Source organism: Sycon ciliatum, chromosome 1 (assembly GCF_964019385.1).
Source record: "Sycon ciliatum chromosome 1, ocSycCili1.1, whole genome shotgun sequence".
In the NCBI taxonomy this organism is placed as follows: domain Eukaryota; kingdom Metazoa; phylum Porifera; class Calcarea; order Leucosolenida; family Sycettidae; genus Sycon; species Sycon ciliatum.
Window position 1 is genome coordinate 4809485 of NC_088643.1, and position 143369 is coordinate 4952853.

A 143369-nucleotide genomic window follows, 5' to 3' on the forward strand; every position below is an offset into this window, starting at 1 on the left:
GGATATCGTGACTACATGTGTTGTCGGCTTCTATAAGAAACGCTGCACGGGCCGGTCACCGGATGGAAATAACTAGCCACGTGGTTGATTAGCGGTACTTCCTCCATTTAAAAGCTTGTTTTTCACTGCATGGTGATGTTTTGGACTTCCTTTCGGATGCCACTACATTCAGTACATTGGCTTGTACCATGTGTACACCTCATACATGTATCTTGAGCTTGTGTAAACCGATGACAGGCAGTGTGTTTAGTACTGATTATGTGGGGCGTGCGCCGGAATTTGCTTCCTGAAGGCATCCGTGTGTAGAGGAATAACGCATCCTCTCTCTCTGTGAGCTTACCGCCATGGTGCCATCTTACTCTTAGGCCCATCTACAATACAAGTAAATTGTGTAGAAGGTCTTTGTGCATGCATGCATGCGTGGGTATACATGGACAATGTATGTGTGTGTATGTGTGTGTGTGTGTACGTGTGTGCGTGTGTGTGTGTGTGTGTGTGCGCGCGTGCGTGTGCTTGAGCGTGCGTGCTTTTGTGCGTGCACGCTTATGGAAAGAAGAGCACGACTATCAGAAGGATGACTCAGAAATCAGATGGAGTGTGTGATTTGACTGCTGGCTCGAGCTGTATGCGTACAATGTATAATAATAAGTACAATGTATATGTATGGGCTACTGAAGTGAAGCGGAGGGGCTACCGCTGCTGTCGACGATCTATACATGCACGACATGTTGTGCGCGGAGCGGTCCATATATGGCGGACTGTAAGCTTAGAGCTTCAATTTACGTTAACATCTGGGAGAGCCATACTTGGGCACAAGCTACTGTAATTTTTTTTAAATATCAATTACCTCATAGCTCACTGAACCAGCAGTGACCATGCGTGCCGTGTACTAGTACTAGTATGTGGTGAGTTGACCACACTCGTCCGTCGTCTGCATACATGTACATTTTGTACATGTACATGTACATGTAAGTGGAGTTGCTTGCGACCACGCCGTAGATGCAGTGTTGCCCTGCCTGTTTAGTGTTGCTACCACAGAGGACCACACGGGCAAGCTGATCTTCGCGCTTTGCTTACATACAAATTACAATCATGTACTAGTAGTACACATGATAGTCATTACAACAATCATGCTCATGTACATTATAAATGTACGTGTCCAGGAGGGAGTAGTAAGATATCGGTGTTTTTTCTACTCCATGGTGTACAATGTATGTGCGGTCGTGTACTGCTTGTTCCCACGCCATGGTCCACCAACTCACCATGACCGCTACCATAGATAGCCAGCAGGTACACAATGTCATGCACTACAGAGTACAATAGTTACATGCACGAGCAACAACTGCACACGCACACGCACATCTACACACTACATCATATGACCGTATAAAGCCTGAATTGAACTCGACAATGACAAGAACACCAGTACACACACACACACACACACACACACACACACACACACACACACACACACACACGCACACGCACACACACACATGTACACACACCATTGGACTCCCATCGCCGGAGGCGATGATAGCGATGCTACAGCAGAAGCCATAGCAACTTGTGCTGGGATTGCACCATTCAGCAGCTTGCAAGTCTGAAGAATTGACCGCCACTCACACACTCACAGACACACACACACACACACACACACACACACACGCACACACGCACACACATACACACCACACACACACACGCACACACGCGCACACACACACACACACACCACACACACAAACGCACACACGCACACACGCACACCACACACACACACTGTGGTGCAGGGAACCTTCACAGCTTGGCCTGTTGCGCGTATATGCTACCAGTATGGCCACTTCACATTACATCAGTTAAACATGACCTCGTACACGTTCTCTAGTGTCTTTCCACTGTCCCCTCACCAAGTGTTTCCCCATTCGGCCACCAGCAACCCACCTTACTATTTAGGTTCTGGAAAGAGTTAACTAAAGACGATGCCACTTTCACGCAGAGCCAGGCCAATCCCAGGCCCCATCGAACACCAGTTGGCGCAGCTCCTTTGAACCTGTCTCGCCTCAACGCGCTAACTCGTGTCCGCCAAGGAGAGCTTCAAAGGCGGGCACTCTGCAGCGAGTTTGATCGCTGATGTTGCGCAGCGAGTGGCACGCTACATAGAGCAAACAACGATCATCAAGCCCTCGCCATCGGCTCAAGGCGCGCAACGCGCCACCCCGTTACCAACCTAACCAATTGCTGACCTTCATCAAGTCACACAGACAGTGACAGGGTTACTGAATATTGATTAGCCGTCACAAATGACGGAATGCATTACTAGTCTTAACATTTAGTGGTCACGCAGCTGCAGACTTTAGTGCAGAGTTAGTATGATTCTGTTCCCGTACGCCAGTCACACGAACATACACATCATAGAACAATCATAATTATCGACCAGACGCTGAGACAGGACGAGGGATGCTCAAACGGTAGCCGCAAAGAGAGCAAGAGTCTCCGACCAAGGGGCCGTCAGGAACGTCACCCTCCGTCATCGCCTGCTGACACGTCGGTAAACCGCGCGACGGCGCGACACGACATGAGACTACTGCGGCTGGGGCTCTGGGGAGAATGAACCAGAAACACCTGCGCAGGTGCATCAATTCATTGTGTACGTGCAGGACATACGGTTAGCCACACCATGGAAAGAAATTAATTGCACTCACACACGTACTCATCTACTCGTCGGCTGAACTAAATTACTTCTTTGTTTGGCTAGTGGACTGCTGGTACTAGTGCAATGTAGTGGTAAGTTGGTAACATTGCATACTGCCGGCTCTCCCACAACCGTCCTTTACCAGTCCTACTCCTACACCATTCCACACGGTGTCACATTGACAGTGAACGCGCCAGGCCATCGCCACGAGGCATACCTCAGCGCTTTTACAGCTCGTCTGATAACGGACCGCCAAGGTCTATCTTTTGTCGAACAAATTGCCAGCATCGCTTGGTATGGATCTATGGAGCGTCGCGTCGACACGAACAAGATCATTTCACACGACAACCAGACACGTTAGTGGGCTGCATGTCGCCTGAGGTCATCCATGCTTGCCATCATGCTGCAGAACATTAACGTTACTACGCGTTGGTATTGCGACTCCCCACAACATGACCCTAACTGACCTAACTAAGATCCTTTGAAGTATGATGTTAGTACCGTGGTGTGGGGTCTGGGGAGGTTGCTGCTGGGGGGCTGCATGACTGAACATGGAGTTCGTTCGAAACAAAGAAGTAGAAGTACTAGTAATCTGGAGAACTCTCTCTCTCTCTCTCTCTCTCTCTCTCTCTCTCTCTCTCTCTCTCTCTCTCTCTCTCTCTCTCTCTCTCTCTCTCTCTCTCTCTCTCTCTCTCTCTCTCTCTCTCTCTCTCTCTCTCTCTCTCTCTCTCTCTCTCTCTCTCTCTCTCTCTCTCTCTCTCTCTCTCTCTCTCTCTCTCTCTCTCTCTCTCTCTCTCTCTCTCTCTCTCTCTCTCTCTCTCTCTCTCTCTCTCTCTCTCTCTCTCTCTCTCTCTCTCTCTCCCCCTCCCCCTTCTCACACACACACACACACACACAACATGACCCTGGCTAAGCTCCCATGAAGTTAGTATCGCGGGTTGGAGTCTGTAGGCCAGGTTAGGTTGGCTTGACTGGAAATGGAGTCATCATTCGAAACAAACTAGAACCAATCCATGACAGTAGTGCCATGCCAACAGGGTTGGGATGCTCCCTTTGCCACCTCAGCTCAACCTCGTCGTTTACAGCAGTAAACTGTCACTATCGGCAATGATTTCATGTTGCTCTACTTCCGACAGAGAGGTCAATGTCACCTGTGCCATACGGAACTGGTCACTTCGCACCATTCATAGGTGCGAGATAAGGATGTGGTGACGTCATGACGTCAGCATGTCGCTCGAATGAAAATAACTCCTTCCCAGTTTGGCTGGCATTCGATTTGCTCTGAGTGCTGCTTGTCGAGCCACTACCAAATTCAAAGTACAACAGCCATGGTACAAAATAAGCATGCCGGACTGATGGCAGCCACTAGCAATGTCCCAGTGAAAGACGTTGGGCCCTGGACTCCGCATGATTTTGCTGGTGTTCACATGCGCCGGGATATGACCTTTCTGTGAAGTGTGACATGCTTGGTGTCTGCTGCTTTCAGAACTATCCAGCGGCACTACTGTACACATAGCGTGTTGCGACATGGAATGAGAAATCGTGGTCTCTTCTCCCCGATCAGCTATTCGTGCCTGCACTTTCAGAGCAAGTTGAGCCATCTGTATTCGTAGGAATGCAGCTGCTTGGACAGAGTCAGGTTAAAACCGTGAAGAGTGTGAGTTGAAAGAATTCCATAGCAAAGGATAACGTGTATTCAAGGTGCACTCATAACACTGTAAAACTCAACAAATGATCATACTCGGATGCTGAGCCAATAGCATTCAAATGAGGAGAAAAGACCAAAAAGTAAGTTACGAGTTATGACTAACAGTCCATTAGGTATTGGGATAATATTATACAGTCAGATAGTGCGACAACAACACACAAAACTGACAGGGTACTGGGACGTTCAAGGTGAATGTTCAACGACCTGACACGTTGATTACCTTGGTGGACCGTGGGTCATAATTCATAACGTTTTGGTACTTTCTCCTTACTTGAATGATCACACTCGTAGCAATGAAGCAATTCCACCTCCACCACATGCGCTCTCTGGCCGACCTCATCACACCAGCAACACGACTCCAACTTGTAGACACATATACTGACAAAACACAATAATTCCTCCATACAGCGCTGTTTCGACCACTTGGCACTAAGGTCTCATCAGTGAAGGTTGACAATAATGCTGCTGCTTGACCCATTGAATACTCGTAGCAATAAACAGAGCGAACTCTGTTGTCATCACCATGCATCAACGAAATCAAAGGTGTTCCAGAATCGATTTTCAGGTCTCTTTCAACGGTGGAATATCGTAACTGAAGTGAAGATATTATTATTTTTGCTTGTTCGCGTTGGCATCAACCCTTGGATTGGATTGGATTGGATTTTTATTTATAAAAATAAAATAAAAAAGTAAATTATCGTATCCGTTCCCGAAGGGAACTCACGACGGCCGCTAACACCCGATAAACCCTAGCGGCAGATGCAGCGCCTAACGGTGGGGGTGAGTGGGTAAGCCTCACAACCACTGGCACAAGTGCCGAAAACGACCCCATTAGCTGCATCCATGTACCCCTTGTGCCTGGCCACAAGTTCCCAGTTGACTGTGGGTAGCAGCACGGCTGGAAAAACCGCTCCCAGGCAGGACTTGAACCAGGTACCTCTCGTATCTCAATCATGGTCTCTGACCAACCCACTGTGCCTGCCTGGTACTATTTATAGTGGTGACTATAACAGACAATTGCCTAATACCAATAGACCCACTCGAGGGAAAGATGCAAAAAGATATGAATAATTAATATAATAGACTACCGGTATTGGATCGGTGATCATGTTCGCATTTTGCATAGCTGAAAGTCATAAGTAACCTGCATCAAGCAGGTATACATGTACATGTATAGCTTTCGCAGCTGCCATAAAAAAGAAAGCTCCTCCTAAGTGAAGATAAGCTTCAAGCAAAAACAATGATTAAGTATGCATTCCATGATGTGTTACAAACAAGAAATAAAATGGTAGATAGATGGCAGACTGTGTGATACAAACACAGTGTTAGAAGTTGAAAACAGTGAAGTGGTAGGAACAACCCGTCAACGTACGGAAACGATCTCAGCGCAACTACATGCTTCTTTTGTTTACAGGCAAACAAATACACATACATATGCATGTAGCTTGGAGAACTTTCAACTGCCTGGCATACCATGCACGATATATCACAGAAAAAAACCATCATACACTCCGAGACATTGGAGTTGAATGATTCAACGACCTAACACATTGGTTACTAGTAGTAGTACATGTACAGTACCTTGGTGGACCGTGGGTCATAACTCATAACGTATTGCTCCTTTCTCCTGGCTTACTTGAATTATCATACTCGACACTTGGGGCGGTTGGGTCAGATAACAAATGAAGAAACATAAGTTAACAGACTTGTTACGATCGCCATTCTCATCCAACTCCCTATCTCCATTATCATCAACCTCACCAGCCGCGTCATCATCCGACCCTTCATCTGCGTCATTCTCTGACTCTTCATTCATCAGTTTCATCTTCCTCCTCAACTTCTGTCACTTCAGTTCTCCATAATGCTCATTCATTTCTATTAGTATCCGCCAGTTCGGACTCCTGATTTGATCATTTCTGTAAGTTCTTGCATCAGCTGGTGTTCTAATTGTCCTCGAAGTTTCTTGATATCAGGTGTCATAATAATCATGGCGTCTAAAGCCGCCGCCGATCTTCTAAGTCTCCTTAATTCTCTGACTGTTGTTGTTGTTGTTGTTGTTGTTGTTGTTGTTGTTGTTGTTGTTGTTGTTGTTGTTGTTGTTGTTGTTGTTGTTGTTGTTGTTGTTGTTGTTGTTGTTGTTGTTGTTGTTGTTGTTGTTGTTGTTGTTGTTGTTGTTTCAAATCTTTATTCTCACGATAGTTGTTGTTGTTGTTGTGTTTATTTCAATTCGCAAACCAAACGGGCAGATCTGCCCAATGAAAAGGTGGCGAATGCAGATAGAAAGCAGTAATTTAGAAATGAAATTGGGGAGGGATGTAATAAGGATAGAGGACTTAGGCACCAGCGGATAATGCTAGTTATAATTATATGGAAATTGTGCTACTAACACTGTTATTCATTTATTTTAATTTGGAGCGATTACGATAGTTATAATGCTAGCAGTGCCGATAGTGCTACAAAATGGCAATCCTTGCGGTGGGAAATATTGACTTCCCTATGCAGTCACTCGGAATATGGCAGTATCACGGGACGAACATGGTGAAAAAATGCTTACACTTTCATTAGGAGACTCCCTTTGATAGGCATCCATTTGCCTCTGGAGAATCCTTGAAAATATAATATCAATTTAGCAAATCACATCGGTACAGAGCAGGGACTACTACTCAACATTTTAAAATTATTATCGTACTTGACGGCTGCCAGCGTCACAGGGAGTAGCAGTGTGTCTCTCTCTGTGCTCTAAAAATAGCGCTACTTAGTCTTTTCACGTTGCATGGTGCCAACAGACTGGACGTAGTGCTAGTTTCACACATCGATTGTGCTAGACAAGGTCACATTTGGAGACTTTATCATGAATATGAAAACTGAATACCAAGCGGCAACCAAACAACACCAGAACTCAGTGCCAGAAGTAGATCTACTACACCAAACTGGACCAAAGTCATCACCATGCAGGTTCCGCTCGCATTTTTTGGCGTAGCGAAATCCAAACTTTCCGCCAAAGCGTAACTAATTACTTTTACGGCTGAGTTACGCCTCCACTGTTGCCTCGGCGGTGCCGCCAAAACAGTGCATGTGTGACCATGGTGACCGCGTACTAACTATTCTGTATTATAACAACTTTTGTGCTTTTTCTGAAAATGTGGTTGCGATTTCAGCAATTAGCGTTACTTTCACTGGTTTTGGCATGGCTGCGAGAAGCATTAAAGTAGTGAAATGTGTTGGCATCTTTGGGGAAAGGGCTACATAACAGGGCTGTGACAAGTACTGTGTAGGCTCCATGCTGCTTGGCAGTCTATGCAGGGATTTCCAAGACGCTACTGGTCTGTCCAGACTGAAATCCAACCTGATTCCTACTACAGATGTACTAACGTTATTAGTACATATCTGTAGTAGTTTAGGGGTTTTACGTCGGGCCCTAGACGACGGCTACAATGGCCAACCAAGAAGTAACGTTAGTTAGTTGAGGCCAAAGAGAAAGATTTTATTTTTTGTGCATGCTTATCATGTAGCGTGACGTAACAGTCGGGAGTCAGGCCGCTACAGCAATCCCCCGCCAGTGGTGAGGTCGGGAGGAGCGAAGCACGATAAACAAAAAGAAGAGAAGAGAAAGGAAGCGCGGCATGTACAAGCGAGAGCGAGCATGAAATTTGTTAATAACGTGGAAACAAAGGCCGAACCAAAAGCAGGAAGCGGACAGAGAGATGCATGACAGAGGGGGGTTAACGTGTCAGAGGGGTGTGACAAAGGTGGAGAGCATGGTGGAGGCAGAAAGAAGGAAAAGAGGAAATGTACGCATGACAGAAGAGTATTATCGTGTCAGAGACAGAAAGAAACTGAAAGGAAACGAACGCGTGACAGAGAAGTGTTATCGTGTCAAGGCGGCTGATTGTTGCAGGCTTTGCAAGGTACCAGCAGAAACATTGCATTGGGGCGAGGCGTGCCGAGTGAGGCAGGGACGGATGGAGGCGAGCGCAGCTCCAATAAATCCGATGAGCCGGGCGTGTGTGCACGAGAACTGATACGAGGGGGTGGAGGTGGCCAGTTTCCAGCTTGGTACACAAACATGTTGATAGAAGTCTGCAGCTAATCTAATGAGTAACACACAACCAAATACACAGACACAAAACCCTAGCACGCAAACTTCTGCCATCCTGCAATCCAATGAGTTCACTCATCCCAATCAAACCCACAACTCAAACTCGCCGCCACATCATAGTAAACGGCAGAAAAGAATAAAGGAAAGTTTTAAATCATATCTTGGTCCGGTCGTCCGATACCCGAACCCGGCTGTTCCGTTCCGACAAACTGAAAACCCAACTATGTCGACGGTCAACCTTCAACAGGGCCCGCAGATCCAGCGGTGAACAAGTTAACGTCTACTTCGAAGTAGTAATAGGATAACTTGGAAAAAAAGGTTCAAACCCTGTTCGGACTGTTATTCAAAAAATGTGTATGAAATCAAAGGCATGATGCACTTAGCACTACCGGCTCAAGTGCACATGTGTCAAAGAAGAAGGAGTTTCTCCTTCTGAAAGTGTGTGCATGCTTTTCAACTAAAACCAATCAATCTCATCGTCCACGGAAAAGTGCAAAAGAGTGAAGTTCCCGTGTAAATATTTTATCACAGTGCATTATCTGAAAAAGAAAAATTGTATACACCATTTTCTACCACTGAACGCTGTGCTAGTAAGTGATGCTTATGATTTGTTGGCAATGCCGAAAATCGACATTGCCAAAAAAAACCCTAAGCACCACTTACCGAGTTCTTTGCCGTTTGCTTCTCATTGCCGTCCTCGCTGCAACTTGATCCCTCCGCTTCTCTCCTATACAATGGCGCCGGTACACGAACATGTTGATAGAAGTCTGCAGCTAATCTAATGAGTAACACACAACCAAATACACAGACACAAAACCCTAGCACGCAAACTTCTGCCATCCTGCAATCCAATGAGCTCACTCATCCCAATCAAACCCACAACTCAAACTCGCCGCCACATCATAGTAAACGGCAGAAAAGAATAAAGGAAAGTTTTAAATCATATCTTGGTCCGGTCGTCCGATACCCGAACCCGGCTGTTCCGTTCCGACAAACTGAAAACCCAACTATGTCGACGGTCAACCTTCAACAGGGCCCGCAGATCCAGCGGTGAACAAGTTAACGTCTACTTCGAAGTAGTAATAGGATAACTTGGAAAAAAAAGGTTCAAACCCTGTTCGGACTGTTATTCAAAAAATGTGTATGAAATCAAAGGCATGATGCACTTAGCACTACCGGCTCAAGTGATTCACATGTGACAAAGAAGGAGTTTCTCCTTCTGAAAGTGTGTGCATGCTTTTCAACTAAAACCAATCAATCTCATCGTCCACGGAAAATAGCAAAAGAGTGAAGTTCCCGTGTAAATATTTTATCACAGTGCATTATCTGAAAAAGAAAAATTATATACACCATTTTCTACCACTGAAAGCTGTGCTAGTAAGTGATGCTTATGATTTGTTGGCAATGCCGAAAATCGACATTGCCAAAAAAACCCTAAGCACCACTTACCGAGTTCTTTGCCGTTTGCTTCTCATTGCCGTCCTCGCTGCAACTTGATCCCTCCGCTTCTCTCCTATACAATGGCGCCGGTACACGAACATGTTGATAGAAGTCTGCAGCTAATCTAATGAGTAACACACAACCAAATACACAGACACAAACACAAAACCCTAGCACGCAAACTTCTGCCATCCTGCAATCCAATGAGTTCACTCATCCCAATCAAACCCACAACTCAAACTCGCCGCCACATCATAGTAAACGGCAGAAAAGAATAAAGGAAAGTTTTAAATCATATCTTGGTCCGGTCGTCCGATACCCGAACCCGGCTGTTCCGTTCCGACAAACTGAAAACCCAACTATGTCGACGGTCAACCTTCAACAGGGCCCGCAGATCCAGCGGTGAACAAGTTAACGTCTACTTCGAAGTAGTAATAGGATAACTTGGAAAAAAAAGGTTCAAACCCTGTTCGGACTGTTATTCAAAAAATGTGTATGAAATCAAAGGCATGATGCACTTAGCACTGCCGGCTCAAGTGATTCACATGTGACAAAGAAGAAGGAGTTTCTCCTTCTGAAAGTGTGTGCATGCTTTTCAACTAAAACCAATCAATCTCATCGTCCACGGAAAAAGTGCAAAAGAGTGAAGTTCCCGTGTAAATATTTTACCACAGTGCATTATCTGAAAAATAAAAATTATTTACACCATTTTCTACCACTGAAAGCTGTGCTAGTAAGTGATGCTTATGATTATTTAGCAATGCCGAAAATCGACATTGCCAAAAAACCCTAAGCACAACTTACCGAGTTCTTTGCCGTCCTCGCTGCAACTTGATCCCTCCGCTTATCTCCTATGCAATGGCGCCGGTACACGAACATGTTGATAGAAGTCTGCAGCTAATCTAATGAGTAACACACAACCAAATACACAGACACAAAAGCGTGACTTGCACGCAAACTTCTGCCAAATCCGTCCGCCAGGCTTCACGCTAAGTTTGGAAACCGTTTGTTCGAGCACATCAAGCGAAAAACTGAAAAACAACAAAAAGAGTTTGATCGCCCACCACCTCCGCCTTCGGTAGGCCTTCAACGCTCTTCTCATTGCTGTTGCAATGGCCTCGCAAACGCTGCTCTAGCAGTAGGCGAGTTGTAGCACGAGCAGCTGATCGGTGATCGTGTCGATCGGTTCTCGAAAGAACGGAACGAAAAGAACACTGCTAGACTGAAAAACAACGGCGAACTAACAGGCACCGCTACGCTGCAATGTAACAATTGTTATCAAAGCCAAAGTATTACACACAAGCAGCTAAAGATACACTTACCGCGAGAATCTGGCTCCTAACCTTACCGCTTCTCAACGTAAACCAGGTTGAGTTCACGCTGGCCACTCCGCCATGTTCAACACTTACCGTGCGTCCACAACTTTTTCACAACTGACATGATACGCATCTCGCCATCTTGTAATGTAGTACTTAAAAGTCACTAGCGCGCGCTCTCTACATGTAGTAGTAGTAGTAGTCGGCGCCTCTAGACTACAACTTACTTGGCTCTACTCACTTGTGACTCTGTTCCGGAAAACACCGTAGCCAATGACTAAAGTCTAAAGACTAAGAGTCTACGAACTGAAATAATAAAGACCAAACCAAATCAAACCAAACCAGTCTGAGGAATGAGGACCCGGTCTGCGAGCACTTGACAGTTATAGTGTACAGTCTGTAGACTGTGTAGTGTGTAGTTGAACTTCGGTTGTTGTGAAGTGACGACCTTGGAGAACACGGCGCTGGCACTGGGTGCCATGGAAACCGAGCGACTCCGGCGATGATTGTTGTGAGGAAGAAGAGTTTCATGTTTGAGGCATCCCGAGTCCCGACAAAGGAGTTCGTTCAAGGTAAATCCTACGGAGATGGAAAAAACCGGTCCACACTGGTGCATCATGAGACTCAAAACTGACTGAAGTGAAGAAGCCAGGAAAAGAAACGACGGGAAAGAACACACCTGATGCCACATTTGCAACCGAAAATGTTGCACGAGGAATCATTTCTCGCCTAATACTAGTAGTAATACTAATAGTATCTCGCTGCAGCGCGCTCGGCAGGCGAGAAATGCAACGACCACGTAACGCCGTGTTCACGAGGTGTTTATCATGGTTTATCGCGCTGGAAACGGAGCGTCTCCGTAAGTTTGTATCCCTGGTGATGTTTGGACCTGGAGAGCATTAGTACATGTATAAGTGATGCTCTACAGCCTCCAGGCTTCAGGCACAGTCTTCCTCAGCCTACTCAAGTTCAACTGATGAGGGGTGAATTCCCCGTAACACTTTGTATTTGAGCAGGGAGTGGTGCTTTCTTGCAGGTTTGTCGAGTCGAAGGTTCAGTGGACTTCTAGTTCTCGTGTGCTCTAGATGGCAGTCGTGAGTCAGTCAAGTGTCAAGTCAAGTCGGCAGAATAGCGCGAGCTCCAATGTGGGGATCGAGCAAACCCTTTCCCAATTGTACAAGCAAAAGAATTGAAGGGCACGAAACATGCTACAAGTGAGTGTGAAAGGTTGCTATAGCCGATTACTCTTATAAGTAGTTAGTTATAAGGCCGCGCATTTTATTTCTTCTCTGTTTCTCGTCAACCGAAAATCTAAAATCGTATGCAAGAGGTGGAAAAAAATTAAAAAAATGACCGAAAAATAAAAACGTTTACTAGGCCGCTTCGAAAATCGACCAATGCAATACACATGATGTACACCGTGTAAAATAGCATCCAAAGTTAGCAACTAGTAGTAGTACATGGCAGGAGCTTATGTACACGTGCAGGCTGCAGCTACAATGTAGATTGCGCAACACAAACTGCATGCAGCGACCTCGCATCATGTGTCGTGTGATTCGAGAATCGAGGCGGCAGTTCACCGAATGCAGGCCATCTACGATGAACAGTCTACAGAAGGCATTCTGCCAGTGGCCGCGCACAATGCATTTTTAAAACAGCCTTGACAGAGCTGCTGCACTTCTATAATGTTCGACTATTAGTTCCATCGTTAGCGATTATTATGCGTAATTCATACGGTCAGTCAGCGCGGCTGTTTGTGGCGGTCGGTGGTGAGTTGACCTCGCAAGAGGGCATTACACAGGGCGATCCCCTTTCTATGGTGCTTTATACCCTTGCCACACTGCCTTTGGTTCATCGCCTTAACATTGGTGCGGCCAAAGTGTGAGAGGGGGTGCGGGGGTTGTCCCCCGGGAAATATTTTTGAAAATTGGGCCTAAAAGGTAATATTATTTTAATGCTACAGAATAATATGAGAAATACGAATGTGCATGCTGATGATACACCGCATTGTCGATGTAAAACATGGTACCTGTACAAGAGTCGACAAGCCATCAACAAGGTTTCTACGAAACACTACTTGGCTAACCCCGAAGGCTCGCTTTGGGTAGTCCTGCGACCTGGGTTGGAAAGGAGCATCTCCTATTTCGGGGTAACCATCCATCTCGTCGAGTCTGTAAACAATAAACTGCCGCCACTGGCACGTGAGTTCCCTTCGGGAACGGATACGATAATTTACTTTTTTTTTTTTTTTACTGGCACTGTACATTATTTGCCACCTCCGTCCATGCTCTGGTACAAAGGTTCACACAGTACAGCGTACCGTACATTGTTTATGCATGCATGAGATACCCCACGCCTTTTCAGGTCTGCAAAAAGCGTAGAAAAGATTTTTAGAATTTCGACTTAGAAAATTGAAATGTATCATTGTGTTAATTCTGCCCGTACAAGAGGCTGGTTCTGGTCTAAAAAAAATTTAAAAAAACTTCGAAAATTATTGGTGCGGCTTTGGCCGCACCGGTTCCGACGCCCCTGTTATGCTAGGGCAGTGCCAGTCTTCCCCACATGGGTCATTATGCTAGTTATTATGTTAGCATTATCCGCGGGTGTGCAGGATCATGCTGGCGCGGAACTGGCGGAGCGTGGAGATGGCACATATATCGCTGGGTAAGGTGTTCCACAGTTGGGCGCCCCGGAATGCGAGGCAACCCTTGCCGAACCTGGTGCAAACTGGCGGTTGGTCGGCGCAGACCCATGGTGGACTGCAACCTAGTTGGGCTAGCTGACGGAGGAACTGGGAGGGCTTGCAGATGAGAACTTGCGTGACCATTTCGAGACCTCCAGACAAGAATGATAAACTTCTGTCTGAATAACTCGGATACTCTGTATGTGTCCTATTTCAGCTGAGGTGGGTGTGTGCGGTGTGATGGCCTGCAGGCATTTACAAAAGCAAAGAAAGGAGAAAGGATAGAGATACAAAGCCAGTCTGAAGTCTGAGGAACAAAAGGTTGAGCGGGCTCTGTCGGCATGACAACTATACCCTGCATAGATTAAATTATTAGATTTATGTACAGCATCACTGACTTTAACACCCCTGGTGTTGGTAGTCCATTTTTATCCAGAATTCTCACTTTTGCCTCCCTCAAAACTGATGAGGGTCACTGAAACTTGGATGTGAACCCTCACCGCCTGGACAATGCTATAGGATGGATAAGCAAGGTTCTGGATAACCGTTAGGCGCTGCATCTGCCGCTAGGGTTTACCGGGTGTTAGCGGCCGTCGTGAGTTCCCTTCGGGAATGAACACGATAATTTACTTTTCTTTTTCTTTCTTTTTTAGTGTCTGAAAGAGTGATAGGGTAAGGGTTAGGGTTAGTGCCCTGAAGGTGGTGTGTCTGTGGAGGGGGGTGGAGGGGCATCACTGTGTGTAATGTGTGCAGTACAGTGAGAAAATGAGCAGGATTGTTGCAGGGTGTAGGTGATCACCGCAGGGCAATCCGCACTCTTCCACGTAAAATATCTGCTCGCTGATTGAAGAGCTAATTGAAGAATTTAGCTAAATTATATGGTGAAGGCGTGCCATGATGCATCCAATTACATGTGACTAGTAATCTCGCTTCTGGAATGAAGATGCAGCAACTTCCTGAAGCTAGATAGTCGTTGTCTTGACTGCTTCATTGAGGTGGTTTTCGATCTGCTGAGGAGTTAAAAAGATTCAGAATTCATAAGAGACCAGGGTGTTTGACTATTATGAAGGTCAGTGATGAACTGCACGCGTGCACTGTAGCGGACTGGTGCTGCATACGGCCAAGACAGATGATCTATTTTAATACTGAAGTAGATTAAAACATAGCACAACACTGAAGGGGGAAGGGTAGGCATATGCGGATTCTGCCGGCAGAAAAATTGGCAGAATTTGGTACTTTTTCTGGTAAGTTTCATGTCATGTTTGGTATGTGGATAAAAAAATGTTTGGTATGTGGATAAAGAAATGGAGCAGAATTCGAGGAATTGCCCGCCGTAAGGTTTGTGTGGTTCTGCCAATTTCACTACTTTTCGAGCAGAATCTGCCACCTTTTCGAGCATAATCCGCCAATGCCTAGGGACGGGGCAAGGTTAGTTTCCTGCTGCTTTGAGTTTCATGCTATGCAATCATCATTATTGGTAAATATTTATGTGGAGACACAGTCTCCGCCCCCTCCCCCAACATAATATTTTTCTTACTCAATTTCCGGACAGAAAGCTCTGGACAGAAAGCCGTTTAGACCGTAGTAGCACTACAGTAAAACCTGGTGTAAGCGACCTCTGTCTTTAGCGACCTCTGTCTTTAGCGACCTCTGTCTTTAGCGACCTCTGTCTTTAGCGACCTGTCTTTAGCGACCTCTGTCTTTAGCGACCTCTGTCTTTAGCGACCTCTGTCTTTAGCGACCTCTGTCTTTAGCGACCTCTGTCTTTAGCGACCTGTCTTTAGCGACCTCTGTCTTTAGCGACCTCTGTCTTTAGCGACCTCTCTCTTTAGCGACCTCTGTCTTTAGCGACCTCTGTCTTTAGCGAGCTCTGTCTTTAGCGACCACCTGCTCTTAACAACGTTTTTTTCCATGCACGGACAGTTCTGTACAGAAACTGCACCGGTTACAGCAACCACCTGCCTTGCGCGACCAGCGACCGACTTTTTGTGTACCAAGTGCCATATTGGACCTGCACACAACGACCAAAACTAACCAAAAGTGCCATCTTGGCTGGCAGAGTTGACTGCAACAGGGTTGAAGTGCGCTCTGAAGACTGAAGCAAGTGGATGCAGTCAACTGAAGTGACAAGTGGCAGTGCAGAATGCGCTGCATGGACTCCAGTGAGGTGTGCTTTGCCTGCACGAGAGTATTCTATGCTCCACACCTGTCGATATGAGTACATGGAAGTACAATCATGCACATGTATGCATAATCCGATATACCACGAGTGTATGGGACCTGGTTCTAAAGACCACCTGGCTTTAACGACCGCTTTTGCTTGCACCGTGGGGTGGTCGCTTAAACCAGGTGTTTACCGTATTAGGTCTCCCCAGCGGAGCTCAGAGTTTCTGCCAGTTTAAGTTTTAAGCTTAACGCTAACCAGAAAAGAGTGCTCAACCAAGCCGAGGCAAGCGAGCGTAATACCGCCAGTCTCTGGACAGCTACATGTAGCTGTTTCCACCTTGTTAGGTCTTGTCAGCCGAGCTCAGAGTTACTGGCTGAACCGATTGCAATAGGGCTTGAAAGTGATGACGTCAAAAACGGCCAGGGAGTAGTAAATTGACATCAGATTTCTATTTTGGATCCACTAAGGTGTGACTTTGCTATTGCCTCAGTATGTGGGTGTATAGCAACCCACTCATGTCGCATGCAGGGGTGACTTTTACTTCGCCACCAGTTGTAACCCCGCCCCCATTAGCCAAATCAGTCAGTTTCACTGGTTACATCACCTTGCTGAGAGTAGGACGGCTTGAAATGTGCTTGGATCCATACAAAAACTGGATCCAATTTTTGAATTTTTGAAATTGTTGCTATGCTGTGACGTAGCACTTTCAAGCCCTATAGAGCAATTATTTTCTGATGTATTTTAGCGACAAGGCGACGACCGTTTCAGAATCGGTAACTCAAACTAGACTGATGATACCTTGATCCATGCAAACGTGGTACTACTGGGGACCATAGCGGGGAGAGGGGTGTTCAGCAATTATGCGGGTCACCGAGTATACACATGCATCATGACACGTGTACCTACATGTAGCTTAGCGACTACGTAGTATTGTTGGTCTTGAATGGGCAGAACACTGTGTATCAGTGTATTTTTGGATTTGAATTCCGGCCAAGTACACACAGCTACAAGCCCAATTACATGAAAGCAAATGTGAGAATGGAGTTGAATAAGGAGTATAGGAAGGAGGAGGAAGGTCAATGCTGTGTACAATGTCATGTATCTTTTCATTAGCTGATCGTAGGCAATGGAGAAGTGGGTCCTGGATGCTGGAAAGGGACAATGGGCAATGGAGAAGGCCTGATGTTGATTGAAACTAGCCAAAGTTGATCGCAGTACTGTAGATAGGGAACTTTTTTTTTTTTAATTTTTCACTGTTCGTGTCAGGCTCGGCTAGAGGCCGAGTTTTCCGCATCCGTAGGAACGCCACCACCCTTCAAGGATCAAGGCGCAGATGCAGCTCCTAAAGCGGTGGGAGGTGAGTAGACCAGCTCACCAGCAAGAGGTCAAAGACCGAAAATCCCATTCACTGCATCCATGTTTGTTTTTTAGAAAGTGAACTATGTATGATATAAATTATTTTGCAATCTTTGCAGCGCATCCGTATCGTATTGAAATCTGGATATTGCAAGTACACTGGATGTGATGAGGATACTGGTGCAAACGGTTCCAATGGTGTGTTTGTGTTCATGGTGTTCGCCTGTTCCCATTTGAATTGTGCATAGTGTAAAGGGCTTGGTGAGCTGATGTGATGAAGCGGCCGTAAAATATGCCCAAATGTACTGGCAAATCCTTCTCCGTTGACCTACGGTAACAATTGGCGAATCTGAGGAATATGTAAAGGTCTGGAACACTACGTACAAGGGATATTCCAAGTTGGACAATGCCATAGAAGCCATGGTCTCTATGTACTTTCAAATGTGGTATCCAAATTTACCTTTCACAGAGGTGTTCCCTAGGCTGCATTCGATTGTAGAAACTGGATCCCGATCCCCGCCGACCAGATCACTTCGATCGAACGGATACAATCGAATGTGCACAACCGATAATCCGTTTCAAGGCCTTAGCAACCGCGTTGCTACAGCTCATCCCGTAGTATAAGCGTTGTGGTAAACTCTTGACCTAGTGTACGCATATTGCGAGTTTTGAGTAGATGCGAGTCGTACTATCGAAATGAATCTGTCGAATCCGTCGAATCCGTCTCTGGGAGGTGGGTTGACTGGATCCGAATCCGTGCTCTCGGGATCCGGATTCGTACAATCGAACATGCACAAATTTGGCGAATCCGGGGCTGATGGATTCGTACAATCGAAAATGCCCCTAGACCCCTGTGAGTGATTTTCAAGAAAAAATATTTTCCAAAAATATGCCCTTACAAATGACACGAATGCCAAGGTTGAGGACCAAAGGCCTAATTAACACCGAGGAGGGAATGGTAATACTCTACAACACTATGGGTGGAATTAGGGTGCTTGGAGACTCCTGTTGATAACCCAAACCTGTACATAATGCCACCTCCAATGGTGCGCTTATAAGATCGGGGTAGTGGTTGCATTGCAGGCGGGTACGCAGGGTCACCTCTAGGGGGGTTTCCAACCGAATCACAAACAATGACTCGTTATAACCCTTTCTAAAGTGCCCTAGGAAATTTTCAAAATTATGCATTTTTTCGTGTTCTTTGGATCATAACTTCAGTTCTACTTACTCAATCTTCATTATCTTAGGCTGCAAGATGGAGACACAAGGGAGAACCTGTCATCATCCCTTCCAACCATGAGCTCCTAACAGAGACGTCATCATTACTTCCTCATGTCTTTGTCAACTCTCATGATGTCGACGTTGTCCAACACTTGTTTCTCGGCAGGGCTGTGTTTGCAGAAGAAAGTAGCAGAGAGTAAGAGGAGTTGCAGTTGCAAGTTACAGTGATCGGTGGAGACAATGCAGGAAAGGGAGAATTGAAATGTGACTGAGATGAATGGGTTTTTTTCAATGCATGATGTCAAAGTTCCATTGGAGAAGTGTACGCTTCTCGTTGGCTGAGTATTCGAAAGAAACGAGAAGCAATGTTCTCTCGAACTTCGAAAATTTGCGAAGCTTGTTTTATGCTTACTGGTATTATTATTTATATTTTTTTGTTGTGGCACGCAGTGCAGGTTGACATCACTGTAGTTGTTTTGTCTTGCATTGTGGCTGTCCGCAGCCGACCGGCCTGCACTGTGGTTTTGCTCTGTTGCAAATGTGAGCCTTTGTGAGGTGTGAGAGAGAACAGTAGGCTATTTGGTACTGTCAAGCACAAGGTCATGTGAGGAAGTATGTCTGTGGAGCATGCATGTAGGAGCCAAGCAAGGGAGCAGTAATAAGCACTGCACTGCACAGTACAGGTGCACCCTAAGGCAGGATGCGCATATTTCGATGTACCGTATTTTCCGGTGTGTTAGCCGCACGCGCACCGGGGTTTAAGCTCCCCCCCCCTTTGAACCCTAAATTCGTACATGTACATGTATGTTTGTTGGCATCCGGTGTATAAGCCGCACACCAGACTTTCATTATTATGTTGTTCCCTCAACAATGGCACAAATTCACCCTAGCTTCATGAATACACTACATGTAGTACCACTTCCGGACCTCAGTGTGGGTCTCACATGTAGTGGCACTTCCGGACCTGAGGGTCTCTAGGCATTACTTAGTATAAGCATTGGGGCCGGGCTGTGTAGACATTGAATGGGACCGTCTGGTTTATTCATGAGGTCGGTTTGGTACGACGCTTCGTTTGCCCGATAATCCCTGTCACAACCGCACTGCATACTTGCAACCCTTGTTACTGTGCAACACCAGATAATCATACAATATACACTGAGTGGGAAAATGGCGGGTTTGGGAGCACATTCGGCTGGGAACGGAGATTTCATGGCTTCCGAACGAGACCATTCCGCTCTTGTCCAGAAGACAAACCCTATCATTCCATTTTCCATTATTGCTTCCAACAGATTCACACTCTCACTCTTGGACCTCTACAGAATGCTGGTTTCTTTCATTGCGAAGTCCTTGCCATTCTTGCGTTTCGGTCACTCCACGTTGTAGATGCAGCCGTGGCTCATGGCCAAATGAGCGGGAGCTCTGAAAGACATGGAATCAGTCCAATACAGGGACCGGCACTGACTCAACTGGACGGGGAAGCCAGGGGTGGTCTATCTCTTTGCCATATCTAGTATCTACCCACCACATGGCTTGTGAATGTGAAAGCCTGGACCTAGAATCTCCACACAAGTGGATTTCAGCAAAACGATTCTCACACAGCGGCCATGACACACTGAACCAAGTCCGCCTTTGCCATGGCAGCAGCTGTGTGATGAGTGTTTTCCAAACACAAAACTCTGAGAAACACCGGAAAAGAAGGACTTCGTTGCATTGTTGCAGTGTGACAGTTGTACTACTGGCCCTGTCTACTGGATGTAGAGCACTATGTGCAGCCTGGGGATTTCTGATACCTGTTTAAGTGGACCCCATGTGAACCAGAAAGCACAATCATCTTACCCACCTCCCCCATCTCTCTCCCCCCCCCCCCCCCTCCCTGCCTCCCTCCCCCTTCTCCCTAGCCCTTGGCAGATAATGCTCGGAAATTGACAGGTTCTGCTCAACAAGTAGTGAGTTTGGCAGAACCGTACATATGCACAGGCGGATAATGTTAGTTATTATGTGGAAATTGTGTCTACTAGCACTGCTAGTTATTTGGAGCCATTATGCTACATGTAGTTATAATGCTAGCAGCGCTGATAGTGCCACATAATGGCAATCCTTGCGGTGGGAAGTAATGACGTCCCTATGCAGTCACTCGGAATATGGCAGTATCACAGGGCGAACACGGTGAAAAAACGCTCACGCTTTGATTACATCAGTGCAGAGGGCTACCATGTACCAGCGTCGCAGGGAGCAGCAGTGTGTTTCTCTGCGCTCTAAAAATAGCGCTACTTTTCACGGTGGTGCCAACAGACTGGACTTAGTGCCAGTTTCACACATCGATTGTGCTGGACAAGGTCACATTTGGAGACGTTATGCTAGGGCAGTGCCCCACATGGGTCATTATGCTAGTTATTATGCTAGCATTATCCGCCGGTGCCTAACCCTACAACCTTATGGCAGGCACAGCCTTGAATTTTGATCCATTTCTCTATCCAAATACCAAACATGCACGAAACCGGCATACCATGATAACTATACCAAATGCCAATTTTCCGCCCGCATTATCTGCCAAGAGCTTAGGGCTACCCCCACCCCACCCCCAGCCAACTTTGATGCCGTTACAAATACAAGGTCGTAGCACCCAGCCAGGGTCCGGATTTCTATTTCAAAAAGGTCAACCCACCCAATTAGTGCAAGCAAGCATAGGGTTTTCATCAATAATGTTCATATCCGGTCAAGTTAGTTGCCCTTTTGGCCGAACCACCTGAAATCCCGCATTACAGCGCTGCAATCACTTTCTATTGTACTGAAGTAGGACCAACGGGCAGGTCACTAGTCAAACCACCCTGGATAAGAAGACGACCTGTAGATCATGGGAATCACATTTGTAAGGTTCCTTGAGCGGTCGGCTAAGACAGGTTTCACTGACTGCCATCATAATTATTGTATACAATCACGCTCCTTGTAAGACGGAAAACAGGTCTTCCGAGGCCATTATGCATTATGCCAATTTATGGTAACACAAGAAGAGGGTTTCAGAAAATGGGCAATCGGAAAGACCGTCCAAGTGGGAAATCATCACTAATTCCTTGCTCACCGTTTTGCGAAGATGTCACTGGCCGTTTGACTCTGAGTGCCCTTGGACTAGTTAGCTCATAGCGGAGCCCCCAGCCAATACCTACACACAGATTATCTCTTACTGGTAATTGCCACCGACCGCGTACCGCCGCCATCACCAGAGCAATCCAGGACTTCGACGGTGCATTACAATACTAGTACAGTAGTAGTGCTCAACATTGCAAACGTTGGTTATAAAAAGTAAAAACTTGACAGATTGACAGAGCAACTCGGCTTGAGCGCGAGCGTCCTGGCGAGCGCTCACACATAACAAGTCATGTCTCCTTCTTATTAGTATACTATTACTATATTAGTACAGTACATAGTAGGTTGTCCTTTCCGACCTCTGGCTCCAGACTAAAGCCAGCACAAGTAAATGTGCAATCAAACGATGAAACAAGATCTTGTCAAAAACGTCAAGACGCAGGTGCAGACGCAAACGAGCACATTAAATAATCGGTGTGGGACATCGCCACGCTAGCCTACCCCAGCGAGTCTACCAGATCTTCATCACTCCGACGTAGATCTACGACTGTGATGAGTCTCAGACACTCATCCTAGATCCTGGGCAGGGTTTTTTACTTTTCACGACTCCTTGCAGGTCTACTGTAGACTCTACCATGTGTACTGGCATGGTGTAGAGTCTAGGCTCGCACTGGCACCATGACCATGTCCATGGTCTACAAGTATAAGACTACAAATCTACACTACACTCTACAGCGTCTTTTTTCACCACACCTATTTTTACCTGATGTCAGTGATTTCCCATATCAGGATAGTGGAAAAAGGAGCTAATGCGGGCAGATCTGACATTCTGCGTGGAGCCTCCAGCTTCTGACACGTCTCCCACAGTCCCAGCCAGCCAACTACTCATAATAGTCATGCTCACTGCGGCTCCGACTTCTCCTGCCAGCTGAGCTGGCCCATGCACGGTCAGCCTGCTTGTGTGCGTCAACACTCCGGGAGCTGAGACTGATATGAGTAGATCTACCGAGTCCAGGTAGATCTACAATCATGTTCCTGCTGGTCCAGTCTCACAACATGTAAATGATTGTAATGAAGATCAACACAGCAACAACAACATGCTACTTGCTAGCTCGGCGCTATCCGATCCGGTGAATGACGTGTGATCAAAGCGTCCCCGGCCCAATCCCCATCTTCAATTTTTTTGCGAAATTGGTGCGATAAACACTGCGTGATCGATCGTGAGATATGTGAAGAGGTACTCTAATAATAATTCATAGCTCACGAAAGCGGGCGAAGTGTTCGGTTGTAGAAAAACAATGAACAGACGACCCACTCTGTGGCACTTGGATGAATCGCACGAACACTCTCTGGACACGGTGAGGAAATCCAAGAGGAGTCGCTGGTTTGTGGGGACGTCGCCTGAAATTACGCCGACCACCCCGTCCATCGACAGCGCTGCGATCAGAAGCAATAGCGCCGGCAGCGGAAACACGACTCAAGAAGAACTGGACGACAGTGCGCGCTGTGACGACTCCGTACACTCGGAGCAAAGTGATATTCGTTCCACGGCATCGCTCTCGCCCTCATCTCCAGCCACCTCAGCAGTGGCAACGAGGGAGAGTGATTTGACAGCTTCAACCGAGCGAATGGACTCTCCGGCGAGTTCTCCGTCCCTGAGCGAGAATCGCCTGGTCCGTCGGTCATCTCAGGAGCGCCAACGCCTCCTGCAGATGATCAGTGATTTTAACGTTCACAGGCAAGGTCGACTGGGTGAAATAGAGATACGCGATGGTGAAGAAGGTGAAATAATATTCGAAGGTGTGCTGAGAGTTTACTGGGGCGTAAAGAAGCCAATTTTCCTCAGCTCTGAGAAAATCGAAGATCTATCGCCGCAGCGCCGAAGACGCTCGAAAAACATCCTCGCCGCCGACCTGAAGAAAATGTCCGGCGGCAAGAGAACGTGGTCTCAGTCAGCCGGGGCGCGTCGCCGTATAGGTACTGGTGGCGCGCCGGCGCTTGGACGTAGCGAGACGGTGGAGGAGCAAGAGGCGGCCGCGGCGCAGCCACGCGCACGCTCTCTGCCGGACGCTACGTCGGTGCTTGGCGACGATGCAGCGCCAATGTCACAGGCTGCTGCTGCGGACGGCAAGCACAGGCGGCGAGCAACTGTTGGCACGGCGACGGTGGTGGCGATGTCATCGAAAGGGCAGCCGTCGCGCCTCACACCGACGCCGGAGAATACTGAGCTAGAGGTGTCAAAGCGCCATCAAACAGTATCCGCCGGCACACCGCCAACAGCCCGTGTCGCCATCACACTCGGCTCGACTGGTAACGGAACTGCGGAGGAAAATGCCGCGTCCGCCAAGGTGGAATTTCGCCGGTCGTCCGAACCGATGCTACCCAAAGAGACCGAGCTAGCGAGCACAGCGCGGAAAGCAAAAGTCCAGAGGTCAGTGAGTACGCAGGAGGGCAAATGGCAGGTCCTGGTGGATCGTGTTAATCGCCGCGCCAAGCGTACATCCTACCATGCCGCCGTCGAGGACAAGAATGCCAGCGTCCTGGATCCGTTCATTCCGCCGCGTGGCTCCATGAGCAATGTATGCATAGATTCCGAAGCAACCACGGTCGAGGTAAGTGCATGTAGTGTATACTGTCTGTCGCCATATTGTCTCTCTCCGTACTGTCTCTCTTTCTCTCGTCCTACAACCTGTAGCACACGTGGGCTGAAGCACGCACGTCACGTGATCGGCTTTTGGTCCAGTCCCGATGTGCTTCAGACGGCATGATGTTTGTGTATTTTTGTATGACACAGTAAATTAAGTGCAAGCGGAATGTGTGTTGACTGAGTGCACAAATGTGGTGTGGCGGAGTGGGTAAATATTTCCGTCTGTAAACCATGTTTTGTCAAGTAATTGCTGACGGCAGGGTGGTCTCTGACGGCCAAGAAACACCTTCTCGATGGTTTCTACTTTCAACCTGTGTTTCTCAAGGGTCAAATGCATGTTCAAGACCACCCCATTGCTGCACTATCCGCTAGCAGTTGTACACATTTCAGTAAATTGTTAGCATGCAGATGGAAGGCCGCAGACCGAGGGCTTTGTCTTAGCTTGACGTGCTGACTGTGCTTCAGTGACGCCAAGGGTTGTGCTGGCCAGAAATATAGCCCAGCTGCGTGTAGCTTTAGAATTTAGATCCAACAGTTTCAGTATCAGTTATGCTAGTCACAGTGCATGCTCAGGGCTGTTTTTCCTGTACCTGCATGTCCATGTGTGTGTGTGTGTGTGTGTGTGTGTGTGTGTGTGTGTGTGTGTGTGTGTGTGTGTGTGTGTGTGTGTGTGTGTGTGTACGATTGTACTGGCGTGTGTGCTTGTGTATGTATGTGTCCATGCCTGGGTTTAAATGTCCTGCATGCATGCATGAATGTGCAGGTCATCCGGGCTCTACTGCGCAAGGTCAATGCCATCGACGAGCCTGCGCGCTTTGCCGTCTTTGCTGTCAAGGACAACGGAGAGGTGAAGCGACTCCGGGACGACGAGTCACCGCTCTATCGGCGACTGCACCTCGGTCCTAAAGAAGATCTAGCAAAGCTGTGGATAATGGAGGCACGGGACACTGACTCGGTGTCGCTGTCGGCAGATGTCGCTCAGTTCTACAACATGTCCATGCCGTTCCTGCAGACGCTCGTGGAGCGCTACCAAGAGGAGGAAGATCGTGCCGAGGAGAAGATCCGCGAGCGCTTCTTGTCCGAACGTGAATGCCTTATAGAGATGATAGAGGAGATGGAGGCCCTGGACAACGGCATTGGTTCTCTTGTCTGATAGCGGATAACCAACGTATATGGTGTCATCAGTGAGAGACCATCAAATCTCAGCATCGACCCAGTACTAGTATCGCCTGTCAACTTGAGTGACAGTGAAGTTTTCTTAGGAATTAACAGGCAAGCAACTATCTTAGGATTTGAACTGTTTCCCCATGTTTTTTTAGTGTTGTGTCGGTTGTCAACAATTTGAGATTGGAGTACGTTGATTTTCGCTATTTGTTTTACAAAATTTTCCAGATTTTCCGCTGTCGATAACTACTCATCAATGTTGACACTTTTCTTTATCACCGAGATTTGAAGCTAACGGCGACCAGCTTGACTCAGTTGAGCTATTATATATATTTCCTGGCCCAGCGACTGAACTGATGCGTTCCATGTAGTCTGCAACAGGAGCTGTGTTTTGTGGACACGTTTGGTCTACACTACGGAACATCGCAAACGATTTCAATGAAACTGAGATCCGTTTGATTGTGTTCTCAGCGGCCCAGTGCCCGTAGCAGCACGGCGTAAAATATGGCTTACACCGTTACAGCCTACGGTGTCGTCGGTACACTCATCATTTAGCTGGCATCAGTCTACGCGTGTCTGCCGCATACACATACGGATATGCGGCAGCTGCGCAGACACATGTGGGGTCAAGAAAGCATACACCAACTGTGTCGTGTTGAAATTCTGCCTGCAGACTGAGAAATTCCGCCTTCACTTTGGAATGGGGCCGCGGCCCCATTGTTGGGGTATTTCCCACAGAGAAACATTTTGCACATAAAATAAAATAAATAAGTACTTGAATGTAGCGGGCCATTCAATGATTGTTTCTGGCGATGGCCAAAGAAAGGCAAACACATTCTTTCTTTGGCGGCCGATAGTAAACCACAACAGCAAAAAAACATACCCGCAGAAAAAATGAGTGCAAAAAGTTCAAAAACACCTACAAAGTAGGCCCAGACAGATCCTGCCGGCAATTCTTTCGGCAAAATATCGAAGAATTTAAAGAGCGGAAATTGCCGGCAAAATCGGAGCAAAATATCGAGGTGTTGGGTAAAATCGATGCCTGATACTTGGATTTCCTTGTTTCTTACCCGTTCAGCAGGATACACTGCCCAGGACGAGATCATGTCACCGAAATATCACTGGGATTCACTGTGGATCGACATGATTTAGGAAGAACTCAGGAACACGTCCGTGGAAACCCGTGTTGAGAAACCGACCCTGCGATTTTTATGAAACGTTGTACGGGATTGTGCGGGAAGTAGATTAAAATACACGTTTTTCCGGAGCAAAATGGAGCAAAATATCGAGTTTCTTGTGCCAGGATCGGCAAAATATCGAAGATTTCGCAGCAACATTTTGCGGCAAAATATCGAGGCGAGCGGAGCAGAATCTGTCTGGGCCTACGAGCTTTCAGTACATGTACTCGTACAACAACAAGAGTGAAGTCAAACAGAAAGAGAGATGAGTTGTGTTTGTAGACATTTATGTTTTAAATTTTTCTTCCAAAGCTAGAGTTAGCTGCATAGGGACGGTATGCCAAGTACTTTCTACCAAGAGTGTGAGTGGAGCTCCGAGATTTCGCGGAGGTGATGATCAGCGTCATTATGGCCAGCAAGACGACGTGTTCGTGGTGCTCCTTTCACATTGCAACATAACGGCAGCTCCACTCGACATCAACATCTGCGTGTCATGCTGTTGTGTGTTTCGTAAGGTTAGCCCCTTGCCGGAGTGGAGAATTTGAAATGCAATACGTATAGCTACGTGTAGAGTTTGGACAAGCCCTTCTCCTGCCTTGGTGGATCAAGCATGTTGAGATTTAGGAAAGCCGGACAGCTGGCGTCCAGCTCACTTTGTGGAAGATGGCGTTGCATGAGTGGTGTAGCTGATGCTAGTACTACTACTGCTGCTTCACACTCACAGCCTTCTGGCTCGGATTACACAGGAGATCTTGATTATGACGTCGTACTGACTGGCGGCGGTATAATGGGCAGCAGTGCAGCCTATTTCCTTTCGAAGCGCATTGACCCGCGCAGGATCTGCGTAGTGGAACGCGATCCGACGTACAAGCTGGCGTCCACACCGCTCTCCGTCGGCGGCGTTCGCCATCAGTTCTCGAATCGCGAGAACGTGCTCATGTCCATGTTTGCGATGGAGTTCATACAGACGATGGGCAAGGAGCTGCACGTGGAGGGACATGACCCACCCGACGCTCATTTCTGTGACGACGGCTATCTGCTACTTGCATCCAGCGCTGGCGTGGATACACTTCGCGAGAACTATGCCGTTCAACAGGAGTGCAACGCTTCAGTGCGGCTCATGACCAGGACTGAGCTGGCCGACAAGTTTCCCTGGGTGAATCTGGACGGCATTGAGCTGGGCTGCTATGGCTTCAAAAACGAGGGCTGGGTGGACCCCTGGTCGCTGCTGCGCGCGTTCCGCGCCAAGGCCGCGTCCTCGGGCGTTCGGTTTCTGACGGGAACGGTGACGTCGGTGCAGTGTGATGGCACGGCGGTGACCGGTGTGGGTGTGCAGTGCGGGGATAATGGGCACGACGGCGGTGGTGAAGCAGCAACGACGACGACGACAGCGGACCTTAAGTGTAACTATCTGGTTAACTCGGCTGGGCCATTCGCCGCCGACGTCGCGGCCATGGCGGGAATCGGTGCGCTGGAGCGACTGGCGCACCTAGACCAGTCGGAGCTGGACCCGCGGCTGGCCGTACCGCTGCCGGTCAAGGCGCGCCGACGCTGCGTGTTTGGCGTGGACCAGTGCGACGGCCCGGTGTCACACTGCCCGCTCACGGTGGACACGTCCGGTGCGTACATCCGCCGCGAGGGCACCGGCGGAATGTTCCTCTGCGGCAAGTGTCCCGACAAGGAAGACGACCACAACAACCTTGACTTGAGCGTGGACTACGCGTTCTTTGAAGAAACCCTCTGGCCACTGATCGCGAATCGCGCGCCGGTGTTCGAAGGCCTCAAGCTGAAGAACGCGTGGGCAGGCTACTACGACTACAACACGTTTGATCAGAATGGCATTATTGGCCGCCACCCGGTCGTCTCCAACTTCCTCTTTGCCAACGGTTTCAGCGGACATGGACTGCAGCACGGTGCGGCGGTTGGCAGGGCGATCAGCGAGATTGTCTGCGACGGTGCGTCGCACTCGATCAACCTGGACCGTCTGGGCTTCGAGAGGATCATTGCGCAACGGCCGTGCCTGGAGAAGAACGTCATATGAGCCGGCACTTTAAAACTGAGTGCAGTATGGTGCCGGTAAGCGATTGCCGTGGTGCTTCTAGTAGTCGTGTATTTAACTCAAATTATTATCACTGATAGCGGTAGATAAGCCAAACGAATTTTACTAATTGGAGTGAGATCAGCTTGAATTGGACCAAAGTCGATTGATGCACCCACCCCGGTATTAGCCTGTTGGGCCATCATCAACAGCCTGTAGCTGTTGGTAACTTACACAGTCATAACACGTTTGTTTTAATATTGTATTTTTATTTTTTTTTATCATGAATGGTTGTCACGGTGATGACCCAGCAGTACGAATATTCGGTACATTCTTCTTTCTTACTCACTTTAGCTTTTTATGCACGGAATCGATATTTTTTGGTGGCTGTAGTGTTATTTTTATATCTAGCCATGCAGGTGTTCTCATGCAATACTACCGTAATAGCTCTGCTTTCTCAAGTGTTGTGTACTCTTGCTTACATGATGTTTACTACTTGTATTTAAAAAAATTAATATGTGTTACGATGACAGCATGTTACAAGGCGGAGGACACACTGCATGGAAAACAGTGTTCCTGACTGCAACCATAAACCGGTTGGTAGAGTCTCGGTCTTGCAACCAGTCGCGAACACTGTTTTCCTACACTGTGCCCTCCGCCTTGTGCTGTGCTGGCATTGTATCGAACCATCAAGCGAGGCGTGCGTATACCATGCGGTTTACTTGTGTGAGAATGCAGGAGTCCTGCGGGAGTCCCACGCACACCCAGCCTCCCTCCCCGCATCCATGTACTACCAGTACCACTGTTTTTTGTAAATCGGTCACAGGGAGAAAGAACACTAGTCATGGGGGGGGGGGGGGGACTTGTGAGGTGTTTGTACGGAGGTGGAAATAGGCTCACTCTGACTGACATTTACACACGTCAGTACCCCTTATTTAAGGACGTTTAGCAACGCGAAAGTTCGAAAGAAAATTCGAGTCTGGGAATGAGTACAGAAACAAAGGTCGAAACTTCGAAAACTTGGACGCGAAGTTGCAGTGATTTGCGAAAGTAACTTTCTCTTTTCTCGGTACGCACTTCACTACAGGGAGTAGTAATTTTACAGCCCCTGCTTGAGACTGAGCTGCATATACGGTACGATACTATAAGATTCAAATAGCTTCGAGAAAAAGTCGTTTCGCATTGCTAAACCTCGCAAGTTTTCTTTTTCGAAATAGATTTTCGCGAAATATCACCACCACCAAAAGTTCGAATTTTCGCGTTGCTAAACGTCCCTATTATGGCACTTTTCTAACTACTTGTAGGTATAAATCTCTTTCAATGAGCGCATTCAATAACACACTTCCGTAAATTCTAGAATTCCCTACGATGGATACACCGTTCGATTACACAGATTTCTTCGTCAGAATTGAATTGATGGAGTCCGTATTCCTAGGTGAATGCAGAATTTCTAATACACCCGCCAGAATCTACGCACTTTGTGTTACGCTTTTTTGGCACCACACATGTCTACTAGTACTACAGCATGTGCACCACTATAACTATATATAAGTTTAAAATCTGGGTGCAGAACGTGTACTTGAACACAAGCACCCCCAGTGAATACCAAGGGACCATGAAATGGGTTTCTACAACTCCCTGCATGCAACGGAACAACATTATGTTGTAGTAATCTTGTGAAACTCCACTCTGGACAAGAAGGATTTGAGTGACTTGCACCCTCGTTCCTGAACAAGTGGTCTCTGAAGACTACTCCGAGGGGGTTCCCCCCTCGCAGCTAACTGAGCAATGCAAGCGAAAACTAGACGGAGACTAAAATGACAGCAACGAAAATACTGGTGCAATACCATTTCAAACATGAACTAAAACCACAAAGGGCAGGAGCTACGATTATAACTATCGAGGTGATCTGGGCTCATAATTAGAATCACACGGGGAAACGTTGCCAGCAAAGAATGCACCGCGCGCATGCGCGAGGAGGGGAGGGATGGGGTGGGGGGGGGGGGGGGGGCTAATAAGATTTCTAAGGTTGTCTTGGAGAAAAAGTCCATCGTGGCGGAAAGCACAGCAGCTAAAAAGTCGGTTAAGAAAAGATCAAAAGCGGAGAGAGAGAGAGAGAAATCCCAAACCAAGAAACCCGAACATTTGATCTTGGCCATACCATGGCAATACTTGTCGTCTAGGACTCAAAAGACAATAGCGGAAGACTACCCGAGATAAAGCAATGCAGAGAGAGGAAGTCGGTCATGATGCCAGTGTCACAAGGTAAGGCGATGCGCTCTTAGCTCCAAGCATCCACCACGTAGTGGCCACGCTGCTTCAAGCTCTTCACAAACTTCTCGGCGTCCGGCAGCGACCTCTCGCCATGCTGCTGAATGATCTTGAGCAGCATCAGGTGCACATCCTTGGCCATTGCCTTCGCATCACTACACACCAACACATGTACATCCACACATGTTGCCAACACAGCATCAGAGTACACACCACACACCAATACAGTCAGGCGATATGCATTTTACTGAATGGCTTTCCTTTTTCTTTTCTTTTTAACTTTTACAGTAAACTATCATTGGAGCTTTTCTAAATACTGTTGCATGATGTCCATACATTTCTTAGTGAAGGGAGTTGTTGTTGATTCTATTTGGATTTGCTGACCAAAACGGACAAATATATCCCATAACAATGGGGGGGGGGGGCAGCCTGACAATCACAGGGAAGGGTTTTGGTGCAGTGCAAGACAACAACAACCAAAACATGACATGTGACCCCCAACGACATTACTGGAAGCAGCTCTTCCGTTTGCACTCCTGGATCCAGCAAGACAGCGACATTGTTGCTGTGTTCCCTCCTCGGGAATGGCCTAACGCTACTGGGCATTCTCCAGTCCGTCAACTTGCCAGTACCGATGCTATGCTGGTGCAGTGGAATGGGAACCACTCGGGCCTGCTCTACAGTGCACCAGTGTGCAGCGGCCCTACCCCTTGTGACAATGGTTCTGACTTCTGAGTGTTGCAGTAGCATGGCATCATTCGCACGCACGCTAGCTTGCAAGTGCATGGGGTAACAACGGCGCGCTGCACAACATGCAACGTCGTAACGTGATGCGGAATGTCTTAGTGGCCAACTTTGCAGCTCTTATTCCACAACTACTGCAACTACCATGGACATAACCATACACATGCTCACAACACTCTTCCCACCGTCTCTGCCGACTGGCTACACCAATTACTACTGGCAATTAGTAAAACAGAATGAAGCTATCCGGATTTTCAGGCACAGCTTCTATTTCATTGATCGGCATGGCCCAGGGCCGTTTGAGGAGTGTTGTTCTGTGAGGATGTATGGTTGAACCACTGGATGTATGGTTGAACCACAGACTCCACTGCACCCATCCATTACAACTTATAATGGAAGGCTCCAGTGGAGCCTGCATACACCGAGAAAAGTCCTCTGGTGGTGCTAAGAAAACGGCTCCCACGTTCTCGTGGGTGACACGTGAGTTTCAAAATCGTGTCAGCAGAACCTGATGGTTTGTTGCTGTCTTGAGCAAAAGTATTTTAAAAAAATTCGCGGTTCGCGCAAGGCTCGGCTGGAGGCCGAGGTTTCCGTATCCGTAGTAACGCCACCACCCTCTATGGATCAAGGCACAGATGCAGCCGGAGCAAAACTAAACTTAAACTTCCCAAACAAGCCAACTTACCCGCAGACGTAGAAGTGAGCGTGTTGCCTATTCAACAAATCCCACACCTCAGCACCGTCCTCGTTCAGCAAGTCGGATACATAGATCTTCTCCGGCTGGTCTCGAGAGTAAGCAACGCGCAGGTTCAAGGAGTCCTTCTCCACGTACGACTCCATTTCCTCCTGATACAGGAAGTCTTCGGACTTGTGACGGCAGCCAAAGTAGAGGCGAGTTTCACCAACCATTTTACCTATAATGTATAACACAACCACAAACGCAAACACAGACCGTCAGCTACAACACAAACTAGTAATACGTGTGTGTGTGTGTGTGTGTGTGTGTGTGTGTGTGTCTGTGTGTGTGCGCACCAGAGAGAGAGAGAGAGAGAGAGAGAGAGAGAGAGAGAGAGAGAGAGAGAGAGAGAGAGAGAGAGAGAGAGAGAGAGAGAGAGAGAGAGAGAGAGAGAGAGAGAGAGAGAGAGAGAGAGAGACAGAGAGAGAGAGACAGAGACAGAGAGAGAGAGAGAGAGAGAGAGAGAGAGAGAGAGAGAGAGAGAGAGAGAGAGAGAGAGAGAGAGAGAGAGAGAGAAGAGAGACAGAGAGAGAGACGTAGTGAGAGATAGATAGAGAAAGGAAGACAAAGAGATAGAGGGAGGGAGAGAGCAGCAACAGCAGCAACAGCGCCTGTGGCGGAAGCAACAGTTACATCAGTAACAGCAGTAGCAGCAGGCATGCAGTTGAGACTGACCAGACTCTTTCAACGCGTGCCGATCCTGAATGAACGCACGGAACGGCGCCACGCCAGTTCCCGGTCCCACCATGATGATGGGAATTGCACAACGCAACGGCGGTCGAAGTGTTGACTTGCGAATGTACACCGGAATACGGGCTTCATCTGTTCCCACTAACCACACACACAGTAGAAAACAAACGGCAGGAGTCAAGCAAGCAACCAACATGTATACAAGGCTGCTACGAAATCATGTACATGTACACATGTACTTTGAAGTACAGTTGCCCTCACTGAAATCCAACCCAAAGAGCAAAACTGACGCCTTGGACCAGTTCTGATGGCATCACTGTACTTGCACATGTGTACGGCCAGCCGCATTCGTACTACTTCCAGGGCGTCAAGGGCCGTGCAAGATGAGGGCGTCAAAATATCCACTTGGGGTCGGATTTCAACAGGCATAACTGTAGTTCATACTGGAAGACCAGATATTTTTAATGATCTCCGGATTTTTGTGGGTTAGCGAGGTGAAATTCTAACGAATTCTGTCTCAAACCGGCAGATGACTGTACATGTACATATTGTTTTGCACATAACGACTTCAAAATTAATGTTAAAGGGGAAGTTAAGGCAAAAATTGAAATTTCACCAGTTGTAGTCTTCGGGGTGCTGAGTCGAATGGTCGTGGTCCGAGGAAGCTGAGATGCTCCCTTCCTACTTGAATCCCAATCAAACTCGCGCACTTCCACCGAAACTGGGTGACTGCACCCTACTAGATGGGGATCTGTATGCAAAATGTCACTAAAAGCGCCATTTCGTTCTTATAAAAGCATGGATGACCGCGATTGGCCCATATGTTGTAGTCTTTTGGACGCTGAGTCGATTGGTTTTGGTCCGAAAAGGCTGCGATGCAGCGTTCCTCCTTTATTCCCAATCGAACATGGTTGAACAAGCGGTCACGTGCTCTTGCGTACGCCAGTCACCTGGTCACCGTGCCTGCAGGGTACAACCTACTAGCCTGTTTGACCTTTTTTGGGCGCAGTCCTGTCACTCGAGTTGAACTCGAGTTGAACCTTGGTGTGAAAGTTGTCGCCTGCTGGCGTGGTGACCAGGTGATTTGGGTACCCAGGAGCACGTGACCGCTTGTTCAACCATGTTCGATTGGGAATAAAGGAGGAACGCTGCATCGCAGCCTTTTCGGACCAAAACCAGTCGACTCAGCGTCCAAAAGACTACAACATATGGGCCAATCGCGGTCATCCGTGCTTTTATAAGAACGAAATGGCGCTTTTAGTGACATTTTGCATACAAATCCCCATCTAGTAGGGCGCAGTCACCCAGTTTCGGTGGAAGTGTGCGAGTTCGATTGGGATTCAAGTAGGAAGGGAGCGTCTCAGCTTACTCGGACCAAGACCATTCGACTCAGCACCCCGAAGACTACAACTGGTGAAATTTTAATTTTTGCCTTAACTTCCCCTTTAACGAATTGTTTAATTTCGTTAAACCGTTAGAATAAAATGTTTGCTAACATTACTGGTCTTACAGAGTACTTCAAGTACCACCAACACCCTACACGCGCATCAAGAGGAATTCCCAACCTTTGCCTTGTAGGCTGCGGAGCCAGGAGGTAGTGACACCGCTGCCATGGCGACCAGTCTGGGTGATGTAGTCGTGCGTTGATGCCGTGATGTGGATGCTGTTATCACACACCTGTCCCAAGCATGTGTATGTAGCAACAGGCAACAACAACAACAGCAGCAGCAGCAGCAACAACAACAACAGACAACAGCAGACAGCACAGGTAACGCACACACACACAGTCAGCGTGTGAAAAGACGATTCATGGAAGGAACTGGCGGGATGACGTGCCACGCTTACTGAAAGGCAGATGAAAACAATTTGAATGATGCCAAGCATTGTGTTCACGTTGTCCATGCAAGCATTCACACTGCCCTACGATCAACATGAAAAGGCTGACAGGATTCTTTTCCACCAGTACGTTTTCCTACAGGTGGCTAGATACAAGTGAAGTTAACCTCATGAAAGACAACGTTGGGTAAACCATTGGAGAAAACAACACCACTCCCTTCAGACCTCGTGCCATTTTTTGACTGAATACTCTCAAGTTTTCGCCTCAACTTCGCAGACAGTACTGGTATTCATCTCACCCTGAGAGACGAGGAGATGGAGTAATATCGGACTTGCAAACGCGGCAGCATTTCCAACACCAGGTCAATAGGCGGCATGAGAGATGGGAGAGCGGTTAGGACATCCAGCACATCTCGGCCGGAAACTCGAATGAAATCGTTGTAGGCCGCCTGCATATGCACAAACGCATGCATGCACGCACGCACACACACGCACAAACACACACCATCATTGAACATGAATTACCGCATGGAAACTCTTGCTAGAGAAAAGTCAAAAGGCATGAGGGCGAATGATAGTAAACCGAGCTTGAACTATGAGCATTGAATACCGGAACTTGTGAAGCTCATCATTTCATGCTCCCCTTTCCTGTGCATTTCATTTTGTGTTGGTTACATGTCAATATTCACCCTCCCTCTTGAACGGCTACTTTCCTTTGTGGGGTTTAGAATACATGATGATGATGACGACGATGCTGAATGAGCCAGGCCAAACGTCAGACCAGACTAGGTCAACAATGTCACATGTACCGTATTTCGCCCGAATATAAGTCGCACCTTTTTTACATTAAACTTCTCGGGCACAGAAGAGGGCGCGACCTACAATCGAGTAATGTATCCTACCCATGTGACTACATTGAACCAACATGGCTCAAACCTGAAAAGGGGGGGGGGGGGTGCGACTTGTAATCAGGGAAATACGGTGTTGTTTCCTTGTGTTTGCTGAGGTATGAAGCAGGAGCGGACACAGAGACACCACCACTCTGCTGCCACCGGCTCTTAGCGATATCGAGCAGTTCGTTGCCCGTAGACCGCCGAAGCCCAGGCGCAGGGAAAGTGCGGGAGGTACTGGTAGAACAAAGTGTCCACAAAATGTCCACAACATGCAGACACATGTTGTACGAGGACTGACGACTCAGTGGCCAGCAGTATAGAGGACATGCAAGACATGACACATAGTACGCTTACCACTCAAACTTCTTCCATATATGCGTTTTGTGCGAAATTAACCCATGAATGGGCATTTCGTCAAGCTAGCTCCCATATAAGGCGGATTTGACGTCATTGCATATCCGCTATACTGTCGATAAGCAAGGGCAAAACTTACACGGCCAGCATCGCCCGATGCAGTCACACGCAACAGCTCCTGTTTGTCCGAATCCTCCGTGCAGTATTCGATCATGCTCTCCAGGAAATTGGTACGTGGCAGGGCACAGATGTCGACATAGTGGGAAAGTATAGTGCGGTACGAGCTGGGGCACGGGAACGGATTCACCTTGCTGGCGCAGGAGTCTAGGAACACAGTACAGCACAGAAGACGAACAGCGCATTGGTGTGGTGCACGCACAGCCATTCAACATCATCACACAGCTTCCCGTATATCCACAAGCACAGCCACACACACATACGCACACACACACACACACACACACACACACACACGTACTACTACTACTACTATGTACAACTGCCACAAAATGGCCACGTCGCTCCCAGAAGCGGGAGACAACAGCGAGAAAAAAGAAACAAGGAGAATAATTGAGGTGAAAGGGGACCGTTCTACACATAGCTAGTGTTTCTGTCTACGGTGGCGGGTGAGGTCCTGCGGGCGGGAGAATCGTTCGTTACATAGGCTGCATTGAATGGGCAGATTAGTCCTCTGGTCCTTTCGCAGTCGTTTGCCTCGAGTACAATTATGGCGGTTAAAACCAGCCTGACTCTTCATGCAGCGATCACAGATCGAGCAATGGTGCTGGCAGCAGTCCAAGTTCAGGCTGCATCTCGTTGAAACAGCTGGTATTTCGTCCGATGTCTGACGCTCCACACAACGATGAACTGCAAAACCGCCAGCGCTTTGAAACCAGCGGTCACAAACTCCACAGTGACGGGCCCCAGGCTGCTGGGCAACAGGTAAGGACCGTACAGCTGAGCACTTGTGACGGTGAATCCCACGAGCAGTGAATGATCGGTTGCAAACCTTGCAGGTGACTTTGTTGTTGTTACACTCCACGAGATCATCCGGAGTCTTTGCAATTGCCTCGCGCCATGCTGGGCGATCCTGAGCCAAAGTGAGCCAATTCACTATGCCACCGAAACGAAGATCACGTGCGACGAGGTCTTTCCATCGCAGTCGTGGCCCACAGGCTGGGCGTGGATCTGAGAAGAAGCTAAACAGTATCAGCTTCGGAAGCCGGTCATCTGGCATTCTGGCGACATGCCCAAGCCACTGCAGACGGCGGTGTCTGACGGTATCAGATGGCAGTGCCATATCACCCCAGCGTCTTCGCAGCTCCTGGTTGTTGACATGCTGCAGCTGTTGATCGAGCCGGGATACACCCAGAATGAACCTGAGGGAGCGGTGGTGGAAGTTGTTGATGGCAACCATGTCTCTCTTCAGCGGAGTCCAGCACTCACAGGCATAGAGCAATGTGGACAGAACGCAAACATCGTAAAGATGGCGCTTGGTGGCGATGGAAAGGTTTCGGTCAAGAAAGACACGGCGCATAAGGTCGAAAGCTGCCGCTGCCTTACCGAGTCTTCTGGCCACATCTGCAGATGAGCGGGTGTCAGCAGTTATCACAGAGCCAAGATACACAAAGGATTTGACACTTTCGATCTCCTCCGGACCAACAAAGAGCGGAAGGCGGTCAGCACATGATAAATTTGCACCAACGGCCATGAACTTGGTCTTCGCTGTACTCAGAGTCAAGCCGAAGGAAGAAGCAACGTTGCTGAACAGCTCCAAAGCCAGTTGAGCTGACTCACGGGATGGTGCAAGTAGTGCTGCATCATCTGCAAACTCCAGGTCGTTGACCGATGTCGTGCCAGTTTGACGGGTTCGCTTGGGAAATAGATTGCCACTTCCATGGATTGAAGATACCAGGGACACACCGTTAACACCAGCTGCTGCTATAGCTGAACGCCATGCTTCCAGCACAAGACCAAAGTACAGGTTAAACAACAGTGGGGCCATAACGCACCCTTGCCGCAAACCATTCTCAACCGAGATGTTCCCAGACACATCACCATCAACCCGAACAGCAGCCTGCATGCCTGAATGGAAGCCGTCAATCAGCTGGATGAGTGACCCAGGCACACCATACACCTCAAGGGCCAGCAACAGTGCAGCGCGCGGTACCGAGTCGTACGCCTTGCGGAGATCGATGAAAACGAGAAAGGCCTTACAGCGGTGCTCGAATGCCTTCTCGACTACCTGTCGCACGCAAAAGATGGCATCTGTGCAGGATCGCCCGCGCCGAAAACCACATTGGCTTTCAGGGAGATGTGCCTCAGCAAGAGGTTGCAGCCGGTCCTGAATAACACGTGCGAGAAGCTTCCCGACGACGTCCAATAAGGCTATTCCCCTCCAGTTGTCACACTTGCTCAAGTCACCTTTTTTTGGAATAGGGACGAGCACAGCATCTTTCCACTCCTGAGGCACAGATGACGCTGACCAGCATGTGGAGAAGAGTGCATCCAGGTGTGGCCGAAGAACAGTAAAGCCGTGCTTCAACAGCTCCGCAACGATGAGAGACGAACCAGCCGACTTGCCGTTGGCCAGATGATGGAGAGCGCACTCAATATCCACAGCCGTTGGAGGGCATGCCAGGCTGTCGTCAACTTCCCGGCAGGACAACTGCTGGAAGACAGAGACATCGAACACACTAATGACATTGAGAACACGGGTGAAATGTTGCTGCCAGCAAACACGCTCTTCCTCCGCTGACACACACAGGGTTCCATCAGATTTGCGAATGGAATGAGAGGCCACAGGTTTCATACCATTGTAGCAGCGCTGGATGTCCCGGATGGCTGACCAGACGCGCTCCCCACTGAACTTGCCAGACTGTGCCATATCCGCCTTTCTTTGCAACCAGACACGCTTTGCCGTTCGAACTGCAGTACGCGCTGCACTACGGGCCTTGCGGAATGCCGAAAGGTCAGCGGGATCAGCAGACTGAAGCCACTGGGCATAGGCACGGTTTCGATGTTGCAGCTTGGGTTCAAGGATTGTTGCGCTGTCTGCAAACCAGTCAGGCTGACGTCGAGATTTCCGTGCAGGGATGGAAGCTTCGGCAGCATCTACAATCGCCGACTTGATAGGCTGCCAGGTGTCTTCATGGGTGACGTGACACGATTTCAGCCGATCACCAAGAGCACTTCGGTACACTGCCCTGTTGCACTCAACAACTTCCCGCTCCTCCTCACTCATACCCGTACACGTCTTCAATTTGCTTACATCGAACATGCTACGTTTCCCAGGGTTTCGCGGTGGCAGGCGCTGGCGGTGGACTGGTGCCGGAAGGCGATAGGTCAGACACACCAATCTGTGATCAGTGCTACACTCTGCACGGCGAACAACATGACAGTCCATGCAGTTGGTACGATCCGCTCGCCTAGTGAAGACAAAGTCGATACAGTGCCATGCCTGCGAGCGTGGGTGTTGCCATGTGTGCAGTTCTGCGTCCCGCTTCTTGAACCAGGTGTTACAGATTTGCAGACCATGCAGAGCCAAGAACAAGAGTAAACGTTCACCAGACTCATTCATAGCTCCAGTACCAAAAGGACCGCGAACTCTGTGCCACTCGTCATCACGCTGCCCTGAACCAACTCGAGCATTGAAGTCTCCGAGTACGATGAGTTTATCAGAGACCGGAATTGACAGAAGCACGTGTTCAAGCGAATTGAAAAATTTGAATTTTTCATCACGACTACTGCGGAAAGTGGGAGCGTAGCAAACAAGAACATGAACCCACTGCGACTTGCCAGACTCCAGAGCAAACTGCAACTTTACGACCATCACACGAGAAGACACAGCTGTCCACTGCCGGCCGCCTGCTGCAAACGCCAGCGCTGAGCGGCCCCGCATCACGAGCGCGACTCCCTCGCCACGAGCGAAATTTTCCACGGGTGTCGGTCGACCAGAAGCAACAACAACAGCATCCTCAACATTGTATACATTGTTGCCAAACCACTTCGTCTCTTGGAGTCCAAGGGTCTCGATACCAAGTCGTCGAGCTTCGCGAACGACGATGTTTATCTTCCTATCTTCCACGATGCAATTCACTTGCTTTGAATTTTTCAAATTCAAATTTCGAGTTGTCGCCGTCTCAACTGGGCCATCACAATTCACCAGACTGCGGACATTCCACGAGCCAAATTTTATCCACGACCTCCGTCTCCTCTTTCTCCTCGTCTCCTTTCTCGCCATTGTACTAAGGGCTTACTAGATAGACGTCCGAGTAGAGAGCCAATCTACACGAACGGGCGCGCGCAGGACGACGACAAGTGGTACGTACACACACATACACACATTACTCAGGCTTCACACTACAACTAGTTACACAAATTACCCAAACAACACGATGTTTTAGGAGTATACATACACAATACAGAATATGTACATGTACTTGTAGCAAAACAGGTTGAAGCTCGAAAAAGATCTCCTCACCTTCTGTTGCAGTCAGGGATACAATCGTATCCAGGTCAATATTGAGACGCTCCCCAATCTGCTCCACCATCCTTGTGTTGTTCACTGGCTGAACAGCGACGTGGTCACCTGGAGAGTACCTGAGACAAACACGTACACGTACACACACGCACGCACACACACACGTACACACACACACAGGAAGGCAACTCGCCAAGGGACTCGCAAATACCCAAAAGCCACAGATAGCATAGACAAGCACATCCATGGCAAATAGAAAAGGAGCTACGGGTACTGGCAACCCACACAAGGATATGCATCAAACCCATCTCCATTTCCACCACCTGAACTGGTACATGCTAGAAACAAAAACGCAGGAGCAGAGATTGCAACAATGTGTGTCAACATCGTACTACTGGTACCCCCCCCCCCCCCCCCAAAAAAACTCCCCCTCTCCTCCCCACCCGACCACACACCTGCCCCCCCCCCCCTCCCCCCTATAGTCAGTTCATCAGTTCTGAGTCGGTATCCGAACAAATAGCAGGGCAGCAGCTGGTACAAACGTGAGAGTGAGACCCTTACTTGATCTTTGCATCCTTGATATCCAGCTCGATGTGCATACACGACCGATCACCGCCCGTGTGCAGCTCTCGGTGGGCCGTGATCTTGCCAATGTACGGGTTCTTGTTGCTGAACGGACTGCACAGAGAAAAAACAAAAAACAGAAAATACAGATCCAAGATGAATTTGGACGCTTCTTGCAGCTTCATTATAATTATCTTATTGTGTGGGCTAACAGCCACACCTCAAATTGCACTGCTTTCTACTCTTAACTGAAAATGATTTTATTCGGTCAACGTTGCTATCTCTATGAAAACACACACCAGTTACAAATGCATTGTTTTCAGCCAGCAGCCAGAGAAGCACGCTCACCATGACAAAGAGAAGCAGACTCCAAGAAAGCTGAATCAGGTACCGTATTTTTTTAAAACAGTTGCAAGTTGAACCCGGTTATAAATCAACACCCCATACCTGGGGCCTCAAATGCCCGGCTCAAGGGCAATTAGACCCCAATTTAAGGTCGACTACCCGTTTTTTAGTTCGGTTTTCGGTCATAAAAGGTCGACTTATAACCGGAAAAATGTGATAGGTCAAATCCTGCGCACAAGAGGGCACTGGGACTACAACTTTAAATATTATTTTCTATTGATTGCGCTCACTGAACTTACATATTATGATGCACAGAATACGAGTGGGTGTGTTACACATGACTTACGGCCTCTGTGTGCGGAACGAGCCCAGTTTGTGTGGCTCGCCGATGAAGGAGTACGCCGGTGCTGGGTCGTGCACGATCTGCTCATATTCACGTAGTCTTCATTCCCAGAGAAACGGAGATGATACACACACACACACACACACACACACACACACACACACACACACACACACACACACACACACACACCAAGAAGCACATGTACGATATTGTCAATACGCTGCTGTATATCGCCATAGCACAGAAAAGCAAGTTCACCGTAATAAGGGTGCACTAAATCACGCACGCACACACTCCACACATGTAAACACACTCTATCACCTGCATTAATGACAGCTTCCAGCGCCCCCCCCCCCCCCCCCCCCATATCCCTGCCCTGCTGTTCATTAGACTTGATTGCGATCGGTTCAGCCAGTAACTCTGAGCTCCTCTGACAAGACCTAACAAGGTGGAAAACAGCTACATACTGTAGTTCCGCGCATATAAGCCCATGGGCTTATATGTGAAATAATGCAGTTTGGGGATAAAATATCCAGTAAAACATGTTCGTTTTTTATCCCATGGGCCAATATTCGAAATTTGAAGGTTCACGAAAAGTACAAGTCCGGGGTCTACCATACTCAACTGGTAAACTGCACTGACCTGCTGTACCATGGTAGGAAGAGTCCACATTGTGAAAAATTCTTGTTGACACGCGAGTCGCATTTGTGTCTGTTTATAAGCCCATGGGCTTATATCCGGATATAGGCCCGTGGGTTTATATGCGCGGAATTACGGTATGGCTGTCCGGAGATTGAGTATACCTACAATAATGTACAGTTGTGCTCGGTGACATCAAACCCAAAGTGCAAAGCTGGCGCCCTGGACCAGTTCTGATGCGAACGAGATCACGGCATACAAACGAAACACGGCACTCACTGTCCAACGTGTTCGGCAGTGATGTTGTACTTCTCACGCATGAAGTCCAGGAACTCCTCGCGCCATGCCAGGAAGTCATCTTCAATGCTGCCATCACAACAGAGCATACAAACATACGCACATTGTCCATACACTGCTGGTGATCGATGGGGTGATGCATGAAACCAAAGTTTTACAGGCACACACACGCACACGTATACACGCACACGCATACACACACACACACACACACACACACACACAAACATGCGTACGCATACACACGTGCACACACACACGTGCACACACACACACACACACACACACACAAAAATAGACCAGACAAAAATGGCCCTAACATGGAGACGGCACTCAAAAGCACACACACACACACACACACACACACACACACACACACACACACACACACACACACACACACACACACACACACACACACACACACACACACACACACACACACACACACACACACACACACACACACACACACACACACAGTGCTGGACTAGTAAACTCTAACAGAATGAGAACAGCACAGAGCCGAATACCACTTACTTAGCATCGTCATCACCCTCTCCACGTCGAAAGAACAGATCACCACCCAACTCCCGCATCTTCTTGTCAACAAACCGTCCCATTAAGTTGTAATGTTCGTACGTTTTGTTACCAAGGCTAAACACCTGATAAACCACCACCAACCACCACCAACCACAACAACAACAAAACAAATCTCATTGAGCATCCAGTAGGAAGACGTTCCCATCAGTGAGTGCATTCGATTATGCACTTGAATCGATACATGAATCCATTCATGAATCGATTCGCGCTATTCACATCACCCCATGTGAATAGGGTGAATGGATTCCGAATCGATTCCAGGGCTCATGACATGAAAATCAAACGACTTGAATGCACTTGAATCGATTCATGAATCAATTCAAGTCCGTCATCGAACGCATTCAGTGTGGGGAGTAAGTAAAAGAAAGTAAAGTATGAACATCTGCGGGTATACCACCGGCTTACAATTGTGTTGAAGAACACAACCACCTTAGAAAGTTTCGCTCGTGCCAGGCCACCACCATGCCTGATAATACCAGGGTGGCAGATGTGGTAGGGAGTGCCGAAGCAAAACAATACAAACCCAGGGGATTCCCCTCATCCACGACGTTGAGCAGTGCTCCTCATGACTGTACTCAGTCCCCGTTATGCAAACCAAGAACAAAGCTTGCTTTCATGCGTACTTGGAGTTATCCTGAAGGCTCGCAAGTCCTGGGGCCATTAAAGGTTTTTTTTAAAGAGTAAAGTTTGCACATCCGCGTACCACCGGCTTGCGATTGTAATGAGAAACACAGCCAGCTTAGACCATTAGTGCCTACTACTGCAAAAGCCATATATATAACGAAGTGCTAACTCTAACGAGTTAACGAGGAGAAATCTGTCGTTAAAATAGAAATCGTTATACAGAAATCGATACATATACTGTCCTATTGAGCGTTGAGAATAAGTGAGAATCGCTACCTTTGGTACAAGTAAACCAGTCGACTTTGGGAAATCGTTATAATATATGCGCCTCGTTAGAATAATGGCTTTTACAGTATTGTAATGAGAAACACAACCAGCTTAGACCATTAGTGCCCACTATAGTTATCGATCTCACCGTGAAACGCAAGCCCTCCATGATGGGCTCGTCGGTCTCGGCCTCGGTCAGGAAGTCAAACAGTCCACGGGCATTGTCCGTTGGGTCACCCTCGCCATACGTAGCCACGACGAAGATAGCCAAATGATCCTCAATGTCCTTCAAGTTGGACAACAGTTTCTGAGCAAAACATACGGTAGAGAAGAAATCTAATGCTATTTTCCGTGGTCGGATTCACCCTCCCTTTCTTGTATTGGCTTTGTATTATTATGTGCCATGAAGTGGAGACGATAAAAAAAAAAAAAAAAAAAAAAATATTGTACCCTTAGAAAAGAGAAGGAGCAAAGACACCGACGGGTGCACATGTAATCGTAACCACATCAAATATCAAGAACACCTGACAATCGATGTCTCTGCAACAACGGCCCATATGCACGGCGATATGTCAGAAATGCAGAAATGCACAAGAACGAACACTCCAGATGGTTATTCCTACACCTATACACATGGTGTGGGTCAATCCGGATAGGACTCTTTGGCATACGTCACATGATCAGGCAGGGCACACCAGGGAGCACTACACACACCGGTATGTGTAGGGCTCCCTGGGGCACATGACAAGGTAAGGCAGCCATGTTTGCTTGGTGGACTCAACTCTCACGGTCGGCTAATCCCTAAATCAGTGGACGACTGGGTGTACAGCCACGTCGGCTCCCCTGTCAGCATACCATATACATGTACGGTGTCCACACACGGTACCAACACAGGACAACGACAGACCGTACGCGAAACAGCTCAATTTTACCATGTCGTGGTCCTCGGGATCCAAAAGCGTCGAGCTGATGCCCATGCGGCGGAGATCCTTCAGTAGTCGCGAAGCAAAGTCGCCAGCCGTACCCGTTTGAGAACCGTAGAAGATGGCAACTTTTTGGTCCTACAACGGAGACAACCCGAACAAAAGCAAGGTAAAAATTAACTTTGAGTACATGTTGCTATCACAAAGCAGCTGGTTTGTAACTGGAAGTATGTCAAACCATAATATTGGTTTTGTCACGTAACTCGCCACGTGGACGCACACTACTACCAGGCACAGCAAGGTGTGCACAGGACAGCTCTCAACTGATGCAAGCGTGCGCTCAAGACGCACTCACACACACACACACACACACACACACACACACACACACACACACACACACACACACGCACGCATATCCACATGGCTCGCACTGACCTTGGCCTTCATCTTGTCGATGAAGTTCGCGTACAAATGAGCATCGGTGCTTTGGTCCTTTTGAGCGCTCCTAGAAGAGGGAAAAGCACATAAATGTAACACAATTCCTCAAGTATTGCCGGAGTTGCTACGACTATCTTAGTGCAGTACATAGTACGGGACGGGCATTTTTATTCGCAACTTCGAACTTCACGCTAGAACGGTCATCAAGTAAATTTGCGATGAAAAGCTGTGAAAATGCGGCACAAACAGTTGAAGCACGTACAAGTTCACCCTCACAAGTCACCGCAGTCCCCAAATTGGACCCAAACATCGAAACAGGTGGCTGTCTGTAATGTAGCAACCCGTGAGTACTAAAATTACCAACAGTTTAGTACTCCTCCTGGTACCTTCTGTACGTGAACAGTACGGTGCACCTCACTCATGTACAACAGCCTCTTTGATCCAATCAGACAGACTAGACGATCGTTGATTCTGAAAGCTCTACTTTTCGTCGCAAAATGAAACGACATTGCAAAACTTCAGAGGCTTCGACACAGGTCAACTTCGTCAGAAAATGTGAACAGCTGCCAGCGCTCACTGGTCGCCAAGCTCCGGGTGAAAGCGAGCGCACGATGCTATCGCTCCCCTGTCGCAATGGTGGCCTGGGACTCATCATCCCCACCGGTTTATCCAGCCAGTACTCCGTCTCTGTCTCCATCACCAAACCACTAGTGGAGAGGCTACTGAAGCAGGAAGAATCCACTGAAGACGTGTTTGCTGTCATCAAAGCCGCCAAGTTGGATGTACGTGTGACCACACGCCATGATCAAGCTGTGGCCCTGTCCTCCTTCAGGGACCAGCTCAGTCTGGACGACCAAAGGATCTTGGATCTGGCTGCGGAGAAAGGATGCCTCAAGTTGGCTCACGTGTCGGCCATCTCGCCGCTTTCAGTTCACGACGCCGAAGTCGGGATTTCGCGATGCCTTGTGCCTGCGGTACGGCTGGACCCCTCCCCGACTGCCAACCCCTTGCGTCTGCGGCAAGCCGTTTGACACGACGCATGCACTGTCGTGTTCAGTTGGTGGCTTCCCTGGAATGCGGCACAATGAGATTCGCGACCTCACCGCCAATTTGCTGCGGGAAGTAGCCCACGATGTCTGTGTGGAGCCTGCACTGGAGCCCCTGTCCGGTGAAATGTTCCCTCTTCGGTCGACCAACATCGAAGACCATGCTAGGCTGGATGTGGCAGCGCGGGGGTTGTATGGGAGTAGGTTTGAGAGGACAATGTTTGATGTTCGGGTGTTCAACCCTTTTGTCCCCTCAAATCGAAACCTTACACTCTCGTCTGTCTACAGAAAGCATGAGCAGAAGAAGCGGAGGAAATATGAGTGGCGAGTTCTGGAGGTAGAGCACTCCTCCTTTGTGCCCATTGTCTTCTCCACCACTGGTGGACAGGGAAAAGCCTCATCTGCGCTGTTTGCCAGGATTGCCAGCAAACTGAGCGACAAGCGCAACGAGCCTTTTTCCGTCACCATGGCTTTCGTCCGGACTAAACTGTCCTTCAGCCTAGTGAGAGCCATGGTTGCTAGTCTGGGCGGCTACCGGCGCTCTTCAGTGCCACTTCCAGTTCATTCGGCTGTTCTGGCGGCTGCCGAGTGTTCATTGTAAGCGTATGACACAAGTACTGCCGATGTACATGGAGTTGCTTACCTCTCTTTCTTTCTTATCTTTTCTTTTCCTTCTTCTCTCTCTTTGTTTGCCACGGCGACCCCGTGTGCTGTCTGTGACTTTGAGCCTCATTTCACTGTACACTCGGACGCCTCTTATCCGGGCACCTTGGGACCGGGCACTGCCCGTATCTCAGATTTGCCCGTATTTCAGGATAACTCATCTACTATGTATCATATTGTAGTATCCCTGCCCGACCAATACGGAAGCAGTACGGAACTAATACGGAGCTTTGCCTGATGTATATTTAGTGTATCTCCGTATGTAAGCGTACGGCGTCTGCTGCATATAAGCGGCTGCGCATTTCTGTTTTGATGAAGAGAAGATTAGATTAGATTGGATAGCAATGAAAGCTAACTCGAAGAATAAGGATTCAGCCTCTAGGTGAGCACCGGAGAGAAAGTTATTTATTTTGCCGCTTCTTCTTTCACGAACGATTATATCTCAGGTGTGTACCTGAAAGTAGAATAAAAGTAATTATTGTTCATTTCACCGCGCCTACCACTCGGCTACCTATTACAATATCATTCGTTGAAGAAGTTTATTTGGCAACCATTGCACATGTTAAGGATACCAACATGATCGATCGATAACGACGTGTGGATTACACAGGTTGATGGTGACAAAATAAGCACTTGTGCATACGAAAAAAAGTTCAAACCCCCAAATTCGAAGCATTTTACCATAGGAACCCAAGCTGAAGGTGCCCGGTAGAGAGACGTGCCCGTATCTGAGGCGTCCGGATAAGAGACGTTTGAGTGTACTACTTTTTTTCTCTTTTACGTTTACTTTATACCAGGCGTGGGCCATCCCGATCCCCTGTACATAGGTGCCACCATTTTTCTTTGTTTCAATTTTTTTGCCAGGGAGTGAATGCACCATTTCTGGTGCATTCACTCCCTGGCAAAAAAAAAAAAATTGTGAACGGTTGTGCTTTATGACTTCGTGAATTCCGGACAGAACTGCAACATTCACATGCACAAGCTAGGGTGGCAGACCACCCTCAGAGGGGACAAAAATCGAATTCGGGCTTTGGGACCCGAAAGAGTGCCTAACCTAAGCATAAATGCCTCAGGATCTGGATTTAAAATTTGAGCTCAAAATGTTCAGCCATTTCTGAGATATGCCGTTGTGAAGTTGATGCAATTGAAACAATTTTCGAATTTGGAAATTGTGCAATTGTCAGCGCACCGTATTATTCTGTGCTTTTCGTCAACCCTGCCGATTTCGATCGGCTTTTTTGTCATGGTGACTTCCTTCGGTTGTTCTGAGCTGGGCTGCGTGACAGGCTACGTCACGTATCAAGGAACAACGACTTTGAATGTGATTTTCTCTTGTACAGCGACATTTCATTGTTCTTTGGTAATACTTGTGTTCACTCGCATCAGTTTGACGACTCACACAGCGATGGGTAATAAAAGTAGTGGTAAGCGCTTGAGTAGGCCTAAGAAACGTCGTCTATCCCATGGATCGAAGAAAGAGGCGCCGCCACGAAATTTGCGATGACAATTTCGAAATTCAAGATGACGATCTTTCACTTGAATTGTTGGCGAGCGGATCAGATGATTCTGACATTGGCCTTCTTAGCTCGTCATCGGAGTCTGAGTCAGGGGAGGACAGTGACTCTGATGATCCCGAGTGGCGCAGTGGCAATCAATTTGCTCACATTGACTGTCTTCGAACTATGAGTCGTCATGTGTTTGTTCGAAATGCAAATCTGGGTCACTGCAGTTACGTGAGACTCATCGCCAAGGTCTGGCGTCATCTGTTCAGCTATTATGTAGCAATTGTGGCATTGCGTTCGAGGGACCGCTCACCAAGAAGAACGCACCAAGACCATATTTCGAAATCAACCGACAGTCTGCAATTGCCATGCGAGTGATTGGCAAAGGAAGAGAGTCCCAGAGAAAATTCTGTGCTGTCATGGATCTGCCTGAACCTGTAAGGAAAGATCCTTTCCAGAGTCACACCAAAGCGTTGCGTGATGCAGCAGTTGAAGTTGGCACTGACAGTATGAGAGGTCGTGCTGACGAACTCCTGAAAGCCGCAGAAGACAAAGAAGAGGGACATCCAGAGAGAGTTGTCGTGAGCACCGGCGGTACATGGATGCGGCGGGGATACTCTTCGCTGTATGGCGTACAGACCGTCATCGGGTTCAACAACAAGGTTTTGGATGTGCAAGTGCTATCCAAGCACCGCAATTTCTGCAAAGTGTGGAAGCGCAAGCTGCAAGATAGGCAGAAGGCAGAATTCGATGCATGGCTGACGGAGCACCGCAGTGACTGTCAGATTGACACTACTGTGTCAGCACCCGCCATGGAGACGGAAGCTGTGAAACTGCTCTGGACGAGGTCTGAGGAGACCAACAAGCTCCAGTACATGTCATACATAGGCGACGGTGAGAGCAAGGGCTACACCGCTGTTTCCGCAATGAAGCCGTATGGTGACGTCAATATTGAGAAGGAAGAATCCGTCGGCCACGTCCGCAAACGGCTTGGCAAAAACCTGAGGGGCCTCAGACAATGTCTCGGCAAACAGAAGCTCAGCGATGGGAAGCCGATTGGTGGACGCGGCCGGCTAACTGACAAGCGAATGGATTCACTGCAACATTATTATGGAAACTCCATAAAACAGCACGCTGGAAGCATCGCCGAAATGAAGCGATCGATTTGGGCTTCTTTCCGTCACAGCGGCTCAACCGCCGACCATCCCCACCATGAGTATTGCCCACCCGGATCACAGTCATGGTGTGGTTGGAGAAGAGAGGAAGCTGGTGGGCCAAAGTATTCGCATCACGATGCGCTGCCCAAAGCTGTCCTTAACGAAGTGAAGCCGGTGTACGAACGCTTGACGGCCGATACCTTGCTGCGGAGATGTGAGAGGTCTGCTACACAGAATGCGAACGAGTCACTGAATGGACTCATCTGGACCATGTGTCCCAACGAGTCATTTTGCAGCAAGCGGGTTGTCAAAACGGCCGTGCATCTAGCTGTGGTGACCTTCAACGAGGGCTATGAGACTGAAGTCTCTGCCGTGCTGGCCGCATCTGGGTGCAACGTGTCTCCATCCTCTCTTCGCTTCCCGAAGAAGTTTGATGACGATAGAGCACACCATAGGAGGCGAAAGTCAAGTGAAGATGAGAGGTCATCCAGGAAGAGGAGACGCGCAATCAGGAAGAGATTTGCAGACCGAGCCCGAGAGGAGGAAAGCGATACCTATACTCCAGGTGGATCTTAGATAGCAAAACTTCATCATGTTTCAGCCCAACGGCCGATCTGTGGCGCAGGATATCTCGGGCTGTGTGCATCACAGACCAATAAACCTTATATGTAAACACATCTACATGCAATTGCCGAGGTGCTAACGTTCTTCGTTTCTTAGAAATCCCACTCCTATAGAATTAGTGCATCATAAACCTTTTCATCTAATGCGCACATTTTTCGTACCTACGATATCCAGACTTTCTGTTATCCAAAGCCGTATTGTAATACATGTCATTGCGCTGGATTCTGTAGTTCGTATGCTACATGTGTTCAAAATTTGAAGGAAATGTATGAACTATGAAGGCACATTGTTATGGTATTTTGAATGGCGGCGTGTCGTGCTAAAGTGCTGAAGGTGGTCTGCCGCCGCTGAGGTCAAGATCATTAATATTGCTTCGATCGACATCACTCACGATTTGAAATGGCGAATTTTCTCCTCGTCGCTTGATCGCTTGTGGACGAAGAAATAGTAAACTAGGAATCCACCGAAGGCCACTAGTAACAGCACATCCCATACGCCAATAGGCAACGCTGAACCAACGTCCTCGGGCACGGGCGTGTCAGAATCAGCCATTGCAAGATTGGGAATGGCAAACAGTTCCAGCGACTGACTCAGTGTAACTACTACTACAGATACATCTAAAACAACTCTACTACTACCGGTACTACCAAAGTATTGCTGCTAGATATCTGATCGATCCCACAAAGGAAAATTCAAAAAATATCAGATTCTGCAATTATTTATTTGCGTGGAAGTTTGGCTTCGACTTCCTCCCGAATCCTTGTTCTCTCCTGGGAAAGACCAGCCAGACAGTCGACGGACACTTCGTTCAAACTATTTGCCACCGCCAAGTGCAAGTCAGACGCAGAGTGAATGAGTCTGAAGTGGTACCGTGCGAGCTGAGTGATGGCCCATCAACCCCGCCGTATCTTTCTTGTTTTCAAATTTCCGGAGCTCATATCGATTAATGGTGGGTTGTATTGTTACTTCTTTTGCTGCCATTCACATGATTCACGTGCTGGTGGCGTGACAAAATTAATAGAAAATATTTTTCGTCGGGTCATTTGCCGGATCATGGATTCATGCGCGCATGGTCGCGGTCGATGGGTATGGACAGCTGCTAGCTGTGTGATGAGTCTGATGACCATGATGACTGATGACTCGTGATGAGTCTGATGACGTGACGATGCACCATAGTCCATAACATCTGTCCACGTAGATCTACGATGTACAGCGTACTATTACTAATGAGAACGAAAGGAATCTGATTGTTTGTTTGCATTCTGTTCTGTCAGTGCTGACTCGCTGTGTAGCTTTTTGTTTTTGAGACAGCTATGAAGTATGATGAGGAATGACCTCTGCTGAGGCTCTAGCTCTGGCACTGTCCTTCGTGCAAAATCGTGGTCCTTGGCTTGGGTCGAAGTGTTGACAGTCTGTCTAAACGTAGATATATTACCCATATAAAAACCGCTCTGTGAGCGGTTCTGAAAAACCTCTACTGGTGCAGCCCCGTCGTAAAAGTAAGAAATTAGAACTGGCGCATTGTCCTCCCAAATGTGAACTGATCCACCTAAATCGCGATTGACGGGACCCGAACGCACCAGTAGCACGAGGTTCCTACCTGTGGATGCAGCTGGGGACGCTGGTCCATAGCCAAAGCCAAAGCGGCAAAGGTGGGCTTCGGGGTAGGTGTACGTACTGTAAGTGTTGTATGGTAACTTGATCAGCGCCGACGCCGGCTGTGATCCTGTGCCCTCCCGACCTCGTGCTACTGGTGCGTTCGGGTCCCGTCAATCGCGATTTAGGTGGATCAGTTCACATTTGGGAGGACAATGCGCCAGTTCTAATTTCTTACTTTTACGACGGGGCTGCACCAGTAGAGGTTTTTCAGAACCGCTCACAGAGCGGTTTTTATATGGGTAATTTCAGTTCTTTTTCTGTTCCCTCCCCCATACCGGCCCTGCTCCGAAGATAAACATGGTGAGAACGCGCGCGATCCACTGTATGTAGCCATGCGACTGCAGTAGCACACTGATACATTCCAGCCCTCCCTGCACACTGACACATTGTGACAAACACGCACATGCACATGGCACACACGGGCACGCACACACACACACACACACACACACACACACACACACACACACAATGTACCATGTATACGCCCGTCGCAAGAGAAGCACGCAAATCTGCAAATGCACTGGATGTGCACCCACAGATTTTCTCTTTATAGCAACGATAGCGGATCTGATTCTGATTGAAACAGATCAAGACAAGCGCCAGATAACTGTCTAATCCACACAACTGGCGAAGCCATGCACACACACACACACGACCCAAACAGGAAATTCTTGATGAACATTGTATAATGCCATGCAAAGCAGTAGCCACCATACTTCAGGAAGTCATGCAGTTGTGAAACAAAAATAATTCAACTACAATGTGTAGGTAAGCTGGCGGCCAAAGCACAACATTGCAGCGTGATGATATTTGCCTAAGGATTGCAGTTTGCAGACCACACCATGGAAGCAGTGAATACAGAATTATTGTAATGTCATACAAAGACAAGCAAAGAAGTGGCCACCATACACCAGAAACTTGCAGAAAGTCACATATCCAACAGATAGAGAAGTGAACAGCATCTGGTACAGCCCACACAAAACCAAGCTGACCTGATACTCGTCCGAAGATCGTAAGTGGCAGATCCTTTTCAACGATAGCATGCAGGTGTACGTTACACGCATGGACAAAATCTGACCGTGTCACCGGCATACATTGCCATCACATGCACAGTAGAAGCACAATAAAAGCAATGGAAAAATATGAAGGGGTTGCTGAAGCATCTTCACACTTCAATTTCAGACTTCGATGTGGTCGTCACGGGGTGATATACCTGCAAGATACAAGTGATACAGAAAGAAAGCATAAGGTCGTGAGGTAGGCTATGAGACACCACAAATGGGTCACCTACATGTATGTTCAGGGCTGGTGTACACACACACGCAGAATTATCATAATCGAGAATTTCCCAAACTACAGAAGAGCAATGAAATCCATTTGCATGCACAGGAGCAATTTGCAGTATGATGCGCAGCTCGGGAATACACCTGTTGGCAATGGATTACATTCCCATTGGAATTCCCATTTCACGTGGGATTCATAGAAGCAATTTGGCAGTGTGCTGCGCAATGCGACACGACCTGCGATTCTGCGTGCGATGCAAACTCGCATGCACAGGAGCAATTTTGCAGTATGATGCGCAGCTCGGGAATACACCTGTTGGCAATGGATTACATTCCCATTGGAATTCCCATTCACGTGGGATTCACAGAAGCAATTTGACAGTGTGCTGCGCAATGCAACACGACCTGCGATTCTGCGTGCGATGCAAACTCGCATGCACAGGAGCAATTTTGCAGTATGATGCGCAGCTCGGGAATACACCTGTTGGCAATGGATTACATTCCCATTGGAATTCCCATTCACGTGGGATTCACAGAAGCAATTTGGCAGTGTGCTGCGCAATGCGACACGACCTGCGATTCTGCGTGCGATGCAAACTCGCACAAAATACCATTCACAGAATCGCGACAAGACGTCAGCGATGCAACAGTGCCTTGCTGACGTGCCTCAAGTCAAAGCTCAATGAGAATGCGTTTGTCGGTTACAACTGGTACAAATGTACAAGCAATTTCTGAAAATGCTCCTGTGAATCCTACTTTAAGCAGTGCAGGAATGTCCCTCCTCCGCTCCCCCCCCCCCCCCCCTCCACATCCTCAGGGAACTTGACGAGGAAGGGTGGTCTTCGCGGTTCCCAACATCTATTTGCAGTTTCTGGTCTCCACTATGTCTTTTCAATGGGGATTTGTACGTACCATAAAAGCAAGCCTAAAAATGAACAGCACATTTGCCGTTCCGCCACTGGGGAGGATGCGTTCCACAGCTATCCTGACAAGATATTCCGAGAAGCGGTGCTGAGTGCAATGCATTGTGAAACTGAAAAAGCTGACCAAGCCGCGGCATATAACGTCTAAACTTCAATTGTAGTTCGCCAGCTGACTACTTTCAGACTCCATGTAGGTCGGAGTACATCTGGCTTAAAAGTTGACAACAACGGCGCACCCACATAAGCAATGACCACCTTACCTGTACTGTAGCAGTACTTCCGAGTTCCCGTATGGGAGTTCCCTCACTGTGTGTGCAATAGCAGCCTCATCGGACCAGTTCAATGCGACGCGGACAGTCCGACACTGAGGAGGACATTGAAGAAGTCAGAGAGAGGAAGAATGGTTGATTTACAATTCAACTAGCAAGGCTGCACACCCACGAAGTTCCACTCACCATTGTGCCGTCCTTCTTGGAATGCAGAAATAACGCTTCTTCTCGAGACCGCAGCCTGTGACAGAGAAAAAGGAAGGAGCATCGCCATCGGCATTGGTCCTCTGCTATCACCGATTGCCGAGTTGCACAGTTCACTCTAACAAGACTGAGGATGTTCAAGAACTCCCCATACATACCATTATTGGAGTAAGAGGAAAGGTCAGATTGCCTAGTTCCACCTAGCATTCCTGGATGCCAGGATGTACTGCCCCCCGCCCCTCCCTTCTACTGCCTGGAAAGGGCAACATATGTCACAGCGTTCACCAGTACAGTCGGAGGAGAACATGGGAGAAGGCAAAAAAGGGCAACACACATGAATCCCTTATAAACAAGCAGTGGCAACTCTAGCACCAGAAATGTTGGACTTACACCCCAGCCATTGCCGCCGGATTCAGCGGCTTCTTCTTCTTGGTCTTCCATCTTGGAAGCACTCCTTCCCGTAAGTTCAGTCCTGGGATCGGGAGTACAGTCGGAGGAGGACGTCGGAAAAGGCAACACACATGATTCCCTTATATTAAAGCAAGCAGTGGCAACTCTAGCACCAGCAATGTTGGACTTACATCCCAGCCATTGCCGCCGGATTCCCACGCTTCTTCTTCGTCGTCTTCCAGTTCTCAGATTCCATCTTGCAAATACTCCTTCCCGTAAGTAAGTGCAGTCCTGGCCTGGGTGGATGCGCAGTACATTGACGATGGCGGAGATGGAGCAGGTCAGGGAGCCCTATAGGGGTCCCGAGAGCAGATTGCGGCCAAATTCGGGACGATGCCGGACGCCAGTCAGTATGAAGTAGCGAATTGCGGACCGCCACGTAGATTGGGGTCGCGGGGTCATAATCCACGGGCACTACTCGTACGTTGCTCCAAAAAAGGGCACTGCACTGTTCCACAGTTGCTGTTAGCGGTCGCCAAAGGCACTTGGTAGGCCGGTAATTGGGTCACGTGTCAACAAAGTGTCAACAACGTGCCAACAACGTGTCGACCACGTGTCTTTAGCGGTACACTAATTTTGGTGTCCCCAAACTGAAAACATCGAGCACCAGTATGGAAAGGCTTTAGACAGAAAGCCTTTCCAATTTTACAAGACTGTCTCGGCTGAATGAAGGTCATGCCATCTTTTTTTTAAAATTTTGATATTCAAGTAATAGTTGGTGAAGAAAGCGACGCCAACTGAGTCCTGAGTCCTAAGGATCCTATCCTCCTTCTATCTACTGTAGTACTGAGTTAGTTGTAGATGATATTCTACCAACACCGTTGTCGGTGGGTATTTTTTATTTAGAAAAATTAATGTTGATGTTTGGGTAAGCCTTGGTAAACTAACACTTTACTTGCATCCTAGGTGAGTGGCTTTTAAAGTCGGTTGGACTTATGTCGTGCTGTCATAACCGGGACGTTCACCTAGGTTTGGATGGCGCGCTTAGCAAGGTCGCTCTCCTCAGACTGCGCTCCCTGCAGCCACGCCGCGGCTTGTTCCAGGGTGCCTTCTTGAAGCGGATTGCACGCGAAAAGAACACGAGCCTTTCTCTAGTGGCTAGGTTCAAGAAGCCTGCGACGTACATCACGGATGGGCTGTTTCTAGTGGGCCGTTCCGTGGTGCGCTTGAGACCTGGAATATCCAATGAAATCCTTTGCCACATTCCCTGTGGCATATCGCTGAACCGGAGCCCGCCAACTTTTCTCATCCAGCAGGAGCCATGCTGAAACACGTCACAAGGCTGGCATCCAATGCTGTACGGACTGATGAAGCTGTGCGGCAAGCTGGCCAGGGTAGACTTGATCACGGGCTCGTACCAATGCGTCCCGCTGCCGCGGTCGGTGCGTTTTGCCTCGCTGAGCTGGACAGCGTATGAGAAGCGCATCGTGGCTGCGTCGTGTAACAGCGATGGCCCTGCCAGTGCGCTGGGCTTGGCCGTGTTCAATATGGAACCGTTCAGGCTGGTGTGTACGCTGCAGCTTTGCCGCTCGGGCGCACTGCAGGGTCCGCGTCTCCACAAAGCTACGGTGGACAATGACCTATTAATCGCCGAGTTTAAGGAGCGCAGGCGCGCTAAGGCAACGCTGAAACTATTCGACTTCAGAGAGGTGGTGCGGAGATTTACAGACGAGAAATTCAAGTGGCTGCTGCAGCAGTCCGCTGTCGATGTGTTCTCTGAGAGCATTCTGCGGGAGGACGGGCTGCCCGTCACAACAATAGACTGTAGTGGTGAGCGCATGATCGCGCCGCTTTTGACTCTAAGCGGAGTGGAATTAGACTCGCTGGAGATTGGGGAGACGAAACCGTTTCCCTTGCTGATCAAGCGTCGGCTAGACAACAGGACACAGTCAAAGCAGTGTACAGCGCTCCACTCCATGCTCTCCGGCAGGATAGCAGAGTACGGTGAAGGCACGGGGCCGTTCGTCAGTGACGATACTTTTGCGGAGGAGAACGCCACGCTGGTTGACATGTGCCCACTGCTGCTGCACCAGTCGAGCAATTGCGTGTCGGTGCTGCGGTACTCGTCCACACCGGGCGGTGTTGACCTGCGCGTCACGCCGTGCTATGATATACACGTCGACGACAGCGTGGGCGCCGGCGAGCACCGGCCGGCCAATGCCAGCGACGACGTCTACACGAGCTCCGGTCGCCTGGTCAAGCGTTTGGTGAGCGTCAACGAGTTTGAGGAGAGCTTGGTGAACAGCCTATACTGCGATCCGGATCTAGGCTTTCTGGTCATCACGCTAGCGTCCAGGCAGTCGCCAGGCACCGGGAGCGTTTGCTTCTATGATCTGCACACTGGCGTGCTGCTGAAGAAGCTTGCGCTGGAGAATTGGAAAGAAGGTAGCCATCACAACGCCATGCTCTTCAAAGATACTCTGGTGCACGTGCACTCCAGTGGCTCTTTAACGCAGACCGATGTCTACCTGCTGGCCAAGCCGGCGCTAGATCTTTGAGCCTGGCACGGCAATGCCTGCCGGCTGCTGTCGTGTGGTGGCATCACTTCACACAGAGCTTCGGCAAGTGTGGCCGCTATTGCCGGCGTCTGGAATGCCATGGGCTCTGTCCTGCCGTCGTTTTCATCAAAACATGTGCTTGCAACGCGTCACTGAATGTGGCCGTGGAGGCCCACACATGTTCTCGAAGGACGTGGATCTCGATACGGCCCGTCGGCGGTTTCCTGCCGTTCGTCTGGTCTCCTGGATGCGCTCGGCAGCTTGAACAACACTACCCGGTAACCCCGCAAAGGTTACGGATCAGTGTCGGCTCTTCTCGCGTTTCTTCTCGGAGATATCGGCGCACAGGAGTAACGATGATTCCGAGACCTTTGGTCGGAGGAGTTACTTTTGCCCCGCCCCCACTTCCATCCAATATGCCACCGCCCCCGCTGTGCAGCATCTGATGGTACTGTGGTATTCAGTAAAAAAAAAAAAAAAAAAAAAAATGCTGCAGTGCGTCGTGGTGATGTGGCAGTGTTATGCACCTCGCAGGCATTGTTCCTCACCAATCCCCCAGTCCACATCGCGGCAAGCAATCCGCACTAAACGATGACGCTGATTCCCTGATGCCTTTCCTCTGTGCAGCTCGACCGCACTATTGTTTTTAAGATTAACATCATTATTACTTCTGCATATGCATTACATACTATGATCATGCTGGCTCCATCCCTTATCTGGCTCTTTAACGCAGGCCGATGTCTACCTGCTGGCCAAGCCGGCGCTAGATCTTTGAGCCTGGCACGGCAATGCCTGCCGGCTGCTGTCGTGTGGTGGCATCACTTCACACAGAGCTTCGGCAAGTGTGGCCGCTATTGCCGGCGTCTGGAATGCCATGGGCTCTGTCCTGCCATCGTTTTCATCAAAACATGTGCTTGCAACGCGTCACTGAATGTGGCCGTGGAGGCCCACTTATGTTCTCGGAGGACGTGGATCTCGATACGGCCCGTCGGCGGTTTCCTGCCGTTCGTCTGGTCTCCTGGATGCGCTCGGCAGCTTGAACAACACTACCCGGTAACCCCGCAAAGGTTACGGATCAGTGTCGGCTGTTCTCGCGTTTCTTCTCAGAGATATCGGCGCACAGGAGTAACGATGATTCCGAGACCTTTGGTCGGAGGAGTTACTTTTGCCCCGCCCCCATTTCCATCCAATATGCCACCGCCCCCGCTGTGCAGCATCTGATGGTACTGTGGTATTCAGTAAAAAAAAAAAAAAAAAATGCTGCAGTGCGTCGTGGTGATGTGGCAGTGTTATGCACCTCGCAGGCATTGTTCCTCACCAATCCCCCAGTCCACAGCGCGGCAAGCAATCCGCACTAAACGATGGCGCTGATTCCCTGATGCCTTTCCTCTGTGCAGGTCGACTGCACTATTGTTTTTAAGATTAACATCATTATTACTTCTGCATATGCATTACATACTATGATCATGCTGGCTCCAACCCTTATCTCCTAAGCTACCCCCCGGTGCGTCTGCCCGGTGTTGACTCCGAGACCCATGGTCGGACGAGCTGCCCAGGCCTCACCACCACTGCCGTTTCCGTGCTGCCTTCTCGATACATACGTATGTACACTGTATACCATGTGCACATTCACATGTCTGAAGTTTTGTGGTTTTTCAATAAAAAAATTAAAAAAAGCGTGGCACAGTGCCATGTGTCATCGGTAGTTCGTCCCGGTATCGGGCTGACCTGGTAGTCCCAGCTGTGACTGAAGTGCCGTGTTGGGTGGAGCGTCCTCTTGTCTAAAGGCCTCGCCGTAAGTCGCCCAGCCACCCACGCAGGAACTGGATGGTTGTGAGATTGAGAGAATCCAAATGCCGGGAGCTTGAAAAAGCCCCGGTGTCTATTCGTACGTAGTCTTTGCGCTGGTTTGGACTAGTATTCGGGATTGTGGGACGCCCTCTCCGGCTCCACGCTCCCCAAGAATGCCTCCGTAAGTAGCTGCCCGAGACTGGACTGTATACGCATGTGCTCACTGTGTGCTTTCCTCATCTACTGCTCAGTCTTTTCTATGCTATTCTCTCCTGTAACAGAAGTGACCTGCCATACACTTTTCGTGGACTTTTAATAGACCTATTTGCAGCTAGAGTGACTAGTGCATGTTTCACTTCCGTTTCTTTGAACATGTACGTTTGAGTTGCCCTGCAACCAGTGGCGGAATCTACCCGACCCGGTCTCAGTCTGCACTCTCAGTAGAAGCCAGCTCAACGAACATGTTTGAGTTTCTCTGAATTGTGAGCAAGTGGCTGACCACTGCTCTCAGCAGCTGTATTACTGCATTGCACGCAGCACGGTACTCACCGGCGCGGTTAGAGCCCTGCTTTTTTTCCTTTTTCTTTTTTTGATGACACGACCACCCGTTTTTTTTTCTTTCTGCGTGAGAAAGAACACGAAACGTAAGAAAAAGGCCTAATCCTGCCCGGCCAGTTATGTGGACTTACGGGGGTCGCCATGGCAAATTAGAGCCCTGCCTTGAATACTGTTGTGTCCTGGACGCAAAGAGACAATGAAAACAATGCCCTGTCTTGAATAGCTACCCGGGGCCTTGTAATCTAGTGGATGTGCGCTTGATGCTATTGTTCTTGTCCATGCTGTACACAGTCTATGTGCTGTACGCAGTCTATGTGCTGTACGCAGTCTACGTGCTGTACGCAGTCGTGTGCTGTACACAGTCTATAATTATGCTGTACACAGTCTACCGTATTTCCTCGATTAATGGATCATGCTCGAATAATAGACCATGCTCAAATAGTAGACCCTCCTAGAGGCCTCACGAAAAAATAGTAGACCATGCCCGAATAAGAGACCCGGTCTCTTATCTGAGTTCATCGTCTTGCGCATGCGCACTAAGAAAGCACGTGGTGGATCAAAAAAGGACGCGATTTTAGGTTGCGCAACTACAATTTTTGTAGTGGCTAGTGCTTTCTTTCATTATTTGAGCACGGTCCACTAAATTTTCATCCGCACATCGCTGGAAATGGTGGATTTTTAACACGTCATAATATAGAAGAACTTAGAAGTTGCGACTTCGGCGGTAATAGTCATGAAGTTGATTGTTCCAACTAGGAACACACGCTTCTAGAATATTATAGAAGTTCTATAATATTATGACGTGTTAAAAATCCACCATTTCCAGCGATGTGCCGATGAAAATATAGTGGACCGTGCTCAAATAATGGACCATGCCCAAATAAGAGACCGGGGGTTAGGGTCCAGCGGATAATGCTCCGAAAATGTTCGTATAATGCTAACCATAATGCTCCAAAAATTGCCTTATAATGCTGATTATAATGCTTCAGCAGGGGTCTTGGTCTGGGACAAAAATGGAAGAAAGTCTGCACATTGTCAAACTTCCAGGAAATTATGGATATCGTCGAGTTGCCACCTTGTCTCTCACGAGCTCCACCACTTCTTGGCACTATAAGACATGATCGCTTCTCCATTGATTGCTCTCTATTCCAACTTTGATGCAGGGTTGTGGCAGAATAGACGGTGTATCAAATCTTTCCCCTAATTATCATGTAGTGAGAGATGAAACCATTATTGCAGGTAGTCATTCATTGTTGGGATGAAGTTTATCTTTGCAAATAGTATTCCTGCCTGCATACAAGCTGCCACTGCGTCCACTCTGTGAATAATGTCTTCATCTGAAACACCAGACGTGAGGCCAGCTCCTGAGATCCGGTCTCAGATGGAGAGCCCTCCCATTTGCGGAAATCCTGAAAACACGTGGTCAGAAGTTATTTTGCCACTCTACATCCTTTGCTTGTGCTCTCATCTTCTCCTTAGTTGAGATGGTGTGTAGACGTATGGCTTGCCACAATAGTCAATACTCTTCCTTTCTGATAGCATTTGACTGTAGGCCTGGCATTACAACCGTCCGCAACTAACTGGACGTGCTTCATCAGGAAAGTAAGACAGGCGTTGCTGAGCAATCGACTTGGTACTGAGTCCATGAGAAATTCTAGTTCTTTTCGAGCCTCCTGAGCTGGACTCGGCAAAGGCAGTTCTTTTGGAACGAGCTCTTTCTGTTTATAGCTGTTGTGAACCCTCTGGTTCTCTAAAGTATCAGGAACGAACGACCCCACACGGCACGAGGACAACTATTTATTCTCAACAATATCTTTCACTTCCATCGACTACTAATAATGAACAATGAATGGAACAACTGAATGAACTGAATGAACTGAATAACTAACACTAAAACCACCAGGTAGTTATAGCGTGAAAATGACAGCGTATATGAGAAAAGCATACACATACAACATACAACTACAGCGCACACAGCAAACCGCACATAGCGCATGTAGCGTATACTACGTCGTAATCATCAGCGGTACGGCGGAGTCGGCATACAGCTGCATTGAAACGAACACAATGTCACAAGCGAGAAGGCCTTTCACTCTCGAGAACCTGTCGTTTCACAACAATAGCCGCTCCTTCATCCTGGTCCAAATTTAGCAATGCATCAGTGTCTACTTCAGTATCGCTAGAGATGCTATCGCCAGAGCCTCTGGCACAACTAGAAAACTCTTCTTCGTCTGTTTGATATTCACTTTGCGTATGTCTCCTCCATAGCTCTCCATTATTCTAAAAGTAAAAGAAACCTCGTAAATATTTTCTCCGGATTTCTGTCACTTGCCTCGGCCTCGGTTGGGCATGCTTCACAAATGGCTTGTACTGTATACATTAAAAATTTTACCTGACCACATCGCTACAATCATAACGTTTTTATGTAGCAATAGTTATGTAGCGTTAGTGCTAAAGGTGTTACGTGTCTACACAATCACAAAGTCATGCGCCGGTACAATGCATAGTGCTCAAACGCCCGGAATAGGCGGAGCGTAGTACGCAAGAGGTGCACAAAAGGAGTAAAATAGGGCTGTTTCGTTGTTACTCAGAGTTTCATGGCAAAAACCAATCATCAGACATCATCTCATAATCATGATTGTTGCCAAAAACCTGGGATTTCCAGATATTATCCACTATGAAACTCGTTATGCCGCTCAAACCTCACATAATAAAGGTTCCTTTTGAGTTTTTACATTGTTTTCGCATCGTCTCCACCGCTTGACATTGTTTAATAAAGTAATCCAATGTCAGTTCAGCTCGTCCTCCTTATTGCCATAATAACAATGGAAACATAAAAGCTATAAAAACCCTGCAATCGCCACGCAAAGTGGTCATTGGCTACCCCAGCCATGTATTGCTTGGAATAAAATAAAATAATAATAATAATAAAGTACCGTACATGTATGTATGTGCATGCTGGGGAAATGGGGGGGGGGGGTATGGGGAGAAAGTGCACAATTTTGTTTTAAAAAATTGCAGACAATTGACTGGTTCTTTACAGGACAGTTCGTGAATAGATAATATTTATTATCTTACCCTGAAAGGAGCTCCCGGATGGTTTTCTTCAGTTTTGACCAACGTAACGATGCAGCTAAAGTCAATTGTTTCCTTCTGCAAGTAGAGCAGGCACTACTTGCAGAAGGCCCCATTGTTCACACAGACACCCCCCCCCCCCCCACACACACACACATACTCATACTCCTGCCTGGCGCTGAAGCGATGATTGCCAACAAGCTATGTTAGACATAGCAACTTGTGCTGGGATTACACCATTCAACAGCTTGCAAGGCCGCCACTCATTTTAGCCTGGTCTACACCACATGGCTTGTTGAAGTGGCTTTTTCTGGCCAATGAATCCCTTTTTTTAAATCGTACGCATAAGCCCGATTTGTGTAAGCAAAAAGAACATGTTTTAGCACTTAGGTTATTTTCGTGAGTTTGCACCCCGTGTTCATGAGTTGTTTCTGCACTGTTCATGCCCGTTTGTCACACTTACTCTTTATTTTAGTTCTCACCTTTTGTAAAACTTACCACAAGTTACCCGTCATGTGTCACACTTCTTTGGATTTTTAACCTTTGTTTTTCCCTTGATCTCTTTAGTTCCGTATTTCCACTGATGATCGGAACGTGAAAATCGATTTTGGAAACACACAAAACCAAACCTTGAACAAATTGTCATGTTGCGTGGTGATGTCTGCGGCATTCATACTTTTCATTGCTATTTTTAAATTTGTTCTTCTTTTTTTTACACACACACCTCAAGCAGTAGAGTATGGTATCATCTGGAAATGCCTCTGAACGCATCGCTATTCACATCTTTCTAAACTGCAAGTGCATGAAGCTGTGCCGGTGATCCGGTGTATACAGCTCCGTTCTTCTCATAGAACTGCTTCACTAAAGATAGTGATGCTACACTACTGAAAACCTTGGAAAGCGCACACAATAGGGAGGTTCCGGGGTACGATTTTCCGTGCCAAAATCCGTATGGGCGCTACCAAGAGTCCATAACCCAAGAGTATGCAACTGTGATTATGGGTGCATGCGTGGCGCGCTGCCTTCATTACGTAACTTGCCTTCATCACGCTCTGGAAGCATGCATTCAAACTCTCAATTTCTCGCACGAGCCCATCCGTTTTTGCTCGATTCGTTCCAGTACCTACACAATCTCTGAATTCTGGCGCGTGAACTCCAGTTCCGTACGAAAGTTCATTTCAAACTAGAGGGAAAGTGCGGTGTTTGATTTTCCGCAGTGCGCGGCCTGCAGCTGAATGATGTAATGAAGGCAGCGCGCCGCGCGGTTGGCCCATAGAAAAGAGATCACAGTTGCATACTCTTGGGTTATGGACTCTTGGCGCTACGGATTTTTTCCACGCGTGCTCCATACGATTTTTCGGCACGGAGAATCCGTGTGGACTGGCTTTCATACGAACCATGTGTTGGTGTGGAGATTTTGCGTCATCGGGTGTAGAAAGATTTTTCGCGTACAAATTTGGTACAAGAAACATCGATTTTTCGCGGGAAGTTTTGATTTCGGTACAAATTTTCAAAATAAAAAGGCAAAGCGGGAATGTGACGTGTTTGCGATCGTAACCTAGGCAATGACGGCAAACACATAAGTTCCGTACCCCGGAACTTTTCACTGCTCGAAAACGATGTATAAAAAATCCGTAGAGCCTCCACGGATTTTGGCACGAAAAATCGTACTCCGGAACCTCCCTATTGTGTATAGTACAAGACTGTGCAATAACTACCGTATTTTCCGGAGCATAAGCCGCGCTAGAGTATAAGCCGCACTGGAGTATAAGTGCCGTGGACGCAGCAGGACGATGGTTGAAGGATTGGCATCTCCTCGTCAACACCACGAAAACCGTCGTCCTTTCCTTCCAACCCCAACACACCATCCACATCACGCTCCACTCGGCTGCAGCAGGTCCACCAACATAGGCACCTTGGTGTTACACTCCAAGACGATATGCGATGGACCCAACACATCATAGAAACCACCAACAAAGCCAAAAAAACTACTACACCAACTCCACAAGACACGTGGCACAATGAACGCTTCCAGCCTATTGTTAATATACACGACCTACATCCGACCCGTTCTCGAATATGGCAGCCTTGCCCTCTCCAACACCACTCAGCAACAGCGGGACACACTGGAGAGAATTCAACGCCGTGCTATACGCATCTGCCTTCGGATTCCCCTCTTTGCACCAGTTCACCACAGTTCCCTCCTCCATCATGCAAAGCTCCCCACCCTTAGCTCACGACTCCTTGTTAAACAAGTCCTACTAGCATGGGACATCCACCACCAAACCTCCCCACCACACCTGCAACAACCACATCTTGCACCACAACGTCAACACCAACCATACACCCTTCGACAGACAAGGACCTACTCCATCGGACACGCACACACAAACAGGCACCGAGATTCCCCCATCAACAGTGCCCTCACCCTCTACAACTCACTCCCTATCGACATCACAACCCAACCTCGTAGAAATTCTTTCCCAAACAATGCACCCAGTCTTCTTTTGAGCAGTACCTGTTCCTGCCCCGGGCATCCCCCTGGTTTCTGATATCTCGAACGTGTACTTAACTATCTCGATCACTCCTGCTAACGTTATTGCCCCGCTTGTTTTTCATGATCCATTGCTTCTTGCCTCCCCCGTTTATTTCCATCTAGCTGTTTCTGGCTAGTACCAGTTCTATCGCACTTATCAATCATCCTTATTGGCGTCACGCCATCGTGGAATGTATGTATGTATGTATACTTTATTTGAATTCGCAAATCCAAACGAGCACAAATGCTCAATGACAAGGCAGCGAATATGTAATATTATGTTACAGGGAAGGAGGGTTGGGGAGAAAATAAGGAGAAAAAAAAGAGAGAATAAAAGAATAATAGAATAATAAGCCGCACTGGAGGATAAGCCGCACTGGAGGATAAGCCACACTGGAGTATAAGCCACACTGGAATATAAGCCGCGCTGGAGTATAAGCCATACTACAGTATAAGCCGCACTGGAGGATAAGCCGCACTGGAGCATAATCTATAAGCCGTACTGGAGGATAAGCCACAGCCCCCATTTTTTCCCACGAAATACAGACATACACCCTATTTATCACCGTTAATTTGATCATCGGAGTACAGTCGTCCCTCTCTAATCCGGCACTTTATAATCCAGCACCCTCGATAAACCAGCACAATTTTCAGTAGCCAAAATGTCCTCTTCATGCACATTGCAGCAGTAAATCAGATTTGTTAATCCAGCACCCTCCCTAATCCAGCAGATTTTCGTGGCACAAATGGTGCCGGATTATAGAGGGACCACTGTATATGTATATTATTAAGTTGCACCCCATTTTGGGGTGGATTTTGAGTGTTCAAAATGCGGCTTATGCTCCGAAAAAGACGGTAAGCTTCGACTGGCATAGTCCTTCTTATACAGTAAAACCTGCGACTAACGACCATCCCTTGGGGTCAGAGAATGCGGTCTTTAGTTGCAGGTGGTCCTTAGTTAGAGGTCTACACTGCATAACCATAATAATTATAACCGTCCGTGCCTGGCGAAGTGGCCTGTAGTACCAGGATGGTCGCTAGTCACGGTGGTCTTTAGCTACAGGTTTTACTGTAGTACCAGGATGGTCGCTAGTCACGGTGGTCTTTAGCTACAGGTTTAACTGTAGTATACTAACAGGTGCCGGTCGCAATGGGCTTGTATGGCCCAATCACGTGACTGTACACTCATGATGCGACCAAAAGACTCTGAGATAATTAATTATTAATTATTGTTTTCACATCTCTCTCTTCCTCTCTCTCTCTCTCTCTCTCTCTCTCTCTCTCTCTCTCTCTCTCTCTCTCTCTCTCTCTCTCTCTCTCTCTCTCTCTCTCTCTCTCTCTCTCTCTCTCTCTCTCTCTCTCTCTCTCTCTCTCTCTCTCTCTCTCTCTCTCTCTCTCTCTCTCTCTCTCTCTCTCTCTCTCTCTCTCTCTCTCTCTCTCTCTCTCTCTCTCTCTCTCTCTCTCTCTCTCTCTCTCTCTCTCTCTCTCTCTCTCTCTCTCTCTCTCTCTCTCTCTCTCTCTCTCTCTCTCTCTCTCTCTCTCTCTCTCTCTCTCTCTCTCTCTCTCTCTCTCTCTCTCTCTCTCTCTCTCTCTCTCTCTCTCTCTCTCTCTCTCTCTTCTGGGACTGACCTGTATGCTACGTAGAGAACCACTACTAGGAGAATGGTGACGACATCCCACTTGCTTGGAGAGAGCACTAACTGTAGCAACAGACTCAGTGGACTCTCGCTCGCAGAACCTACGGTTGCGTCGCGGTCGATGTTTTCAGCCATGGCTCGACAATGATTATTTCGGAGCCAGGTCAAGGTACTCTGGTACACCCACTATACTACAAGTACAAGTACAACGTAGCCAGTGCGACTCCTTGAGCTGCCGTCACTTGCACGTAGTCTACATCCTCTATAACAAGCACGTAGTCTACGTGCCGGAGTGGAGCATTCACACGACCAACCGCTATGCTAAAATATAACACCACCAGTGCTATTACTATGTATTAGCCGCGGCAGACTCCGAAAATCAGATTTTCTTTTATCCTAGTCTGCGTACATGATTGTAGCCGCGCGGCTTGCACAAGATTCATTTGTTAGTCCTTAGGCAAGTTAGGGTCCACTTATCCGCAACTAAGGTTGCGTTTGTTCATTCGGACACCATTCCCAAGTCATTCCGCGATTCGGAACCAAAACACAGCGGAATGACTTGGGTGTCCCAATGACACCACTCCCAAGGCATGAATGCATTGTGCAATGCCACGTGTCATGTCGTGCTGGGGAAAAGCGATCGCACGTCATGTCGACACGTCACTGCCAATTACGTTTTAAATACATGTGTGTCGACGGTTTGTCACTTGTGTCCGATGTTAGATTTGACACGCGCTATCACCACCGCAGAGCGATCAAAACCATGCACAGTGAAAACAGTATTGGTGATAGGATAGGACCAAGAGTCCATAAAACGCTTATGGACTATTGATAGGACTGGTATACAGAAAAACCTGTCAAGGCGACCACTCGGATAATTGATTGATTGATTGATTTTTATTTCACGGATCCTCCAGAGGCAAATAGATGCCTATCGAAGGGAGTCTCCTAAGTAAGTATGGAAAATGAGAAAGTATGTTCGTAAGGGAGAAGAGGTAGAAGATACATTAGATTATAGAGAACAAAAGAAAGGTTAAGGCGACCACCTGTCCTAGAAGACCACTGAAACCAGGACCAAGTGATGCTATTTCCAGTCAATTGACCCTGTATAGGGAGATCACCTGGTAACAGAGACCACGCTTTGAAGGTCACATGAGTGGTCGTCTTAGACAGATTCCACTGCACCGGTAGTACAATGTAGATCTACATTTTTTAATTTTTTTTACAATGATCACAGCTCACAGGCAAAGACAAAATATTGCATAGTGGGAGCATAGTGATGGTGAGGCTTTTTGCTCTTAGCTGACCTGAGGTCTCGACGTCATGGGGACATAAAACACACCAAAAAGAACTGAGAAGAAGAAAAATGAAAGGAGTGACAGGTACATGATACGAAATGTGCGGAGTAGAGACAGTACATTAGAAGGAGGGGAAAGATAAGACAGACAGTGTTAGGAGGAGAAGGAGAGAAAAGAAGAACAGACGTTATTGGGAGGAGTATGTGGAGCGGAATTTGAAAGTCATGGGGTGAGGCAGATAAAATATGATGCTGATACTCAGAGATGGTCATGTGCCCACGACCGTCGACCAGTCGTTGGTCTTGAAATGGCGGTTGGCTGCAACCTTGAAATGTTGCAAGTTCTTGGTGCAGAATGGACCAGAGAAGACTCCGGCGGGCAGCTGGTTCCGGACGGGGACAACCGTGCGTAAGGGTAGGCTCGACACAGGTTGCTTCGGGAACGGATTGGAAGTTAATTTGCCAGTTGGTGTGCGTGGGCATTACATCTCTGAAACGTACTACGGGTGGAGTGGACTGTTCGGTGTTGGAGCTGCTGGGATGGCAACATTCTCTGTAGAAGGGGATGTGCATCTGGACAATGCATCTTGTACAGGAGGCAAAGCGCTGCAACCATCCGACGAAGAGCAAGACTCGACATCCAAGGCATTGGGCAATGGCTCGGATGGCCCTGACTTGCACACCGTCGAGTCTTGCAAGATGGGATGAGGCCGCTCCCATCCAGACAATGGGGCAGTACTCCATCACTGGGCGCGGCGGCACAAAGGCGTTCGTTCGCCTATCCGTGACTTCGGCATGTCGTAATGTTAGTAGGCACGGTACTGAAGGTGAATATAGCCCATAGTCAATTCTGACCACAGGGGGCAAGAGGTGGTACAGGCCTCTTCTGACTTGTTTCAATGAGCTGGACATTGTTAGGGCGGTGGTGCATGCTCTTCTCGTCTCTCTCGTCGCCTTTGCTTCTGAGTGTGTGTGTGTGGGGGGGGGGGGGGATTTACACTCACAGCTGAAAGGGAGATAGATCATTGGTACCGTCTAGACGGCCTAAGTCAACAACGGTTAAGGTAGCTGTTGCCTGCATGCTTGGTTTTTCAATCCGCCATTTAGTCTTTGCTAGCTAGATAAAGCCCATAGTGGAAGACGTGCCAATTGCGGTAGCTCGTATTCGACACAGAGGCTAGTGACGCGCGGATATGTCAGATCGATTACGAATTAGCTCCTTCTTTGCATCGGACCTTCAGATTCTACTCAACGTCCCTAGCATGCCGTTTGCCAGCTAACACAATGACATTGCGTTACATACATGTAGATTGTATGTAACGGTTGCCTCCCTGGTCCCGCCATACTTACATTATTACCAAATGCCTTTTGTGCCACCCCTTCATCCTTTGAAGTAACAACATTGCATCATCTTGGTACCTCTTGTTTGGGCTAAATCCGAAACCACTGGAAACTACGGGGAACAGCTGATCCTGCTATATAGTCTCCTGGCGCTCAGTCTGCCCGGGTCCACAGTCCATGTTGTCTGTACAGAGCTGGTCTTTTGCCAAGGAAAGGCAGTCGACATCTTTCTACTTCGAAGTAGTACCAATATTTAACTCGGATGGTGAGCCAATTAAATTATTGTGGAAAGAAGAAGGACAAAATGTTACGAGTTATGACTAACTGTCCACCAACGTAACCAGATCTTATACAGTTAGCGAGTGCGACAAAATGGCACAAAACTGACATGGAGTACTGAGACATTCGGCGACCTGACACCTAGCTCCAACACTTATCCAAGGCACAAGCCAACAACCTTCCAACTTGGAAGGCTCAGGTTCGGAAAGGTTCAAGAGGGGAAGGAAAGCGCAACGAAGAAGAGCACGAGCTACGCATCACGGCAACAAAGAATGCCGAAAGTTACTGGATGATGACGAAACTAGCAAGACTATTGGACATACCGGCCTTACTACAACTCGACGACGCAAAGCAACAGGTCGCCGAATGTCTCAGTACTCCTTGTCAGTTTTGTGCCATTTTGTCGCACTCGCTGACTGTATAAGATCTGGTTACGTTGGTGGACAGTTAGTCATAACTCGTAACATTTTGTCCTTCTTCTTTTCACAATACAGGTGGAATCCTGATAATTCGAATATGGCTTAATTCGAACATACCGAGAAAGTTTTCCAGGACCGATTTCTATCAATACGATTCCCACATAAAAATTCTGATAATTCGAACCTCGAACTGGACATGTACGGTTAATTCGAAGTCCCACAGATTCCACTTACATAGAAAATGTGTGGGATTTGTGCTGATAATTCGAAGCTAGCAAAGTGTAATTCGAAGTTCACTGTACATTGTACTGGTCAGTTCAGTTTGCATGAGCAGGCTGTGCCGGTCAGTTCAGTGTCCGTAAAATGTGTGTCTAAGGTCCATACCGCAACTCTGCGTGACCATGGTGACCATGAGAGCATTTTGACATACATATTGAGTTGTGGGTTCATGTATATATAATAACAATATATGCAGAGCTCACTGACTTGTCAGTTTGAGCACTCTGGCAAGGTACGTTCGGGCCTGGTTGGAAATTTGTATTTCCATTCCTATCAGGTTCGGCCTCATTTCCTCTGTGCTGCGCTGACGAGTCCACAAAGGACGAAACAGTTCTGTCCGCAGATTGAGTAGTTCGCTCCTGCTCTTGTAGCAGTTGAGCACTCTTGCGTGGGGTAGTGCCTTTGCTGTTTGCGTTATGCAGAGCTCACTGACTTGTCAGTTTGAGCACTCTGGCAAGGTACGTTCGGGCCTGATTGGAAATTTTTTATTTCCATTGCTATCAGGTTCGGCCTCATTTCCTCTGTGCTGCGCTGACGAGTCCACAAAGGACGAAACAGTTCTGTCCGCAGATTGATAATAATATAATATATAATTTTTGAACGGATCGGGAGAACTTCAAATACAAAGGATCAGTTGGGGAAGTGAACTGCCTGAAAAGAGAAAAAACCGCCAGACCCACCAGGACTGACTCGAACCTGGGACCCTGCTTGTCATGAGCAATGCTCTAACCACTGAGCTATGGGACCAGGCTGAACCCAGAAGGCGCTGACAAGTTCTTCACTCCAAAGGCAGCTCACAACACGTGCCACACATACTGATGGCACTGGGGTCTTTCTCCCTCCCCCAGGGGACCAACCACGGTCAGTTTCTGGACCCTACCAGAAGTGAAAGAAAAGTGATTAATTTTTGAACGGATTGGGAGAACTTCAAATACAAAAGATCAGTTGGGGAAGTGAACTGCCTGAAAAGAGAAAAAACCGCCAGACCCACCAGGACTGACTCGAACCTGGGACCCTGCTTGTCATGAGCAATGCTCTAACCACTGAGCGATGGGACCAGGCTGAACCCAGAAGGCGCTGACAAGTTCTTCACTCCAAAGGCAGCTCACAACACGTGCCACACATACTGATGGCACTTGGGTCTTTCTCCCTCCCCCAGTTGACCAACCATGGTCAGTTTCTGGACCCTACCAGAAGTGAAAGAAAAGTGATTAATTTTTGAACGGATTGGGAGAACTTCAAATACAAAAGATCAGTTGGGGAAGTGAACTGCCTGAAAAGAGAAAAAACCGCCAGACCCACCAGGACTGACTCGAACCTGGGACCCTGCTTGTGCGGCAATGCTCTAACCACTGAGCTATGGGACCAGGCTGAGCCCAGAAGGCGCTGACAAGTTCAAACCCCCAAATTCGAAGCATTTTACCATAGGAACCCAAGCTGAAGGTGCCCGGTAGAGAGACGTGCCCGTATCTGAGGCGTCCGGATAAGAGACGTTTGAGTGTACTACTTTTTTTCTCTTTTACGTTTACTTTATACCAGGGAGTCGTAAAATGGTATTTTACGACTCCCTGCTTTATACCAGGCGTGGGCCATCCCGATCCCCAGTACATAGGTGCCACCATTTTTCTTTGTTTCAATTTTTTTTGCCAGGGAGTGAATGCACCATTTCTGGTGCATTCGCTCCCTGGCAAAAAAAAAATTGTGAACGGTTGTGCTTTATGACTTCGGGTGCGTTTGGTTGGTACGATCTAGAACAGGATCGAACAGCTGGTGCACATGGAGCAGCCTCATGCCAACCAAACGGTACTCCAGAAACCGAGCACATTTTTGTGGAAAAATGTGCCAAACTTGGTGCATTCTTCAAAATGTGTATGGGTCACCATGGTCACTTTGTACGGTACGACGAATCCAACCCAAAAGTGTATGCACGTGATCATCTGGGACCAAAATCGATGTTCCCGCCAGGTTTCACTGTGAAAAAGTGAAACTGCTCGGTCTGCTCCGGCCTCGAGGCCGGAGCAAGCAGAACATGTTCTGGCCGACCCAGAACAGGTGCGGTCCCAACCAAACGCGCTGTTCTGGTGAATCCTGTTCTAGTTCGTACCAACCAAACGCGCCCTTCGTGAATTCCGGACAGAACTGCAACATTCACATGCACAAGCTAGGGTGGCAGACCACCCTCAGAGGGGACAAAAATCGAATTCGGGCTTTGGGACCCGAAAGAGTGCCTAACCTAAGCATAAATGCCTCAGGATCTGGATTTAAAATTTGAGCACAAAATGTTCAGCCATTTCTGAGATATGCCGTTGTGAAGTAAGTTGATGCAATTGAAACTATTTCCGAATTTGGAAATTGTGCAATTGTCAGCGCACCGTATTATTCTGTGCTTTTCGTCAACCCTGCCGATTTCGATCGGCTTTTTTGTCATGGTGATTTTCTTCGGTTGTTCTGAGCTGGGCTGCGTGACAGGCTACGTCACGTATCAAGGAACAACGACTTTGAATGTGATTTTCTCTTGTACAGCGACATTTCATTGTTCTTTGGTAATACTTGTGTTCACTTGCATCAGTTTGACGACTCACACAGCGATGGGTAATAAAAGTAGTGGTAAGCGCTTGAGTAGGCCTAAGAAACGTCGTCTATCCCATGGATCGAAGAAAGAGGCGCCGCCACGAAATTTGCGATGACAATTTCGAAATTCAAGGTGACGATCTTTCACTTGAATTGTTGGCGAGCGGATCAGATGATTCTGACATTGGCCTACTTAGCTCGTCATCGGAGTCTGAGGATGAGTCAGGGGAGGACAGTGACTCTGATGATCCCGAGTGGCGCAGTGGCAATCGATTTGCTCACATTGACTGTCTTCGAACTATGAGTCGTCATGTGTTTGTTCGAAATGCAAATCTGGGTCACTGCAGTTACGTGAGACTCATCGCCAAGGTCTGGCGTCATCGGTTCAGCTATTATGTAGCAATTGTGGCATTGCGTTCGAGGGACCGCTCACCAAGAAGAACGCACCAAGACGATATTTCGAAATCAACCGACAGTCTGCAATTGCCATGCGAGTGATTGGCAAAGGAAGAGAGTCCCTGAGAAAATTCTGTGCTGTCATGGATCTGCCTGAACCTGTAAGGAAAGATCCTTTCCAGAGTCACACCGAAGCGTTGCGTGATGCAGCGGTTGAAGTTGGCACTGACAGTATGAGAGGTCGTGCTGACGAACTCCTGAAAGCCGCAGAAGACAAAGAAGAGGGACATCCAGAGAGAGTTGTCGTGAGCACCGGCGGTACATGGATGCGGCGGGGATACTCTTCGCTGTATGGCGTACAGACCGTCATCGGGTTCAACAACAAGGTTTTGGATGTGCAAGTGCTATCCAAGCACCGCAATTTCTGCAAAGTGTGGAAGCGCAAGCTGCAAGATAGGCAGAAGGCAGAATTCGATGCATGGCTGACGGAGCACCGCAGTGACTGTCAGATTGACACTACTGTGTCAGCACCCGCCATGGAGACGGAAGCTGTGAAACTGCTCTGGGCGAGGTCTGAAGAGACCAACAAGCTCCAGTACACGTCATACATAGGCGACGGTGATAGCAAGGGCTACACCGCTGTTTCCGCAATGAAGCCGTATGGTGACGTCAATATTGAGAAGGAAGAATCCGTCGGCCACGTTGGCGAAAACCTGAGGGGCATCAGACAACGTCTCGGCAAACAGAAGCTCAGCGATGGGAAGCCGATTGGTGGACGCGGCCGGCTAACTGACAAGCGAATGGATTCACTGCAACATTATTATGGAAACTCCATAAAACAGCACGCTGGAAGCATCGCCGAAATGAAGCGATCGATTTGGGCTTCTTTCCGTCACAGCGGCTCAACCGCCGACCACCCCCACCATGAGTATTGCCCACCCCGATCACAGTCATGGTGTGGTTGGAGAAGAGAGGAAGCTGGTGGGCCAAAGTATTCGCATCACGATGCGCTGCCCAAAGCTGTCCTTAACGAAGTGAAGCCGGTGTACGAACGCTTGACGGCCGATACCTTGCTGCGGAGATGTGAGAGGTCTGCTACACAGAATGCAAACGAGTCACTGAATGGACTCATCTGGACCGTGTGTCCCAACGAGTCATTTTGCAGCAAGCGGGTTGTCAAAACGGCCGTGCATTTAGCTGTGGTGACCTTCAACGAGGGCTACGAGAAAGTCTCTGCCGTGCTGGCCGCATCTGGGTGCAACGTGTCTCCATCCTCTCTTCGCTTCCCGAAGAAGTTTGATGATGATAGAGCATACCATAGGAGGCGAAAGTCAAGTGAAGATGAGAGGTCATCCAGGAAGAGGAGACGCGCAATCAGGAAGAGATTTGCAGACCGAGCCCGAGAGGAGGAAGGCGATACCTATACTCCAGGTGGATCTTAGATAGCAAAACTTCATCATGTTTCAGCCCAACGGCCGATCTGTGGCGCAGGATATCTCGGGCTGTGTGCATCACAGACCAATAAACCTTATTCCCGTAGCTATGCAGAAGACGTTACTTCAGTAACGTCTGGCGCTAGCCAGGGTCCACACAGCTTTAATTTGGTGTTTGTTTGTTTGTTTGTTTGTGTCATGCCTGACGCTATCCCGTATCTGTCCCGTACCGCACCATCAAACACAGCTGGCCATTTGCTGGCTCCCGTATCGGTCCCGTACCGTACCGTACCATCAAACACAGCTAGCTGGCCACAAACAGCTGGCCACAATATTGGTCGTATTATGTACATGTATACGACCCCCTGTGTGTTGTAACTGTGCTTGCAGGGGACGGTTGCACTTTTTGTAGCTCCGTTTTATCTCAGTTTTCAGTCGTTCCTCTTACATGTACTAGTCTTGCCAAGGGGGTGGCTCTAGGTCCACCAGAGTCGCCCCTGGCGTGTTTCTGAATTTGCTGGGGCGAGGGTTCCGCGACGCGGTCGCCAAGGCAGTGTCTTTTCAGTCACGACCGTTGTCGTCCTCGTCTCTCCATTCGCGGTGGTGTAGCGGACCCCCGAATGGTTTCAAACTGCGAAGCTCGGAGGAGTACAGTGGTGGCAGAGGCATGAGCTGTGAGTGGAGACGGTTGCTGGAGATGGATGGTGATGCAGGGAGAAGAGTTACGCTGCCTGACGACGCGTGGGAAATTGTTTGAACCTGCAATTGCAGTTCGAGCGCGGTGGACTCCTAGACGATGTGTCCTCATGGCTGTTCTTCAACGCTTGGCCTATCGCTGATATCCCTGCGTGGGATGTTCTTCCAGTGGAGTCCAGGTGGGACTTTGGGTGCCCACACTCCATCACATGGTTGATTGTTTCGGAACTGCAAAAATAATTATTGTTTCCTTTTTTGTGCGCATCTCTTTTTTCTATACGTCGCACACCAGATGTACTACTATCGCTGTCTTTCTCTTGCTATCTCTCTCTGCTTGCTGTTTTTGTTTCTGTTGCCACTGTCCCTCATCATACCCATGCTTGGGTGGAGCGCGGCGTGACCCGTTAGCGTAGCTGTCAATACAGTACGACTCCCTGATGTATAGGGAGACTTTCTGGAAAGAAATAGGAAGACGAGGAGGAAGTGATATTAGAATGGATGTTAGTTGCCGAATAGGTGATAGGATGCGTCAGCAAAAACATATATATATACTTTGGAAGAGAGATCCCGTCGTCCCCAAAATAGGCGGGAACGGGCGAGTCAGCGCCGGTCACAGGAAACGTCGGGAGAGAGATCCCGTCGACTCCAGAACGCCCGTGATCGGCAGAGTCAGCGTCGTCCCAGGAAACATTTCCATCAGTTCCCACAACACGCACGATGAGCTAAGCAACAAAGCATAGCGTAGGGCCCTGAGCTTCCAAGCTCTCTCGTATGTAAACGCATCTACATACAATTGCCGAGGTGCTAACGTTCTTCGTTTCTTAGAAATCCCACTCCTATAGAATTAGTGCATCATAAACCTTTTCATCTAATGCGCACATTTTTCGTACCTACGATATCCAGACTTTCTGTTATCCAAAGCCGTATTGTAATACATGTCATTGCGCTGGATTCTGTAGTTCGTATGCTACATCTTTACTTATAAAGAAGAGGCACCTGTGACGTGTGTCTGTGTGTGTGTGTGTCACGCTCCTTATAAAGAAGAGGCACCTGTGACGTGTGTTTTTGTGTCACGCTGAAGCGCTGCGCGTGCGGAGCAGCGCTGCCCTGAGCACGCGAAGCGCCACTGCCAAAGCAGCGTGGGCTCCGCAGGAGGGTGCAAATTTCATGATCTCCGACGGTTACGTCGGCAAGCGAGCCTCCGCCACTGCCAAAGCAGCGTGGACTCCGCAGGAGGGTGCAAATTTCAAACCAAAATTTAAAGGCCTACTGCGCTGCCCTGAGCACGCGAAGAGTGCGAATCGTGTAGCTAGCGGAAGCAGCCACAGAATCGTGTAGCAGGACAAGTGAATAATTAGTCAGTCCATTGTTCATGATGATCTCCGACAGTTACGGTTACGTCGGCAAGCGAGCCTCCGCCACTGCCAAAGCAGCGTGGGCTCCGCAGGAGGGTGCAAATTTCATGATCTCCGACGGTTACGTCGGCAAGCGGCCCTCCGCCACTGCCAAAGCAGCGTGGGCTCCGCAGGAGGGTGCAAATCTATGAGGGAGGTTCTTCATCGTTGGAAGGAGAAGGAGGGACGTCTGGTACGCCTTCGGGAGGCTGGTCAGGGTTGTCCATCACCTGGTGGCGGATGAAGCGGCTCAAAAAATTCATAAACTTACGAACAAAAGTGCGATGCGCTCTTCACTGCAGATCAGATGCAGAGTGCAGTCAGTGCAGATCTGGTGAGCTCACCAGTACTTCAGCGGTCTAGCCACCACGTGCTGAGCACGTGTGCTGTTCACGTACCCACATTCGGCCAGCTGCAGGCCAGGCAACGCTGGCCGGTGGTGCTGCTAGTGTGTTCATAATTTGAAGGAAATGTATGAACTATGAAGGCACATTGTTATGGTATTTTGAATGGCGGCGTGTCGTGCTAAAGTGCTGAAGGTGGTCTGCCGCCGCTGAGGTCAAGATCATTAATGTTGCTTCGATCGACATCACTCACGATTTGAAATGGCGAATTTTCTCCTCGTCGCTTGATCGCTTGTGGACGAAGAAATAGTAAACTAGGAATCCACCGAAGGCCACTAGTAACAGCACATCCCATACGCCAATAGGCAACGCTGAACCAACGTCCTCGGGCACGGGCGTCAGAATCAGCCATTGCAAGATTGGGAATGGCAAACAGTTCCAGCGACTGACTCAGTGTAACTACTACTACAGATACATCTAAAACAACTCTACTACTACCGGTACTACCAAAGTATTGCTGCTAGATATCTGATCGATCCCACAAAGGAAAATTCAAAAAATATCAGATTCTGCAATTATTTATTTGCGTGGAAGTTTGGCTTCGACTTCCTCCCGAATCCTTGTTCTCTCCTGGGAAAGACCAGCCAGACAGTCGACGGACACTTCGTTCAAACTATTTGCCACCGCCAAGTGCAAGTCAGACGCAGAGTGAATGAGTCTGAAGTGGTACCGTGCGAGCTGAGTGATGGCCCATCAACCCCGCCGTATCTTTCTTGTTTTCAAATTTCCAGAGCTCATATCGATAATCATGGTGGGTTGTATTGTTACTTCTTTTGCTGCCATTCACATGATTCACGTGCTGGTGACGTGACAAAATTAATAGAAAATATTTTTCGTCGGGTCATTTGCTGGATATACATAATCCTGAGAGAGAAGAGAAAAGAGATGGCTGCAGTTCTGGATGGAGAGTCTCCAACTGCAACCAATGCTGCTACCCGTGCTCTTACAGCGCCAACAACGAGCGTTCAGCGATCACAGCAGCAGACTGAGTTCCACGATCCCGACATTGATGAGTACATCGCAACTTGTGACCCAACAGTGCAATCCCCAACTCACCAACGGTCTCTGATGCAGAAAGCTACGAAGACCATCAACTTTTCCGGAGCTCAGTTTGGTGCAAACTGCAATGTTCACCTGCACCTGTAGGCTGTAGGCTGTAGTCACTGCGAAGAAGAGAAGCTGAACTGACCTGGTTTTTAGCTGACTAGACCGCCCTTGTTTTATCTCTGTGTTGTGACTGTGTACATTAGTCATTATGTAACATGTCTGAAGTACTAAACTGGCGACTAGTTGTGTTCCTTGTCTGGTCTAGTGTGCGTGCCTTGAGTAGGTACTAGGTATGTGTGAAGTACTACATGTAGTAGTACTACTAGTAGTACGAAGTAGTTCGTGCAATGCATGTCAGAAATGGTATCAAAGCATTCGTACTCGGACTCAAGTGCTAGAATCGGAGCCCTCCGCGCTAGCGCGCGTCGGGCTCCGATTCCGCACTTTCGTCCTCGTGTAGCAACCCGCTGCGCGCTTTATGGATTATTTGTGTTTCGTCTGGTTTACCATAGATTTTCAGGTTTTTCCCTTTTGCGTCACACTTGCTTTTGCGGAGGTGTACAGCACAGCGTACACCATGTTTGTAACTCGCGTTGTCTTCCCGTATACGATTTTCTTGCACATGCCGCGCCTTCGTATGAACCTTGAACTCTGCGGTACAACCCAGTCCCGTACGGCATGCATTTGTACACACTGAGTTATCCGACTTGTTTATTTTTCTCCTCTGCCGTTGCCTTTCTGCTTCTTCCCCACTCGATTGACAACAACAAGTACTCTATTTTCTACTCTCACAGTCTTGGTGTTCGTGGGTGAATTAGTATAGTAATTGGAGCCGCTATCCTCCAAATTGGTGACCCCGTACAACCGGTCAGCATCAGGCTACCGCGTTGTAGCCCAAGTGCCGGTATCCCGAACTCTCGCTGCAAGTAATTTTCGTTCGTGTGTGGTTGAAGACCCTGCCTAGTACTAGTAGTAGTAATGGAGCGCGATACCTCAGCCCACGCTAAAGCCACTCCCATGCCCAGCACACCTATCGGTAGCAGCAAATTGCTAGCTCGCACCGAGACCGCGCTGGCCGCCAAGAGCACAGGGACACCGAGCAGGTTGGCCGCCAAGCAGGCGCCTTCGTCCACAGAGACAGAACAAGGCACAGGTACTCTTGTCGCTGCCAACGCCGACCCGCCCGCACACCGTGCTGGCAGTCCCGATGTGTCAGCCATTACTGCGGTAAAGCTACCGCCTTACTACGCGAGCGACCCACAAGTCTGGTTCGGCGTGGTGGAAAGTTTGTTCCGGACTAGGAATATCAGCAGGCAGTCCACGAAATTCCACCATGTCATCAGCAGTTTGAGCGCTGATTTCGCCACTGAGGTACGCGACCTCATCCTCAACCCGCCAGAGGATGCACCGTTTGACCAGCTGAAAGCTCGCTTGATACAGCGTACGCAGCTGAGTGAGCAGCGCCGCATACGCCTGCTCCTCTCCGAAGAAGAATTGGGTGACAGGAAGCCCACACAGCTGTTGCGGCGGATGCAACAACTCCTGGACGACCACACAATGGACGACGGACTGTTCCGCGAGTTGTTCATCCAGCGGCTGCCAGAGAAAGCCCGCCTGATCCTCGCGTCAAGCTCAGAGGCACTGCCCCTGGAGGATCTGGCCACCATGGCCGACCGGATTTTGGCAGTTTCGCCCGAAGCGAACGCAATCATGGCTCTTCGTCCCGCCGCAGCAAGTATGCCGGACAGTACTGTGGCACGCCTGGAGCGGCAAATTGCTGAACTGACTGCAGCAGTGTCCGCCCTTGCTGAGCCTCGTTTCCGTGGTCGTTCTACAAGTAGGAGCAGCACACCTTCGCACTCCCGGTCCAGCACACCAACACGTGACGTGTGCTTTTATCACCACCGATTCGGCGATCGTGCTCGCCATTGCCGGAGCCCCTGCTCTTTCAAGCGGCAGGAAAACGCGCAGGCCAGCAAGTAGTGGCACCCTTGTCTGGCCTAGCTGGAAGTCGCCGCCTGCACGTCCGTGATCGGCTCTCCAAGATGCAGTTCTTGGTGGACACCGGAGCCGCTGTCAGTGTAGTGCCGCCGACCTCCCAGGAGCGTCACCGTTGCCGTGGCACTCCACCACTACGAGCAGCTAATGGCAGCACCATTGTCACCTATGGGATGCGATCCCTGACTATTGACATTGGTCTCCGTCGCCGTTTTCAGTGGGTGTTTGTCGTGGCCGACATTATGCAGCCCATTCTCGGTGCAGATTTCCTGGCTAATTTCCAGCTGCAGGTTGATCTGCACAGCCGCCGCTTGCTGGATGCCCGCACCTCACTGCATATCTCTGTGCCTGTTTCTGCCTCCGCTCAGCCGTCTGTACATGCGTTAATGCCTGACTCTTTGCCGCCGCCTATTCGCTCCATGCTGGCTCGCTATCAGTCTGTCACGCAACCTCCTGCGTTTGATCGGCCCGTTCTGCATAACGTGGCGCATCACATCGTCACCAGTGGACCTCCTGTTTTCGCCAAGCCACGCCGCCTCGCTCCTGAACGCTTGGCAGCGGCGAAGCAGGAATTTCAGCACATGCTTGACCTTGGCATCATCCGGCCATCCGAGTCACCCTGGGCCAGCCCACTCCACATGGTCCCCAAACCCAACGGAGATTGGCGACCTTGCGGCGACTACCGCGCCCTCAATCTGGCCACTCAACCAGATCGGTACCCAATTCCTCACATACAGGATTTTACGGTACGACTCGCCGGCTGCAAGGTTTTCACCAAGATCGACCTGGTCCGGGCATACCACCAAATCCCTGTCGATCCCGCCGATATTGCAAAAACTGCTGTCACGACGCCATTTGGCCTCTTCGAGTTTGTGCGCATGCCGTTTGGCCTTTGCAACGCTGCACAATCCTTCCAGCGATTTATGGATCAGGTGCTCGCCGGCCTCGACTGCAGCTTCGACTATATTGATGACTTGCTCGTCGGCAGCCCAGACCTGTCCACCCACCTCAGCCACGTGGAGCAGGTTCTGCAACGCCTCGATAAGCATGGGCTCGTCATTAATGTCACCAAGTCCGTATTTGCTGTGCCCACCGTAGAGTTCCTGAGCCACACTGTGTCTGCCGATGGAATCTGCCCTCCTGCCAGTCGGGTCGACGCCATCCAGCAGTTCTGTGCACCTACCTCGCTGACCCAGCTCCGTAAGTTCTTGGGGATGCTGAACTACTATCGACGCTTCATCCCACATTGTGCGGAGATTGTTCAGCCCCTAACGGATCTGCTATGCACCAAGGTCGGCAAACAGTCTGCTCGTCCGCCACGTAAGCCACCTGATTTTGTCTGGCCACCAGCTGCTGCTGATGCATTTCTCGCCGCTAAAGCTGCTCTGGCCTCCGCTACCCTGCTCTGTCATCCCTGTGTGCAAGCGCCGATTTGCATAATGGCTGACGCATCTGACCTGTGTGTGGGCGCTGTACTGCAACAATACGTGCACAGCTCCTGGCAACCGCTGGCCTTCTTCAGCAAGAAGTTGTCTGACACCGAGCGCCGATATAGCACCTTCGGCCGAGAGCTATTGTCGGTGTATCTGGCTGTCAAACACTTCCGCTACTACATCGAAGGTCGTGTGTTCCGCGTCTTAACGGACCACAAGCCGTTGACGTTTGCTCTGAAGCAGACCACCACAGCATCACACTCGCCCCGTGTCCTCCGTCAGCTGTCATTCATCGCAGAATTTACCACGGACATTCGTTTCGTTAAGGGTGAGCACAATCCGGTTGCGGATGCTTTGTCTCGTATTGCTGTCTCTGCTGTCTCAGCTGTCTCGCCGCCTGCCGCTGTTGACTTTGCTAGTCTCGCTGCTGCGCAACAAGCTGATGCTGAAACTCAGTCTTATCTCAATCATCCTGACTCTGCCTTGCGTCTTCAGTCTCTTGCTCTGCCTGACTCTGCTGCTCCTGTGCTGTGCGATGCTGCAACATTGCCCGCCCGTCCGTTTGTACCGCTGCAGTTCCGCCGTGCTGTCTTTGACTCGCTTCATGGCCTTAGTCACCCTGGGATCCGTGCCAGCAACCGCCTCATTGCCGCTCGTTTTGTTTGGCCGCACATGCACCGTGATATCACCACCTGGACCCGCACGTGTGAGCAGTGTCAGCGCGCCAAAGTGTTCCGTCATGTGAAAAGCCCGGTTGGCCAGTTTCTGCCACCCGACGACCGCTTTGCACAGGTACATGTTGACCTAGTTGGCCCTCTGCCTACCTGCCAGGGTTATACATACCTGCTAACCTGCATCGACCGCTTCACCCGCTGGCCAGAAGCCTTCCCTATTGCTGATTCAACTGCCGCTACAGTAGCCGCTGCCTTCGTCTATGGCTGGGTTTCCCGATTTGGCGTTCCGTCCTCCCTTGTGTCGGACCGTGGCGCTCAGTTCGAGTCCAATCTCTGGTCAGAACTGATGAAGTTACTTGGATGTCACCGCTCCCGCACCACCTCCTACCATCCCCAATCGAATGGTATGGTGGAACGCTTTCACCGCCACTTGAAGTCGTCACTGAAAGCTCTCAATGGTCCAACCCACTGGCTGACATCACTACCGTTGATCCTCCTCAGTATCCGCTCCTCCACGAAGACTGACACTGATTGTTCCGCCGCTGAGCTTGTGTATGGGACTAGTCTCCGGCTCCCAGGTGAATTCTTCCCTGGCACGTCTGCTCCCATCCGCTCTGGTGGAGCCGATTATGTCGCTCGTCTTGCTAACGCCCTGCACCGCTTGCAGCCACTGCCTGTTCGCCAGGTGTCCGACTCTACTCCTATCCATCTGCCCGCTGATCTGCAATCTGCTGCTAAAGTGTTTATCCGCTGCGATGCAGTTCGAAAGCCACTTCAGCCACCCTATGATGGTCCCTACCCTGTTGTTCGCCGCAGTGCTAAATATTTTAAAGTGCTGGTGAAAGGCAAGGAGCAGGTTGTCTCTGTAGACCGTCTTAAGCCTGCTCACTTGCTCTCCTGACTCTCTTTGTGTCATTGCTCACTACCCAGTCGTACTTAATAACTCTGGTTTTCTTCTTTCGTTTTCTCTCTATTCTCTGAGTTTATCGTGTTCGTATCGTGCCTCTCGTCCACTGGCGGGGGAGTGATGTAGCAACCCGCTGCGCGCTTTATGGATTATTTGTGTTTCGTCTGGTTTACCATAGATTTTCAGGTTTTTCCCTTTTGCGTCACACTTGCTTTTGCGGAGGTGTACAGCACAGCGTACACCATGTTTGTAACTCGCGTTGTCTTCCCGTATACGATTTTCTTGCACATGCCGCGCCTTCGTATGAACCTTGAACTCTGCGGTACAACCCAGTCCCGTACGGCATGCATTTGTACACACTGAGTTATCCGACTTGTTTATTTTTCTCCTCTGCCGTTGCCTTTCTGCTTCTTCCCCACTCGATTGACAACAACAAGTACTCTATTTTCTACTCTCACAGTCTTGGTGTTCGTGGGTGAATTAGTATAGTAATTGGAGCCGCTATCCTCCAAACTCGTACTCATGCTCGATTCCATACATCAGGCCCGAGCAGACGAGGTCTGTGAGTGATCTTGCCCGAGGTCGCGACGCCCAAGGGGCGTAGCCCCGAGGGCGTCGCGACCGAGGGCAAGATCACTCACATGACCGAGGGCCTGATTAGAGCGGCATGCCCGACGCAACTGTGTAGGATTGCGCTTCAGACAAGGCCCACCTCACAAACAACAAGGCCCAGTACAGTAGAGAGATTCAAACAGAAAGAAAGCCTTGACGGCAAATGAGTTGTCACATTGTGTGCAGTGACCATCACAAACAGCTATTAAATTTTGTTTGGTCGTGACTTTCCACTTTTGAGATGAAAGTGTAGCATGGCTACTTTATGACACTTAATTTGTATACACATAAATAGTACACCGTAGGAATGCATGGATAGCAGTGCGCATACTCGCACTGCCTTGTCTTCTTCTTCTCCTTGTGAGACAATGAACTATGGATAACTACTTACGTAACAACAAGTATGATTGTGCTTTGAGTGCTGAGAGTATACGAGTTACAATGGTGGCAGCGGAAAAATAGTCGTCGGTTTTGTCCACGGCTGGGAAGACGCCTCCGCAGGAGAGACAAGTTGCAGAGTCGACAAGTTCCAGAGAGTCTGAGACCAGTTCCAGCTACTCGGGAGACCAGCCCACAGACTAAGTTCTAATTACTAGTATTGATCATTCTAGCCTTCGTCTCGTTTTCCATTCTTTGCTCCTTGACTGATCGTTCGCTGTGCATGAGTAACAGTTTTGTTTGGTGTAGAAAGGGCTACATTTTCACAAAAATATTTTGCGCACGTGAGTGTGCGTGCATACTTAGCAAGTACACTGTTGACGTCATGTCCTGTGCACGTGTAGGTCCGTGTGACGTAACCAGAATGTTTTGTGTAGGTCAATTTTTTTTGTAACATTTTTCAAAAGTTTTTTTGAACTACATTGTACAAATGTTTGTAGCTTGGGCCATTGATATGATAGTGAGATATCGAGATGGGCAAGTCCAAAGGCAGAAAGAAGACCAGGTCCCCTCGACCTCGTCCGTTCAAGATACCGTCTGACGAACATGCCAGTGCATCAGAGTTGCACCAGTCTAATGACACCGGAGTGCGTGATCCACTAGCTCAGGCGCTCGAGAAACTTGATCGCAGGTTGACCGACCTCGAAAAGAGACTGAGCTGTTTGGAAATTGTTGCTCCACGCACACAGGTTCCTGTAGGAGCAAGTTTCGAATTTGATCAGCCTCATAGTAGTAGCAGTGGTCGTGGACATTCGTATGGTCGTGGTGGTCAGGTGGAACCACCGATTTGTTGTGGTTGTGGACAACCTGGCCATTTTGCTCTAGATTGCCCACACAACCCTTGGCGCTCGGGAAACTGAGTACGACTGGTGGTGTGGGACAACTCCCAGTCGTTCACGAGGAGCCATCAGATGCAGTACGTATCGAGGCTGTATCGTCAGTCCCTACGCTAGATCTCCATGTTCAAGGCAAGTGTGTAACGGCGTTAATTGACTCTGGTTCCTGTGTTTCTATGTTGCATGAGCAAACATTTTTGTCCACGTATGGTGATGTGCCCTTGCAAGCTGCTCCCCGTTTGTGTGCGGCTAATGGTGAGGGACTCCAGGTTCTGGGTGCTGTGGATATTGTATGCTGCATTGGAGAGCGTTCATTCTTGCATACATTTGTAGTGTCTCCTGATATCCGCCGTGATATGATATTGGGATCTGATTTCTTGTTTGACTATGGAGCATTATTGAACATTGCTCAAGGCACACTAACTTTTAATGATCTGTCAGTCCTGCTAGGCGTGAAAGCTACTAGTGTTGGTCCATCAGAGCCCAGTCCGGTTGTTGCGGCGGACGCTGACCCGCTATCTGACTCTTGGAGTAATGATAGTAATTCTGAGGAAGACCCGGGCACGTACTATTCCCGTGTCACTGTTTGTAGTAAATTAACTCTGCCTGCCGGCCATGTCGTGCTGGTCCCGTGCAAGTCGGTGCAAGAGGCATCTGTCACTGTGGATTGTGTTGCTGTTCCACTGGACTCATTCTTGTTAAAGTTTCCAGATGTGTCTGTGACCCCCAGTGTGGTTACGGTTGGACCTGGCAGGTCCGGTGCGGTAGTTGTGTTGGAGAATCACTCTGACTACCCAGTACAAATTGCTACAGATGTTGATATTGCAGAATTATCTCCTGTACCCGATAACTTGATTGGAGAGGATGATGATCCTGCTGATTCATCTGTTGCGGATATGCAACCGTTTGTGCTATCCCCTGAACGTGCCGAGATAATCCGTACGTATGTTGAGTCTCGGAATCATCTGGCAGTACCTGAAAAGAACAGACTTACAGAGCTTCTCCGTGAGAATCATGACTTGTTTCTCTTGCAGGAGGGTGATTTTGGTCCTTGTGATGTTTTGCCACATAGTAGTAGTACTGGTGATATACAGCCAGTTAAGCAGCCTACGCGCGCTTTGCAAGCTTTGCTGGATGGTCTGTTGTCCTGTGGTATACTCACCGAGTCCATTAGACCCTGGGCGTCGCCCATAGTTCTCGTTCCCATGAAGGACGGATCTCTCCGGTTATGTATCGACTACCGCAAGTTGAACAGCATTGCGGAGCCAGATGCGTATCCTATCCCACGTGTTGACGCCATATTGGACTCCCTCTCTGGCTGTTCATGGTTCACTTGCCTGGATTTAGCGTCAGGATATTGGCAGGTTCCTAAGCACGAGGACGATACGGCAAAGACTGCCGTTACGACACCGTTGGGTTTGTGTGATTTCTTGGTTATGTCTGGCTGTAGAAATGGTCCAGCGACGTTCCACCGTGTAATGGAAGCGGTGCTTCATGGTTTATGTAGTGTGCCTAACCAACCAATCTGTCAAGTGTTTTTCAACAGTGTATTGAATGCCAGCTCTACCGTCACTGGACAGCTCCAGATCCTGCAGTCTGTATTTGGCCGGGTTCGTGCTGCTGGACTAAAGGTAAACTTGGAAAAATGTTCTTTTTTCCAACGGAAGGTGCTCTTCCTTGGCCATGAAGTTTCGGCTGAAGGTTTGGCTCCGGATCCCACCAGGGTTGAGGCTATTGTGAAGTGGGGCGTACCCCAGTCTGTACGAGGTGTACAGGTGTTTCTGGAGTACGCCGGGTTTTACCGCCGCTTCATCCGTGGTTTTGCTCAGCGCTCCGCTCCACTGAATGTATTAGCAGGCAAGGGTGCCAGCTTTACATGGACTAAGAGTTGTGATGCGGCGTTGACGTCTATGAAGCGGTCACTGACCACAGCCCCCGTGTTGGCGTATCCCGACTTTTCTGTTTCGTCTGGTGGCTTTATTTTGGACACTGACGCAAGCAAGGTGGCCATTGGAGCTGTCCTCAGCCAAATGCAAGATGGCGAGGAACGCCCCATTGCGTTCGGCAGCCGGGTCTTGACGAAGGCAGAGAGGAATTATGATGCCTCAGACCGGGAAACGCTTGCCCTTGTCCATTTCGCGAATCAGTTCCGGCACTATTTGCTTGGTCGGCATTTTATTGCCCGCACAGATGACACTGCCCTCACCGCACTGATGTCCGTGAAGGAACCACGCGGTCGAAAAGCTCGATGGGTGGAGCAACTCGCTGAGTACACCTTCACTACTGTTCACCGACCGGGTCGGCAGTACTTGAATGCAGATGGTCTGTTGCGTTCCTTGTTGCCGGAGGTGCAACCCTCCCATCTCGAGACTCCCGCAAATCAGCCAGAGCAAGCTAGTTCCTCTGCCACAACTGCGTCTGTGGATGTCGCCACTTCTGTACTTGCTGGTCTCTCCGCAACTGAGTTGGCTGCTGCCAAAGCTGTGAATGTCGACCTCTCAGTGGTCAGTTTGCCCAGGTACAATGCGGTGAGTGGAAAATTTGTTCGCCCTCCCGAAGGTTTCTGGCACTAGTCGTACCATGCGTTTGTTCTCGGCTAATGCAGTTGGATCAGAAGGAACATTCGGTTCGCGTCTGATGCCTCACGGTGCTTACTCTGCAAGCCCTCGACCATGACCCTACTTGTTGTCCGCTGTCGTCAGAGCCCATCTCGCTCGCAATCCTGGACTGCCTGCTCGGTTTACTAATTTTGCTATGTTCTGAGTTTTTATTTTTTATGTTTCTGTTTTCTTTTTCTATTCACGAGGGCGTGAATTTTTGGTAGGAGGAGGATAGTGTAGCATGGCTACTTTATGACACTTAATTTGTATACACATAAATAGTACACCGTAGGAATGCATGGATAGCAGTGCGCATACTCGCACTGCCTTGTCTTCTTCTTCTCCTTGTGAGACAATGAACTATGGATAACTACTTACGTAACAACAAGTATGATTGTGCTTTGAGTGCTGAGAGTATACGAGTTACAAAAGTATTCAAGTACAGTGAAGGCAGTAGTAACGTTAGTACCAGTAATATGACGGATTCGGAATAAACCCGACCTTCGAGTTAGATGATTGCCAGAGTAAGGTTCAAATGCGAGTGCTGAGAAGCTGCAGCCTTAGGGCAGGTACAAAATGTACTTGTGGAGGTCTGCTTCCCTTGTGTACGTTTCGCCGCGAGAAACAGGACCGGCTGCAAGGTCGGTTGGCGTTTCTGGTCTCCCTGCAGACGTTCAAGACAGTAGTGAGTACCGTACTGGCAATATATGTTGCCGCAGTGAGGCCATGAAGCGTTACATTGGCACATGTTTGCCGCACGCAGGGCGTTACATGCAAAGTCGCACAGGAACCGTTACACAGGTTTCTATATTGCCGCAGTCCTTTTTTTGTTATTGCCGCATCACTTTTTTGCTATTGCCGCATCATTTTTTTGCTTTTGCCGCATCATTATTTCTTTTCATCCACATTGAAGGCAAAGAAATTCAGTTGCTATCCAACTGTTACAAACCCGACGGCAAAGGGCGACAACGATATCAATAGAAGACTGTTTATTTTAACTATCAGAGTGCAAAACGACCTCGGGAAAGAAGAAACCATTGTGATCGCCAACCACTGAATGATGCGCCTTCGAGTGTCAGGACTTCCTGCTGCGTCCAGTTTTGAACTTTTCACCACGCGGTACACTTGCTTTCACAGTTTTCAGCCTTTTTTTGCAGTGCAAACTGCAATGAAAAGATCGCCGCACCCCGCCGGACGCGCGTTACGAACTCAACGAAAATTTGTCGCACTAGCCTGGTCGCGCGTTACGCCGCACCCCCCTGCGTTACGCGTTACGCGGCAACATATATTGCCAGTACGGTATTATAATAATTTTGGAGAAGGGAGACAAATTTTTAGTCCTCGTCGGAGATGTTGCCCAAGGCAAGGACTTCGAAAAATGGTAAATGCGCATGTGCGGCGCGATGCTGTACGACTGCTGTTGCATTTCGGAGGCTCGGCCTTCGAATGTGACAGTGTGTTAGGCCCAAAATCGCTCCGTTTTCATATAATTCATAGCGTTTTAAAGACAAACACATTCCACCTCATTTCCCGCCAAAACCAACCCTTCCCAGAATCTCTTTGGCCTTTTTCTTCGCTCCGTTTGTGAACGTTTCAATTATTTACTTCTCTCTGACATTCTTGTCACAACCATGGCCTCGTAAGCAACGCCACATGCTCATATCGGAGCAGTGTGCATGCCTTGCTGAGCGGAAACTCAGTGGCATCGGGTCGCGACCCGGATTCCCATCGTGACTCGGAGCTGGACGGAAATCCAGTTTACTGAGTTGAACGATTTGCTCAACAGGAGCTTGAACGGCCGTGGCTGAGCGGAAACTCAGCACGGTTCGATTTGACGGACGGAAATCCGTCAGTAGAATTTGCCCGATCGTCAGCTACTAAAAGCTGTATTCGATCCGCAGGCACTGGCGGCTGCCAGTAGATTATTATGTATTCCGATCACTCGGAGCTGGACGGAAATCCAGTTACTGAGTTGGACGATGTGCTCAACAGGAGCTTGACCGGCCGTGGCTGAGCGGAAACTCAGCACGGTTCGATTTGACGGACGGAAATCTGTCAGTAGAATTAGCCGATCGTCAGCTCCTGAAGCTGTATTCGATCCGCAAGCACTGGCGGCTGCCAGTAGATTATTATGTATTCCGATCACTCGGAGCTGGACGGAAATCCAGCTGCTGAGTTGGGACTGAACTGGAACGGCCGTGGCTGAGCGGAAACTCAGCGCGGTCCAATTTGACGGGCGGAAATCCGTCAGTAGAATATTAATACTAGTAATATTCTTTATTTCCACGATGGCCATGCGTCTTGTATACCATGCATGGTATACAGAATAGGAATTGACCTACCGGTATGATTGATTCAGATCAGTCTGAAATAAAAATTAATAAATAAAAATTAATTACAAAAAATAAAATAAATAAATATTAATAAACAACTCATTTATTTTATTTTAATCTACACTCAATCTCTGCGGACACTGGGACAGCATGCTGTTTCATTCTTCATAATGACTGTGGACTGATATGATCATCAGCGCAGCATTGAGAAAATGAGGCCGAACCTGATACCAATGAAACATAAATTTTCCAAAGCCTTATTATACTTTAATCTACATTGTACATGTCATGACATGTAGCAAGGGCCAGGGAGAAAGCCTGAACGACAGCTGCTGGAAGCTGTATTCGATCCAGAGACGCTGGCGGCGGCCAGTAGATTTAATTATGTTCGTGTTCGATTGAGGCTCCTGTCACGATGCAGGATACTTATGTTTGTCCACGCACTTTGCCCGACCCAGCCATAACCAGATAACTGTGTAAGGTCTAGCTGCTATGCAACAATAATGGCGGAGGCACATGCGAGACTTGACCCCGCACACCGTACTACAGACACGTTACTGATGCCAAGGGCTGATGATGTGGTTGGGTGCTGTGTATGCCAATGCGTCCCTATCCAAAATGAGGCGGAACTGGTTGATTGAAGCCAAGCACAAGCTATTTGCTAAGAGCTGCCGGAGACTGGAAATCTCAGTGGCAAAATGTTTTCCGCCAAGACCATGAAAAAGGTTAAATCAGGCAATGCCCTGGTGGATGCATCGCACCTATTGCGAGCACAGCGTCACCACTAATCCCGCTTTCAAACTATGCGGCATTCCACAGTCCCCTCCGTTCTGCCGTGACACCTGCCCGTTTAGCGGCCGGTCGCCCCTTTTGGCGCAGGGGCCCCTTGCCATTCGGAGGCTACCGACCGGGGCCCCATACCAGACCAATCGGTCGTGGCATTCCCAGTGGTCATCAGCACAGAAGTAGAAACACTCCCCGGTGTATCGGACAGCCTGGCGAGAAGGCTCTCCGGGGCGGTCCAGCTCTGGCGCGACATACGCACCAAGACCCCGCAGACTCCTTTGTCACTACGCCAAGCTGCGGAGTGCATTATTATTAGTATCGACATGTTCGCGGTGGATCGCTTATGTTATATACAATACCCGTTCCCAGCTAACTGGGAAGAGAGATCTGCTGTGCCCCATGCCATGAGTACGGGTCTTACTTTATAGCCTAGGTGTGGTGAAGCTTGCTGTTGAGAGCTGCGAAGCCTCAGTGGCAGGATGGTAGCATCCCGGATAGCAATTTGCCTACTTGTAGCGTTGCTTTGATTTCGGAATCTCCAATTCCAGTTACACCGGGCTCTGGAGCGGCCATGGACAAGAATATGTCTGACGCTCGAGCCTCAGGGCGGCCTCCTTGCAGTGGTGGTCACACCAGTCGGCAGCACACAATGCCATGCCAGTAGTGCCAGCCCCGCCAGTTCTAATCATGATTATCATCGGATGCATCCGACTACGGTTGGGGCGCAGTGTGCCAGAACCGGGCCATGGGAGGGCCATGGACACATCTGGACAACTTCCGCATCAACTGGAAGGATCTTCAAGCTGTTTTCCTGGGCCTGCAGACGTTTGCTCTTGCCAGTCACTGATAACAGTATGGCTGTGCTAGAGATGGACAACACAACAGCAGTTGCATAATTATGTTGATCACCAAGGCGGGACATACGAGACTCATATTCTCATCAGCTATGCCAACTAGCCAAGGACATTTGGACCTGAGTCGAGCAGCGCCAGCTACACCTCAAAGCCCTCCATGTGCCGGTCGCCTGAACACCGAGGCCGGTTTTCTATCATGGAACATTGAAGAGAGCGGCGATTGGCAGCTCAATCCAATTATACAGGGTTGTTTCAGCTGATCAGGGAGAGTCGCCATCCAATTGTCCGAGATCTGTTCGTGACGCGGCACAATTGCCAGCTGCCCGCGTACATCAGCTAGCCACGGCCAAGACCAAGTGGCAGAGTGGTCCGATGCCCTGACGGCACCGCCGGCCATGTGGCGGAACGGTTACCTGCTTCCACCATTTGCTTTGGTGGACCCGTGTCTACGCTGCATCCGAGAACATCGGATCCAGCGAGCAATTCTAGTAGCTCTAGTTTAGCTGGTACAAGGATTCTATCCCTTCTTGCTGCAGATGTTGATCTAGTGCTCTTGGCAGCTGCCACAGCGCGACCCTAGACTCCTTGAAGAATCTACATCCACTGTAGGGCCTCCGGCTAGCCATTTGGACCATCTGGACCATCTAGGCATCTAGGCATACTACAGCTCAGCTCAGCTGGGACTTTCAGCAGACGCCTCCACACGGAGGCTCGACGGACCTACTCATACGAGTCAGCCTTCCGATTATAGAACAGCTGATTGGGTGCACGGTAGGAAGATCACATGGCTGCCTCACTAGCTAACTTCTTAGCTGATCAGGTTTCCGAAGGTAAGCAGTACCGCACTATCAACATGTGTCGGTCAGCTCTGCCGTCCCCCTTGCTTAACCCATCCGGTTTCCCCCCTAGCCAAGACTTGCATGTGTGTTGTGTCCTGCGTGGTATCTATCACCACTAGCGACCACCACAGCCATAGTGTGGTAACACATGGGACGTGAAGATGATGTAGGATAAGAGTAGTGCTCTGGGTCTGAAAGCTCAACTTCGGGTGCCCCTTCTGTCCAGGAAGACTTAGTGTGTAATGCTAGTATTATGCTACTTGCGTTTGCAAAGTCAGCTCGATCAGTTGAGCTGACCTCATTGGATATCAACTAAATGCAGGTGCTACTTGATGTTTCAGCTTACCTCGCCGACAGTCTCAGAGGTCCGGAAGTCCAAACTCATTCTTCGTTCCCAAGCTACTACTAGTACTAGGTAGTCTGGCTAGCCTACAAATGTAGTTGATTATGCTCGAGAATTTAGAGCCCGCACAGCCAAGTTTCGATTGAAGCCAGAGCAATCAGTCCAATTCTACCACTGGCTTGGCAATCCCAGCTCCTCACATACCAGTGGGCTCATCCACTCTGGCACAGTGGCTGAAGGGTATCTTGTCTCTGTTTGGGAATTGATCCAGCCTTCCAGGCTCATTACACCTACTCGCGGCGCCTCAGCTGCAGCCGCTTTCCAGGCTGTCATCTGTATGTCAGATGCCTAGCTGGCAGCCAATTGGAGCCAGCCTGATACATTTGTATCCCACTATAATGGTCACAAGCTGTGCTCAATAGCTCAGCCATTCATAATCATCCTTCCATTGTCCCTACTCAGCTGCTGCCTCTCCGGACTGAGGGTGCCTATGTTTCACCTACTGATAGTGCCGTGGTAGTAACCCAACTGCAGTATTAGTATTTGTGGGAATATCCGAACATTGTATTCATGTACAATGTATATGTAGTCTGGATGAGTGGCACTGTCTGTGCATCACTTAGGGTGCCGTAAATTGTGTGGAGGTTTTCTCTTGTCAGGCTAGTTACCCTGAGGAGTGAGTGCTGTTGTCCATGTTTGCACTGGATGACGTTCAATGGATGTTATGCTATAATATTGCTTTTCCAGCTCTATCACTGTGGAGAATACATGTTTGAGCAAGTATTGGGATTTGGTCTCAGCCTTGTCTTTGAAAATCACACTGTCACATTCGAAGGCCGAGCCTCCGAAATGCAATCGTAAATTCCGCTAGGACCCTAAAGGTCTGACGTGGAATTAAGGTTGCATAAGGAGGTGAGGCTGAGAATGTGACAGTGTCCCACCCTCCCAGTGCAGTAATACCCCAGAACACTGTCACAGTAATCCATTCAAGAAACGGCTCAGAAAGGCCAAAGAGATTCTGGGAAGGGTTGGTTTTGGCGGGAAATGAGGTGGAATGTGTTTGTCTTTAAAACGCTATGAATTATATGAAAACGGAGCGATTTTGGGCCTAACACACTGTCACATTCTCAGCCTCACCTCCTTATGCAACCTTAATTCCACGTCAGACCTTTAGGGTCCTAGCGGAATTTACGATTCTTGACGCTTGTGGCTCAATGTAGCTGAACCATCGGACCTTATTCGTCAGCTTGGATCACGTGATCCATCCAGCTGCCGGGTGCGGCAAACAGCCCAAATAGCGCTAACTCTGGCCTGCGAGAGTTTGCTGGGACAAGCGCGCTAGCCCTCGTGACATACACAAACGCGCTAGCCAGAATGCTTTGACTTTGATGGCTTTCAGCTTCTATTTTTTGAAAAGTAGCGCGCTCAGACCAGCTCGTTCACTCTTTTCCTCTTCCATTTTTTAGGGCAATTGTTTTGTTTGATAGACGAAGCTTAGGGTCCCTTTGGGTTTGCAACCCTTACCCTCCTGGAAAAAATCATAGTTGCTAGACTGCGACACTTCAGACCAGGTACTATTAGAGCCGCTAATGGACGACGAGCTATTTTCCGCTATCCGGAGCTCAAGCATTTGAGCCGCTAAATGGACGAGACTCCTGGGGTAAAGGATGCAGAGAATGAGGAGAAAACACTCGTATGGAGCAGGGAGTAGGTATTGTACTACTTCCTGGTATGGAGCACTGAGAAGCGGTAAGTCTTAGGGTAATTCTTAGCCAGTAATTACTTTCTCGCCATAATTATGTTCTCGTTTTTCGTGTCTTCTGTAATGCCAGTACACTAGCAGTACGACTACACTGTAGGCGAGAGTCCATAAGCCAGAGTGTGCAGCTCTCCATCTATGCAGCATAAACAAATTCATGACAAATTTCCTTTGCCTAAGGGCTGGGTTCCACTGCCGCTCCGCCGCACATCATCCACGGCATGAAACGTCATCATTACGAGCTGGTCCAGCGAGTCAGCGGCTCATCACCAGCTTTCGCTTCGCTGCTTGATACAAAAAAATGCAAGCCGCGGTCACGGCTTGCATTGTTTCCCGCACTTAATTGTTTTATTCGGGGGAATTTTAATTCGTTGCACAGGCCAGAACACGAGGATTTTTTTGGATTTCACGCGTGCGCAGGCAGGCTAAATGTCATAAAAAAACGTCGAGCACGATCGCGGTACCGTGAATGGCGAGTGTCACTGGAACCGCGCCGCTCTGCTGCATGCAGCCAAGTACCGTGGAGCTGCAGAGCCGCAGTGGAACCCGGCCCTAACCAAACTTATAGCAATTTGAAAATGTTTGACAATTTTTCATAAAAAACTTGACAACATTGTTCTTCTGTAGAGTGCCGCTGGCAACTCCATCAATGAGCGCAGGGATAAAGTTTAGAAACCCTTCGAGCGAGAACGTGTTTTCAAAAAGGAAGCACAAATATGCCGCGTAACTTTCCCTCTAGGATGGCCCAATCAAAGCCACTCGCTGACTACTTACCAGTAAAATGGTGTTGGACGGTTGTCAGATTAGCTGACATGTTTTCTGCCAACACAACCATAAGCAGTTGTCAACTCTCAAGACTAAAAGAGCTTGCGAAGAAAGTGAGAAACCTTGGCTATGAAAGCACATGAAGCGTCAGAACATAATCGAGCAAACTTGGACCTAGATTACCAGTGTCTGCTCCAGAGCCGGGTCAGTGGCCCTGTTTGTGAGTACTTGGACCTTTTGGAAAAAGAACACTGGGTTACCTGCGACCCGGTCGGAAGTCCTGTCGAGTACTATACTTTTTTTATACTTCGAGGGTATACCGCCACTGACAGGCTGCATACGCGTGCAGATGTGTGCGGCCAGAGTGCCCAGTGCGAGTACGTTCATACATGTACATGTACAATCATGTACATCAGGAAGTCGAAAGTAAGTTTACGACTCCCTGACACACAGTAGCCGCACTTGAACGCATCTGGCTCTTGCCCAGTGTTGCAGGAATTGTGCCAGGTAGACGTGTACCCGGTTTGTGTGAAATCTTAGAACAGGTACTGCATACCCTATCATATCTGTGTACATGGGTATACAGAGTCAGTGTTGTTGCGTCCCACTCAGCACCCTTCTGGTTCATTTCGGCACCAGCACTCTTTGCGTATGCAGAGTTGAGTAGAGTGCAAGTTCGGACCACAAGCACACTGTAGCAGCTAGTAGCAAACCTAACCTGTGCCGTGATGCACGGTACTTGTGTGCATCTACTTCATCCCTGAGTAACCCACCAGGTATATGGTGCACAATAGGGCACAGTAAATAGTCAGCATGCATCGCAGTTTTCTGCAACATACATGTATTCCTGAAGTCACTTTACACCTCAGAAGAATTGCGTCGCTAACTGTTAGTTATTCCCTGGGTCATTATGAATCATAGAAAACCCGTCATACAATAGGTTCAAGCTAAAGTACCGTATCACCATGATAATTCCTGGAAATTCGGTGTGTTTTCTGCCTTTCGTTAAACAAGCAGCAATGTGCAACAGAAATTACCATGGTGATACAGTAGATGACCGTGTGAAGCGGTGTGAGATGCAGCAAAGGTGAGCCTGTTACTGTGAGTCTATGCCCTAAACAATAAACTTTGCCGTGGGAGGCTCCTTGGGCTGCACACTCTGCACACTTATTGCTAGGTATATCATTGGTCTTGTTCGGATCGTCCATTACGTTTGCAGCTGTTCAAACTTGTTTTGTTGTTTATTATTTTATTGATTTATTTATTCTACTTGCCTTTCCTATCTTCTTGTGTTTTAGCATTAGGTGATTTGATCGTAGGACAAGAGAGGAGCTGATGGACGATCTCTCCAGTGTCCCTCTTGGTACGGAGCAGCGCTGAGTGCTGACGTTGGGACTTGGGTAAGGATGAGTGTTCCCTCATGTTTACAAGTTATCCGTTTTTTCCAACACTAACGGTTATATGCAGAATACTGCTGAGTCAAAAATGTGCAACAATTAGCACAAAAACTGACTGATGAGATCCTGACATTCAACGACCTGATGCTTAGCTGCATCACGTTTATATCCGTTAGTGTTGGACAAAACGGATAACTCGTAAACTGATGGTCCTCTTTTTTTAATTTTAATCCTTGGCTCTCCATCCGAGTTCCCTCGTGTGTGTAAAAAAAAAGTAAAGTTTGCACGTCCGCGTTACCACCGGCTATACAATTGCGTTGAGAAACACAACCAGCTTAGGAAGTTTCGCATGTGCCAGGCCACCACCATGCCTGTGCTACCAGGGTGGCAGATGCAGCGCCTAACGGCGAGGGTGAGGTGGTAAGTCTCACAACCAATGCCCGACAAGGGGCTAACCTCGTTAGCTGCATCCATGTTACCCTCACTCCGAGTAGTGAGTACCCAGTTGACAGTGGGTGTCGGCGCAGTTCACTGCATGTAAAGTGGTTCACGCATGCATCACCGCATTTGCTAGCACAGTATACGCTCCCTGCTCCCAGCGCGGGTCTCGAACTCGGGACCTTGTGATTCGCAGGCAAGCCCACAACCACTCGGCCAAAGCGCTGGTACTTTATTAATTTTGGTGACAGTCAATTTTTTCTTCAGACTTTTCCCGTTTGTGTCTTTCCCTCAAACTAGTCAATATTTTTATTTACTTATTTTTTTGCCCAGGGTCTACATTCTACATTTATTTTACTTAGACTAGGGTTAGCTGTCCGTTTACCAGTACTCATCCACACATATGTGCACATAGGGTCTACATAGAACTCTATCAGTAGATATTTTGTGTATAGGGGGTTGTCTATCCACCGAGATAGCACTATATACTCCCATTCTGTGTGTTCTCTGGTAGCTATGTCCCTTGGAGACTATACGGTGCCAGTGTGGTGACCGAGGTCAGGCCGTGTCTGCACTGGCATCGTCAACTTTGCCTACTGCTACGTGCTCCCCAGTGCTCCATCTGTGTCCTATAATTTGTTTGGGGAGGGGGGGGGGCAATACCGGTACTTCAGGTGCAGGGGGCAAGAGGGGAATGGGGTGAGGGGACCTCATGCCCCCAATGAACCTGTCCAGGCGTTGTTCTGGAGTAGACTAACCATAGGCGGAGTGTACACATGCAGCACATAGTTTGGGAGCTAGAACGCGATCAGGCATATTCAAAGGCAGTCTATTGTGATAGTAGTCCTGGACTGATCTCACTATGATGATATAGGTCGTGCCCAGCATCACAATGCCCAACATTAATGACTGTTTTTTTGCCTGAGGGGCTAGATGAGCATGCGGCTAGACTGCCGATGGCAACCAACAGGCTCAAGGCTGTGTGGAGACTTCGTGTGAGCGACCCAAGTCAATTGTTTACTCACCATGACTAGGCATCACATTGAGCATTGTATGCCCACTAGTATATGTCACTGTTCTTAGTCGCACCGGGGGCGCATGCCCGTTTTCAGGAGACTTCTCAAAACACATAAGCCCTGGGTCCTGAAGGTTAGGCCTATTGTTAGTCTGAATAGTCCTGGCTACTATCCCGCTAAGTTCATTCACTTTCTTCTGAACCCGCATGTATGTGAGGAAAGTACTGTTCTGACCTCAACTGCGGATTTCATCAACTTGGTAGAAGGTTTGCCTGTGCGGGACGATCATTTATATTTGAGTATAGATGTGACCAGCCTTTACACCAACATCCCCAACGAGCTCGGTCACGTGGCATTGTTGTGGTATATCACATACAGGTGTACAAGGTGGATGCCCCTGGCCCTTCGTACATGGTTAATAACAGCAGTGACTTCCTTGATGTCAGTCATTCGGAAGAAAAATGAGTTTGTGTATGGTAACGATGTGTTTCGGCAGATCCAAGGGACTGCCATGGGTTCGCCTGCAGCAGTGGTCTATGCCGACATTGTTATCATGCGGCTGTATTTGGAGAAGTGGTACGTTTTTCCGATCTTAGAGGGGGAGGGTTTAGAGGTTCAGGTTTATAGACGCTTTATCATTGCATGGTTGCGAAGGTCAAGTTCAGCGCACTTTAGATAGGATTAATAAGTGTTCGGCCCTCAAGTTTGCTCATGAACTGGCACATGATGGCATTGATTTCCTGGACACCACAGTTTTCCGTAGTAAGGGATACATGGCGGTGAAGCCCCATTTCAAGTTCACCAATCGTTTCCTGTATCTGCTTGTCGGTAGTAACCACCCCTGTAGTATGGGAAAAGGTGTGTTCACTGGGGAGTTGATCCGTATCCGTCGGTCTTCGACCCTTGACTACCACTACGAAGCTTCTGCCGAGCCGCCGGAGCAGGCTTTCCGGGTCCGTGTATACAAGCGCTCCATCTTTCATCTTTCAGACCCGTACACTAGGAATGGATGCGCAGGGAAGGTATGTTGGTCAGATTGGCATGGGTTTGGGTTATTTCTGTAGTTGTGTACAGTGCTCCTCATTGTATTTACCTGGGCCCGGCCTGCTGTCCTTCGCCCGTTGGTCTTGAGGTCCAGGTGTAATACCCCTACCATACAGTCCGGTGGCCAGTGCGGCCCGGCAAATTGTTGTTGCACGGTGGAACATCGGCAAGAGGTTGCTTGCTCGTTTGCCTCATGCTCAGTGTCCTCAGGGAGTTAGTATTTTCCTCCTGTTTGGATTTTGCAGTGTCTATGGTGTCGGTAATTGAGTTTTTGTTCTGTATGCTTTTCTGTGGTGTGTGGCCGTTGTTCACACATCTTTATTTGACTTGCTTCCTGGTGTGGTGTACCCTTTTGTTTTATATTGGTGTTGGTCTGGCTGTAGAGTTCTAGCATCCGTAGCTGCCTCAGGGGGTGCCACTTCTCCCATCAGCGTCGACTAGTCCGCCGGTACGTGGTGTTTTATTACGTTTAGTTGTCTGTTCCACCCTGTACGGGCTGTGTCCTGCTGACCACACAGTCTGGGTCTCCATACTTTGCATGTTCTCATCGTGTGTAGTGTTCACACATACATATATGGACTGTCACACCCATATGTTGTACATGTGGCTGCACGTGTTGTCTCTTTGTCGTACCTGCTGCTGTATTTGTGTCTCTGTGCTGCTGACCCGTACATGCTGCTGCGCTGCTTTGTTGTATTGCTGACACGTGCACCTTTTTGTGCTGATATGATATCGAGTACGCCACTTTTTGTGCTGATGAGGGCACCACTTTCCGATATCATGTTTCCTTTTGCCATGTCAGTTGTCAGTTCTCCCATCGTCTCCTGAAGTGTAGTAAATGAATAGCTCTCTCTCTCTAGCTCTAGAGAAAAACCACTTGACTAGTCCGTTGATGTGTGGCGTGGCGAGGGTATAGTAGAGGCAGCTCGTTCTCCAACCGAGACGACATTTGGCGCCCAACGTGGGCTCAAACCCACGACCCTGAGATTAAGAGCACATACGCATATCATCACTCTTCCTTGCAAACATCATTTCCGTCTCCACCACGTCCTTATCAGCCTGATCCATGGCTGACACCCCCAAGGCACTGTCCACTGTGCCGCCGGGCTGGTGGAGCGACGGACCGATTCTCCAGTGACGGTCGTCGTCCACAAGGCTGTTGGAGTGCGCATCCAAGATGTGCTAGAGCTGTTCAGTGTCGTGCAATAGCTATCGCATGAGCTGATTGTTTAGTAACTGGTGGTGTTAGTGGACAGTATAGCGTAACTTGTAGTTCCTTGGTCTTTCTCTTTTGTATAAACAAACTAGTAAGCTAACGATAAACTAGTTACACTGAGACAATTCGACTGGCACAAATTACAACAAAATCACATGCAAAAAGTCCTTTCACTTTTACTACTGCTCGTTGTGTGCCAACCACCATCATCAGTGTGCGCATTGCGCCTGGTTTGGTGCATGCCTGGTGGAATCTGACATAGCGGCTGATGCAGTGAGCACGTCAGGTAACACCTAACGCATTGAAAATGACTCAACTATGACTTGGTTCGATTGCAAAAAACCTAATGATAGTGGTACCGAAACATTCGGGTAACCGGAGTAAGTGCCAATTGATATTTTTGGCTCCAGTCAGTCAAGTGATTCAATTGCAATAAAATTATATACGTATGGTGGAACTCACTTAGTACGTACCCGGGTAAGACATACACCTGCATAACACGGTCCTCTTTTGTCGCACGGATTTTCCTCCCATAAGCGCATATTCAGATGTGTACGGATACGACTGCTTCCTTCTGTTCATGTGGTTCATTGTCGCTGTGTTACTGTATGCAGATCTCACTCAGCTCTGCTCTCCGAGCATGCTGCTTCCAACACGACTTCCCGAAAGGTATGTATGGTGGCTAATAATGCGAGAGTCTTTACAGATTCCAGTGCTCTCATGCCTTTTGCAAGTTCCTTTTGTAAGTCAAATGGAACATGGTTTGTGGTCAATACTTCAGCAGTAGTGGTGCGAGAATATTCGGGTGTCAAATTGCTCGGAATTGATGTATGATAACGGAGAATATACCAACATGTGAATCACTTGGAGATATGGTTTGCCAGGTTCTGTTCACACTCACTAGGCTAGACCCTCTCGAATATTGTACAACAGTTTTGGCCCAGGAGTAGTAAAGGGCACGGGGCAAGCTATGTCGGGACCTGCTGTAAAGTCCGCCATACACGAGCTGTACGTCTTATCGGATGGGATATACCCCTGATATTGCTGATAATGAATGGCCCAGTTTCATTGTACTGCTGTCCGCGATATTATATCCTTAGTGGCATTGTTAACTTCTCATTGCTTGTGGGGACGCATGGATCATACGTCCATCCAACACCTGCCAATCGGAACCCACCGACAACGCTGTCGGTTGGGTTGGACCACAATCGGTTGGTTTTTGAGTCCAAGATGCTGCCTAGGTAGCACACAGCATTGCTAATCTGATTTTAAATTAGCTGCGCAAATCCTGGCATACTGCCCGTAAATGCATCTAACTCCCATGGTGCTTATGAGTTTTTAGGTCTATGTGGTACTTGTGTCGCATTGGCAGCCACTGTTCCGTTCTGTATTTTCTGGTGTATGTGTCGTTGAATCTCCACAGAAAATGTGCTCGCGCATTAGGAGGTGAAAGATGCACCTGCAGGAGAATACATGCTAAAGAGAAGGCAGAAACATGCCCGGATCCACCAGAACTAGTGCTGGCAAGTCAACAGAGGCGAGTACTGATAATGTTCCAGATTGTGGTAGGATCACATAAGCAAAATTGACACTGGGAGACACGACGGTGGGTCAGCTCATGGCCAGCGCCAATTCCAGTGGATATCACGTGCATCCAGTTCTAGTACTATAGTATGACTGCTACAAAGTAGTGCGGCCCAAATAGAACTCGGGTCAGGTGCCGAAGAACTGGGGGGGGGGGGGGGGGACATGTGTCGATGAATGGTAATAACTCCGGAAATCATGCTGGTGTATCGAGGGCGTTGGCCAGTGAAGTGCTGGATTGATGGTGGACGACTGTACTGCAATCTTGGCTGGTCCCACTATCGCAGAGACAGCACTTCCTGGTGCAACCACCCTATCCTGCAATCTACATAATAATTATTATAAGAGATTTGTGTGAACGATTTTAGCATGATGCAAGTCAGCTTATTGTGCTGGGGGCCTGGCTACATGTCACTATAGCTTTTTATAGACTCAATCACCGCATTACGCTGCCTTGCGTTGACTTGATTGAGCACTCTTTTTGGTTAGTGTCAAAGGTATATGTAATATGTATCTGCCTTTGTGCAAAGCTCTCTTTGTACGTGTCTTGCAGATAGCTCGCTGACTTTGATGCTTTGAGCCATTTTCAAATTGCTTTTTTTTGTTCATTTCATATAGACCGTATTGCCATTTTGTTTAACCTCCCGCTCTGAGCTCCACTGATGAGACCTAAAAAGGTTGAAACAGCTGTCCGGAGATTGAGCGTCGGTATTATGGATTTAGAATACACGATCTGGGGACAGCACTAGTACTGTCTAGCTGTTTCGTCCTTTGTGGACTCATCAGCGAATCATGGAGAAATAACTCTCAACTAAGGATGAACCTAGCAGCCATGAAAATAGATAAATCATGCCTCCAAGCCAGAATTCAAGGCTACAGTGTAGGCCCGAATGTCCCTTGCCCGAGTGCTGAAACTGATAAGTCATTGAGATACGCATAGAACATCTGGCAAAGGAACTACTAAAGCCCCCACAAGCACGATAATCTACTTCAACAAGGAAGAATTTTGAAAGCATGCACAGCCCTACATGTATAATGTTGGTATAGGTAAGCCTTGTTTGATAAATTAACATGTTGATCGGTTGACAGCATGTTACAAGGCGGGGGACGCACTGTGTAAGAAAACAGTGCTCCTGATACACTAGTGTGTCCTCGGCTTTGTCACATGCTGTCACATGCTGTCAACCGATCAACACGTACAACGTTGCATGCAAAACGGCTGCAGCCTCGAAGTACGGAGTGCTATTTTGGAAAATGCTAGATATACAGCCTGTACTTATACAGGTGTTCTATCAACTAGTGCCATTATGACAACGGTAGCTGAATGATACATGTACATAAACCCGGGGTCATCATTGCAAGAACCTCTGGATCTAAGCCCGAAGTAACATTCAACTACATGACTGTATACACCATCATGTATACACCATCTTCGTAGACTACCCCTCACCCACTACTGCCACTGTGACCACAATTGCGCACAAACAGAGGACCTTAGAGGACCTACTTCTAACTAGAAATCCAATTTATGAATAAAATTGCGCCGGGCAATACGCAGCCCTAGTAGTTTACATACTGGACCGGTCTGTGCTCTAAGGCGCTACTTTATTAACGAGGTTGGATTTCTCTGGCCAGCACTGTACAAAATACACACATGCACACACAACACTGCTAGCACACAACACTGCTAGCACACAACACTGCTAGGCTTTCACTAGATTTTGAAACCGAAGAGTGGCAAAATTCAGGGCCAGACTTGAAAATCTGGGGGGACCTGATGGGTTTTTTAAGCAAAACACAGTCAACACTCTACAGCCTCACAGCCGGCCTCAGGCAGGTTTTCACGAGTGCACAAAATTAAAAATTGTTGATGCACCATGAATACAGTCGGGCGTCACAGACCGTGACCCAGGAATGTACGTGTATACCTCTAGGAACACCACAGCCAATAACGTTTTAAAAAGAAACGCAGTGTCAATAGACTCTAGTCTCTGCTTTTCTGGAATACAGATTCTGCTACACACGTATTGCTCACTATCCAGTGGGATGTGCATCTAAGAAAGTGGTACAAGAAGTCAAGGAACTAAGCCTAAGGCCAGATTGCTGAAAGGTTTTGTATAAATGACGAGCCTGACCCCTTGGAAACAACAGCCGTGGATGCGTGGCTCTACTGTAATAAATGTACAGGTACACAAACAATTTGAATGCAGAAATAACAACAAACAGGGAGAGGTGTAGGAAAATATACTCGGACCCTAGTGAATTTGCTTGTGTATTAGCTTGAAAACTTTGGGTACACTTGTTGAGAGACCTAACTGCATGCAGCTAAAATATGGAGTGCCGTTGTCACTGACGACTTTTCCAGTAAAGTCGCGGCTAAGATCTTCTCAGGTATTCCCGGGTCTTCGCTAAGGGGGGATGATATCATGTGCGTCTTCTATTGCTGATGTCGCTACGCTCGATGGTGGTGCTGATGTACTGATTGTGGTGGAAGATATCGAGATGCCGTATGTCTCGAACCTTTTCGCCAAGTCTCCGCGGCCATCGCGCAAGAGGGTCGGGAGCACCACAACTGCAACGCCACAGATCCAAGGATCGATTCTCGGACAAAACATTTTTCAGATTGCCAAAGGTCCGTCCCCAGTGCTTGGCAATACTGGCCTGTACAGCATGAACACACCACACATACGCCCACACACCATGTACCATGTAAACGCCCGTTCCAGAAGCATGCAAATCAGCAAATGAATTGAATGTGCACCCACAGATTTTCTCGCATAGGAACAATAGCTGATCTGAATCTGACAAAACAGATCAAGACTAGTGCCAGATAACAGTCTAATCCGCACAAGGCAACCGGCGCAGCCCTGTGAATCTCGAGCAAAATGGACAAACATGTCCCCAATTATCAGCAAACGGGTGTGCGTTACAGGATTGGCCTGGCAACTTCAAACAGGCACAATCCACTAACGTGGTGCCCCGTCAACTTCAACGGGAACACACCGATACAAACACAGCCCCACAACAGCAAAACGGGAACGCCGTTACAAATATGGTGCCCTGGCAACTTAACGGGAACGCACCAACACAAGCTGGTCTGGCACCTTCAAACAGGCACAACTGACAAAACACGGCATCCGGCAATAGCAAATGGGTAGGTACACCGTTACAAGAACAGTCCATCGCACCAAAATGCTGCTGCCACAACATTATAGCAGCAGCAGCACACCAGACATGCATACATGGCATTCCCAAAAGCAGATACCTGGAGTCAAATTCATCCATCACACTGTTTGTTACGGCTGAATTTTCCAGTGACAATAGCAAATCCCGCCTAAGGCACATGTGATGAGATCTGTGCACCAACTATAGTCACAGAATCAATGCACATTAGTAGAGCATAATAACTCACTTGCGCTCATACCCTGTCACGTAGAGATGCTACTCTACGTGTACTGTTCCGATGTCCATTGGGCTGGTCAGTGCTGCCAAACCGTCCGATTTTCGAAGGCTCTTCCGAAAACCGGTCCGAAAAGGGAAACGTCCGAAAAACAGCCAAAATGTCGGAGATCATTACTTTCATATGCAGAAGTCCTGTACTTTCACTTTTCAGCGCAAGTGAAGGCACAAATCACTGTACATTTGCTTCTAAAAAGGCTAGCGCTTGGCTGTGGAAGTGCAAAGTAACATGCCTGGATCAGGCTGGATGGCATGTACACTGACAGTCTGTACAGAGTCAGTGTGCGACCACACTCATCATTACAAAATTCATGATGACTCCGGGGTTACCATGGCAACAAAGCGAATTTTCATGGTGTTTTAGGCGATATTTTGAATTCTCTGTAAAAAAATTGCCGAGGAGAAAAATTCGTACCATGTGGCACTGGCCAGCCTTGTCGGTGAAGGGTGTCCGATTTTGGGCGAAAATTATTTGGCAGCACTGGGTGGTATACCGGCCACTTGCCAGATGTAGAGCTTTTAAGCCATACTTTGGCACCGTCTGCTTGCCGTATCACCACCTCACTTGCAACTCTGGATTCCAGGACTGTCGCTCCAACAATGGGCATGGAGCAGGAGCTAACCTGATAACAGTTGAGAGCGTGACAGAGTATTCTTATTTAAATAAGGCCGAGTAAGGTGGATCCCTTTGGCAAAAGTGAACACAGGCTTAGTGCTACAGGCATGGGCTGTTATGTACCGGAATAGCCAATACCGGGCATGTTTCGTCGACAGTAGATGGAACTGCGACGACTCCACCATATATGGCCGCGTCTTAGTGACCTTCAGGCGCAACGTGACCAAGTCAGGTGCGAGACTCCCAGCCTCCCACACAAATACTCTTTGGCTGTCAAACGAGTGAATACTAGTAGATGATGCTAAATACTCGCTGGCAAACAATAAGCCATACAAGGCCAGGAGTACATTTACCCACAGCATAGCCTGATCTACAATATTGTTGAGTTCGCAACAGGACGACTGACGACATATCCAGACATTACAACGGGAACAAGTTAGTGGGAACGACATTTATTATACTAGTAGACGACGAGACAAGAGACCAAGACGAACGAAACGACTACATTGAAGAGTGAGGAAAGAGAGAGAGAGAGATCAAGTCTGAACGGCAAGATAAAGGGCCTGGGTAGCTATGGCAAATATGGGCGCGCAAGTAGCTACCCAGGCCAACGGAACAAAAGGAGACAAAAGGTGAGTACGTAAGTGCATGCAGGCCAGCTAGAAAAGGTACGGGAGGAGGTACCTAACATACAACCCCTCCATGAAAAAAAATCCCGCGTCCTCGCGGACAGAAAAAAAAGAGAGAAAAAGATTTTTTTAAATGAACTGGAGGAGAAAACACACACACACACACACACACACACACATACTGCACGCGCGCATGGATCTCACGAAAGTGTGTACTAAAAATGCACTCGTACACATCATTCCTGTACTACTTATTGTGTGTAATAACTATTGGAGTTTGACGAGGAACGTGAATTACTAGTATTTTGCACGGCTAAAACAGCTAATTACACTTTTGCTAAACATCCAAAAATTAGAGCGTGGCTCACCATGATCGGACCCCTAACTTGGTTATGTTTTACGAACACACGCGCGCGCACACACTACAAAAAAATTCACGAAAATAAATTTGACGAAGAAGCATACAAAAAAAAAGAAAGAGAGAAAGGTAGCTGATCTGCATGGCTTGAACGAGAATAGACGAGGTAAGGTTGGCGTAGGAGAGACGAGGTTGATAGAGACGAGACGAGGTTGGCGTAGGAGAGACGAGACTGACATGGACGAGACGAGGTTGAAATAGACGAGACGAATGGTGGTTGAGGACGGCTGGGCATGGGATGATCTCAGGGTCGTGGGTCGATCAATAATCGGGCGCCAATGTTGAGTTCGAAACAGGACGACTGACGACATATCCAGACATTAGAGAGGTTCCGCATAACGTAATTACGTTAGTAAAAAACGTAGTCGATCTACGGAAAGTCTTACGTAAACTGCATGCGCATCTGCGTTCCGCCATACGGAGTTTTCAAATCACGTAGCTGCCCTTGGCAACTCCGAACGCGGCAGTGTACGACCAGATCGACCTGGGGAGAGAGTCATAAATTTGTACCCCAATCCACTTACGGACCAGCTACGTTATCAGAGCCCTATCTACGTACTCTACGTAGACAACTTTCCGTAAGTGGAGTGCAAACTCGCGAATTCACGGGTTTTCCCCGCGCACTAACGTAAAGTTGCTCAACTTTACGTAGTGCGGAACCTCTCTAGTACAACGGGAACAAGTTAGTGGGAACGACATTTATTATACTAGTAGACGACGAGACAAGAGACCAAGACGAACGAAACGACTACATTGAAGAGTGAGGAAAGAGAGAGAGAGAGAGATCAAGTCTGAACGGCAAGATAAAGGGCCTGGGTAGCTATGGCAAATATGGGCGCGCAAGTAGCTACCCAGGCCAACGGAACAAAAGGAGACAAAAGGTGAGTACGTAAGTGCATGCAGGCCAGCTAGAAAAGGTACGGGAGGAGGTACCTAACAATATGACTGATTGGATAATTGTAAGTATTGCCGAAAATGGATTAAGTCTTCCACTAAAAGCTCTTTGAAACTTGGCTGTTGAGCCAGTATGGCAATAATACAATTAATGTAGAAAGGAAAAGGACGTATGGATATGAGTAGGCACTTCAGGCGGTTTTTTCAAAACCAGAAATACTCGTATTTCTTTCTTGTATCCGATTCAGATAGGTTTAGGAAGACTCCACAGAAAATTTGAAGCAAAAAGAATAACTTGGCACAGAGATATAGCCATCCAAAGTCGGAGAATTGAATAACGGCAATTTCAGTATTTCGACGGCACCAGCAGCATATCAGAAATTGGTAGGACTTGCTTCAGTGTCTATAGTGGCAAAATACCAGGCTCGCTGGAAGCAGGTCAAAATAACCAGATGAATGCAGAAACAGCATGGTTTGGAAAAACTTCGCATTTTTCATCCGTCCAGCAGCTCAGACGAAGATATCGGGTGTGGTCACCATGGCAACTCCATCGCAACAGCATGAAAACAGTGCAGAGAAGCCTTTGGAAAAGCATAAGATGAGACTTTGAGGTAAGATAAAGTAACTACAATAATTCAGTGCCAGAACACATTGTTGCTACATGTACAGTACTGAAGTGGTGACGAATACGGAAGAACAATGAGCCGAAGACTGAGCAAACTAGAATTTTACCGCGTATTTGACGGAAAGAAATGACAAACTATTACATGTAGAACATCGTTTGCAAATGTTTGGGACTGCTGAAACTTCAGCAACTCCAGCATGAGAGATTTTGTGCATAGAGTGTGTGCTGGATTCTTGGTATAATATCACCGTCAATGCTTTTCTTGGTCGCTGGAAGCCACCTGCTGATCAGCTGACGATTTGTTCCAAGCAGGCCGTTTTGATGTCAGCTCTCTTGGTCCAGTCGCCGAAGTATATACTGTCCTACTCGTCGCCTGCAGGAGAGGACGACTGCTCCGATGCGACTCCAATATAATTATAACACCTGGCAATATTTCTTCTTGCGCAGCCATGCGCATGGGCTCCGACGAACAAGGACTACTGCCGGGAGGACGCCTGTCGCGGCTCGCTTTCAATAACACCTCGCATTATTTCTTCTTGCGCAGCAATGCGCAAAGTGTTGGACAAACGAGGACAACTGATTCCGAAAGGAAATACGACGCTGAAGACGATGAGCTACATGGCAAATGCGTGCAATCAAGTGAAATGCCCGAAAAATCCTTGCCGATTTTACTCGAACTGTACGTGAGTTCAAAAAATTGCCGCATCATGACGTATGTGGGCTCAAACGAAAGCTGAGGGCCTCAGCTACACGCTGCGCCACACGAGAAGGCCCTGCGCAGCTTCCGTGCAGCTAGAGATCGATCTATGCATGCGCCTTTCCGCGGTGCCACGCATGTACGCGATTCAGCGTTAGCACTTTTTGACAGGTCGTGTCACGTGACTGAAGTGCCTAATATGAGTGTAGAGTAACTGTCACTATACTAAATACAGTCAGAAAGTGCAACAACCAGGCACTAAAACATTTGACGACCTGACTCCTGGCTTCAACACATCTCCGTAGTGTTAAGGAGAGACCAAAGAGGGAAAGGTAATACTGGTTTCGTCATCGTCCAGTAACAATCAACATTTCTTGTTCATGTGGGACTGTAGCTTCAACTACTAGCTTGTGCTCATTTTCGGTGCGCTTACCTTCCCCCCTTTGGTCTCTCCTTTTAACCTTGAACCTTCCAAGTTGGAAGGCTGTTGGTTAGCGCTGCGGAGATGTGTTGAAGCTAGGAGTCAGGTGGTCGAATGTCTCAGGTCAGTTTTGTGCCTAGTTGTTGCATTTTTTTTACTATAGTATATAGTTACAGTGGTGGACAGTTACTCTTAAAGGGGAAGTCCGGTGAAAAATTTAAATCTCACAGTCCGTAGAGTTCGGGTCGCTGAGTCGAATGGTCTTTGTCCGAGGAGGCTGCGGCTTATGGTTCGTCAGATACGCCCAATCGAACATGTGCGAATTTGAGCGCGCATCACCCAGATCCAGGTGATGACGTCACAGCGTGCAGCCAGGTAGCCACACCATCTAGTTGTGTACAAAAATGGCCATATTCGGAACGCGTTCGATTGGGGAACCGTTTGTCGCAGCTTCTTCGGACCAAGACCATTCGATTCAGTGTTACAAACACTACGTACTCTGTGATTTTCAGCTCGGTAAACCTGGAGGTTATACCGTATTTTAGCCGTTTCCGAGTTGGACTTTTCCGTCAGCCCGTCTACCATGGTCTACGGCTCTACGCGCTCTGCGCTGCGTGCATGCAGTGCGTGCAGTGTGTTATCTAGCTGTAGTGCAGTCAACAAACTCATGTCACAACTGACACAAGACTCAGAAAACTAGTCAACACACGGACTTGTCATACACTCGACTCGCATCAGTCGTATTGTACAGTCATGTAGTCAGAGAACGTGCGTTTCTCCTTGCCGGTGCCGGTGGTTGTGCTTTGAGAAAGAAAATTTTAGTTTTCCGCACCCGCCTCATTATTTTATGCTACAGCGATGAGTGCACAACCGTGACAAGTGACAAAACAGCGAACAGCTCCCGGACCTAGAACTTTCAGATTCCATAGCGTTGCGAGCGAAGAATCGTGCCCGTGGTTCAAAGAGCCTGCACTGTTCTCCTATTGAGTAGTCCGAAATATTCCAAGTTCGCACCAAAACATCACCATGTGGCAGGCTACTGGAGTCTAAGCGAATCTAATCGGTATGGAACAACATTTAGAGCACTCGCATCACTCTTCTCCATTTTGGCGACCCTGCTCTCCAGCGATCTGATAATTACATCAGCCTCGTCTGCAATAGATGCTGCTTCTTCATCAGTCGGAAACTCAGTAGCGCTGACTCTTGACCGGCCCGTGCGGCCATTTCTTCAGCTGAATACCGAGGTTCTCAGCCCCAGACCGAACTCATGAAGGTCAGCCATGGCTGCATCCTCACTCTCACAAGGAGTTACAGGTCTTCGGGGTCGCTTGCACCACCTAATATCAGTCACCAAATCATTTGAAATAGCACTGACACTATTGCTTTCACGCACTCCTTTTGACCTAGCTGCACGCTATGACGTTGCAGAGGGTGTGGCGCGGCCGCATGACGTCATGGCGCAGCCCCCGAAACTCAGTTTTTCAAACGGAAATATCTCGAGAACGCTTTGTCGGAGACACGTGGGACCAACACCATTCGACTCAGCGCCCGAAACTCTACCGACCCTGAAATTTAAATTTTTCACCGGACTTCCCCTTTAACTCGTATCCATATGTCCTTTTCCTTTCTACTAAAAGCTCTATCCGTGAATATACCGAGGCGGCTTGCCGTCTCTCTCTCTATGCCATGCAACACCGCTGTTGAGCGAGCAGCTTTTAGGCCAGCCCCATTGCACAACAGGTAATAGGCTACTAATAGCGTGACGCAGCTAGGCAAACACGAATCGATGAAAGAGGCAGACTTCTCAGAACAAAGAGACTAGTTGTGAAGGACACAACATTTTCAGCAGTCAGCAGTAGGAGAAATTGCCACAAGGAAATTGTTCTGGCAAAACTCTTAAGTAAGCAGCAATACTAGGCTTACACGTTTGTGTCATGCGTTCTGAGACAAAGTCCTTGACTAGCTCGTCACTGGCCGCACTCAGAGCCGCAGTCGTCACTACACATGGGTCGGGAAGCAATGGACAAAATTGACACTTGCCATGCACACATGCACTGCTTACCAGCTAAGTTAATATGTCATACTGTACTGCAGCAAGCAAGGAACTGGCAATACCTGCACCAGGCCTATCTACTGTGACCCATGCCATTGTGAATGAGAAGAGGCAGCATTTGACAGTATGAGCGGTGTGATGAACGGGAATGCATAATACAAGCCAGTCGAGCATTGGTACATGTACTTACGGACGCAAGTTGGCTGCACACCGCTCCACTGGCCGTTGATTTCACAAGTACGCACGGCCAAGCCCATAAGGACATAGGGAGATGTGCACACAAACGTGGTCGTGTTGCTGAGCATCAAGCCGTTCACGGTCATTGAGCCCAGTGCCGGTGGTAACAGGACCTGGCAGTCGGTTTGACCTGCACAAGCACAGAGTGCACAGAGCAGAGGCATTCAGTGCATGCATGTTTGGCCTAGGGGTGAAACGAGTGCCAAAATTGAAGACTCGAGTACTCTTTGAAAAAACGAGCGAGTACGAGTATTTTACTGACAACATAAAACAATGTACTGCACACACTCTCGTAACACTGAACGTACTACACCTGATACACATGTAGCCTTGCATGCAGCCTAGTGCAGGAAATAGTCTGAACTACTGTCTTTTGTTGGTAAGTAGGGACAAGCAATAATTTCACGCTTGCATGGGTTATCAGTACTGGTCAGAGTAACAGAAGTGCTTGATGGACAAGCATACAGTACACTGTGCATAAGATACTTCGAGTATTCTGCGAAACGAGTACTCACTCCTTTCGGATTTTCGAGCGAGCGCTCGAGTATTCGATATACTCGTTTCACCTCTAATACGTTTGCGTAGGTGTGCGTGGCACATACGTTGGTTTTGAATACATTGTAGTACACGCATTGTGTAAAGGAAATTGATGCGAATACTGCCTCAACATGGCCATGCAAAGTAATAGAATAGATACAGCAGTGAATAGCGGTCAACAGTAGCTCTACATTTTGCTTGTAATAGAAGTCATGGTACTACTATCAGTGCTGCTGCTGGTGCTTACCTGGAGATGGTGTGACCTTGCCTGGGCAGTACTGTGCATCAGAGCCATCAGCACAGTCGTACCAAACACCGTCGCATCGCTGTGATGGCAGGATACAGCCACTGGAACGCAGGCAGGGCAGGTAGCCAGACTGGCACTGCAGTTGAATGGCTGGATACATGTACCCATACACACAACACACAAAGCAGTCAAGAGATGAAGAAAGTGTCTGCTCGGCACATCTTTCGTACAGTCAAGAGATATTAGTATATTTGGAGGAGGTGGTAGCCTAAAACAGGCTCGACAAAAGTCACCGGCTTATGCCAACAACTCAGTGTTCTGGTACCAGGTGAAAAACCCTAACCATACACCTACAAGTATAACATATATCCTAAGGACTCAGGCTGAGATGCCCGACTGGTCCTGGGTCCTGTGATTAGCACGATCATCATTTGTGATGATGAAAAGTGGCAGGTAACACCCAGACTATTACATGCTCTGTAAATAGGAAAGATCAACACCACCAGAATCTGCCTTCCTACAAGCCTGAAGCTTCTCTACACAAGAGGGATATATTGGCTCTCTTGAAATTCAACTTACGATTACATGAGGCAGCTGCCCCACTCCAGGAACCGTCAATCTGGCAGATGCGCACAATGCTTCCCTGCAGGTTGTATCCGGAATTTCAGCCGAAGACGACGCTGCCTCCAGCAGAATAGTTTGTGCCCTGGGAGTAGCCGTTGGTCGGTTTAGCTAGCGGTGTGCACACACCGGCTGTACACGTCACAGGCACGTACACACACAGGCACGTACACACACAGACACACACACACACAGGCACACACACACACAGGCACACACACACACACACAGGCACACACACATGCACACACACACACACAGGCACAGGCACACACAGGCACACACACACACAGGCACACACACACAGGCACACACACACACACAGGCACAGGCACACAGGCACAGGCACACACACACACACACACACACACACACACACACACACACACACACACACACACACACACACACATACACACACACACAGGCACACACACACACACACAGGCACACACACACACACACACACACACACACACACACACACACACACACACACACACACACACCATCAGGAAACCAATGCCAACAATTAACATCTGCCATTGTGTGTACTTTGCGAGCACAACGTAAGGAAAACCAAGAAGAAGTAAACCAGTGTCTTGGAGAAGCAGTGGCCTTGTAATGTCCTTACTCCACAATATGCATTCGTTGTGTTACATGCCGATTTGATCACATGCTTCAACTTACGTCCAATCGTGCCGCATTGATATTCGTCTGTCTTGTCGGGACACTCAAGAAAACGCCATTGCAGAACTTGGATGAGGCCAGGCAGGTACCATCACGACATGGCTGGAAGCCACTCTTGCAAGGCGAGACCACTGTGCACAAAAACGTCAACAAAACAAAATCAGTAACAACGCAAATGTAGAGTATCACATCTTTACCTATACTCAGCAGGCGAAGAAACAACACTTAAAGAACTTGCCAAATAAACATTTCTTGCATGTACGCACAAAAAATGTTAGGGTTAGCACAACCAAATGCACACAGTGCGCGAGCAGCACTGACTACATTGCAGTACAGTCACGTACATGGTCCCAGTGTAGATCACAGAAGTCACAGCAAAGGACATCAGTAACGTTCCTTACATGTGCAGACAGGTGGTACACCATCCCACTTGCCACTCAGCTGGCAGGTGCGGGTGGCAGGTCCCTGGAGAACGTATGGCTGGTAGCAGCCAAACGCAATCTGGCTGCCACAGCTGGTCATGCTGGCTCCCTGGATGTAGCCATTTGGTGGAGTCTGCTGGGTCAGACAGTCACACACACACACACACACGCGCACGCGCGCGCGCACACACACACACACACACACACACAAGAAAGCAAGCAAGAAAGCAAATGAAATAGAACACAAATATTTGTCTTTCAAAGATATTCATCCAGCATCTAACAGCTGAGCAAAGGCCACTTACGAGTTCAGTAAGGGAGGAAGCATGTCTTTTGGTACCAAGACAGTGGAAAGGAAATCATTGCAGACTAAGGGAGTTGCAATGAGCTCTCCAGAGACCGACAGCAGTTTTTATGCCATCAGCTGGTAAAGATTTGGTGGGGAAAAAGGTGTCATACGTAGCAGACCAACTGACACTTCACTGGTGCTGCATTAGCACCTTTCACAGCTGTAAATCGCCTTGCATCTGAACACACAGCCCATGTCACACTCCATAGACTGTAGCCTGGCAGGCCGGCTGAGGTGTGAATACCATCCATTGCATCCAGAACACCTAGCTTACACTCATACACATGCAAGCCATGCAGTGGGGCTGCATGCCTGTCAACAGTGTGTGACACATGCATGCACATTCAGCCGCGATGCAGGAGTCACAGAACTATTTCACACTCTACACGCTCGTCTTACCTGATGCTGCAGTGCCGCGTGTGCTAGTGCGGTTGCTCTAGTCGGAGCCATCCGGGCAGTCATACCACACACCGTCGCAGACCTTGGTGGTCGAGATGCAACCACCACTGCCACCGCACTTGAACTCGTGGTACTTGCAGGGAATATCAGGGACTGAAGATAAAAGAGAAAGAAAATGAACACATCCGTCAAGGGACAATTGTTAATGATACGCTGCTACAAGAGCATGCTTCGTTTATCTTTGCACAGCAGTAGCTATTTAATATCATTCAAATAGATATTCAACACAATATTTGGCCTGCCAGCCTGATAGCATGATGGCATGATACCATGATAGGAGGTATTAGGAAGTATTAGGAACACATGACAGTAGCATTGGCACCGCTTACTTGAGCATGTAGCAGGAACGCCGCTCCACGTTCCGGAGACGTTGCAGTAGCGCACGGCGCTGCCCTGTAGTACGTAGGGTGCATTGCAGGCGAAGAAGAGACCAGTGCCGGGCGTGAAACCTGTTCCGGTCACCTTGCCGTTGAAAGGCGCTGTCAGTGCTGTGCAGTTCTTACCTACAGGGGCCAGGGTAGGGCAGGGCAGGAAAGGGCAACAATGTGCTTTCTGAATTTTTTTATTGTTCAGACAGCACATTGCTAGTTTTAACATGTAATTGCCAGACTCAGCTTTAGCCAGCAAACAAGTTAAAGTTGTTGCCGTAAGAAGAATGCAATGGCCATTTTTTTCGGCAAGACCCTTTAAGCCAAGCTAGCAGAGCAGCCTCATTATCACAATAGAACATAAGCCGCTTGCCAGACCAAGTATGAGCCCAAACAGCGCAAGCTAGAGCAATTGCTGAATAGGAATCAGCTCCGCAGGAAAGGACCAACCAAACTGCATCCAACCATCTACCGCAGCACATGTGAAGGCAACAGTAGCAGCAGTGCCAAAAGCAAATTGCAGACCACACTCGGCGCATAATAATTAGCGGCATGCATCACGAGACCATCACTCAACACGCATTGATACTCCAAGCTGGCATGTACAGGCTCGCCACACTGCAGTAAGTGGGCGAGGACAAGTTGCAGAAATAGATTGAGGGTATCAACTATCAAGGTAATCAATAGATGGACAGTTCAAGGTATTCATCCTAGGGATCAATCTGCATATTATACCCCTGTCCCAGGGAACGTAATACAATCCAAGCTTGCTTTTAGTTTTAAAACAGGATAGGCGAGGAGCCGGATAAACGAACATAACATTACATACTCTAGAGTGTATTATGCACATGGCATATCAAAAGATGTGACATCGTGCGTACATGTACATGTAGATGCGCCACATGCAGTACAGTTACCATGCACATTCTGTAAAACAAGCGAACCATACAACAAACCCCTTTTGTTTGTGCAACTCCCTGGTTCTGGCTTCTGATATGCTATGTGAACCCTTTTAATCACAAAACCATGCCCGTTATGTGGGGTCTGGTTATGTTGTAAGTGTAACATATGTTGTAAACTGGTTGCCAGCAATCTTCTTCCGGATGGTGTGTAGTCCGGATCAATGAGGACCGGATAAGCAAGGTATGACTGTACTTGATACTGGTGTAGGTTGTTATATCTAACAAGAGGTGGAAAACGCCATCACAGCCACCAGGAAAGCATAGATATAACCACAAACAATCCTTTATCCCACAGAAGAAAACAGACACAAGAGACGGACTGCACAGCCCCCAAACGTACTTGATGTGAACACTCAGGCTTTGGCGAGACGGGGTGCTAGGACCACTCACAGGGATAGACACGGCACTGTAGCACAGCATGACAAGACACTGGCCCAACGGAGACCGGCACGGTGGCATAGGAACGCAGCAATGCTAAATAGAACTGAAGCCAACCACAAAGAAAAGGCAAACAACACAGAACATACGGCGGTGATGACCAGGAAAAAAGACGATGCCCTGCCTTAACAATGCCCCTCAGCCACAAAATAGAGTCTACAGTGAAGACTGACAGGGGCCACACACAATGCAGAGCATACTCCAAGTCAAAGACCTCAGAACACAGGACACAACACAATGAGAACATGCAACGTATGGAGACCCAGACTGTGTGATCAGCAGGACACAGCCCGTACAGGATGGAACAGACAACTGCACGCAATAAAGCACCACGTACCGGCGGACTAGTCGACGCTGATGGGAGAAGTGGCACCCCTGAGGCAGCTACGGATGCTAGAACTCTACAGCCAGACCAACACCAATGATAAAACAAAAGGATACACAACACCAGGAATCAAGTCAAATAAAGATGTGTGAACAATGACCAAACACCACAGAAAAGGACCCAGAACAAAAACTTAATTACGGACACCATAGACACTACAAAATCCAAACAGGAGCAAAATACCAACTCCCTGAGGACACTGAGCATGAGGCATGAGGCAAACGAGCAAGCAACCTCTTGCCGATGTTCCACCTTGTAACAACAATTTGCCGGGCCGCGCTGGCCACTGGACTGTATGGTAGGGGTATTACACCTGGACCTCAAGACCAACGGGCGAAGGACAGCAGGCCGGGCCCAGGTAAATACAATGAGGAACACTGCATATAACTACAGAAATAACCCAAACCCATGCCAGTCTGACCAACATACCTTCCCTGCGCATCCATGCCAGGCCCGTCGCACCGACTTTGGAGGTGGGGCGGCCATGCAAGGGGGTCCGGGGGCCCTCCGCGGTAAAAATGTCAAAAATTGAAGCCAATTGCAAGCATTTCCGGGCATTTGGTGCCATTTCAGTGTAACTACAATGAAAGACTCTTTTTTTCTGTAACAAACCACGGGGATCGGGAACGGGGATCGGTGACGGGGATTGGGGACAAGGATTCTTCATTATTTGCCACGTTTGCGCTGAGCTGCGATCATCGCGCTTTGTTGCAGTGTGCTAAAAAAACAAGAACAAAAAAACGGCCAAAAAGGTGGGGCGGCTGAGGCCACCCCAGCCGCCCAGCTGTGCCGGCCTTGCCTGCCTGGTGTACGGGTCTGAAAGATGAAAGATGGAGCTCTTGTATACACAGGCTCGGAAAGCCTGCTTCGGCTGCTCGGCAGCAGCTTCGTAGTGGTGGTCAAGGGTAATAGGATACGGATCAACTCCCCAGTGATCACACCTTTACCCATACTACGGGGGTGGTTACTACCGGCAAGCAGATACAGGAAACGATTGATGACCTTGAAATGAGGCTTCGCCGCCATGTATCCCCTACTACGGAAAACTGTGGTGTCCAGGAAATATATGCCATCATGTGCCAGTTCATGCGCAAACTCGAGGGCCGAACACTTATTAATCCTGTCTAAAGCGCGCTGAACTTGACCTTGGCAACCATGCAATGAAACAAAAATGTCACTGATAAAGCGTCTATAAACCTGAACCTCTAAACCTAAACCCTCCCCCTCTAAGATCGGAAAAATGTACCGATTCTCCAAATACAGCATAACAATGTCGGCATAGACCACTGCTGCAGGCGAACCCATGGCAGTCCCTTGGATCTGCGGAAACAAATCGTTATCATACACGAACTCGTTAGTCTTCCGAATGACTGACATCAAGGAAGTCACTGCTGTTGTTAACCGTGTACGAAGGGCCGGGGCATCCACCTTGTATACCTGTGTGTGATATACCACGACAATGCCACGTGACCGAGCTCGTTGGCGATGTTGGTGTGAAGGCTGGTCACATCTATACTCAAAAATAAATGATCGTCCCGCACAGGCAAACCTTCTACCAAGTTGATGAAATCCGTAGTTCAGGCCAGAACAGTACTTTCCTCACGTACATACAGGTTCAGTAGAAAGTCAATGAACTTAGCGGGATAGTAGCCAGGACTATTCGGACTAACAATAGGCCTAACCTTCAGGGCACAGGGCTTAGGTGTTTTGAGAAGTCTCCTGAAAACGGGCATGCGCCCCCGGTGCGACTAAGAACAGTGACATATATAAGACGATGCTCAATGCGATGCCTAGTCATGGTGAGTAAACAATTGACTCGGGTCGCGCACACGAAGTCTCAACGCAGCCTTGAGCCAGTTGGTTGCCATCCGCAGTCTAGCCACAAGTTCATCTAGCCCCTCAGGCAAAAAAACCCAGTCATTTATAATGTTGGGCATTGTGATGCTGGGCACGACCTATATCACCATAGTGAGATCAGTCCAGGACTACTATCACACTAGACTCGTCTGCCTTTGAATATATGCCCGAGTTTAATCGCGTTCTACATGTAACTCCCATACTATGTGCTGCATGTGTACACTCCGCCTATGGTTAGTCTTCTCTAGAACAACGCCTGGAGAGGTTCATTGGGGGCATGATGTCCCCCACCCCATCCCCCCCCCCTCCCTTGCCCCCTACACCTGAAGTACCAGTATTGCCCCTCCCCCCCCCCCAAATAAAGTACAGGACACAGATGGAGCACTGGGGAGCATGTAGCAGTAGGCAAAGTTGACGATGCCAGTGCAGACACATCTGACCTCGGTCACCACACTGGCAAGGTCGTATGGTCTCCAAGGAACATAGCTACCAGAGAACACACAGAATGGGAGTATATAGTGCTATCCCGGAGGATAGACAACCTCCTATACAAAAATACCTACTGATAGAGTTCTGTGTAGACCATATGTGCACATATGTGTGGATGAGTACTAGTGTCATGACCCGGATCAGACTCGTCGTGAAAGCGACCATGCATTGAGTTCAGCAGCCAAAAGCTGGGCTCCGAAATATTCTAGAGTTCTGTAAGAACCATGATTAGTCCTGCGAAGGATTTGGCACTTTCGTTAGTTGAGCAATCATGGCTTACAACTCGTGGCCTAGAGTCGCAAGTGTTGTCGTACGTCGGCAACACCTTCAGTACAAGTCATCAGCATTGTACTCACTACACTGTTGAGCTTGAGGGGACCCTGCTTAGTCCTGCAAAGGAGCTGATACCTTTGTTAGTCGAGCAAGCAAGGCCCCTCTTCTCGCGTCGTACGACGTAAAGGGTCCTGCAAGTGCTTCGCGCACTGCGGACTCCGTTATCCTTTTTTGGGAGAGGTCACGGCTTGACCGTGAAGCACCCTACGGGGCAATGAGACTTGAGAGGGAAGAGCCTACGGGCAGGAGATGAAGGGTGACCCAATCAAGACAGCGTACGAAGGCGGCGTGCTCTGGCTGCAGCAACTTCCGACAGCGTACTCCAGGCCCCGTCGCACGAAGAGCCTCGGAGTCCCTTTCATGTAATGTGGGTGAGCGAGCTCCCCGTATTGATTGATCTTTGTACTATATTCTAGTTTGGCTGATTGCACATATTGCACCACTGTTTGTAATATAGAAATAATCCTTACGCATTCTTGCCGCTGTATACTTTTGATCACATAATGTAGCATACAGAGGTCTAGCCAGGATTTTATGCCAGCCGGCCAACGTTCTAGTGAAAATGCATCGTTCTGGGGGCTGCGCCCCCAGACCCCCCCCCCCCCCATCAGTCACATATCCACACAGACACACACACACCACTACAAATCTTTCATTGCAGCTTGCATCTCCTTTCGCTTCGTCCAATTATGGACATTTATCAGGCAGTTGTGACAATGACATTGTGACTATAGGTAAATTAACAAAAATAATTAAAATTATTTTTGTTAATTTACCTATAGTCACAATGTCATTGTCACAACTAAAATATGAAAAAGGAAACAAACAGCTACATCAGCATGGATCATGTGTTCACTAAAGCAACGTGGAGGAACTATGTTCCAAAATGCAGCATGCACAAGACCCATCCTAGCCACGAATGGCCCACGATATGACAGTCCAGAGTCTGTAGCTGTCAGTGTCACTGCTAGCCGTGTACCTACCCACCGTAAGCAGCGAACCATGGCCCGACCTAGCACCTGTTACATTTTACTGGCACTCTGCGCACCAACGACATACATGTACTCAAGTGCATACTCAAGTGCATTTCAGGGTGAGTGAAGAGCTAGCACTGACTGAGCCTCTGCTACGTAGATCTACTGACTCAAGTGCTAGTATAGTGCAGTGATCTACGCAAGTACAGTGCACTGTAGTGCAGTGCCAGTACAGTGGAAGTAGTTTTCGCTGCTGCCGCCTTGCCGGTATTTCTGTTTCCACGATTATTCGGACATTGTAGTGGCAGAAACTGGACCTATTTTCGACAGCTGACAGTGGTCAACTCTTACCTTGGCGGAGGATAGTGGGCTTGGTGACATGATTGAAAGAAAAATGATCCCGAACACAGCATGCTACAAATACTTGTACTTGTAGAAACTGAAAATTTCTCTGAATCTCAATTGTTTGCCAGCCGGCCAAAATAACCCTTGGAGCTGTCTCAGCCGGCAGGTCGCCCTCCCAGCCGGCATTCTGCCGGCTGAGCCGGCTTTGGCTAGGCCTCTGAGCATATATAAGGAGCTGTTTTGCTAACATTCATCCTCGATTCTCGGGGAGCTCACTACTCCTCTCGATTCTGAGAGAGTCACTCCGACTCTCTCCTGCTTTGGGTCTTTTGACTCTACACACTTGATCATTCGATCTAGTACTGCAATGGTTCAAATAAACACTGTTCAAGTGGAATTAGAAACCTGTCGTTCTGTGTGAGCTAGCAACTTGGATGGCGACTATATTGGTCATCTACCTGGGTAGCCACTAGACTGATCTAAGCCAAGTCACAAACCCGCCAAGCGCGGCCATGACATTAGTAAACGGACAGCTAACCCTAGTCTAAGTAAAATAAATGTAGAATGTAGACCCTGGGCAAAAAAATAAGAAAAATAATAGCAAAACATGAGGGAACTCGGATGGAGAGCCAAGGATTAAAATTAAAAAAGAGGACCATAAGTTTACGAGTTATCCGTTTTGTCCAACACTAACGGATATAAACGTGATGCAGCTAAGCATCAGGTCGTTGAATATCATGATCTCATCAGTCAGTTTTTGTGCTGATTGTGGCACATTTTTGACTCAACAGTATTCTGCTTATAACCGTTAGTGTTGGACAAAACGGATAACTTGTAAACATGAGGGAACACTCATCCTTACCCAAGTCCCAACGTCAGCACTCGGTGCCGCTCCGAACCAAGAGGAACATTGGAGAGATCGTCCATCAGCTCCTCTCTCGTCCTGCGATCAAATCGCCTAATGCTAAAACACAAAAAGATAGGAAAGGCAAGTAGAATAAAAAAATCAATAAAATACTTCGAAGTAATAAACAACAATACAAGTTTGAACAGCTGCAAACGTAATGGACGATCCGAACAAGACCAATGATCTACCTAGAAATTCTAGAAGACTAGGAAACATCCATACCTGCTCAAACTGAAGAGGAAAGCATAGAAGAGGGTAAAAGGGGGCACTACTGAAGTGTTCCTGGGATAGCTATGGTCTTTGCTATGCTATTTATTTGCAGTCTGATTCATCTGAAAAACGAAGTTTCAACTTTCAAGCATTTAATTTACAGTCCTACCATACCCTCGTTAGTATGACATCGGTTGCAAGACAAACCTCATTAGTAGACAACGATCCAAAATCCCATGAATCATTAGCAGTCGTACATGCAAGTCCGGATAAGAGATAATTCGTTTGTAGACCAAATTCGTTATAACGTCCCTTTCAGCTGTCCCACAGGTTTGAATTCTCATTACAAGAAAATGCGGATGGCCGAGGATAGCTCCATTGATATTTCATGGTGTCTTGTATCGGGGTCCGATGAAACATTGTCTGATAATGGGTTGTCTTGTACAGGGGTCTGGTGGAAAACACTGTCTAATAACAAGGAAACATCAGTTCTGATGTGGACACAATTTGGATGATGCAAAGCAGCAGAAAAATGTACTTGTTATCGGACAAAAAAAGTTGATACCCCCAGGGTTGTCTCCTAACAAGGGTAGACCTACGAAATAGTGGTTGCGACTTCGGCGATGATTGTTAGGAAAGGGTTTGCTCTCGACACTGGAGCTCACGCTATTCTGCCGCCTTGACTTTACACTTGACTGACTGACAGCTGCCACCCAGAGCACATGAAAAGTCCATCCAACCTTCCACTCGGAAAACCAGCAAGAAGGGACCACTCCCTGCTCAATACACAGTGTTTCGGGAAAATGAACCCTCATCAGTCGAGTTTGAGTAGGCTGAGGAAGATTGCGCCTGAAGAGCACCATTTATAATATTATAGTGCTCTCTAGGTCCAAACATCACCAGGGATACAAACTTACAGAGACGCTCCGTTTGCAGCGCGACCAACACCTCGTGAGCACCAGATAGCAGTGCGAGTCAGTGTCGCTCCTGGACGGTGAGAGCTGAGAGAGAGAGAGAGAGAGAGAGAGAGAGAGAGAGAGAGAGAGAGAGAGAGAGAGAGAGAGAGAGAGAGAGAGAGAGAGAGAGAGAGAGAGAGAGAGAGAGCGGGGGGAAAGAGAGAGAGAGAGAGAGAGAGAGAGAGAGAGAGAGAGAGAGAGAGAGAGGGAGAGAGAGAGAGGGAGAGAGAGAGAGAGAGAGAGAGAGAGAGAGAGAGAGAGAACGAGAGAGAACGAGAGAGAGAGAGAGAGAGAGAGAGAGAGAGAGAGAGAGAGAGAGAGAGAGAGAGAGAGAGAGAGAGAGGGAGGGAGGGAGGGAGAGAGAGAGAGAGAGAGAGAGAGAGAGAGAGAGAGAGAGAGAGAGAGAGAGAGAGACACACACACACACACACACACACACACAAACACACAGAGACAGACAGGCAGACAGAAGGAGAGAAGACAGAGATCCGGGATGTGACATCATCATGACATCGGCCGTTGCTGCGTATGTTGGATCCAAGGTAACGAAAAGATGACACATGGGCAATCTCCATGGTTCGAATCGCGAGCGGCTCTAGATCGTCGTTAGAGGTGTTGGGGCCAGAAACCATGACCTTGGTTTGGGTGGGGGGCACACGCACGCACACACACACACACACACACACACACACACACACACACACACACACACACACACACGCAGCCAACGCCATACTCAGCACGTGCGGGCCGCGCGAACAGCGTTACACTTGTGCCTCGCAATATCCTGTGGCCGACGAAAACTGCGCGCACAAGTGCCACAAATGAGGGGCTTCGCCACAGGCTCCATGCGGGACTGGACAATAGCGTCGACAGCGTCACGGCAGGTGACCCGCCATCCCTGTCGATCTTGGACGATGTCACCAAGCTGCTCCAGAGGAACGCCAACACACACACACACACACACACACAGACACACACACACACAGACACACACACACACACACATACACACATACACACATACTGTGTACCATGTATATGCCCGTCACAAGAAAAGCACGCAAAGTTGCGGAAGTCAGGCCTCGCTGGACCAACCAGAATGGAGCTGCTACGGGCCTGAGCACGCAGCTTTCCCCATGTTGCAGAAGGCAATGCAGTGCTGCAAGTGGCAGGCAATCCTACGTGAAAAATTGGCACATACACCTCCATATTAATAATTCCAACGAGAGAGCTCAGTTGAAAGCTCAGGGCCCTCACTATGCTTTTTTGCCTAGGTTATCATGCATTATGCGATAGCAATAAACAACAGTTTTATTCGGCTGAAATAAAGGATACCAATAGACCTCACTTGTACTTGGCTGAAATAAATTGTTCATCGTTGTTATTGCATTTAGTTTTTCATTTCGATATCACACGAATAAAGAGCGCTTGGGCTTGAAGGCTAGAGAGGGCTTGACCGCCCAGGAGCCCTCGCTATGCTTATTAATAATTGCCTAGGTCATCATGTGTGTTATTCGAACTGATAGAAACGTCTTTGCAATACAAAAACATGTGCATGACAATCAAAACTTTAGTTCATAAACGCACATCGATACATAACTCAAAACTCAAACTCTCAGACAGGTACATTCTACCAAGTAAAAGTAAAATATAATAATAGATTACGCTATGGTACTAGCTTATTTCATTTTTTCCAGCCCTGTTTCAACATGTGGCCAGCAGTCTTTGCCAGAATGGTACGGAACATCAACGGAATAGGGCCAGGCTGGTGCGTAACATGATGATGGCCCTACCGACCGCACACCAAACAAGTTCGAGCATGAGAGCATATATTTTCTCCTGCTGAATGGATGCCTGTGCAGCGGTCTCTAGCTGTCGACGCGTCTTGTCACGAAGGCGGTGAGTCTCCAAACGACGGGATATTTGCTCCGTCGTTTCTTGCTGTTGGCATAGCCTTTCGCAAGCACGGCGACTCTCGAGGCGGCGGGACCTCTCTTCTCCCTTCTTCTACTCTCTGTGTAGGCACTCCTGCCGACGCCGTCTGCTCAGAGCTTTAACACTGTCACCCCTGTCATTTTGCTCTTCCTCATAGTCCTCTTCTCAGCATTCTATTTATACAACAACTACGCCCATTAAAACACTGCAATCTACCTGATCCTTACATTCCCAGCCCATTAGTACCACACCCCTAAACTTTCGACCGATAGTACGACACTTTCTATGGTCTTTTGAAATCAAACCGCGACCATTACAATAATGTGATCTAAACCATAATGAGCGTTAGCAGGCAGCCCAGCGAGCTGGCCCGACCTGCACGCATGCGCGAGTCACGTGGTCGTGCGCCCTCCAAGATCCTGTACAATGTCTCTTGCATGTCATTGCCGTTTTCAACTTTCGAGCATGCAACTTGCGGAACATGCGTTCCCAAACAATTTCCTCTACAATTGTGCTCGCCCCGGTGTATCTTGCTAAGCTCAATGTTAAAAGTGCATTCTGCCGAATTCCTGTCCGCCCGGAGGATTGGTCCTTGTTGATCCGCTGGCAGGATCAATACTTTTATGAGAGTGCCCTGCCCTTCAGACTGTATTACACTCCAGTCCAGCTATATGGAACTCTGTCGCATCCGCCAGTGAATGGACTATGTGCTAGCAGTTCGCACTCCCACGCCTGTTGCATTACGGGGAATACCTCAACTAACGTTACTTCGTCAGTGCATGCTCTGGACTTGTGTTAGCTTGCCAGCAATTCGCTATTCTGCTCCGAGCGTTTACATACTTCGATGTTTCTCTGGCCCCAGCAAAAGTGGAGGGTCCAGCTCAAGTCCTGACGTTATTGGCATCATCCCATTACGGGGAGTACCTCGACTAACGTTTCTGTCTCGATGCATGCTCTGAACTTGTGTTAGCTCGCCAGCAACTCGCTACTTGGCGCCGCACGTTTACATACCTCGGTGTTTCTCTGGCGTCAGTAAAAGTGCTTCCTCAATGCATGCTCTGGACCTGTGTTAGCTCGCCAGCAACTCGCTACTCGGCGTTTTCTCTGGCGTCAGCAAAAGTGGAGAGTCCAGCCCACGTCCTGATGTTTATCGACGTCATCCCGGACACCCGCCGCGCTAACATCAGTATGCCTATGGACGAACTTGCCAAGCTTCGTGATCTCCTTCGGGCCACAATTCACACAGCTTCAACTACCCAATGTCAACTCGAGTCTCTTCTGGGAAAGCTCTCGTTTGCTACAAGAGTGATAGCCCCTGGACGCAAATTGCAGATTGTGGTCACTTGCCAACTGGTACCGACAGCCGTATTACCTGATCAAGCTCTCCAAAGAGTGCCTCAAAGATCTTTGCTGATGGCCTGAGCTCCTAGATTAGCGGAACGGCCGGTCCTTCTTCCTACACCCTAAGTGGACGCCGTCCCCCGACTTGCTGCTATTCACTGATGCAAGTGGTGCACTTGGCCAGTGCTCGTACAATTGCGACCGGGGATGGGGCGATGGACAGTCAATCAAGCAGAGCAGCAATCGCAAAGGGTTGTTTGCAATTGTGGCAGCCCGCAGCACCTGGGAAAACTAGCGGCATCAGCTGCGAATGCCAATCGATGGGCATTTACAGCAACTGCGAGGATATTGCTCATAAGTTGTGGCTTTGGCCTGGCGTTGTACACCGGCCACTCGTTTCGAATCAGCTGCCGGACTCGATATTCAGAGAGGCGGGAAGGTGGAAAGCGATGTCTGCCCGAGTAACATTCGGACACCACCTGCAGCCAAAGTATGGGTGGCTGCGGCAATGGCCTCAGCCCATGATATCAAGTTCTGACAGTCTTTACCTAGCTTGCACCGTTTACAAATTGCACGGGTAGCTGCACTTTGTGATCCGCTCCGGGAGTGCCGATTTATGGAATATATGCTCTCAACTGGTTATGCATACCAATGTATTTAGCATTTGGCGGCTCTACTCAAAGCCATTGGCGGCTCTACTCAGAGTCATTGGCGGCTCCATGCGGAGTCATTGGCGGCTCCATGCGGAGTCATTGGCGGCTCCAAGCGGAGTCATTGGCGGCTCCATGCGGAGTCATTGGCGGCTCCATGCGGAGTCATTGGCGGCTCCATGCGGAGTCAATTTGCGGCTCCATGCGAGGTCATTCGGCGGCTCCATGCGGGGTCATTCGGCGGCTCCATGCGAAGTCATTCGGTGGCTCCATGCTGAGTCATTTGACGGCTCCAAGCGGAGTCATTTGCCGGCTCAGCTGCGAGCCATCTAGTGGCTCCAAGCAGAGCCATCATACCTGTTGCTCGAATCGGCACTCCCAGCTTAATCCAAAACTCGGTTGCTCTGTTGTGAGGTGGGGGGATGCTAACCTAGGAATGGGTTTGCTCCCCACACTGGAGCTCGCGCTATTCCGTCGACTTGACACTTACCGGACTCACGACTGCCATCCAGAGTCGCCACCACTATTTCTAAACCATACGGCTAATTATTTTAGTTAGCTATCCACTTACCGGTACAGTAAAACCTGTGACTACCGACCACCCCTTGGTGCCAGCAAAAGCGGTCTTTAGTAGCAGGTGGTCTTTAGTTAGAGGTTTGCACCGCGTGACCATAATATGTGGATCCCATTATATGATATGTATGTCAAAATGCAGCAAATACAATTCCCCAGGACTTGCGCAATGTCATTCTTATTTCAGGTCAAACAACACTTGGAGAGAAAGACGGAGAGATGGAGAGAGAGACAGAGAGAAGATTAATTTTTTGCAGACTTCAAATTCAGCTGACGGCAGGAGTCAAACGTTCCCTGGGGAAGTTTCGTTTTGCGCTGGGCTTCAAATTTGTTCATGCGATCAATCGTACCGACTGTCCTTGTTGTGACTTATCGGTTGCTTGAACGCGATCCTTCAGCATCAGGACCTTGTGGTGCTGCTTTGTTTTTGGATACCTTGATGCCATCGTCGATCCGTCTGTATGACTGGGGTGACAGAGCCGCCCAGTCTTCGTTTCTCCTCCGAGTAGTAACATCGATCAGAGTGCGCTTTCGATGCGCTCTCCAAGACGTTTCCTATCATGTTTTTTCTTGACAGCGCTTGAAATTTTGACAGGTGTAGTGCAGTCCACACCTACTCCACAGCCAAAATTACCTGCGTTCATTTGTTCAGCTGTAGTATCGAAATATTCCTTTCAGGACCATGGAAAATCAGTAAAATTTCAGGAAGGAGCTTCGAGCAACATTTGATTTCCTACATCGCGGTCGCTAGTTACGGGTCAAAAATTGTCTTTGGGACAGGAAAAAGCGGTCGCTGGTCGCATTCAGCAGGTAGTCGCTAGTCACAGTGCATTTTGAATGTGAGACCGTCCATGCCTGGCCAAGTGGTCGGTAGTACCAGGCTGGTCGCTAGTCACGGTGGTCTTTAGTTACAGGTTTTACTGTATATCCCTTACCGAAATTGTATTCTTGAACGCAATATTCTTCTTTCTTTTTCTTCTACTCCGTTCCATCAGCACTCGGCCGATGGCAGGGGATTGGCACCCACTGGGCTAGCATGCAGCAGCCAAAGCTGGGGCCTTTTCTTACTCCGTCAAACCCACTTCTTAAAACGAAACTGACGTGCATATTCACATTGCATGTTGTGAATGTCCCCATATTTGCCCCGACATCTTAGCTCGTACAGCGCTCCAGATGCATCTATGCTACGGTGCGCACCGCATACTCGAATTACGGTACGGGACACATACGGGATACTGCACCAACCATGGCATGCCACGTGAACCACCCTACCAGGCACCGAGACACGCACCGAATTATAGCGGTGTGGATACTGGCTAGCACCAGATGCTACTAAAGTACAACTGAATAGCGTCTTTTGCATAGCTACGGGAATAAACTCATATCCCAAGCATTGCAGCTCTGCTAATAGAATAATTCAGGTTACTCCCACTCCATTTCTCTAGTGCTTATTTTCTGAAAAATTATTATCTCTGGCACCAGAATGCTGCCACCCAGAGTACATTAACCAGAGTGTGCAGCCCAAGGAGAATCATCCCACGGCAAAGTTTATTGTTTAGGGCATAGACTCGCAGTAACAGGCTCACTTTTGCTGCATCTCACACCGCTTCACACGGTCATCTACTCTAGCACCATGGAAATTTCTGTTGCACATTGCTGCTTGTTTAACAAAAACGTAGAAAACACACCGAATTTCCAGGAATTACCATGGTGATACGGTACTTTAGCTTGAACCTATTGTATGACGGGTTTTCTATGATTCATAATGACCCAGGGAATAACTAACAGTTAGCGACGCAATTCTTCTGAGGTGTAAAGTGACTTCAGGAATACATGTATGTTGCAGAAAACTGCGATGCATGCTGACTATTTACTGTGCCCTATTGTGCACCATATACCTGGTGGGTTACTCAGGGATACAGTAGATGCACACAAGTACCGTGCATCACGGCACAGGCTAGGTTCGCAACTAGCTGCTACAGTGTACTTGTGGTACGAACTTGCACTCTACTCAACTCTGCATACGCAAAGAGTGCTGGTGCCGAAATGAACCAGAAGGGTGCTGAGTGGGACGCAACAACACTGACTCTGTATACCCATGTACACAGATATGGTAGGGTATTCAGTACCTGCTCTAAGATTTCACACAAACCGGGTACACGTCTACCTGGCACAACTCCTGCAACACTGGGCCAGAGCCAGATGCGTTCAAGTGCGGCTACTGTGTGTCAGGGAGTCGTAAATTTACTTTCGACTTCCTGATGTACATGATTGTACATGTACATGACCCTTGTATGAACGTACTCGCACTGGGCACTCTGGCCGCACGCATCTGCACGCGTATGCAGCCTGTCAGTGGCGGTATACCCTCGAAGTATAAAAAAAGTATAGTACTCGACAGGACTTCCGACCGGGTCGCAGGTAACCCAGTGTTCTTTTTCCAAAAGGTCCAAGTACTCACAAACAGGGCCACTGACCCGGCCCTGGAGCAGACACTGGTAATCTAGGTCCAAGTTTGCTCGATTTCGTTCTGACGCTTCATGTGCTTTCATAGCCAAGGACAGGTTTCTCACTTTCTTCGCAAGCTCTTTTAGTCTTGAGAGTTGACAACTGCTTATGGTTGTGTTGGCTGAAACATGTCAGCTAATCTGACAACAGTCCAACCCCATTTTACTTGTAAGTAGTCAGCGAGTGGCTTTGATGGGGCCATACTAGAGGGAAAGTTACGCGGCATATTTGTGCTTCCTTTTTGAAAACACGTTCTCGCTCGAAGGGTTTCTAAACTTTATCCCTGCGCTCATTGATGGAGTTCATCGATGGAGTTGCCAGCAGCACCCTACAGAAGAACAATGTTGTCAAGTGTTTTATGAAAATTGTCAAACATTTTCAAATTGCTATAAGTTTGGTTAGGGCCGGGTTCCACTGCGGCTCCGCAGCTCCGCTGCTCCACAGTACAGTCAGTATCGCCTATAGCGTTGGTGTTTGATTTTGAGCATTTTATCACTATAAGCGATATATCACTATGACCGATACTGCATGAAATGTATGCGAGTGGGGTGTCAAACGACTCAGGGTGCCGTGCACATACGCACTGCATAGCTGGCTACAGCTCATGTCACACAACATCAGCATTTCCTCACGATGGAGGCATATTTGGCAACTTGTACAAGCAGAACTCACCAAACAACACTGGATACCGTAATGTCGCGTGCATTAGCCGGGGCTTATATGCCTATAAGCCGGTGATGGAGTCAGGCTTGTACACAAGACAGGCTTATACACGAGACAGGCTTATATGACAAGCACCACTCAATGACCAGGCTTGTATGCGCAAACTGCTGACTTTTGGACGTCAAAACCAACATTTTCCAACGGGATTTTTTTTCTTTTTTTTCGCAAGTGTACGGTACCATGCAAACATGAACATGTAAAAGGCGCGCTCACCAGTCTTGCGTAGTAGCCCGGCTTACGCACGCGACACGTGGCGCGTCTCGTGTACTGGCCCGGCTTATGCATGCGACAGGCTTGTACGCGAAAAGCTGTTGCAGATTTCATGCTTCTACACGAGACAGGCTTATGCACAAATCCGGCTTATGCACAAATCCGGCTTATGCACGCGACATTACGGTAAGTTAGTTCTTCACGAAGAAGTAACACCCTGTTCTCCTCTGACACCACTTGATTTTACAACAATCACTATAATCGATGCAAAAATAATGTAATAAAGGTCTTTTGAAATATGAATTTGATCACTATAGGCGATATATTACTATAGACGATTATTGCTATACGCGATAACTGTGTATACTTAGTTATGGCAAATGAAAATGAATTTGAGAAATTGATCACTATATCCGGTATATTACTATAGCCGCCAACCTTATAGGCGATACGTACTGTACTTGGCTGCATGCAGCAGAGCGGCGCGGTTCCAGTGACACTCGCCATTCGCGGTACCGCGATCGTGCTCAACGTTTTTGATGACATTTAGCCCACCTGCGCGCGCGTGAAATCCCAAAAAAATCCTCGTGTTCTGCCGGGCCTGTGCAACGAATTAAAACTCCCCCGTATAAAACAATTAATTAAGTGCGGGAAACAATGCAAGCCGTGACCGCGGCTTGCATTTTTTGTATCAAGCAGCGAAGCGAAAGCTGGTGATGAGCCGCGGCCTCGCTGGACCAGCTCGTAATGATGACGTTTCATGCCGTGGATGTGCGGCGGAGCGGCAGTGGAACCCAGCCCTTAGGCAAAGGAAATTTGTCATGAATTTGTTTATGCTGCATAGATGGAGAGCTGCACACTCTGGCTTATGGACTCTACAGTGTAGTCGTACTGCTAGTGTACTGGCATTAGACTATCACATGCAGTATACTGTCTGGCAAGAGGACTCAGGAGGGAATAATGGGACTGACAGAAGACACGAAAAACGAGAACATAATTATGGCGAGAAAGTAATTACTGGCTAAGAATTGCCCTAAGACTTACCGCTTCTCAGTGCTCCATACCAGGAAGTAGTACAATACCTACTCCCTGCTCCATACGAGTGTTTTCTCCTCATTCTCTGCATCCTTTACCCCAGGAGTCTCGTCCATTTAGCGGCTCAAATGCTTGAGCTCCGGATAGCGGAAAATAGCTCGTTGTCCATTAGCGGCTCTAATAGTACCTGGTCTGAAGTGTCGCAGTCTAGCAACTATGATTTTTTCCAGGAGGGTACGGGTTGCAAACCCAAAGAGACCCTAAGCTTCGTCTATCAAACAAAACAATTGCCCTAAAAAAATGGAAGAGGAAAAGAGTGAGCGAGCTGGTCTGAGCGCGCTACTTTTCAAAAAACAGAAGCTGAAAGCCATCAAAGTCAAAGCATTCTGGCTTGCGCATTTGTGCAGGTCACGAGCGCTAGCGCGCTAGTACATAGTCGCAGCAAACGCTCGCAGGCCAGAGTTGGCGCTATTTGTGCTGTTTGCCGCACGCGGCAGCTGGATGGATCACGTGATCCAAGCTGACAAATAAGGTCCGATGGTTCAGCTACATTGAGCCACAAGCGACCATGATGACTGATGAGTCTGATGACGTGACGATGCACCATAACATCTGTCCACGTAGATCTACGTACAGCGTACTAATGAGAACGAAAGGAATCTGATTGTTTGTTTGCATTCTGTTCTGTCAGTGCTGACTCGCTGTGTAGCTTTTTGTTTTGAGACAGCTATGAAGTATGATGAGGAATGACCTCTGCTGAGGCTCTAGCTCTGGCACTGTCCTTCGTGCAAAATCGTGGTCCTTGGCTTGGGTCGAAGTGTAGACAGTCTGTCTAAACGTAGATAAATTTTACAAGACTGTCTCGGCTGAATGAAGGTCATGCCATCTTTTTTTTTAAATTTTGATATTCAAGTAATAGTCGGTGAAGAAAGCGACGCCAACTGAGTCCTGAGTCCTAAGGATCCTATCCTCCTTCTATCTACTGTAGTACTGAGTTAGTTGTAGATGATATTCTACCAACACCGTTGTCGGTGGGTATTTTTTATTTAGAAAAATTAATGTTGATGTTTGGGTAAGCCTTGGTAAACTTGCATCCTAGGTGAGTGGCTTTTAAAGTCGGTTGGACTTATGTCGTGCTGTCATAACCGGGACGTTCACCTAGGTTTGGCTGGCGGGCTTAGCAAGGTCGCTCTCCTCAGACTGCGCTCCCTGCAGCCACGCCGCGGCTTGTTCCAGGATGCCTTCTTGAAGCGGATTGCACGCGAAAAGAACACGAGCCTTTCTCTAGTGGCTAGGTTCAAGAAGCCTGCGGTGTACATCACGGATGGGCTGTTTCTAGTGGGCCGTTCCGTGGTGCGCTTGAGACCTGGAATATCCAATGAAATCCTTTGCCACATTCCCCGTAGCATATCGCTGAACCGGAGCCCGCCAACTTTTCTCATCCAGCAGAAGCCATGCTGGAACACGTCACAAGGCTGGCATCCAATGCTGTACGGACTGATGAAGCTGTGCGGCAAGCTGGCCAGGGTAGACTTGATCACGGGCTCGTACCAATGCGTCACGCTGCCGCGGTCGGTGCGTTTTGCCTCGCTGACCTGGGCAACGTATGAGAGCATCGTGGCTGCGTCGTGTAACAGCGACGGCCCTGCCAGTGCGCTGGGCCTGGCCGTGTTCAATGTGGAACCGTTCAGGCTGGTGTGTACGCTGCAGCTTTGCCGCTCGGGGGCACTGCAGGGTCAGCGTCTCCACAAAGCTACGGTGGACAATGACCTATTAATCGCCGAGTTTAAGGAGCGCAAGCGCGCTAAGGCAACGCTGAAACTATTCGACTTCAGAGAGGTGGTGCGGAGATTCACAGACGAGAAATTCAAGTGGCTGCTGCAGCACTCCGCTGTCGATGTGTTCTGGGAGAGCATTCTGCGGGAGGACGGGCTGCCGTTCACGACAACAATAGACTGTAGTGGTGAGCGCATGATCGCGCCGCTTTTGACTCTAAGCGGAGTGGAATTAGACTCGCTGGAGATTGGGGACACGAAACCGTTTCCCTTGCTGATCAAGCGTCGGCTAGACAACAGGGCACCGTCAAAGCAGTGTGCAGCGCTCCACTCCATGCTCTCCGGCAGGATAGCAGAGTACGGTGAAGGCACGGGGCCGTTCGTCTGTGACGATACGTTTGCGGAGGAGAACGCCACGCTGGTTGGCATGTGCCCACTGCTGCTGCACCAGTCGAGCGATTGCGTGTCGATGCTGCGGTACTCGTCCACACCGGGCGGTGTTGACCTGCGCGTCACACCATGCTATGATATACACGTCGACGACAGCGTGGGCGCCGGCGAGCACCGGCCGGCCAATGTCAGCGACGACGTCTACACGAGATCCGGTCGCCTGGTCAAGCGTTTGGTGAGCCTCAACGAGTTTGAGGAGAGCTTGGTGAACAGCCTATACTGCGATCCGGATCTAGGCTTTCTGGTCATCACGCTAGCGTCCAGGCAGTCGCCAGGCACCGGGAGCGTTTGCTTCTATGATCTGCACACTGGCGTGCTGCTGAAGAAGCTTGCGCTGGAGAATTGGAAAGAAGGTGGCCATCACAAAGCCAAGCTCTTCAAAGATACTCTGGTGCACGTGCACTCCAGTGGCTCTTTAACGCAGACCGATGTCTACCTGCTGGCCAAGCCGGCGCTAGATCTTTGAGCCTGGCACGGCAATGCCTGCCGGCTGCTGTCGTGTGGTGGCATCACTTCACACAGAGCTTCGGCAAGTGTGGCCGCTATTGCCGGCGTCTGGAATGCCATGGGCTCTGTCCTGCCGTCGTTTTCATCCAAACATGTGCTTGCAACGCGTCACTGAATGTGGCCGTGGAGGCCCACACATGTTCTCGGAGGACGTGGATCTCGATACGGCCCGTCGGCGGTTTCCTGCCGTTCGTCTGGTCTCCTGGATGCGCTCGACAGCTTGAACAACACTACCCGGTAACCCCGCAAAGGTTACGGATCAGTGTCGGCTCTTCTCGCGTTTCTTCTCGGAGATATCGGCGCACAGGAGTAACGATGATTCCGAGACCTTTGGTCGGAGGAGTTACTTTTGCCCCGCCCCCAATTCCATCCAATATGTCACCGCCCCCGCTGTGCAGCATCTGATGGTACTGTGGTATTCAGTAAAAAAAAAAAAAAAAAATGCTGCAGTGCGTCGTGGTGATGTGGCAGTGTTATGCACCTCGCAGGTATTGTTCCTCACCAATCCCCCAGTCCACAGCGCTACAAGCAATCCGCACTAAACGATGGCGCTGATTCCCTGATGCCTTTCCTCTGTGCAGGTCGACCGCACTATTGTTTTTAAGATTAACATCATTATTACTTCTGCATGTGCATTACATACTATGATCATGCTGGCTCCATCCCTTATCTGGCTCTTTAACGCAGACCGATGTCTACCTGCTGGCCAAGCCAGCGCTAGATCTTTGAGCCTGGCACGGCAATGCCTGCCGGCTGCTGTCGTGTGGTGGCATCACTTCACACAGAGCTTCGGCAAGTGTGGCCGCTATTGCCGGCGTCTGGAATGCCATGGGCTCTGTCCTGCCGTCGTTTTCATCAAAACATGTGCTTGCAACGCGTCACTGAATGTGGCCGTGGAGGCCCACACATGTTCTCGGAGGACGTGGATCTCGATACGGTCCGTCGGCGGTTTCCTGCCGTTCGTCTGGTCTCCTGGATGCGCTCGGCAGCTTGAACAACACTACCCGGTAACCTCGCAAAGGTTACGGATCAGTGTCGGCTCTTCTCGCGTTTCTTCTCGGAGATATCGGCGCACAGGAGTAACGATGATTCCGAGACCTTTGGTCGGAGGAGTTACTTTTGCCCCGCCCCCACTTCCATCCAATATGCCACCGCCCGCTGTGCAGCATCTGATGGTACTGTGGTATTCAGTAAAAAAAAAAAAAAAAAAAAAATGCTGCAGTGCGTCGTGGTGATGTGGCAGTGTTATGCACCTCGCAGGTATTGTTCCTCACCAATCCCCCAGTCCACAGCGCGGCAAGCAATCCGCACTAAACGATGGCGCTGATTCCCTGATGCCTTTCCTCTGTGCAGGTCGACCGCACTATTGTTTTTAAGATTAACATCATTATTACTTCTGCATATGCATTACATACTATGATCATGCTGGCTCCATCCCTTATCTCCTAAGCTACCACCCCCCCCCCCCCCCCCCCCCCCGGTGCGTCTGCCCAGTGTTGACTCCGAGACCCATGGTCGGACGAGCTGCCCAGGCCTCACCACCACTGCCGTTTCCGTGCTGCCTTCTCGATACATACGTATGTACACTGCATATCATGTGCACATTCACATGTCTGAAGGTTTGTGGTTTTTCAATAAAAAAATTAAAAAAAGCGTGGCACAGTGCCATGTGTCATCGGTAGTTCGTCCCGGTATCGGGCTGACCTGGTAGTCCCAGCTGTGACTGAAGTGCCGTGTTGGGTGGAGCGTCCTCTTGTCTAAAGGCCTCGCCGTAAGTCGCCCAGCCACCCACGCAGGAACTGGATGGTTGTGAGATTGAGAGAATCCAAATGCCGAGAGCTTGAAAAAGCCCCGTGGTCTATTCGTACGTAGTCTTTGCGCTGGTTTGGACTAGTATTCGGGATTGTGGGACGCCCTCTCCGGCTCCACGCTCCCCAAGAATGCCTCCGTAAGCGGGCTTAATAACCTACAAGTAGCTGCCCGCGACTGGATTGTATACGCATGTGCTCACTGGGTGCTTTCCTCATCTACTGCTCAGTCTTTTCTATGCTATTCTCTCCTGTAACAGAAGTGACCTGCCATACACTTTTCGTGGACTTTTAATAGTAGGCTATTAATAGACCTATTTGCAGCTAGAGTGACTAGTGCATGTTTCACTTCCGTTTCTTTGAACATGTACGTTTGAGTTTCCCTGCAACCAGTGGCGGAATCTACCCGACCCGGTCTCAGTCTGCACTCTCAGTAGAAGCCAGCTCGACGAACATGTTTGAGTTTCTCTGAATTGTGAGCAAGTGGCTGACCACTGCTCTCAGCAGCTGTATTACTGCATTGCACGCAGCACGGTACTCACCGGCGCGGTTAGAGCCCTGCTTTTTTTCCTTTTTCTTTTTTTGATGACACGACCACCCGTTTTTTTTTTTTTCTGCGTGAGAAAGAACACAAAACGTAAGAAAAAGGCCTAATCCTGCCCGGCCAGTTATGTGGACTTACGGGGGTCGCCATGACAAATTAGAGCCCTGGCTTGAATACTGTTGTGTCCTGGACGCAAAGAGACAATGAAAACAATGCCCTGTCTTGAATAGCTACCCGGGGGCTTTTAATCTAGTGGATGTGCGCTTGATGCTATTGTTCTTGTCCATGCTGTACACAGTCTATGTGCTGTACGCAGTCTATGTGCTGTACGCAGTCGTGTGCAGTACACAGTCTATATGCTGTACACAGTCTACCGTATTTCCTCGATTAATGGACCATGCTCGAATAATAGACCATGCTCAAATAGTAGACCCTCCTAGAGGCCTCACGGAAAAATAGTAGACCATGCCCGAATAAGAGACCCGGTCTCTTATCTGAGTTCATCGCCTTGCGCATGCGCACTAAGAAAGCACGTGGTGGATCAAAAAAGGACGCGATTTTAGGTTGCGCAACTACAATTTTTGTAGTGGCTAGTGCTTTCTTTCATTATTTGAGCACGGTCCACTAAACTTTCATCCGCACATCGCTGGAAATGGTGGATTTTTAACACGTCATAATATAGAAGAACTTAGAAGTTGCGACTTCGGCGGTAATAGTCATGAAGTTGATTGTTCCAACTAGGAACACACGCTTCTAGAATATTATAGAAGTTCTATAATATTATGACGTGTTAAAAATCCACCATTTCCAGCGATGTGCCGATGAAAATATAGTGGACCGTGCTCAAATAATGGACCATGCCCAAATAAGAGACCGGGGGTTAGGGTCCAGCGGATAATGCTCCGAAAATGTTCGTATAATGCTAACCATAATGCTCCAAAAATTGCCTTATAATGCTGATTATAATGCTTCAGCAGGGGTCTTGGTCTGGGACAAAAATGGAAGAAAGTCTGCACATTGTCAAACTTCCAGGAAATTATGGATATCGTCGAGTTGCCACCTTGTCTCTCACGAGCTCCACCACTTCTTGGCACTATAAGACATGATCGCTTCTCCATTGATTGCTCTCCATTCCAACTTTGATGCAGGGTTGTGGCAGAATAGACGGTGTATCAAATCTTTCCCCTAATTATCATGTAGTGAGAGATGAAACCATTATTGCAGGTAGTCATTCATTGTTGGGATGAAGTTTATCTTTGCAAATAGTATTCCTGCCTGCATACAAGCTGCCACTGCGTCCACTCTGTGAATAATGTCTTCATCTGAAACACCAGACGTGAGGCCAGCTCCTGAGATCCGGTCTCAGATGGAGAGCCCTCCCATTTGCGGAAATCCTGAAAACACGTGGTCAGAAGTTATTTTGCCACTGTACATCCTTTGCTTGTGCTCTCATCTTCTCCTGAGTTGAGATGGTGTGTAGACGTATGGCTTGCCACAATACTCTTCCTTTCTGATAGCACTTGACTGTAGGCCTGGTATTACAACCGTCCACAACTAACTGGACGTGCTTCATCAGGAAAGTAAGACAGGCGTTGCTGAGCAATCGACTTGGTACTGAGTCCATGAGAAATTCTAGTTCTTTTCGAGCCTCCTGAGCTGGACTCGGCAAAGGCAGTTCTTTTGGAACGAGCTCTTTCTGTTTATAGCCACTCCTTCATCCTGGTCCAAATTTAGCAATGCATCAGTGTCTACTTCAGTATCGCTAGAGATGCTATCGCCAGAGCCTCTGGCACAACTAGAAAACTCTTCTTCGTCTGTTTGATATTCACTTCGCGTATGTCTCCTCCATAGCTCTCCATTATTCTAAAAGTAAAAGAAACCTCGTAAATATTTTCTCCGGATTTGTGTCACTTGAACTGCCTTGGCGCGGCCTCGGTTGGGCATGCTTCACAAATGGCTTGTACTGTATACATTTACCTGACCACATCGCTACGATCATAACGTTTTTATGTAGCAATAGTTATGTAGCGTTAGTGCTAAAGGTGTTACGTGTCTACACAATCACAAAGTCATGCGCCGGTACAATGCATAGTGCTCAAACGCCCGCAATGGGCGGAGCGTAGTACGCAAGAGGTGCACAAAAGGAGTAAAATAGGGCTGTTTCGTTGTTATTCAGAGTTTCATGACAAAAACCAATCATCAGACATCATCTCATAATCATGATTGTTGCCAAAAACCTGGGATTTCCAGATATTATCCACTATGAAACTCGTTATGCCGCTCAAACCTCACATAATAAAGGTTCCTTTTGAGTTTTTACATTGTTTTCGCATCGTCTCCACCGCTTGGCATTGTTTAATAAAGTAATCCAATGTCAGTTCAGCTCGTCCTCCTTATTGCCATATAACAATGGAAACATAAAAGCTATAAAAACCCTGCAATCGCCACGCAAAGTGGTCATTGGCTACCCCAGCCATGTATTGCTTGGAATAAAATAAAATAATAATAATAATAAAGTACTGTACATGTATGTATGTGCATGCTGGGGAAATGGGGGGGGGGGGGAGAAAGTGCACAATTTTGTTTTGAAAAAATTGCAGACAATTGACTGGTTCCTTACAGGACAGTTCGTGAATAGATATCTTACCCTGAAAGGAGCTCCCGGATGGTTTTCTTCAGTTTTGACCAACGTAACGATGCAGCTAAAGTCAATTGTTTCCTTCTGCAAGTAGAGCAGGCATTATAGGAAGGCCCCATTGTTCACACAGACACCCCCCCCCCCCCCCCCCACACACACACACACATACTCATACTCCTGCCTAGCGCTGAAGCGATGATTGCGAACAAGCTATGTTAGACATAGCAACTTGTGCTGGGATTACACCATTCAACAGCTTGCAAGGCTGATGAATTGACCGCCACTAATTTTAGCCTGGTCTACACCACATGGCTTGTTGAAGTGGCTTTTTCTGGCCAATGAATCCCTTTTTTTAAATTTGTTCTTCTTTTTTTTACACACACACCTCAAGCAGTAGAGTATGGTATCATCTGGAAATGCCTCTGAACGCATCGCTATTCACATCTTTCTAAACTGCAAGTGCATGAAGCTGTGCCGGTGATCCGGTGTATACAGCTCCGTTCTTCTCATAGAATTGCTTCACTAAAGATAGTGATGCTACGCTACTGAAAACCTTGGAAATCGGACACATTGTGTATAGTACAAGACTGTGCAATAACTACCGTATTTTCCGGAGCATAAGCCGCGCTAGAGTATAAGCCGCACTGGAGTATAAGTGCCGTGGACGCAGCAGGACAATGGTTGAAGGATTGGCATCTCCTCGTCAACACCACGAAAACCGTCGTCCTTTCCTTCCAGCCCCAACACACCCTCCACATCACGCTCCACTCGACTCGGCTGCAGTAGGTCCACTAACATAGGCACCTTGGTGTTACACTCCAAGACGATATGCGATGGACCCAACACATCATAGAAACCACCAACAAAGCCAAAAAAACTACTACACCAACTCCACAAGACACGTGGCACAATGAACGCTTCCAGCCTATTGTTAATATACACGACCTACATCCGACCCGTTCTCGAATATGGCAGCCTTGCCCTCTCCAACACCACTCAGCAACAGCGGGACACACTGGAGAGAATTCAACGCCGTGCTATACGCATCTGCCTTCGGATTCCCCTCTTTGCACCAGTTCACCACAGTTCCCTCCACCATCATGCAAAGCTCCCCACCCTTAGCTCACGACTCCTTGTTAAACAAGTCCTACTAGCATGGGACATCCACCACCAAACCTCCCCACCACACCTGCAACAACCACATCTTGCACCACAACGTCAACACCAACCATACACCCTTCGACAGACAAGGACCTAATCCATCGGACACGCACACACAAACAGGCACCGAGATTCCCCCATCAACAGTGCCCTCACCCTCTACAACTCACTCCCTATCGACATCACAACCCAACCTCGTAGAAATTCTTTCCCAAACAATGCACCCAGTCTTCTTTTGAGCAGTACCTGTTCCTGCCCCGGGCATCCCCCTGGTTTCTGATATCTCGAACGTGTACTTAAGGGGGCACATCACCCAAAAATTTCGCATTCAATTGACCGCAACTTTGGTGTTTCTCAGTGGATTTGAGTGAAATTTTGACCACACACTCCTGCCACTATGCTGGTCCTCAGGACATGATTTACAAGTTCTTGCGCCTCACTGACAGGCTTTCCAGGCCGGAAAAACTCAAATTTCCGGCATAGTGCCACGGTGTGCGAGCCACCCAGGAGCCAAACAAATGCATTTACATTTTTTTCACATTTTCGTGCCCATTCTGTCCGTGCGCGGGACCCAAACCTAAAACAAGTCCAGAAGCAGCCATGGGTGGTGGGGTAGGGCCCCTCTACGTGGCCCTGGAATCTGTCACAACGGAACGAGTGGGCGTTCTCTCGCGGACTCCCACAGGCCCAAGTCAATTTTTGAATTTTTTTTAGGTTTAGCACGTGCTACGAGGTCGTACCTTTGATAC

The 143369-nt window shown here is 48.5% G+C and overlaps 6 protein-coding genes and 3 long non-coding RNA genes across 24 annotated transcripts in view; 4 read left to right on the plus strand and 5 right to left on the minus strand.

The window, feature by feature from the left end:
* Positions 1–7881: 7881 nt before the first annotated feature.
* Positions 7882–13111, minus strand: LOC135810635 (uncharacterized). 3 transcript variants are annotated; one of them, XR_010552323.1, is made up of 5 exons: positions 11294–13111; positions 10750–10847; positions 9955–10069; positions 9169–9283; positions 7882–8497 (listed from the first exon to the last, which is right to left on the minus strand). It is a non-coding gene; the product is annotated as an uncharacterized LOC135810635 (long non-coding RNA). The 3 variants fall into 3 exon arrangements; XR_010552322.1 differs by having other exon boundaries at positions 11268–13111; XR_010552321.1 differs by having other exon boundaries at positions 10750–12510.
* A 1-nt stretch (position 13112) lies between these two features.
* On the minus strand, positions 13113–21949 carry LOC135810641 (uncharacterized). The gene is made up of 3 exons (XR_010552324.1): positions 21768–21949; positions 18794–18856; positions 13113–14189 (listed from the first exon to the last, which is right to left on the minus strand). It is a non-coding gene; the product is annotated as an uncharacterized LOC135810641 (long non-coding RNA).
* Positions 21950–22927: 978 nt separating this feature from the next.
* Positions 22928–25936, plus strand: LOC135810648 (uncharacterized). Its single transcript, XM_065324142.1, has 2 exons — positions 22928–24384; positions 25183–25936. The coding sequence occupies exons 1-2, from the start codon at positions 23071–23073 to the stop codon at positions 25570–25572; spliced, it is 1704 nt and encodes a 567-aa protein (XP_065180214.1). The 5' UTR covers positions 22928–23070; the 3' UTR covers positions 25573–25936.
* A 1059-nt stretch (positions 25937–26995) lies between these two features.
* Positions 26996–29492, plus strand: LOC135810657 (FAD-dependent oxidoreductase domain-containing protein 1-like). The gene has a single exon (XM_065324151.1). It carries the CDS (start codon positions 27372–27374, stop codon positions 28800–28802), a length of 1431 nt encoding a protein of 476 aa, XP_065180223.1. The 5' UTR covers positions 26996–27371; the 3' UTR covers positions 28803–29492.
* Positions 29493–30542: 1050 nt separating this feature from the next.
* Positions 30543–67883, minus strand: LOC135810685 (NADPH--cytochrome P450 reductase-like). 2 transcript variants are annotated; one of them, XM_065324183.1, is made up of 15 exons: positions 67726–67883; positions 45853–45922; positions 45424–45552; positions 44640–44798; positions 43538–43662; positions 42980–43066; positions 42062–42157; positions 41368–41484; positions 40807–40925; positions 36463–36647; positions 35376–35525; positions 34806–34917; positions 33226–33381; positions 32500–32728; positions 30543–31225 (listed from the first exon to the last, which is right to left on the minus strand). In XM_065324183.1, exons 1-15 carry the CDS (start codon positions 67866–67868, stop codon positions 31081–31083), a joined length of 2022 nt encoding a protein of 673 aa, XP_065180255.1. In that variant the 5' UTR covers positions 67869–67883; the 3' UTR covers positions 30543–31080. The 2 variants fall into 2 exon arrangements, with proteins under 2 accessions (XP_065180255.1, XP_065180249.1); XM_065324177.1 differs by lacking the exon at positions 67726–67883 and adding an exon at positions 51239–51765.
* Positions 53249–55823, minus strand: LOC135806799 (uncharacterized). 2 transcript variants are annotated; one of them, XR_010551282.1, is made up of 5 exons: positions 55770–55823; positions 55579–55660; positions 55171–55225; positions 54976–55079; positions 53249–53722 (listed from the first exon to the last, which is right to left on the minus strand). It is a non-coding gene; the product is annotated as an uncharacterized LOC135806799 (long non-coding RNA). The 2 variants fall into 2 exon arrangements; XR_010551281.1 differs by lacking the exon at positions 55770–55823 and having other exon boundaries at positions 55579–55695.
* Positions 67884–80267: 12384 nt separating the features above from the next.
* On the plus strand, positions 80268–81272 carry LOC135828856 (uncharacterized). The gene has a single exon (XM_065341596.1). The coding sequence runs from the start codon at positions 80268–80270 to the stop codon at positions 81270–81272; it is 1005 nt and encodes a 334-aa protein (XP_065197668.1).
* A 13897-nt stretch (positions 81273–95169) lies between these two features.
* LOC135810666 (uncharacterized) lies at positions 95170–103318 on the plus strand. 4 transcript variants are annotated; one of them, XM_065324164.1, is made up of 7 exons: positions 95170–95691; positions 97484–97553; positions 97765–97866; positions 99814–100339; positions 100745–100809; positions 102192–102246; positions 103001–103318. In XM_065324164.1, exons 4-7 carry the CDS (start codon positions 100091–100093, stop codon positions 103025–103027), a joined length of 396 nt encoding a protein of 131 aa, XP_065180236.1. In that variant the 5' UTR covers positions 95170–95691; positions 97484–97553; positions 97765–97866; positions 99814–100090; the 3' UTR covers positions 103028–103318. The 4 variants fall into 4 exon arrangements, 2 of the variants coding, with proteins under 2 accessions (XP_065180236.1, XP_065180231.1); XM_065324159.1 differs by lacking the exon at positions 97484–97553; XR_010552326.1 differs by lacking the exon at positions 97484–97553 and having other exon boundaries at positions 95176–95691; positions 99814–99893.
* Positions 103319–104865: 1547 nt separating this feature from the next.
* The window catches only part of LOC135810700 (CUB and sushi domain-containing protein 2-like), a 41429-nt gene continuing 2925 nt past the window's right edge, over positions 104866–143369 (minus strand). The window contains exons 2-16 of one of the 9 annotated variants that reach the window (XM_065324202.1): positions 125496–125687; positions 124721–124804; positions 123549–123650; positions 118641–118704; positions 118256–118349; positions 116865–117038; positions 116476–116628; positions 115707–115863; positions 115306–115436; positions 114574–114747; positions 113995–114144; positions 113164–113340; positions 112844–112918; positions 106574–107243; positions 104866–105822 (exon numbers count right to left, since the gene is read on the minus strand). In XM_065324202.1, coding sequence (XP_065180274.1) covers positions 116513–116628; positions 116865–117038; positions 118256–118349; positions 118641–118704; positions 123549–123650; positions 124721–124804; positions 125496–125687 — 826 coding nt within the window. In that variant the 3' untranslated portion in view covers positions 104866–105822; positions 106574–107243; positions 112844–112918; ... (4 more) ...; positions 115707–115863; positions 116476–116512. Of the gene's footprint in view, positions 105823–106573; positions 107244–112843; positions 112919–113163; positions 113341–113994; positions 114145–114573; positions 114748–115305; positions 115437–115706; positions 115864–116475; positions 116629–116864; positions 117039–118255; positions 118350–118640; positions 118705–123548; positions 123651–124720; positions 124805–125495; positions 125688–133746; positions 134079–143369 lie in introns of those variants that run through there. The other 8 variants (XM_065324198.1, XM_065324189.1, XM_065324219.1 and 5 more) reach the window with 8 other exon arrangements.

Bases quoted from the DNA above. Each gene is read 5' to 3' on its own strand.
- LOC135810648 (XM_065324142.1), top strand. From the start codon at position 23,071: ATGAACAGACGACCCACTCTGTGGCACTTGGATGAATCGCACGAACAC. The intron at 24,385-25,182 runs GTAAGTGCATGT...ATGAATGTGCAG, and splicing joins CCGAAGCAACCACGGTCGAG to GTCATCCGGGCTCTACTGCG.
- LOC135810657 (XM_065324151.1), top strand. From the start codon at position 27,372: ATGTTGAGATTTAGGAAAGCCGGACAGCTGGCGTCCAGCTCACTTTGT.
- LOC135810685 (XM_065324177.1), bottom strand. From the start codon at position 51,399: ATGGCTGATTCTGACACGCCCGTGCCCGAGGACGTTGGTTCAGCGTTG. The intron at 44,799-45,423 runs GTAAAATTGAGC...TGTTTTGCTCAG, and splicing joins ATCCCGAGGACCACGACATG to AAACTGTTGTCCAACTTGAA. The intron at 33,382-34,805 runs GTTGGGAATTCC...GTGTGTGGTTAG, and splicing joins CCGCAGCCTACAAGGCAAAG to TGGGAACAGATGAAGCCCGT.
- LOC135828856 (XM_065341596.1), top strand. From the start codon at position 80,268: ATGGAGCGCGATACCTCAGCCCACGCTAAAGCCACTCCCATGCCCAGC.
- LOC135810666 (XM_065324164.1), top strand. From the start codon at position 100,091: ATGGCGGTGAAGCCCCATTTCAAGTTCACCAATCGTTTCCTGTATCTG. The intron at 100,340-100,744 runs GTATGTTGGTCA...GTCTGGCTGTAG, and splicing joins GGAATGGATGCGCAGGGAAG to AGTTCTAGCATCCGTAGCTG. The intron at 102,247-103,000 runs GTATGTATGGTG...GAATCTCCACAG, and splicing joins CCAACACGACTTCCCGAAAG to AAAATGTGCTCGCGCATTAG.